The sequence below is a fragment of the Balaenoptera borealis genome (assembly GCF_965194805.1).
Source record: "Balaenoptera borealis genome assembly, chromosome: 3".
NCBI lineage: Eukaryota > Metazoa > Chordata > Mammalia > Artiodactyla > Balaenopteridae > Balaenoptera > Balaenoptera borealis.
The window spans coordinates 101,423,888-101,568,066 of record NC_138866.1 but is presented as its reverse complement, the minus strand read 5'-3'; the positions used below and the strand labels follow the sequence as shown (position 1 = coordinate 101,568,066).

Here is a 144,179-nt window from a genome sequence, read left to right as displayed (position 1 = left end):
ACTCAAAAGCTGTAACAAGAGACAAAGAAGGTCATTAACTCAAAAGCTGTAACAAGAGACAAAGATGGTCATTGTATGATAAAGGGTCAACTCATTAAGAGGATATAACACATAAATATATATGCACTCAACATCAGAGCACCTAAATATATTAATCCAATACTAACACATCTGAAGGGAGAATTAGAGATCAATATCATAATTGCTGGGAACTTCAGTACCTCACTGTCAACAATTTGATAAACTCTGTGAAACAGTCTGGCTGGTTATGTATAACCTGTTATTTTGCAGCCCAATCAATTGTCCTAATCAAGGTTTATCTTCTCCCCAAAACACATGGCTCTCCATTGTACTTAGGATAAAATTCATATTCTTAACATTCATGTTGTTTACCATAGCCTATAAGTAAGGTAACCATAAAATTTATCATCTAAACCATATGCCAGGCAAACCAGGACACACAGTCACTTAAGATCCTGTGTGAGCTGGCCCCTTACTGACCTACTAAACATCATGCCACCTTCCCCAGGCTTTCCCTCCCAGCCCCAGCCTGCTTAGACTTTGAAGGTAATTCCTTTTGTCTGCAATGCTGTCCCTCCCTTTATCATGCAGAATTGCTCACTGATCTTCACAGGCTGGATCCTCATCCTTTAAGTCTCTTGAACATCTTTTCCTCATGACCAACTAGCTGAAATAGTTGGTTCCCTCCCTCTCATTCTCTAGCACAGCCTCTTGCCCCTTATCTCCATGACTCTTTTCTTAATTTTTATTCATGTATCTATTTGCCTGCTTTTGTCTGCTCCCTCTTCCAGCACACACACACACACACACACACACACACACACACACACTCGCTCTCCAGGTGGGTGGACACCACATCTGGCTTGCTCACTTGGGCATATACCCTGTGAAATCATTCCTCACAAAATATCTGACCATCACCATGCTTTCCTGTTGCTTAGATTTTACATTTGCAATCATTTATTTCATGGCCCCCTCTACAGTGAACTGACCAAAAGACGATTTCAGGGTTGAAATGTCTCTTAACTGTCTCAGGAACCTCACATGACACATCACTGTGCCCAATCCAGGCCCTCAGGACCTTAGCATTTTACCCTGAGGAGAAACAGACTTGACATGACAAAAGTAACAACCATGGAGAAGTTACATGGGTTTCAAAAACACTATGAGTTCTGAAGATTGTTGTCACTGGCCTGCATTGGCTGGTTTCTTTGCTAAGAGGGCACCTGGACACACCTCTGTGCTTGTGTCCCTAGGACAGGGGGATGTTAGAGTGAGGATCTCCAAAAAGCCACTCCTTCATAAAAGCAATGACAACACTGGCAAAAACTGTCAAAATCAGCTTTCTCAGAACCCTAGAATTAACTCACAGATTGAAACAATCTGAAGAACGCTTATTTAAGAAAAACAGCTGAATCTCGGTAAGAACAGTGAAAACCAACAGCCTAGCAGCCACTGGAGAGGGCAGAAGGGGTTGGAGCTCTCCTCAAACATGCTTCTCGGAGAATTATCATTATTTGACCTGTTGGGAATTTTCTAAGAAACCTCCAACTTTAGTTCAATAGTATGTAAAACTTTGCTTCTCTATAGCTCTATTCTCTTCTATAATGGTCAGTTTTATGTTTCTGGTCTCCAGTTAGTCAATCAAACACTAATCTAGGTATTGCTATGAAGGAATTTTGTGGATGCGATTACAGTTCATAATTTGACTCTAAGTAAAAGAGATTATCCCACACCGATGTGCATAGATGTCCAGATTCCCAGGAATCCTTCAGAGCTTTTCAGAACCCTTTATGGGTATCTCATTCCCCAGCTTTTCCTTTTAAGTTTTTTTGGTCAGCTTCTTGTTTGCCCCACCTGCTGTCACTACCTCAAGCAGCTGCAATGTTAAACAATTGTACTTGACTGTTTTTGACAAGTGCCCCAGGGAAAAGGTTATTGAAATTGAGTGAGCTCTGAGTCAGGTGAAATTAAAAAAAAAAAAAAAAAAAAGCCCTGTAAATGGAGTTTTCATCAGCACACTAACTGGTACATGGGAGGCTTTTAATACACTTTTGTGGATTTAATTAAATCCACGATGGCTACTCACAAACAACACACACACACAAAACACACACATACATACACAATAGGCAGGAGTCAGGAGATACGGGTCCCACTTTTGGCTTTTTTGTCTCTACGATCTTCAACAAGTCTCTCAGCTTGGTGCTTCTCAGACTAACGTGCACACACATCACCTGGGGTTCTTGTTAAAATGCATATTCTGATTCAGCCTCTGAAGTGGGATCTGAGATTTAACATGTCCAGCTCCCGGGTGATACACACATTTGATTGCCTCCTCGGCCTATGCCTGACTCAAGGATTGCCCCATCTGTCCTCAGGTCCATAGCAGCAATGGCTGCCATATACAGCTGTGCCCACCAGAAGGAGGGGCTGGGAAGTCTTTTTCTTCATATAAAGTCTACTTCCATCAGGCCAAGGCCTTGGCTACATACCCTTAGATTTCCTCCTTGCATAGATGTTCACTATAAAAAGAATAGAAAGATAATTTAGTCCTTCCTCCAGCAGTGATTTTCAACCAGGCATGATTTTGCTCTCCACGGCAACAACAGCAAGCCAAATTCAGCAACCTATAAAAAGGATGATACACCATGATTGAGGGGGATTTATCCTGAAAATGCAAGATTAATTTAACATCTGAGTACCAATTAATGTAATATACCATATTAATACAGTGAGGAACGATATCCACATGATCATCTTAATGGAATGCAGAAAAGGCATTTGACAAAACTCAACACCTTCTCATGATGAAACCTCTCAACAAAGTAGAAGTAGAAGGGAACTTCCTCAGCCGGGTAAAACACATCTATGATAAACTCATGGCTAACATCGTACTTAATGGCAAAAGACTGAATGCTTTCCTCCTAAGATCAGGAACAAAACAAGAATGTATAGGATCATCACTTCTATTCAAAATTGTACTGGAGTTTCTAGCTAGGGCAATTAGTCAAGAAAAAGAAAAAGGCAGCTAGACTGGAAAGGAAGAGGTAAAACTACCTCTGTTAAAAAAAAAAAAAAAAAATACCTCTGTTCACAGATGACATGGTCTTGTATTTAGAAAATCCTAAGGGATCTACAAAAAATTAATAGAACTAATAAGTAAATTCAGCAAGCTTGCAGGATACAAGATCACTATACAAAAATCAATTGTATTTGTATACACTGGCAATGAACAATCTATAAATGAAGTTAAGAAAAGAGTTCTATTTACATTAACAACAAAAAGAATAAAATACTTAGCAATAGATTTGATGAAAGCACAAGACTTGTACACTGAAAACTGCAACACATCATTGAAAGAAAAATATGATCTAAGTAAATTAAAATATGATAAATGTCAGGGAAGATGAGCACAGGAAAAGATACTCAGCATCATTAGTCATAAGGAAAATGCAAATCCAACCCACAAGGAAATAGTACTTCATGCCTACTAGACTGGCTATATTAAAAAAGATAATAAGTGTTGGCAAAAGATGAGAGAAATTGGAACCCTCCTGCATTACCAGTGGGGATGTAAGGTACAGCCATTTCAGAAAACAAATTGTCAGTTCCTCGAACTGTGAGTCTTAAGAGTTACCATTTGATCTAGCAATTCTACTAGTAGGTATATAACCAGAACAACTGAAAACATATGTTCACACAAAAACCTGTACACAAATGCTCATAGCAGCATTAATCATAACAGCTAAAAAGTGGGAACAACCCAAATGTTCATTAACTGGATAGATGGGTAAATAATATGTGGTATGTCCATGTATTGAACTGTTATTCAGCTATAAAAAGAACTGATACATGCTACAACATGGATGGACTTCAAAAATGTTATGCTAAGTGAAAGAAGTCAGACACAAAAGGCCAAATACTGTATGATTCCATTTATATGAAATGTCCAGAGTAGGCAAGTCCATAGAAAAAGAAAGTGGATTAGTGGTTGCCAGGGCTTGAGAAAAAGGGGAAATGGGGAGTGACTGCTAATGGGTGTGGGGTTTCTTTGGGGGGTGATTAGAATGTTCTAGAATTAGACAGTGGTGATGGTTGCACAATCTTGTGAATATACGAAAAACCACTGAATTGTACACTATAAAAGGGTAAATTTTATGTGAATTATATCTTAATTATTCTGTTATTTCTAAAATAATGAGGCATGTCAAAGGGCACAGGAGCAGACTTCAAAAGAGCTCCCAAAGGCTTCAGTCTGAACAATTTGAACTACAAAATAAATAATGAGAGTATTGGATTATAACCCATACAATAAAGTAAATAAATATCCATGAGTTTATACTAATATAAATACATAACTGAATAAATAAATTAAAGGGAGGAAGGGACAGCCTTTCTCTACAGTAGAATTCCAATTAAAAAACTGTAGAAGGAGAGACTGAAATAGATAATCACCACTAGGCAAACACCACCCCACCGTAATAAGTGCTGCAGGCAACAACCATTGATGAATGCTAAAATCAGTAGGTAAAAGTATGATGAGAAATTGGATACGTGCAAAACCTCGAAGTATCTTCCCAGAAGATGCTTACTAATTACAAAGGGGAAAATAGTAACTTTACAGCAGAGAAACCTGACAGACAGCTCCTTAACCAAGACATCAAAGTTAGCATCACTATTTATAAATAAGACATATCAACATCAGTACCCCACCCAAAATATATTTCTTCAATCTAATCCTGAGAAAGTATCAGACAAACGGAGGAACATTATACAAAATTAACTGGCCAGTACTCTTCAAAAGTGTTAAGGTCGGGACTTACCTGGTGGCGCAGTGGTTAAGAATCTGCCTGCCAGTGCAGGGGGCACGGGTTCGAGCCCTGGTCCAGGAAGATCCCACACGCCGCAGAGCAGCTAAGCCCATGCGCCACAACTACTGAGCCTGCGCTCTAGAGCCCGGGAGCCACAACTACTGAGCCTGCGTGCCACAACTACTGAAGCCTGCGTACCTAGAGCCCATGCTCCACAACAAGAGAAGCCATGGCAATGAGAAGCCCGCGCCCCACAACAAAGAGTAGCCCCCGCTCTCTGCAACTAGAGAAAGCCAGCGCGCAGCAACGAAGACCCCAGGTTCGAGCCCTGGTCGGGGAAGATCCCACAGGCCGTGGAACAGCTAAGCCCGTGCACCACAACTGCTGAGCCTGTGCTCTAGAGCCTGTGAGCCACAACTACTGAAGCCCGTGTGCCTAGAGCCCATGCTCTGCACCAAGAGAAGCCACTGCAATGAGAAGCCCGCGCTCTGCTACGAAGAGTAGCCCCCACTCACCTCAACTAGAGGAAGCCCGCACACAGCAACGAAGACCCAACGCAGCCAAAAATAAATAAATAAATAAACTTTTTTTTTTTTTTTTTAAGTGTTAAGGTCAAGAAAGACTGAGGAATTGTCACTATTGGAGAAGACTCGGGAGACTTGACAATGTGAGCTCCTGGACTGGATTCTGGACAAGAAAAAGGGTATTAGTAGGAAAACAGTCAAAATTCAAATTAGGTCTTTAGAGTAGCTAAAAGTATTGTGTCGATGTTATAGTTTCCTGGTTTCAATAATTGCACTATGGTTATGTAAAATGTGACTATTAGGCGTAGCTGAATAAAGGGTAAACAGAACTCCCTGTACTATTTGTGCAACTTTTCTGTAAGTCTAAAATTATTTCAACATAAAAGGTTTAAAAACTTTGCTTTAAACAACTTTGCCCAAATTCATTTTTCTCTGAAAGTGCAGTTGTGGACCCCTTCCTTGCTTTATAGGTTGCTAACGGAATAACGTGAATAGCAGCAGTCCAGTCACTTACAACAAAGCACCTTGTATTGGAAACCCTAGGTTTTTAACGTTTTCCGGGTCACAGCTCCTTAGTTATATACATTTTGGCCAGTAGGTGGCAGCACTTGACCAGTTTCTCATCGGCCAAACCCAGGAAGAACGAGCGATGAGATTGAAGAGAGGGAGGTAAAACACAGGACACAGGACACAGGAGGTAAAGGTGACATTGTCGTTATTTGATGTACAGTCACTCTAGGGTGATCCATTTTTATGGGCACTGAAGTGATGAGGCATGGAGGAAAGAACTTGTAAACAGTGATGTAAGGCTTGGAGGCAAAATCATCCACCCCACCCTACCCCCACCCCAGCCTGGAGCATCAGGAAGAAGCCCTCCACGCTGCCTCCACCAGGTGCTAATGCCACACTATTGAAAGGATGACAACGGGTGACTCTGTGAGACTTTTAAAGAATGAATTACAAAGAAACTATAAGTCATTAATAGTATAAAAGTTTAATAATTTTAAAATAAGACTGTTTACCAAATTTCTTTTTGGTTTTTCTGAGAATGGTGGGCCTGGAAGGAACTCCACTCATTCTCTTTCTTCTCTCTGCTGTCTTCTCTCCCAAACCCCAGAACTGCTCCCATCAGAGTCTAACACCTGACCTCAGTGTCTCAGCCATCTTTTGGTAGTCGCCAAACCCCAGGCAGTCAGGAGAGACCACAGCCAGAAAGTGCCAGAACTAGGACTTCAAGCCAAGACTTTGATGAGTCCAGTCCTCCTTCCATGGGGTGGAAACCCATCCTAAGCCCCTGCCTTTCATGTGTGAAGGCGTGGGCTCCCAGGTGACAGGGATGGGATGATTTCCGGTACTGGGCACCAAGGAGTCCCCGATGAAGCTGAGCTGTGCTAAGATGAACTCTACCTGTAACTGTTAAAACATATAAATATATACATTTTTTGTTGTTGTTGTTTTGTCTTGGTTTTTTTGGCTGCACAGCATGCAGGATCTTAGTTCCCCGACCAGGGTTCGAACCCGTGCCCCCTGCAGTGGAAGCGTGGAGTCTTAACCACTGGACCGCCATGGAAGTCCCTAAAATATATATTTTAATAATACTTTATATTCTGATTTTTCTAGACTGAGAGCTTTTCTTCCTTATTCCACTATCCAGCCTGACTAACCTTTTCTTTCCCCCACTGAAGTGGGAGGATGGATAATGGTTGTGAAACATAAAACCCAAAAATTCTGACCAGGGCTTCCTGCTACTTCTGAAGCTTCACCCAGAGTGACCTCAATCACTAGGCCTGAAACCAAACAAACAAAAGAGAAACCTATTTAAAGATACCCTTTATACCACACCTAATCCATAGCCTACTGCTAATGGACAGATGGACATCGTGCTGCCTGCTCGGTGAGCACTCACCACCTGGCCTCCTGCAACTGCCCCCCCACCCCCAGCCTCTTCAGCAAAGCAGCAGGTTAGAAGGATGTGTGAAAGGACATGGCCTTCAGAATCAGCCAGAACCAGCTGGGACCTCAGCTTGAGAGATATTAGGACTGACAAGAATGAGCTTCAGGAATCAGTTCCCGTAGGAGCTGTTCTTGAGTTTCTGGTCCAGTCCAGGTGGAGGCCCCTGAGGGCAGCTGTCTCTGCGGAAGTCTCAAGGTCTAGTCCAAACCAGCCGTCACAGAGCTGGAGGGCCCAGATCACAGGCAGTCCTGTTCATTGGCTCCGCCTGAGAAAGGACTCCTTACTTAGAATGTCAAGGCGCAGACAATTCTGAGGCCTGTCTGCTTGGGGGACACTGAAGTCCCACACGACTCAGTCCCCGCAGTTCACTTTGACCTACAGCAGACTGAGGCCCAGCGCACAGGTTGCAGTCCCAAGGCTTTTGTGCTGCCTCGGAGGAGCCTCTTGCCACATCTGCAGCTGAATGTGACAGGATGTGGGTAAGAGGGCTTGACGACTGTGAGGCAACAGTCCCTGGCTTTACATAACACATGCCCGCTCTGCTGAATGTGCAAAACTTAATACAAGAACTCAACCCCGCAAAGAGGCAGCTCAAGAAAGACAGCCATGCTTGGCTGCAAACACAGCCCACGGTGACCTCGTTACCAGTGGTGACACTTGTTTTAACCAGAACAAAAGTGAAAATGTAGCCCAGCCCTATTACCCTACCCTGCTCTGGTAACCTTCATTTTAAGAGCTTCAAGGTCTGGGGGAAACAAAAAAAACAAACTAACAAACAAAAACAGTTTGTTAACTTCAGTACACATCTTTTTATTTTTTAAATTATTTTATTTATTTATTTATTTATTGGCTGCGTTGGGTCTTCGTTGCTGCGTGCGGGCTTTCTCTAGTTGCAGCAAGCGAGGGCTACTCATTGCGGTGGCTTCTCTTGTTGCGGAGCATGGGCTCTAGGCGCGCAGGCTTCAGTAGTTGTGGCATGCAAGCTCAGTAGTTGTGGCTTGTGAGCTCTAGAGTGCAGGCTCAGTAGTTGTGGTGCACAGGCTTAGTTGTTCCATGGCATGTGGTATCTTCCTGGACCAGGGCTCGAACCCGTGTCCCCTGCAATGGCAGGCAGATTCTTAACCACTGTGCCACCAGGGAAGTCCTGACATCTTTTTAAAATAATATTTTTTTATAGTGAAAAGAACATTTTCACATTTAGCCAAATTAAATTATATAATTATATTCCTTAATATATAATTCCCAGTTAAAATTCAAATTTCTCAAATTGTCCTTAAAAATGTCGTTTAAAGCTCGTTTGTCTAAACTAGGATCCAATATAACAGGATCCTACATTGCACCTGCTCTTATGTGCCTATTGTCTCTTAATCTACAACATTCCCTTTTCTCATGCTACTGACTGACCATTTGGAGACTGGGGTCAGCTGACCTGCAGAATGCCTGCCTCCTGGGTGTGTCTGATAACTTCTTCTAGATGTGGTTTGCTTGTTTCTCTATCCCTCGACTTTCCTGTAACCTGGAAGTTATATCTAAAAGTTAGAGATTCAGGTGAAACCTGAATCTAAATGTATTTTATAAAATGGAGAAAGTGTCCCACAGAAAAGCTGAATGGCATAAATGATAATCATATATTACATAAAGTATCACACGTGTATGAAGTGGTACCACTCAGTTAGTCCACCTTTATCTTAATCTCATGAAACACAAAACCTACTTACTTATCCATTGTATGGATGGGAACCTACTTATAATTCTACCTTTAAAATCTTGTAAGTCACAAACATGTGGGCAAATATGACTTAGAAGATATCAACATGAAAGAAATCAGGAAACACCCCTGTTTTGTCTTGGGAAATGGATCTGTTTCCAGTTTTTGACTCACAGCCCTACCCTGACCCCGCTTCTGGTTTGCCCGGTCCCTGCCTCAGCCCTAACCCCACAGGTGACAGATCAACAGCAGCGACAACAAATCCAGGTTGAAATTCTACCTTGTTCTCACAGTTTACAAGGGCTCCTCATTTCAAAACTTTATTTACCCCCAATTCTAAATAATTTCCCATGTTTTGTGGAATAAATAATTTGTTCTACGAGCTTGTGTCTTCCGGAAACAAGCCACCTTAAAGTGATCTCAGCCATTTCTTCTGTCTAGGAAATGCGAGCCTCTGGACCTTCCTTAAGACGGGTCAGCTGTGCCCTCTGTGATGGTGATCATGGAACACTGGGCGGCTGCTGGGAAGGATACGCTCCATCTTCAAGTGCTAAGTTACTCTCAGAGTAAATCAGTCTGTGAAACAAAGGTAGGGGTGGAGCAAAGAGCCACACCTGTGTGCTCACAAGCAGGTGAAAAACTGGTGGTGGGGTGCTGTAAGGGGACACCTATGTTACGTATGCCTGAATATACATGGGCTATTTCTGGAAGGATATATAAGAGTCTGATGAGTATAACTTCAGGGAGACTGAGGGTATGGAGCGGAAAACTAATCTTACTGAATAACCTTTTGCACTATTTGAATATTTTTTACCATGTGCACGTATGACTTTTTCACCAACCACAGTTTTGTTGGTTGTTTGTTTAACGGATTGATCCATAGGGTAACCGTTCTCAGGAGGATTTGCTTTTTCCCCATGTCTTCAGCTAAAGGCATCTGTCAGCGATAGCATTTCAGGTGGCTGGTTATCAGGGAAGGGAAGGTATTTTTACCCAGAAGAAAGTCTGTCCCAACTCTTCTGAAATTACGATGACAGCTCAGGACAGGCCTCACCACATTTCTGAGAGAAGCGTAGTGGGAGCTATGCTTGTATTTGGGCAGCTTTCCAGGAGGATGCCCTGGTCAGCCAGGGGTGGCTGGGCCTTTACTGCCCCTCTGCAGGGTAAAGCCCTGCTCTTCCCCAGCCAGAGCAGAGAGAGGTTTTTTGTTTTTTTAATAAATTTATTAATTTATGTATTTATTTTTGGCTGTGTTGGGTCTTCGTTTCTGTGCAAGGGCTTTCTCCAGTTGCGGCGAGCGGGGGCCACTCTTCATCGCGGTGCGCGGGCCTCTCACTGTCGCGGCCTCTGCCGTTGCAGGACACAGGCTCCAGACGCGCAGGCTCAGTAGTTGTGGCTCACGGGCTTAGTTGCTCCGCGGCATGTGGGATCTTCCCAGACCAGGGCTCGAACCCGTGTCCCCTGCATTGGCAGGCAGATTCTTAACCACTGCGCCACCAGTGAAGCCCGAGAGAGGTATTTTTAACCTTGGTGTTGGCTTACACAGAGGTTCAGGTATTCTTCAGGGTGTACTGTGAGACAAGAAAGCTGAGATACGACTCAGACTCGTTTGCCCTACCTCAGTACACTGGTTTTATGCTCCTTGGAGAACTGGACTGTAAAAGCTGTAATAAGTAAAAACTATTTATTATGCTTCCCCCCCAAACCCTTTGGATATCGTCTTTCTTTTGTTTCTGACGAAAGAAAGTGCAGGGATGGGCAACTCACCAGACCCCCACCCCCGTGGGAAAAGGGACAGAAAAATTACCTCCATATCATCTTAGCTACACCAGGAAGACAAACCAGATGTGGGTCTGTTACAGAAGGACTAGAATCACAGTAGGCTACTTAGATCCTCTTCTGAAGGTGGTGTGCATTAGTCATAAGATCTAATGGCACATGCATGAGAAATATCAAGTCAACAGGAAATTGATCGTGGTGTCTATGAGATGAAGACAAAAGTTGAAGTATGTGTGTTACACAGAAAGAGTCTTAGGAAATTGAAAGATCGTGAATTTTTTTCTCACCAAATGAGAGAGTGAAGGGATACTGAGTTACAGATTTATTAACAAAAGAGGGATACAGACATATCACTTAGGTAAATATATATCCCTGTAAGCCACTAGTGACACAGGTGCTGGGCTAGAAAGGATCTTGTCTGGGCCCATTTGGAGATAATCACTCCTTGCCTCAGGAGAAAGGAAGGTAAACTTAAGCAGGTAGTGAGTTTGTTTCGAAAAAGAAACAATAGGAAGTTATAAACCTATAGAGACCACCAAAATTCTGATTACAAGGCTATGTGATCCTTTAATTCCACAGCCTTTCAGAAAATGGCACCCCTTGAAGAATCTAAATCGAATTCAGTGCAGGATTTTGTGGTTCACACTGGTCTAAGGATAAGCTTGCTTCTAGCAGTCTTTCAGATCGTGGTAAACTAAGCACTGGCTGTGCTCGTGTCACTGACATGGAATGCTCCCAGTTACGAGCCAGGGCAGGGTAATATATACTGTCTAGCTCTCTGTCTTGTTCCAGATTCCAAATGCCTCTTTGGAACCCCTCAAGGAGTCCTCAGGGCTGGAAGGGAGGAAGGTCACTTCCAGTCTTCTGAGTCACCTCAGAGAGGTAGCCTTGGTACCCAACCGTTCTCAGCTGCGGCCCCTCTCCATCTCTCAGCTCCATTCCTGCTTCCCAACTGCTCATCCCTCTCCTTCATGTTGGGTCTTATCTCTTAGCTTTTTAAAAATCAAACTCTAGAATCATAAAATAATTTTGACCATGTGGCTATATAACTATTAAATCTTTATATTCCCCCTCACTCTTTTTTGTTCCTTCAGCAATATGAAATGACAGAATTGATGAAAGAAACCTGAAATCTCAGTAACTTTAAAACTCAGAATTCATTTATAGACTAAGTCCCCAGATTGCAAGGGACTTCATGTGGTGACAGTCTAATATCTATTGCCACACAGACTTTAAACAATCTTGGTTCTTCTGTCTTGCTTCTTAATTGGAAGAGGAATCTGGAAGTCATTGCCAAATAGGCTGCATGAGTTACAACAGGTGACTGTATTTTTCCTTTCTGGTGTGAGGCAGTGCAAGATAAATCTAGTTTCTATTATTTTTATTGTTTCTCAGGAAGAGCAGGACTTGCAAAACAGCTTAGGTTTACAGATCTGATTTACTTCAATTTTCATTTCCTTCAGGGTTGTTTCTAAGGAATAATGGAAGGTCTGTTCATCACCTCCTCAAAGACTCTGTGAATCAGGCCTCAAATGTGATCTTTTTGTTGTTAAAATATATTTGGACCACTTAATAGCCACAATCATTTCTATGGCTCATGTAGTCTGTTCAATGTAGTATTGACAGCTTTTTGGTCCTTTGTTTCTCATTTTATATTCACTCATTTCATAAACATGAAATCATTGCCTGTGGTATCTGGGATTGCCTTACGAGCTGTGGGAGAGAAGAAGCTATAGGATTTGACCTCTGATTTCAAGGAAGTAGTTGGCAACTAATTCTAAGGTAGCATAAATGGCAAAGAATAAAGTATGTATACACGCTAAGAGTTTAAGGAGGGGAGCGATTACTGTGGGAGATGACTCAAGAAGATGTAGAAGAAAGAACATGGAAGTTGGTACTTAAGAAAACAATAGAATTTGAGGCACTGCTGGCAGTATGGCAGACTAGATGCTCTGAATAGATCCTCCAACAAAACAACAAGACCTGCAATGAAATATACTCTCCTTTGCATCTGTGAGCTTTTAGGAAATAAGGGAAATTTCCCTGGAGCAGAGATTAAAATGCTGGCTGAAACCAGAGTGGTGAATAATAAGCACACGGGAGGAAAACTGCAGCTACCCCAAGGGCAAATCCTAATGAAGGTGCTGTGGGGCCACTATCAGTCAGCTCAGGTGGAAGGCGGATAAAGTTATGTCAGCTGAGGTTGCCTAATGGAAGAGAAGCTTGGAGGAAAGCTTGGAGGAGCGCAAGCTTCCAGATATGGCGGTCTTGACCGGAGTGGAGGGACTGTGGTATGATACGGCTGCAGAGGTGAGGCTGGCTGGAGGGAGGGTGGCTGGAGAAAAGCCTTGAAGACCTAGCATTTTATTCTTTAGGCCAGGGTATTTTTTTAATCACAATAAAATGTTTTAAGCTTGTACCCCTACGTATAACATTTATACTCTCTACTAATATGTACATTATAAAACATACACTAAAAAAAATTGTAATGAAGGAGATTAGTTAAATAAGCATTTTAAAAATAATATTTGTTTTTCCTAAAAACAAAATTAATAACTTAGGTTGAGCAATAAGATGGGCTATGATTCATTATTTTGGAAATCATGACTTACAGAAGGTGGGTATATTCTGACATTGGGTTTTAGTGGTTGTCATGGCTGATAAAAGACACCTCACCAAAGTAAAGCAGACCCAAAGGAAGAAGGGTGCCTATAAATCATGATAATTATTATTTTTTTTCAATCCCACATACCCATGATGCAAGCATTTTTGTTGAAATTCAGCTAGAAAATTTCCATGTTCTCTGATTTCAATCAGTGGTAATAGCATACTAATCAGAAGGGGTTGATTTACAGGTTTGTTTTTGCTTTTTATTTTTTCTTTTAACAAATGAAAATCTTTTTCCTTTTAACTCCATTGAAAATCTTTATCAGAACAAATTTTAAACAAATTAGAAAATTATATTTCTGAGTTTTTAAAGCCACCTCTGCCAGGAGGTCACTGCAGCTGTGTGGGTAGGAAGATTACAGATCTCTCATCAGCAGGAAGGTGTGGAGAGGAGGGGTCTGGGGACAAATGTGGCAGGAGTTGGTAATGGCATTTGGGAGGAGGGGGAACAAGGAGGAGAAGCTAGGACAGGAATCCCTGGGCTAGTCAGGTCCTTTCAGGTTGCAAGATGAAAAAATATAATCGAAAACACCCCTGCAAATGGGAGTGGATTATAAGGATACGTGGAAGCCTAAAGAGGACAAGAAACCATCTCCATAACTGCATCTCTGGCTTCATGAAAATGTCACTCATGTCATCGCAAGATACCACGTGGCCCTGGTGATCCAGTATCAATTCAGGGCTCAACTGCAATCCTTATCAGTGGCCAAGTTTGTGACTCAGTTCCTCCAAGCAAAGCCTGCTCCTCTCTTGTTTCTTCACTCCTCCCGCACAGCCGACCGACTCCCCTACTTTCCCTGCCCACCTCATGGTTCCTGCAGAGTCAGTTTCTGTGCCTCCTGCCTTCTGCTGGTTTCTCTGTGTCTCTCTCTGACCCAACACCAGTTCACTCCTTCAGCATCCCCTCTCTGCCTCACATTAAATGTCTTGAAGGGAGAGAGTCTGAGTGGTCCAGTCACCACAGTGTTGGCTGAAGGTCTCAGGGGAGGCCAATCTGTAGGTCACTGGCCAGTCTTTCTATGGTTGCCTTTGGAGCAGGTGTTCGCGCCTGGGGTGGTAGGTCATGTCTCCGAGGCACAAATGAGAGCAACCTATGCAATCAAGATTCCTGGGGAGCAACCAAAGGAACTCCTCGGGCTGTGGGCCTACAAACAACTTGAGGTTTTGTGTAAGTGAGCTGGGCAGTGAGCCAGCGACTCATACAGTCTGTCCATTACAGTCTGGGGGATGGGATATTCTGGATGTGGCTTCTTATAAAGCAAAGGCCAGTGACATGCAGGCATGTATTTCACTTAACACCCGAAGCTTTACTGAAGGTATTAACATAAGAAAAAACAATTTTAAATTACTATGATTATTACTACTAACAGCAGAAGAAGTGTGAGAAGCCATGTGCTTAAGATCACAGACTTTGGAACTAAGCTGCCTGAGGTCAGATCCTCAGCACTGTCACTGACTGGCTGTGTGACCTTGGGCAAATTACTTAACAGATCTGTGCCACAGTTTCCTCATCTGTAAAATGAGTATAATAAAGCCTATCTTGTTGGGTTGTTACGAGAATTGAATTCATTAATATATTTAAATCACTTAGAACAGTGCCTGGCATATAATTAATGCTACATGAGTATTTGCTATTTTAATTTCAATTATGAGTTAAACTCTAACTATGTACCAGCATCTGTGCATTATATCTGCCATTTTGGTCTCTCTAAGTTAAGTCTCTGACTAAACGTTATCTTCCACTATTTTCAAATTATTTCCTGTTGCTAGTCTTGGTTCTCTAATAAGATTTTATACTTTAATATGAATAAAATGAATATTTTCTTACTCAGAATTTAAAAAGTATTCTTTGTTTTTAATTTCACAGCCTATTCTAGGGCTTCTTAGTCTGATAAATCAGAGGGTCATAACTCTGGAAAAGGAAATAATTGTTATAATAAATATTCTTTTTATTTCCTTTGCTCTTATGTTTGTTTCAGGATGTTTGTTATATTATCATAGTTTGATTGATTTCCCTCTGGAGAAGGTCAAATCCCCTGGAAAGTTTGATATCATTACTTAGAGATGAAGTAGGTGTTACGTGTTTATTAAAAGTTATCCATAAGATTGACTCAGAAACCAAAAGTCGTACATTGATATTTTTTGCCTCAAAAATCTTACTGGCATGCTTCCATACTTGAATTTGAATGCCATTTTAAATTAACAGTTTATACAGTAATCAATAGTTGGTAGGATTTGCTCCAAGTATTGAAACTACAATGTCCCACTATATTTTTTTCAGATGTAAATTTAAGCAAATCTTCTGATATCATTATATTTTGAGATCGCACACCCTAAGTGTGGGACATAAATCTATGTGGCAACAAGCCAGTAGATACATCAACCAGTGGAGCCATCAGTCCTGGGACGTGGGGTTGGCCCATCCCTGAACTGAAACCCAAATTGCCCTGACCGTATCCCTGCAACCATCTTCAGTAGCTTCAACTTCTAGAAATCTGGTTTGGAGCTTGTGCAGATAGCCTCTCTTTCCTCTCCCTCAGGGGTCAAACACTGAGCCAGAGCAGTAACCCATAGACCATCTTTCCTCCTGGGAGAGAGAGAGAGCCAGCCTGTGCCTCCCCAGTTTACCTCTAAGAAAGCCAAAGCTGCCAGCACAGTCACTAACCTTCCCAGCTCATTCTCTTCACCAGCGTTATCACTGTCAGTCATGAAGTCAGAGATTTTCGTCTTCCCCACTGAACCTGGTACAGGTCAGATACCACTCTTTTTTTTACTGAAGTATAGTTGATTTACAATGTTGTGTTAGTTTCAGGTGTACAGCAAAGTGATATATATATATATATATATATATATATATATATATATATATATATATATTCTTTTTAAGATTCTTTTTCATTATAGGTTACTACAAGATATTGACTATACCTTGTATCCCTGTGGTGTACAGTAGGTCCTTGTTGTTTATCTATTTTATATATAGTAGTGTGTATCTGTTAATCCCAAACTCCTAAATTATCCCTCCCAACACCCCCACTATCCCCTTTGGTAACCATAAGTTTGTTTTCTATGTCTATGAGTCTATTTCTGTTTTGTAAATATTGAATAAGTTCATTTGTATCATTTTCTTAGATTCCACATATAAGTGATATCATATGATATTTGTCTTTCTTTGGCTTCACTTAGTATGATAATCTCTAGTCCATCCATGTTGCCGCAAATGGTATTATTTCATTCTTTTTTATGGCTGAATAGTATTCCATTGTATATATGTACCACATCTTCTTTATCCATTCATCTGTCGATGGACATTTAGGCTGCTTTCATGTCTTGGCTATTGTAAATAGTGGTGCAGTGAACATTGGGGTACATGTATCTTTTCGAATTAGTGTTTTCATCAGATACCACTATTGATGGGAGAGAGGGAGGCAAGGAATTTCAGATCAGATGAGGGCAGGATGCATGTTTTCAAATTAAACTTAATAATGTAGGAACTATGGAGGTGACACATTAAACAGAGATATTTCATTCCTTCCCAACTTTATACCAATACTGAAGGCCTTTTAGATTACTTATGGTAGCTACCATCTCAGAGAGCTCCTCCTATGTGTGGTCTAAGTGTGCCCCATGATCTCCAACACCCAAAGTAAGGTCAAATGGAATCACAGGGCCATGTCCACACTCACACAATGTGCAGGAATATAAACATGTGACCCTCCGCATCATCAATGCAGCATTTTCTAAGCCAAAATTGTGTACTCAAAATTGTGTTCTGGGTGTTGAGAAAATACGATAATGCATGAGATTTTTCCTGCCCTGAAGAAAAGTATAATCCTATTAGAGAGCCAAGACTAGCAACAGGAAACTATTTGAAAACAGTGAGAGATAACATTTAATCAGAAATCATAACTTAAATCAGAGAGACCAAAATGGCAGAAACTATAATGCATCCTGGGGTATATGGTCTAGGGAGAAGCATTTACTCTTTTTGGACCTCAGTTTCCTTGTTGATTTTTGTTTTGTTTTGTTTTTGGGTAAGCATAATATTAATCCCTTAGCATCTTTTGAATGATCCTGGGATGCACAAATATAACACAGTATGTGTCAGCACTTTGAAAAATTCTTAGTACTATTCTAATGTAGGGCTTTATTATTATTGCTGTGATCATTGCCATTATGATTATGATTACAATACTTGGAGCTCAGAGAAAGGAGGGGTCCTGGTACTCAGCGAAGCCTGCTCAGAGAAGGAAGTGTCTGGAAACCTGAGCCAGCCTGGAAGGATGTGCAGGATTCAGAAGGGGCACGAACACCTCGGGGTGGCTGAAAGAATAGCCAGAGCAGAGGCAAAGCGAGAATGTGAAGGGTGTGAGGCATCAATCAGGTGCCCACTTGGCTGCACAGAGGGATTGCCGTGGAGAGGAACAGAACACATATTTGGATGGATAAGGAGACTGACCCAGGGCAGGCCTTACCATCACGGTAGATCATGAGTCCTACAGCTAGAAGGGGAGAAGTCAGCATTTCCATTGTTCAAGACTAGGGGTTTGCTTAGAAAAAGCAAAGAGTATTTAGCAGTTCAGATGTCCAGAGAATTAAAATGCTCATTCTACTACCCTTCCCAAGCACTGTCCTGTTCTTCCAAGTGAGTGTATCCTTTTCCTGTGGCTTTAGTTGTATCCAGCCCAGGGCTTAGCAGATAATTAGTATCCTGAATCTAACTGGCTGAATTGAACCCATGCCACCTGTATTATCTTTCATCATCACTGCCACTGTTGCTGCCTGGCTCCTTTAAGTTACCAATGACCTCATTCGATGCCAACCAAGGGTCATTTCTTTGTCTTCATCCTTGACCTCTGCCGAATCTGCACCTGGTCCTTACTCATGCCACGTGTTCACAGAAGACTGTATTGTCTGCTCGGCACTGGGAACAATTCCATCCCCGATTCCCAGGCAAACAGCTTCAGAATTCTGCCTGAAATTTAAACCAGTGAGACATCTATACCTGTAAACCAGTGTTTTCCTTTAAAATTCAAATGCATCCAAGGTGGCTAAGGACGGCTAAGATTCACACTTCATTGTTAATTATTTTAATTAACTTATTTTTCTCCTACCATCTACCTATGAGCTGCACTGGAAGGAATGAAGGAATGCTTGTTTTGACAAGTTTAGAAGGAAGGAAAGGACGTCTGGAAGATGAAGGAATCAGGGCAGCAGACTGAAGAACAGATTGAGAATAACAAAGATGAACGTAATTTTCAAAATTTTTCAAACCTCAGCCTTGCCGGTGCACATATATCCAGGTTCCCCCTTCCAGCCCCTCACACCCACTCCAGGCTTTTCTCCCCCGACAACCTCAGAAGGGAGAGGCAGCTTCCAATAAAAAGAAATATAAATGACTTTCTTCCCTCAAACAAGTCCTGTGGGGTTCTCAGGAGGGACTCCTTGGCACCTTTTCAAGATTGATCTCAGAGTTTCAGCTGCAAATGCTCCAACTACCAAATTCCATCTGCCGCCCCCGACTCACTCACCCATGAGCAACAGCGAGTGAATGTCACCCGGCTCCTGATTCAAACTTGGGCTCATTTAAAAATATAACTTTCAGGACCCAACTGTTCTGGAATGTTCTTCGGAGAGGTTAAGACTGAGTCACATGACAACCGAGGGAACATTTCTCTCCTTCTTCTCATGCTCCATTGTTGACCCCTAAAATAGTGACTTCTGCCCACACTTTGTCCTCTCAGGGAAGCGAGAAAGCTGCTCCCAGCTCTGCCCTTTGGGGAGGAGTGACTGATATGACCTGGCAGATGGGGGTAAAGGTCACACCACTTGCTTGCTCTCTCTGGCTGAAACCTGCCTGCACATTCTCCTCTCTGCCTTTATTCCCATGAGGCAAGCAGAGCTGGGCAGGGGCCTGTCTTCTGGAGGCCAATGTCTCCCGGGCCTCCTCTCTGAGTCTGATAGGGAGTGAGGGCAGAAACTCCCTTTCCTGCAGAGCAGTTCCCTCTACCCACAGGTAGAGCTGAAGGCCCTACCTAGGCCACAGGCTCAAGCTGTGCTCTCTAATCCAGCTTCAGCATTAGTAAAGGTGTGGTGTTATTCCCACTAGATTTGTGTGCCTATCTCTCAACTGATTCAGAGCCTGAAGGGAGGAAGCATGGGTTTGACTGGCATCCCTAAGATGTCAATGACAACTTGAGGAGACGTGCTTGGCAAAGAATTCCACCCCCTTGCTTCTCAGTGCCCCCTGAAGAACAAGCATCTATTCTGATACATTTTCGTAGCGATCTTGCCCGTCCCCCTCACCTCCACCCCTAACCTTCACCTTCCCCCGTCCCCATTTGGACCTGGGGTTTGTCAAATGTATTCTGTGGGCCAGAGAACACCTACAGCTGGAGATGAGGACCTAGTCATTCACAAGTTATATCCTGTTCCACTCCCCTCCAGTGTTCTGAAGGCTTTGATTTGGGGTACACCGTGGATCACCAGGATATTTCTAAGAGCCCACACCCCAAGATACACTTAAGTCTATGTGGTTTCCTTGCGTAGTTATCAATATTAAGAGAAAGAGTGGACCATTTTAAAAATCCTTACTATCCTTTAGGAAAAACCACTGTGGGAATACCATTATTATTTATCAATGGGACCTTTCATAACCCTAAATATTTTTATCTTTCAAGCAAACATTTGATGGATTACTTTTAAGGAAAGACACTTTTTGTTTCTCATATTACAAAGTTGGTTTAGAACAATAATTCCAGAATTCAATTACATTGTCAGAGTTGTCTGACACAAACTATTATTGCAATGGCTCACAAAAAGCAATGAAACGAAAAAAAATAACCATTATTTTTATGACTGGAAGGTTGGCTAGTGAGCTGTCATGACCATTTTCCAATTAGAATAATTATATTCCATCTACATATTTTCCACCTATAATTCAGCTTGGATTGACCTGTAATAGGAAAAGTCATGTCTCAGACTTCTGAGGACTCAGGCTGAGTAAAATACCACCCCATTCTACTCTGGCAGTGGACTTTAAAAATTAATAATAAAGCAATTTTAATAGGCCTATTTTGTAGCTGATCAAATTCTAAGCCATAAAAACTATCAAATGAAGTTAATTTGTATACCTTGAGGTAACATAATATTTAAATAGAAAGCACACATTTTCCTAAAGTCTATTGCTCTAAGATATTGCTGTTAATAAACATTTCTAAGCAAAAGTATTCTTATATCTGATGCTTGGAGCAAATGCTTAAATTTCTGCACTATTATGAATACATATGAATAGGTGAAAATTCTGGTTGAAAATCTTTGAGGAAGGGTTTTGCTCAGTCACACAAAAAATCATACATGCTGGACTTCCCTGGTGGCACAGTGGTTAAGAATCCACCTGCCAATGCAGGGGACACAGGTTCAAGCCCTTGTCCAGGAAGATCCCACATGCCGCGGAGCAACTAAACCCATGTGCCACAACTACTGAGCCTGCGCTCTAGAGCCCGCGAGCCACAACTACTGAGCCCACAAGCCACAAATACTGAGTCTGCGTGCCACAACTACTGAAGCCCACACACCTAGAGCCTGTGCTCTGCAACAAGTGAAGCCACCACAATGAGAAGCCCGTGCACCGCAACAAAGAGTAGCCCCTGCTCGTCGCAACTAGAGAAAGCCTGCATGCAGTAACAAAGACCCAACGCAGCCAAAAATAAATACATTAATTAATTTTAACAAATATTTTTAAAAAAATCATACATGCTCACAAAAATCTGAGATTTCCTAGGTCAGAGGGTTCGCCCCAGCTCCACCAACAACCCAGGATTGAAAATCTGGCATCTTCTGTTATCTTCTTTCTTTTTTGTTCTCCCACATCTTGGTAGTTTCTAAGAAGCTGGAAATCTTCCCTGTGTGATCTTCTCAACTGCTGTCTCTTTTTCGTTCCTTTGGTCACAGCCTTGTCACCCTTCACTGCAACTTTTGCAAGAGCCTTCTAACTGCAGTGCCCTTCTTGGACCCAGGCAAAAGGGGCCCTTGCCCTGGCCCTCCTCTGGCTGTGCCCTCCTGCACAAAGAGGATACTGCAGAGCGGAGGGATACACCACTTCAAGTCCAAGCCCCCACTTCCAGGCCACTGTTGGAATGCTATTGTCCTAGAATTTCTTGTCCAAATAGTCCTAAGCCTACTTCCGGAGCCTGTGCAGGCTTTCTCCTGGCATCCATCCTCCCGGCCGTGAATGTTGTAACCAGTATGCACAGCCCTGGATCTAAAGGGTGGCCTGAGGGTAGCTGTTTGAGGGGGGTGTGGACGTGCAGTTTGGATGTGGGAGTGGCAGTCGCAGAGCTGGAGCATCTCAGATGAAGAAAAGGGGATGGGTGCTGGGGCAGGGCTGGGAACCAGGGCCAGCTCTCTCTGCGATGCCATATTTTGATATGAGTTTCCGAGAATTTAAAATTCAAACCTGGCTCTTCCGATGGTTATGAATGTGTATTTGTCAAGATCGGAAGATAAAACATAATTTATTTAACAATCGATCAGTTTTATCTGCAACTTTTAAATATTTTGACATATGGTGTATGGGCCTCTGGACTCTTGCCCCAGTTCTACCAGTATTAGCAACAGGCCTAACTGGTCTCCCTACACCCAGAATTTTTTTTCTTTTATTTTTAGTTTTTGTTTCTGTCTTGGTTTTTTTTAGAATTAAAAATTTTTATTTATACTGCAGTATAGTTGATTTATAATGTTGTGTAAGTTTCAGGTGTACAGCAAAGTGATTTTAGTTATATAAATATATATACATATATCTATTCTTTTTCAGATTCTTTTCCCACACAGGTTATTACAGAGTATTGAGTAGAGTTCCTTGTGCTATAGAGTGGGTCCTTGTTGATTATCTATTTTATATATACTTGTGTATCTGTTAATCCCAACCTCCTAATTTATCCCTCCCCCTCTCCCACCTTTCCCCTTTGGTAACCATAATTTTGTTTTCTATGTCTGTGAGTCTGTTTCTGTTTTGTAAGTAAGTTCATTTGCGTCACTTTTTTAGATTCCACATATATGTGATATCATATGATATTTGTCTTTCTCTGTCTGACATACTTCACTTAGTATGATAATCTCTAGGTCCATCCATGTTGCTGCAAATGGCATTATTTCATTCTTTTAGATGGCTGAGTAATATTCCATTATATACATGTTCCACGTCTTCTTTATCCATTCATGTTTCTATGCACATTTAGGTTGCTTCCACGTCTTAGCTGTTGTAAATAGTGCTGCAATGACACCCAGAATTTTTCAAGACAAACATTAGATCCTCCAACTCCTAAGCACAATGGTGAGGCATCAGTGGTGTGTTAGGTTTTACCTCTAAGAATCTTTGGAAACGTGCTTTGAGGTTTTGCTCTCAATTATTCATTTTGTGTCATTTACAAAGAGGTAAAAAGAAAGCAGCTACTTTAAATGACTAACTGCATTGTTGAGTCCATCAGCATCTCAAACCAATCCAATTACTAAGGAGTCCGGAAAGCTACACGTGAGCAGAGGGCAAGTAAACCAATCAACCAACCACATTTGCATAAGTCTCAGAAAAGGTACAGTACCTTACCTCATTTAACCCGCATAACGCAGCTAGGGTACTATATCAGTCCCATTTGTGGATGAGAAAACAGGCTTGGAGAAGGTGAGTGAGTTAGTAAGTTGCCTAAAATCATATAGCTAATAAATGGCAGAGTCTCCTAAGGCCTGATTCCAAACTCTTGCTTCTAAGGGGTACAGGATCCAGACTTGCTCTAAGACATACAGTTGCACTTTTTATATTTGGAGAAACTACTCTAGGAAAGTACATTTGGCTTCCAGTTCTGGTTTGGCACGGACAAATGTTTCTTGGGAAAGTCGTCCAACAGAGGTAGGCCTCAGTTTCCATCTTTGAGATAAAGGAGTTAAAGTAGATAATCGCTAAGGTTTCTTCCAGCTCTGTGGTTCTTTTACAATCTATACCCCAGATTGCTTTTCACATTTGTGAAAGTGGCCCTGAAACCCAGGCAACATGGTTGTGTTATATTAATGAATCTTTATCAAATGGCCCCAGTTGTCCTCCATCCCCCCAAATTAATCAGATCAGCTGGCACCAGTTTAATCACAACTTAAAAATGAACATTGAGGACAAAATGACAAACCAACAGTACTTTTTTTGTTGCTGTTCCCAAACACTTTTAAGGACAAGACAACAGCGTAGTATTACCACAGTATACTAGTTCCAAGGGATATTAATAGGATCTCCTTGAAAAGGGAGTTTTTTGGTCACTGTGTTAAAAAATGTCAAACAGGTTTCTTTTGTGGAAATCTTTTAATACTTACATAGGTTATTAGCTATTAATATCCAGGAAGATTTCTCATCTCCAGGAACTAGTGCTCAGAACACAGTTTTGGAAAACATCTTTCTAAAGCATTTGGGATCTACTGATTGTTTTCAGCACCTCAGAATTTACCCCCAAAGCAAAGTGTAGCTTTTGGTGATGGCTGTATGTACTAAACGTGATAGAAGATGACCAGGCCATTTGTTTTCTGATAAACCTAAATGCAAGAATTTACCTGTCTACACAGCAGTTCTTCAAGTACTCCCCTAGGAGATGATATCCTTATACAACATCCAATCAAATTCACCATGGTAAGTGGTAGAATGATGCTGGTTGTTTTAAAAGTTCTAGGAGTGGTCTTTTGAAAATGAAATCTGGACGGGATGTGAGCCACAGAAGGAAATTATTTATTTATTATTATTTGATGGTCATACTCCTCATTTTCTAAATCCAAAAACAACTTCACTCATGGACATTTTTCATCAAACTTAACCCCTTATGACTCTTAGCTATTTTTGAAGTCAAATCTACCACTGTGGCAGATTGTATTTTCCAAAGATGTCTGCAATAATCCCATCCCACATGCTTTTCTTGCCATGAGACCTTGAGCCAGATCATAAAAATGTCATACACTTCTGCCTTGCTCTCTGGGGACAAACAAGCCCTGCAGAGAGACCACACTGAGAGACCACGTGTAGGTGTGCCTAGCCAGTGGCCCACATCAGCTGCCAGACATATGAGTGATGATGTCTCCATCTGATTCCAACCTTCAGCCATTGAATCACCTGGGCCTTCTTCCCAGCTGAGGACCCAGAATCACAGAACAAAGACAAGTTGTCCCCTCTCTGCCCTGTCAGAAGCCCTAACCCACAGAATCCATGAGCATAATAAAATCTGCTTCTGCAGATGCAACCAACCACAGGTCAAAATATTTGGAAAAAAAATTTCCAGAAAGTTCCAAAAAGCAAAACTTGAATTTGCCCCATGCTGGTTAACTATTAGCATAGCATTTACATTGTATTAGGTATAGTAAGTAATATAGAGATAATTTAAAATATACAGAGGATGTGTGTAAGTAATGCCATTATGCCAAATACTATGCCATTTTATGTAAAGGACTTGAGCATCCACGAATTCTGGTACCCTGGGGGGTCCTGGGATCAATCCCCCCTTGGATAACAAGGAACAACTATATTTTAGGTCCCTGAGGTTCAGGGTGGTTTGTTTGACAGTAACAGTAACTAAACAACTCCCAAAGGATAAAATTTGTTCCTGCCAAGGAAATTCAAAAGAATGTGCTAAAAAAGCTTTACTTTATGAATCTTTAGGATTTGAGATTTATAATCCTAGTATCTTAGACCCCTTTTTATTGAAGATTTTTGGATTGGTGCTCAAATCACCAGCATTTTAGCATTTGAATTTCCCCAAATAATAGTTTATTTGTCTAACAGAAAATTTCCAGGGATTTCAGAATACTAAAACTCGTAGCGCGTCCAATTCAATGTCTAGAAGCAGGGCTCATAAAATCAAATGCCTTCAGGGGCCTGACAGCTAAAAGAAATGAGTCCAGTAGAGATTCAGGAGACTGGGGGAAACTAGAGAGTTCCAACAATATTATTGGTTGTAACTTCTCCTAGAGGAAAGTGACCTGTTCCCAACTTCCCTTCTAAAACTTTAAAGTTTACCTATTGCAATGCCTGCCTTATGCCAGATCTCTTTTACAATCTCCAAAGGACACTCAGAGCCCCGGGTCATCCCCAGAATCTGAATTCTTTGGATGCTGAAACATGGATTCAGAGGTTATTGTCAAATTAAACTCCCTGAGACTGATAAATATGCTGCTGCCACAGGTCAGTCTTGATCAGACACCTCAGCAGAATATTAGTCTGAGAACTAGAAATGGATTGTTTGCTCCATGGAATTTCATCAAGTTTCCAGGAATAAAATCCTTTTATCAATTCATAAATGTGGCTCAGGTTCCTGAGAATTCTGGGCTCTGTGACTGACAGCTTACCTCCTCTATCAACACGTCTGGTATGTACATTTATAGCAATCTGTGAACAAACAAGCAATTTCTTGTTTATTGTTTTAAGATACAGTTTCACTCTTTCTGACTTACTTCACTCTGTATGACAGTCTCTAGGTCCATCCACCTCACTACAAATAACTCAATTTTGTTTCTTTTTATGGCTGAGTAATATTCCATTGTATATATGTGCCACATCTTCTTTATCCATTCATCTGTTGATGGACACTTAGGTTGCTTCCATGTCCTGGCTATTGTAAATAGAGCTGCGATGAACATTGTGGTACATGACTCTTTTTGAATTATGGTTTTCTCAGGGTATATGCCCAGTAGTGGGATTGCTGGATCATATGGTAGTTCTATTTTTACTTTTTTAAGGAACCTCCATACTATTCTCCATAGTGGCTGTATCCATTTACATTCCCACCAACAGTGCAAGAGGGTTCCCTTTTCTCCACACCCTCTCCAGCATTTATTGTTTGTAGATTTTTTGATGATTGCCATTCTGACTGTCATACAGAGTGAAGTAAGTCAGAAAGAGAAAAACAAATACCGTATGCTAAAACATATATATGGAATCAAAAAAAAAAAGTTCTGAAGAGCCTAGGGGCAGGACAGGTATAAAGACGCAGACGTAGAGAATGGACTTGAGGACACAGGGAGGGGGAAGGGTAAGCTGGGACAAAGTGAGAGAGTGGTATGGACATATATACACTACCAAATGTAAAATAGATAGCTAGTGGGAAGCAGCTGCATAGCACAGGGAGATCAGCTCGGTGCTTTGTGACCACCTAGAGGGGTGGGTTAGGGAGGATGGGAGGGAGACACAAGAGGGAGGAGATATGGGGATATATGTATATGTGTAGCTGATTCACTTTGTCATAAAGCAGAAACTAACACACCACTGTAAAGCAATTATACTCCAATAAAGATGTTAAAAAAATAAAAGATACAGTTTCAGCACTACTTACAATGGTCAAGACATGGAAACACCCTAAATGTCCATGACAGATAAATGAATAAGGACAATATGGTATATATATATATATATATACATATACAATGGAATATTACTCAGCTATCAAAAAGAATGAAATAATACCTTTGCAGCAACATGGATGAACCTAGAAATTATCATACTAAATGAAGTAAGTCAGAAACAGAAAGACAAATACCATATGATATCACTTATATGTGGAATCTAAAATTTGATACAAATCAACATATCTATGAAACAAAAACAGACTCACACACATAGAGAACAGACTTGTGGTTGCCGAGGGGGAAAGGGGGAGGGGACGGAAGGAATGGGAGTTTGGGATTAGCAGAGGCAAACTATTATATATAGGATGGATAAGCAACAAGGTCCTACTGTATCACACAGGGAACTATATTCAATATCCTGTGACAAACCATAATGGAAAAGCATATGAGACTATGAAAAAGAATATATATATGTATAACTGAGTCTCTTTGCTGTACAGAAGAAATTAACATAATATTGTAAATCAACTATACTTCAATAAAATCTAAAAAAAGATACAGTTTCAATTAATTGATTATTATTTTAATAGTTGTCTTTCCTTCTAGACCTGAAGCCTCTTTGGGGGAACCTTTACTGGTCTTGTTTGCTGTTATATCTCCTGCGCTCAGCACAGCACCTGGCACACACCAAGTACACGCTAATACTCAGTCAATGAATGAACAGTGTCCCATTCATTTAGCCAGTGAACATACATTAAACACCTACTGTGTCAGGTATTAAGCTTGGAGGTGGGGATAATATTATGAGCAGTACAGGCCCAGCTCTGCCCTCATGGCACTTAACCATCTAGTGAGGGGAGGGGACTGGAGAAATACCCAAGTAAACAAAGAAATTTGATACTTTCAGGTAGCGCTAATAACTATGAAGAAAATCAAACAGTGTCCTGTGGCTGAGAGGAAAGTCAAGGGAAACCCTTAGAAAGACTGTTACTTAATGAGCTGACTAATGAATGAGGGGGAGCCAGGTGTTTATGCAAAGGGATGAACAGTAGCAGTGGGATGAATGTTCCAGGGACAGAAATAGCCAGTGCAAAGGTCCTGAGGCAGAACTCACTTGGTTTATTTATGGGATATGGTTCATTGGGAACACAGTGTAGCCAGAGCACAGTGGAAGAAGGTCACATGGTAGGGCATCAAGTTGAGATGTTGGCAGAGGCAGAGCAGGAAGGACCTTGGAGGCCCTGATAGAGTTTGGCTCCAGGGGCTGCAGAACAGCAAGCTGTTAACAAGAGTCAAAGGAGCTGGTCGGCCCAGGCTTGTCCCTCGTGGACCTAAAATAACACATAGATACACATACAACAGGAACAGAAACTTCACTAGTTACAGCTGCAATCTCCGAGGTTGCAACCTCTCACACCAGGCCTCTGAACTTGAAGACACCTGACCTCGCTGCTGCCTTTCTTTGGGATCAGCTGCCAGCAATACAACTCACTAGCTCTAGAAATTTAGAGGTCTGAGTTCTTGTGGGGGCATAATTGTAATTATCATTACAACAATAAAAAGCTTCCTAAGCTGATTTATTGTAGGTTGAACGAATCAGGCTGAAATATCAGGAACTAGGCATTAACAACAAAACTACTTGGGGTTAGCAGGCTGTGACAGTCCAAGAGCCCCCTCTCCCTCAAGCCAGAGCTCCCAGCCTCTCCAACGAACCGGGTCTCCCCCTCCCACACGCTCCGCCCTCTGCCTATTCACAGCTGAAGCAGCAACCTAGGCGGTTGCTCCTGTCTCCAGACTCCCAGATCCTCATCTTATCTTCTGTGGCAGGGAACACTCTGGCCTCTGTGAACAAGACCTAGTGGGTATGTGTCTGGAGAAAGCGGGGAGCAGGACGGGGGGAATGGGTGTAAAAAGATAAGAGACGGGAGGTTGTGGTTGCGGCAATGTGGTTGAAGAGACTAGGCAAGGTGAAGGGATTTGTAATCAGATGAGGTTAGAGTTATCTGGAATATTCAAGGGGGATAAAGTAGAAATTGGGTACAATCTTTGGAAGGGTGAAAGGGACCTGTATACATTTTATGTTAAAAGGTCAATGTGAAAAATAATCCGTAACTTGTCGTGTTATAACCAATAGCTTGGTCCCTTAAGAGAGACAGCCAAATTCGAGCTTTGGGGCAAAGTTTCACAAATTCGTGAAACATTTTATGTGAACTTTTTATTTGATAGTAACCACGCTACTGTGCAAAGGCCAGTGATTTTGCAATGATAGATGACCAGCAAGAGCCATGCAGGTTAATACATACTGGGAAAGGGGTTCCAGGCCAGTTACCATGCCAAATGTGAGATTTCAAAATAATCAATCGTGAGATTTAGGAGTTAAAAGGGAATTTAGACATCCTTTAATCTAGAGGGAACAAAACTGACCCACTTTGCCTGAACATGTTTTGCATGTGAAGGGGTTCAGGCAGGCACACTGTCTCCATTGGCCCAGTCCTCACCGCTCCCTAACGCTCACCTCACATGAGCCAGCTTCAGGAATTGTGGTACTTGGTTGGGCCCTGGAGGATTTGAGGTTGTGACACTGGTCAACTAAGAAAATTCATTTTACCAGGGAGGAAGGGAGAAGTCTCCCGTAATATGTCAGTGAAACAATTAGCTATCTGTGAACAATGGATAATATGGGAGTGAATGACCTAAGGGTTAATTTTAAGGTAAGAGGCTTGAGGAGAATTTGTTCAGACCAATTGGAATAGTAAAAAATTATACAGTTTTAAATTGGTGCTAGTCTTTCTTTCCTATAGCAGTTTAACAGAAACTCTCTCTTCAGTCCCAACTATTTTGTGAGGTAGATTTTACAAATATAACTATAGCCACTTTACAGATTAAAAAATGGAGGCTAAGTGCCTTAATTTAATACCCATATCTTGATTCAGAAAATCCTCCAAAACCTGAGATCTGTTATAAAGTCAGTCTGATAAGCAAGCTTCGTAAATCATGCAAGCAGGAAAGTTAGTGTCCTGCAGTTTAATAGCAATGACCCCGTCAAGTGTTTTGGTTCTGGGAATCCCAGGATTAACTTTCCAGCAAATTACAAAGGTAGTAAAGATCTCTCCTCTCCTGTTTCTTCCCTCTCTTTACATCTCAGGAATTTCTTTCTTTCTTTTTCTTTTTCTCAATGCCTCTCTTTTCCAAAACAAGAAAATCTATTCCTAGTTTTTTCTTAGTCCTTTACAGTTGTGGATTGTACTGATTCATTAGTTGATTATACAGTAACATGAATGCATTTCCACGTTTGTGTTACTCTGGCCAATTATTTGCATTTGAACACTTTATTTCAAAGAGAAGATTTGTTCTCTATTTAAAGGGTTAAGACTCAGGTGAGAAGTTTACTTTGGGTGAGGAGTAGGAATCAGGAAGCGGCCTTTACTCTCAAGTCCATCTGAAAATGTACTTGATTCACTTTTTGGAACCTGAAAGAAAGTCCCCTTCCTCCCTTCCCTCCCTTTTCTGTTGAGAAGAGGCCGGTTAGGGTATGTAAGTGAGAGGAGAAGTTTCCAGAAGGGGTACGCTGCTCTGGTTGAAGAGTCATAGTACCCCGAACTGCTGAACAGGACTGAGAGACATTATCCTTTCCTTCATTTTGTTCATTTTTCACTTTCTCCTATTTAACATTTCTCCTAAATTAACATTCACTAGAATTTCCCCAGGGTAATTACACTCCTTTTTTTAAAAAAAATTTTTTGAAGTATAGTTGATTTACAATGTTGAGTTAATTTCTGCTGTACAGCAAAGTGATTCAGATATATATATATATACTTTCTTTTTTAATATTCTTTTCCATTATGGTTTATCATAGGATATTGACTACAGTTCTCTGTGCTATTCAGTAGGCCCTTGTTGTTTATCCATTCTATATGTAATAGCTTACATCTGCTGACCCCAACCTCCCACTCTATCCCTCCCTCAACCTCTTTCCCCTTGGCAACCACAAGTCTGTTCTCTATGTCTGTGAGTCTGTTTCAGTTTCATAGTTATGATCATTTGTATCATATATTAGATTCCACATATCCGTGCTATCTACGGTATTTGTCGTTCTCTTTCTGACCCCTTTCTTGAAGTCCCAGGAAACATCCCTAGGCCTCCTGTGGTTCCACCCTCTGTTGACAAGGTGTCTATGACATAGAGCTAGTGTAGAGATGGGACTAGGATTTTCCTGGCTATCCAAAGCAAAACTGCTCTCAGGAGTATATGTCACTTCCAATCTCATATACACACTACTGTATTTAAAATAGATAACTAATAAGAACCTACTGTATAGCACAGGAAACTCTACTCAATACTCTGTAATGACCTATATGGGAATAGAATCTAAAAAAGAGTGGACATATGTATATGTATAACTGATTCACTTTGCTATACAGAAGAAACTAACACAGCATTGTAAATCAACTATACTCCAATAAAAATGAATCTAAAAAAAAACTGCTCTCAGGGGCTCACATATGAAAGGCAAATGAATTTAACAATATTAAACAGACTTTTATTAAACTTTTTTTTTTTTACTGAAACGTTGTAAGAATAGTACAGAGAACTTCTGTGTACTCTGTACCCAAAGTTACCAGTGTTTCAACATTTGTTTTATCATTCTCTCTCTCTCTCTCTCTTCTCTCCCTCCCTCACAAAGCCCCACCACTATCTTGCAATTTTTTTTTTACCCATTGGAGAGCAAGTGACAAATATCATGGGACTTCAGTGTATATTTCCTAAGAACAAGGATATTCTTTTACATAACTACAATATAATTAACAAATTCCAGAAAGTTAATATTGATAAAATAATTTAATCTAATCTATAGTCTATATTCCAGTTTTGTCAATTGTCCAAAGAATATTTCCCTCACCATATAAGATCATACCATGTCTGTAGTCTCCTTTAATCTGGAATAGTTCTTCAGTCTGTCTTTGTCTTTCATGACACTGACCTTTTTGAAGAATGTAGGCCCATTATGTTATATGTTCTTCAATTGGCTTATCTAGTGTTTCCTCACTAGAATTCAAATTATGTATCCCCAGCTAGATCATTACTTGGTGATTTTGTGGTCTCCCCAGACTATCACATCTGGAGACACATGATATCTGTCAGCATCTATTGGGTGATGTTAATTTCAACCACCCAGTCATTGTTTATTTCTTCACTATATATTCATTGCTTGTACCCTTGCAGCCAATCAACAATCTTTGGAGACAGTAAGACCATACAAATACCCTGCTCCTCATCAAATTTTCCCCCTAGATTTAACATCCACTCTTTTCCATGATGGTTGCAAAATAGTAATTTCCCAGTTATACCACCACTGACTCTACATTTATTAAATGACATTTGTGGTAAGAAAGAGCTTTCCCTTCTATGACACTCTTTGTTTGTTTACAGCTTTAGTGATACAATTCACCCTTTTGAAGTATATGATTCAGTGGGTTTTCTTCTTTTTTAAAATTATGGTAAAATATACATAATATAAAATGTACCATCTTAACCATTTTTAAGTTATAGTTCAGCAGTATTAAATACATTCACAGTGTTGTGCAACCATCACCACCATCTGTCTCCATAACTCTTTCATCTTATAAAACTGAAACCCTATACCCATTAAACAATAACACCCTTCTCCCCTCTCCTGAGCACTTGGCAACCACCACTAATATTCTGACTCTATGATTTCGTCTTTATGATTTCGTAAGTACTCTCAGTGGAATCATATGGTATTTATCTTTTTGTGACTGGCTTATTCAACTTAGCATAACGTCCTCAAGGATCATCCATGTTGTCTCATATTGCAGAATTTCTTTCCTTTTTAAGGCTGAATAATATTCCAGTGTGTGTGTGTGTGTGTGTGTGTGTGTGTGTGTGTGTTTACAGCTTATACATACCACATTTCCTTATCTATTCACCCATTGATGGACACTGGGTTGCTTTCAAGTTTTAGCTATTGTGAATAATGCTGCCATGAACATGAGTATACAAATATATTTTCCAAACCCTGCTTTCAGTTCTCTTGACTATACACCCAGAAGTGGAATTCCTGAATCATATGATAATTCTATTTTTAATTGTTTGAGGAACTGCCTTACTGTTTTTCACAGTGACTATGCCATTTTACATTCCCACCAACAGTGCACAAGGTTTCAATTTCTCCACATCCTCACAAACACCTGTTGTTTTCTCTTTCTTTGGTAGCAGCCATCCTAATGCGTGTGAGGTGGTATCTCATCATAGTTTTGATTTGCATTTCCCTAATTATTTGTGATGTTGAGCATCTTTTCATGTGCTTATTGGCCATTTGCATATCTTCTTTGGAGAAATGTCTACTCAGATCTTTGCCCATTATTGAACTGGGTTGTTTGGTTTTTTCTTGTTGAGTTTTAGGGGTTTTCTATATATTTGGGATATTAATCCCTTATCAGATGTGATTTACAAATATTTTCTCCTACTCTGTGGGTCACCTTTTTACTCTGTGGGTACTGTCTTTTGATACACAAAATTTTTTAAATTTTCATGAAGTCTAATTTGTCTATTTTTTTCTTTTGTAACCTGTGCCTCTGGTGTCAAAATCTTGCAAGTTCTGAATCTGGCTGGTGGGTAACTGAGTGTACATTGTACCATTTTCTCTATGTGTATGGGATTTTTCTCCTGTTTCACCCTCCTGGGCTCCTCAATCCTGCTCTGCCCACCCTGGGTCATCCTATTTGGGGACAAGGTCTGTCTCCCCACTGGATGATGAACCCCATGAGGGAAAGGCCTGGGCTGTCTCTGTTATCACCTTGTCCTCTGCATCACCCAGCACAGTGTGACAAATTAAATGAACCAGTGAATGAGTACGTTCATTGTGTAGAGAAGTCATCATGTCAGTTTAAAAGAAAATACTAAATATTGTGTATCAGATTTCTACTTTGGACCAGACTTATCTAACTGCATTGTATTATTAATAGTTGTGATTAGTAGTAACAACGCCAAATAATAGTTAATCATGACAAGCCATGAAATTACTTGCTTTTCTCTAAATGCTCCACCCCCTTCAGTCATACTCCCTCCACCCATGCTCCCCCTCCAGTCAAATTCCTTCCACCTCTCCTCCATTTCCAATTCTTCATCCATTCCTCTTTCCTCTCCTCCTTAAGAAGTAGAGGATTTAAACAACACAATAAACCAACTTGATCTAACAGACTTACACAGAACATTACCCCAAAACAGCAGAACACACATTCTTCTCAAGTGCACATGGACATCTTCCAGGGTAGACCACACATTAGGCCACAACTCAAGTCTCAATAGACTTAAAATTAAGATATCATACAAAGTATCTTCTTTGACTACAAATGTAATGAAGTTAGGAATAAATAACAAAAGGAAAGCTGTTTATCTATTCACATGATATTGAGCATTGGATTTTTCCAGTTTAGAATTACCACGATTAAAGTTGCTATGAACATTTGTGTACAAAGCTTTGCATGGACATATGTTTTTGTCTCCCTTGGGTGTTTACGCAAGGGGAAGAAAAATGGCTTGTTATGAGTGAAACTGAGTATATTTTAAATGCCATTTTTCTATCTTTTGTGATTGTCCATTCATTTTGCTAATTTTTCTATAATATTTTTGGTCTTATTTATTTTTAAATTTCTTTATCTATTGGGAATATTAGACCTTCCTTTTATATATGTTACAAATATTCTCTCCCAACTTGTCATTTTTATATTAATTTTTCTTAAGGTTTTCTATGCAAAGTTAAAAAAATTTTTTTATGTAGTCAAATGTATTTGTTTTTACTTTAATCGCATCTGGATTTTGAATCATAGTTAGAAGTCCTTTCCCTCTATCCACATTACAGAGAAATTCACCCATGTTCTTCTAGTATTACTATGGTTTCATTTTTACATTTAGATTCTGGATTCATTTAAAGTGTATTCTTATATGTGGTGTGAAGAAAGGATCTAATACATCTTATTCTAAATGGCTATCCAGTTGTACTGAGATATCAAAAGTCTATTTTTTTTTTTTTGGCCCCAGTGATTTGAAAAAATCACCTTTATCATACATTATATTTCCATGTGTACTTGGTGTTTTTCTGGATTTTTCCATTCTATTCCTTTGATCACCCTAATTCATGTGCCAGCAGCATGTTGTTTAAAGAATAGGGACTTTTTTTTTGGTATGTTTTAATTATCTGGTAGGACAAGTCCCTTCTCTTTCCCCCCGACAGTAGAACTGCCTTCTCAGATTTTCTGGCTATTGTCGTGTGTTTATTTTTCTACATGAACTTTGGTATCAACCAGTCTAGATCTAGGGGGACAAAAGTTTGTTAGTAATTTTGGGGGGATCATGTTAAATTTATGAGTTAACATAGGGAAAAACATATTTTTATGATGACTAGATGTTCTAACCATGAGCAAGGGATATCTTTCCTTTTGTTAAAGTTTTCTTTGGTTAAACAAGATATGTTTGAGGTAAGTATGTCAGAAAACTGAACCAGAAATTACTTCCACAAGACATAACAAAAAACAGAAAGTCTATCTTGCTTTCTTTCCAATAAAGGAAAGCAGCAATTTAAAAACAATAGTAATACACTACTCGATTAGCTTTAATTGTCTTCAGGAATCATTAAGCATCTTTGTCTGCAGCATTCAAGTTTCCTGGATGTCATTTCCTTGAGTCTTCTCTGGGTCAATATGAAGGGCAGTTGCTTCTCAATATAAATAATAAGCCTGATCAGTCTAAGGCTTTTTGGTTTTTTAAGGAGACCTTGGGGAATTCCCTGGCAGTCCAGTGGTTAGGACTCTGCACTTTCACTGCTATGGGCATGAGTTCAGTCCCTGGTCGGGGAACTGAGATCCCACAAACCAAGTGGCACAGCAGATAGGTAGGTAGGTAGATAGATAGATAGATAGATAGATAGATAGATAGATAGGTAGATAGGTAGATAGATAGATGGATCTTGAATCCCTTTAAGAATCTGAAAGCCATGGACTCCCTGCCTCCCAAAATACATAAGCTCAAACATTTTTCATATGGGAAAAGAGGGCAGAGACTCCATGAAGCTGATTCTTAGATGCTAATTTTGAACCCCTGCACTATGGATTATATATTACAGGCTTACAAACCTAGTGCTGTGTAGGCAATATCCAGGTTTGGGCACTCTACCCACTGACATTAATTTGTATTGCTCATACTTTCCTATTTCTCCTGAGGAATCTGTAGTTTAACATAATTTGTATCTGAGCAGATTTTAATTTGGCAAAGCTCCACCAAGAAGATCACAGTGTTGTCCCTGTGAAAGTAGTAAGAAAGAGACTTCTTCCTCTACTGGTGGTTAATCTAATTCCATACTAAGAATCTAAACTTTAGATTCTAAAGGATTTGTACATTGAGAATAAAGTACTTTATGCCACACCCATACATATTCTGAGGATTACGGTAGAGGGGGCTATGTCTAGGGAGCCCCATGTCTGGTTTTAATCTCCTTCAGGTTTGGAAACCTCATTCTAGAGCTGACAATTCTAGCATCCCAAGGCAAGAAGGCAAATAACAGAATTGCTGCTGTGGCCAGTATCCTTCAGGTTCTCACAGATACTAAATCCGAATGCTATAGTAGGGACAAGAGTAAGACACCCCTAGAATCCCAGGTCATGGTGATCCTCTGAAGGCTCACCTGGGGACATTTCCACTTGATATCACATTCTAAGGACTTGCACAGGATGCCTGCTGGGGAGATGAGGCTGGAGAGGGAGATATGCAGGGACAGATGGTAAAAGGCCTTGTTTACCACCAGACAGTTTCGATTTTATTCTGAGACAAAGGGAACCACTTAAGTGGAATGACATAATCAGACCTGCTTTTGGGGTTAATCACTCTGGATGTTGGAGAGTGGAACTGGGGCTGGAGAGAACATCTAAAGCAAGGAGACTAATCAGGATGCTGTATTAGAGCAACATCGAGGGCCCTAAAAGGCAGTGGCAGGCCTGAGGTAGGACTAAATGGATTTGAGGGTTGTATTAGGAGGACCCATCCAGGATGGCTGGGTACACTGACAAGGATGTGGGAGTGTGTTGGGCCTTGGAGATCACACCCTGTGAGTCCTATTTTCCCTAGCCAAATGATCTCCCTCAAGGACATTTTTCCATCTCACGCCTGACTGCAAAAGGAATAAAATATTCTTCAGTCCCAAGTGCTATCAGTGTGAGGACACAGACAAGAAAGAAGAGAGGAAATGGGAAATAGAAGTCACAGAGGTGTTAGCTATGGTAAGGTGGTCATCATATTGCTGTATATAAATGTATCAAATCAATACATTATGCTCCTTAAGCTTATACAATGTTATGTGTTAATTATATCTCAATAAAAACTTAAACTAAACAAAACAGAATATGTTCTGATGGTTTGGAGGCCAACATTGTCACTGTGTTTAGTGATTTCTGAGCCATTGGCTTAACCCACATTCTCACTGGTCCAAGGCTGGGGCATGTTTGTACTAATAGTGTGTTTGTGTAGTGTGCTTTTGCTTTCAAAATACTTCTATTTTCATTCTCCTTTTTACTCATCCAAGAATAACTTTCTTATTTTTTCCAGTGGGTCAACTGGCAGTTTGTTTTGGACTATATTAAAACCATTTTCCAAGTGGCTTTGCCATAGTTTGAGTTTCCCTAAACACTACCACTTCTGTAGATCTGACCAACTTTATTTTACTTAGTGAGTAATAACGTACATGCAGCAAAGTGCATAAAGTACACAATCTTAAGCATATAGTTTGAGTTTTTACATGCATATACATCTGCATAACCACCATTGAGGTAAAACTGTAGAATATTTCCTGCACCCTATGAGATTCTTTTGTGCACTTTTCCTTCTTTTCCTTGAAGGGTTAATCACTATTCTGACTTCTAAAAACATCTTTTAGTTTAGCTTGCTCTTAAACTGTATGTAAATTGAATGACATACTAGAATTTTTTGTGTGTCTGGCTTCTTTCATGCAACACAGTATCTATGAGATTTCTCCATCTTGTGTTGGAGGCTTTTGTTTTTAATTGATGGGTAGTATTCCATTACATAAATTATCATAATATATTTATCTGTGTGATGAATATTTGCATTGTTTCATATTTTGGATATTATGAATAAAGCTGCTTTGAATATAATGTACAAATTAGAGGTCATATGCATTCATTTCTTTGGGGGATAAAAAATGGAATTGCTATATCCTAAACCAAATGCATATTTAACTCTAGTAGAAAGTAACAAATGGTTTTCCAAAGAGATTGCATCATTTTGCAGCTCCCACCGACAATATATGAGATTTACATCCTTGAAAACACTTGATATTGTCAGTCTTCTAAATCTTAGCCTTTCTGGGGAGGGAATAGTGGACTCTCATTGTGGTTTTTTATTTTTATTTTTATTTTTTATATTGGAATATAGTTAATTAACTATGTTGTGTTAGTTTCAGGTGTACAACAAAGTGATTCAGTTATATATACATATATGTGCGTCTATTCTTTTTCAAATTCTTTTCCCATTTAGGTTATTACAGAATATTGAGCAGAGTTCCCTGTGCTATACAGTAGGTCCTTGTTGCCTATCTATTTTAAATATAACAGTGTGTACATGTCAATCTCAAACTCCCAATCTATCCCTCCCCACCACCCTTCCCTCCCACCTTAATCTCGTTGTGGTTTTAATCTGCATTTCCCTGATGAGGCATATAAATCCTTGTTGAGCTTTACTTATGTTTATTGCCCACGTAGATATCCTCGTTTTCCAAATTCCTGTTCAAGTCTTTTGCCCATTTTTTTTTTTTATTGAGTTGGTTGCCTTTTTTCTTATTGCTTTATGGGAGTCTTTTGTTTTTGGTTTTTTTTAAGGTGGTCTGAATCCTTTGTCAGATGTGTGTATTGCAAATATCTTCTACTCTGTGACTTGCAAGCAAATTTATTTATAAGCAAATGGATTTATGATACGATTAGAACAGTAGGTTTAACCTTTTTAATCTTTTCTGGCCTTGAACACCTTTGGAAGTCTACCTATGAAGCCTATGAATTCCTAAGAATAATAATTTAAAATATATAAAAGAAACTACATAAGAATTCAAAGGAATCCAATAATCTTGAAATACAAAATATTTCTAAATTATGACATTTGTTCCATTTTTTAAAATTTATTTATTTATTTATGGCTGCGTTGGGTCTTCGTTGCTGTGCGCGGGCTTCTCATTGCGGTGGCTTCTCTTGTTGTGGAGCACGGGCTCTAGGCACGCGGGCTTCAGTAGCTGTGGCACGAAGGCTCTAGAGCTCAGGCTCAGTAGTTGTGGTGCACGGGCCCAGCTGATCCGCGGCATGTGGTATCTTCCCACACCAGGGCTCGAACCTGTGTCCCCTGCATTGGCAGGCAGACTCTCAACCGCTGCACCACCAGGGAAGCCCCTCATGTAAACTTTTGTAATCAACTTGTCAAATTCCATTTAAAAATCTTGTAGAGATTTTGATTGAGGTTGTATTTAACTTAAAGAGTGAGAAATCTTTGTGCGTGTGTGTGTATGTATTTGTTTTCATGTTTATTTTACAGGTAATTTGTAACAACTATAGAAAAATCAGAAAATACATACTATAAACATAAAGAAGATGAAAATCACCTAGATTGATTGAGAAATCTTATCTTTAAACATTGAGTCTTCCTATCCAGGAACATGGTCTGTCTTTCCAGCTATTTAAATATTTTATGTCATTTTGGTTTTGTTGTTGTTTTCCCATGTAAATCTTCAACATTTTTCATTGGGTTTATTTCTAAGTGATGTAATGGTTTTATTGCTGAAATGAATGGCTCCCTTTCCCCTAACATTTTCTAATAGATTATTGTTGGAGTGTTAGAAGCTATTAATTTTTCAAATGTTGATCACATATTTGACCATGGTACTAAATTCCCTTATTTGTTCTACTAGTTTAACCATAACCTCTGAAATAGTTTTGTTTCAGCCTTTCCATTTACTTGTATCTTATGTCTTTCTTCCTGTTTTAGTGCGTTGACTAAAGCCTCAAATACAATAATGAATAGTAATGGTGGAAGTAGGTATTCTTATCTGGTTCTTTCAAGGGGATGCTTGCTTTGAATGTCTCACTATTAGGATGATGCTTGCCATAAGGTTGTGGGAAATTCTCTATAAGGAAGTTTTCCTGTCTTGTTCGCTCTCTAAGGCATTTTGATAGGAATGGTATTAAATTTTATCAAGTTCACTTTTCAGCATAAGATGATCATTTGGTTTCTATTTCTTTAATCAGATAGTATGGTGATTTGTATTAATAGACTTCATAATGTCGAAGCAGTTCTGTATTTCTAGAATAAACTCTCTTGTCTTGATGTGCTATTCCTTTAATATACTGCCATATTCTGTGCTAATACTGTATTTGGGATACTTGCTTCTGTGTTCATAAATGACATTTGTTTCTTGTGGGGTTTTTGTGAGGAAGCAGTACTTTCCATTTTGGTTTGTTATCAGGATTATGTTGGTCTCAGAATGAAATAGGAAGCTTTTTGTCCTTTTCTTTGCCCTGGACAGTTTGTATAACAAAAGAATTACCTGTTCTTCAGTGGTTTGGTAGAACTCTCTCAAACTCTTCTGGGTCTGTTATCTTTTTTGAAGAAGTAGATATTTGACTAACTTTTCTATTCCTTAGATGATGATTAGTCTAGTCAGGTTCTCTACCTGTTCTTGATTCCATATTATAAGTTTATATTTTCCGTAAGATTATCCACTTCATATTAATTTTATAATTAATTATATAAATTATATAAATAAAATTTTGTGCTAATTAAATTATCTTCGGTAGCTGTGGTTATGTCATCTCTTTAATTTCCAATGTTGTCTGTGTTCTCTGCTTAGAGAGCTGCAGACCTTTAAACTGCAACCTATTGAATTGAAGACAACAAGAGATAATTTCCATAGCATTACTATAGCAACCAGACTAACTCTCATACAACAATTAGAAGTTCAGGGGCGTAGGGATTTGAGTATCTTGGAAGGTAAACATAAAAACGTTTTAATGGTAAAATATAACTAAGAGTATTTCAGTCCCTTGATGCTCCAAGTAAAATAATAGAGTGCGAGAAACTCTGAAGAGCTTAACAGTGTTCCCCCAACTCTCTACTCTCACTGGACCATCTTATCTCCACTGAGAAAGACATTCACTCTTAATTTTAGTCAGCCTAAGAAACATAGCATTAAAATTTTTTGCTTGACTATTGAGTTACCAACAGGATACATCAATGTCAATTCCTTGAGATTTCAGTTTCACCAAGCACCAGATTCCATCTTCTCCATTTTTCTTCAATCTAGTTTAATGAATCACCTATACCTTTATTTTCAGCCTTGTTATCTTGGGCAATCCATGCCATTAATTTTCAGTTTATCTTTTATTTAGGGCAAAGAAAAATGTTCAGCCTTTCTACTTCAGGACTCACTCTCATTTATAGGTGGCACGTTACCACTGTTGCAAAATACTGGCATACAAATGTCATCACTTTATTCTCTTTGGTTGATTTCTATATACAAGCCTCATCTTGTTACTATACTTCTGGCTCTACTCAAGGGCCAGGTTCTAGTTAATAGTTTATAGTTTTGTTAACCCTGATTTCTGTTGTTTGCTCTGTTTCTAATATGGTAAATCTTAGAAAGCTCTGAACTGTTATTCAGATATAAATGTAGGTGTCCTTAGACCAAAGTATTAACACAAGTATTAATGCTATACCCTTATCAATGTAATATACTTGGAAAACCATAAATATTTAAAACAAGGAAAACAATTGTAGATCACAAGCTTGTGAGACATATTAAGTTTAGGTTTGTCCATATAGTACATATTAAGACCCAAGTAGTCTACGTATTCCAGGCTAGACCATAGCACCATACAGGCAGGAGTCATGTCAGTCTTGTTTACTACTAAATTCCTAATGCTAGTACACGTCTGGCACATAGTAGGTAATCAGTACATATTGTTGATTGAATAATTAATTGATGTGTGTAGGGACCCTAATTCAATAATATATCTGAACATTGTTACTCATGATAAAAAGCAATGTAAAATTATGTTAGATTCTTTCAAGTTTCAAGTATCAGAGATCTTCAGGTTGCCTTTTTATAGGGGTTTATTGGAAGGATTCATGGAGCCATAAAAGGAAGATTAAAAAAATCCCAACAGGTATACAGCTGACTGACCATCATTTCCATCATTTGGGACTAGCAACACCTCTAGCAGCCTAATTGCAGGTCTTGGGTTAAGAGCAGTTAATGCTCTTTCAGAATTGGGTGTCTGTTGCCCCCTTTCCCATTGTTCACCATTAGGGAGGCCTCTGTGTTTGCTCAGCTGCCACTAACTCTGCATGTCTGAAGTACATCACTACCCTCCCACCACCACCACCATAAGGAATATGATTAGCCAATCATTAACCAATATAATGGTACTCCTGCTGGGCTTAGTTCTCTAGCCCTGAGCCACTTCACAGGTCACTTGCCAACCTATATAGTGTTGCCTTCAGGTCAGGTAATGATCCTTGGTTCAATCACCTGTGGCAAAGGGAGTAAGGTCACATGGCAAAAGGGGGGCCACAAATGAGGCAGGTACCATGAGGCACTTTGCATGGCCTAGTACTACCTTACTGTTAAAAGCAATAACCAGGGCCTGTCCCATATCAATATCTAACAATCCAAACAGCCATACGAGTTGTATTTTACATTCACATTGCCACATCTTTGCTGTGTGGATTTCATTTACTAGACAAGCCATCAATACCCAATCACGTTTCCTAGAATCACCATGGTGTATTCTGATGAAGAGACAGAAATGAACCATGATTTACTGAGAGAAAAATGTCATGTATATAGCACACTGAAGAGAAATTCAATATGTGGGCACTTATGAATAAGAGCGCGGGAGGGTTTTTTCTGGTATTTCATATGTGACACTCATAAATCAGAAAATATTTCTGAAGTACATTACTCTCAGAAAAACAATTTCTGTGAAATCTCTGCATGTTGGATTTTGCTGGTACGCTTCATGAAATCAAGGATAATGGTGTTTCTGGGATATAGCACAAATGATTTTAAATTCCCAAAACATGTGTTCATAGTAAAATATCAACTGTTCTCAGAATTATGCCACACTGACCTGGTGTAGAGCAGTGATCTGATTCAAAGCACTGGTGCTGTGAATTTCCCAACTATGGGTTATTTTCTGAATAGACAATGAGTTTAATTGGACCCAGGCTACTGCTGTCCATCTGTTAAAACAGTTTCAAAATTGTTCCTTCTCTTAAGGATGACGTGATTGCTAAATCAAAAGAATATTTCTCAGTCCTTACCTTATTTGACTTCTCCACAACAGCCGACATTTCTGAGCACCTTCCCTTTTCTATCCCATGATAGCACCTTCTTCTATCCCATGGAGTACCCACCACTTGTATGGTGATGGTTTCTGAGCACTATGCATTTAGATGAGACCTCATCCCCAAACTTCAGAGCAGAATTTTCCTCTGCCTTCATACTGTCTGTCTAGATGATTACAGGTTTTTCAAACTTAATGTATCTAAATTAAATACATTATCCCCTGTTGCCCACCCCTACCCCAGCCCTCAGTGGCCATCTGATTTTTCCTTGTATTTCCTGTCTAAAAGTACATGGTGATTCATCAACTATTCCGGGCCAGAGAAGGATGGCGTGGTAAGTGTGGGAATGCTGTCCTCTCTCTCTGCCTACAACCAATCACCACCCAAATTCTATTACCTAAACCTCTCTCCAGTCTGTCTTCTCTACTTTATTCCCACTGCCAGTGCCTTAGTTCAGGTCTGCATACTCTTGGGGTCAGACAACTGTAGTAGCTTTTTTGCCACCATCTCTTTCCGTCTCCATCTTCCACTTTGTTGCTGAAGCCATCTTTCTGAAACAATCTAACTATTCGTTTTAAAATCCTTTATAGTTTTCTGTCATCCACAAGATAAAACGCAAATTCATTGCTACGGCTGTATTGGTTTGCTAATGCCTCAAAAATGCTGTGTAACAAACCACTCCAAACCTTAGTGGCTTAAAACAACAATTCATATTCTTGGATATATGGGTTGGCTATGGTGGTTCTGCTAATCAAAGCTGGAACGATCTGTGGGTCATGTGAGGTGGCTAAAGTTCCTTGCATTTGTCTCTCATCTTCCAGGGACCTGCAGGTTAGCCCTGGTATCTGTTTTTCACGGTAAGGGTAGAGGCACAAGAGAGCAAACAGCTAAGGCCTCTTAAGGTCTAGCTCAAAACTATCATGTTAGCCTCATTCTATTTGTCAGGGTAAGTCGTGTGGCTGAACCAGGATCTGGGCAATGTATTCTGACCTCTTACTGGGAGAGACTGCAAGTTACAAGGGAAAAGCATGGATACGGGGAGGGATGAAGAACTGCGGCCAATGGCAAAAAGGGGGGGGGGGCTGTCTAACATTGTACCTATCACTTTCATTTAACTTTCTTGAATCTAACCTAATATGGCATCTTGAACAAATTATGTTCTATCATGCCTCAGTGACATGCTGGAGTGACATGCTAGGAACAACTTCCCCCATCTGCATCCCACCCCATTTTGCTTGTCTGATGATGACTCCTTCATGCTCCAAAACATAGCTAATATGTTCCTTTTCCTTCCTAAGCAACTCCTTCTCCTAGAGGGAAGCAACTTTCCTCCTTTGTGCCAGCTGTTTTCTTTATGCATGAATTTTTTGCTGCTGTCAAATAAATTGCAGTTATTTATTTACATTGCCACCTCCTTTTTAGATTAATAAAGCTTTCGGAGGGTAAGTACTTGCTTTTCTGGCCTCTTTTTCTCTAGAGCCCAGCAAAGTATTTGGCATTCAAAATTCAATGAATGCCAAATTGAATTAAACTTATGTTAGACAGAAATGACATTTTGGAAATAAAGACCAATTACACTGAGTTGCAAGTACAGAATTTTGCCTGTGAAATTTGGAATAAGAAGGCAGCTAATGTTCTGTTCTCTCTGAAGCATGGCAGAATGAAATTATTGAGATATACACAGCAGGCAAATACAGGAATCACTTCTAGAATTCTTTTTATGCTGCATTGAGCTTTTTGGTTCTGGCAGAAGCAGCAGAAATTTGATTTGAAAAATTATATTACAGATTGTTCTATCATGCTCTATCTATTGCATGTGAAGAATTTAGTTTCAATTATGAGTTTTCCCATTTGTAAAAATGAGTTGGAGATTTTATTTTTGTACAGTCTTACACTCTTTTTTTTCTTTCTTAAAAACCTAATAGCATAATAACCTAAGATTGCTTCTTTAAAAACTTTTGGAAGAATACGACTCTGCTCAAAATATTTTTTCTGAAATATCTAATCATTTAGTTTATCACATACATTTTTTTTTATTGGAGTATAGTTGCTTTACACTGCTGTGTCTTATCATATACATTTTGAAACAGAGGTCACTGTTGTTGTTTATATCTACATTCAAGTCAAATGGTATGGATTTTTGTTTTTTTTTACAGTGAAAAACACTGTCATAGAATTTGCATTAGGATGCAATGAGCTGATATATTCTGATGAAAAGATTTAAAGGACCAGTGACTTGATTTATATTAGACTAAATGTCTCTACCAGCTCATGGAGAGTTTAACTGAAGTCCACCCATCACTGCTTCTGAAAATAGCTCACACTGTTTGGGGGCAAGATAGTTCTGTGTGTGATCCTTTAACAGGCATGAAAGGGAAAATAATTTCTATGAAAACACTACTGAATTTAATGTGTGTGTTTGGAAGGGTCATTCACTACTGTGTCTACTATATCTAAGGTATGCTCTCACCATTTTGTGGTGCATTCAAGTCTCATTAGGATGCATAGAACTTTTCTTTTTTTTGTGGCCTCACCGCTATGCTTGCAGGATCTTATTTCCCTGACCAAGGATTGAACCCGTGCCCTCTGCAGTGAAAGCGCCAAGTCCTAACCACTGGACCACCAGGGAATTCCCATAGGATGCATAGAACTCTTTTTTTAAAAATTTTAATTGGAGTATAGTTGCTTTAAAATGTGTTAGTTTCCATTGTACAGCAAAGTGAATCAGCTATATGTATACATATATCCCCTCCTTTTTCGATTTCCTTCCCATTTAGGTTACTGAAGGGCATTGAGTAGAGTTCCCTGTGCTTTACAGTATGTCCCCATCAGTTGCCTATTTTATACATAGTATCAATAGTGTATATATGTCAATCCCCATCTCCCAATTCAGCCCCCCTTCCCCCTTGGTATCCATACGTTTGTTCTCTACATCTGTGTCTCTATTTCTGCTTAGGATGCATAGAACTCTTGATAGGAATAGAGCAAGCAGTAAGTTCCCTTAGCCCTAAATTTGAACTGCTAGAAGGCATCACTTGGTTGGGGAGCATAGCTGATTTTCAAATGTCTTTTGTGTTGCTGCTACTAAGCCACCAAGTCCTAGAGCAGTGTTGTCTAATAGAAGTATTATGTGAATTACATATGTAACTTTACATTTCCCAGTAGCCACATTAAAAAAATTTTTAAAAGAAACCAAATCTATCTAAAACAGGATCACTTCAACACATAATCAACATTTTTAGAGTATTAATATTTTACATTCCTTTTTTTATACTAAGTCTTTGAAATCTGGTGTATATTTCAGACTTTCAGCACATTTCAATTTTGATGCTAAATTTTCATTAGAAATAATTGATATAGTGCCTTGGTCACACTCTCCCTGTCCTACTCCAGCTCCCTCTTTTCTACACCACCCTCCTGCCCAGCCCTCATTGGTCTAGCAAACTTCTGCCCCCATGCCCAAATTCATATCTTACTTCTTGCAGCATCCCTTATCTCCCTCATCTGTTTTCTCACAATGTTCATATTTTTATTACAATAATTGTCACATCACATTCTACTATGATTTTTTTTAATCTGTTTCATCCCAGTTGAAAGTGATCTCATTAAGAGCAGATGGTCATATTTATCTTCATACCCTTGGTGCCTAGCAGGTGCTGAGCCTGAAAAATGTTGGTTGATCCATTTATGTGAAATGTGCAGCAGAGGCAAATCCATACAGACAGGAAGCAGAGTTGTGGGTGCCAGGGACTTGGGGGAGGGAGGATGAAGAGTGACTGCTAAATGGTGGGTACAAGGGTTTTTTTAGGGCGTTGGAAATGTTCTGGAACTGATAGTGGTGATGGTTGCACAACATTGTGAATATTCTAATTGCCACTGAACTGTACACTTTAAAATGGTTAAAATGGTGAATTTTATGTTATGTGAATTTTGCTACAATAAAAAATTTGGTTGGAAAAAAAAGAAATAATTGATCTATATTTATATTTCCTACAATTTGCAGTTGGAAAAAGTAGATTCATATACCCAAGTTGTTCCAAACATACTTAATTTTCTCATCATGGAATCAAGAACCAGTCATTCAGTTTATATTTAAATTAAAATGAAAAACGCAGTTTCTCAGTTTCACTAGTCACATTACAAGTGCTCAATAGCCACATGTGACCAGTGGCTACTGTATTGGCTGGAGTAGTTCTAGAGAATAGTGATGGCCTCAGGTCTTCAGTAATTACTTCAGGCTTTGTGCCCAGTCTGGTGTCAGTCAACACAAAAAATAAAAAGGAACCCGAGGTCCCAGTTCATCTCTGCCCATAAAAAGATAAAAAAATATATAGTATGTGGTTTTAAGGCCATAAATAAAACATGAGTTCATAGAAAAGACAGATGGGTGTGTGAGAGTGTGGGCGTTAGAAGGCATTGTGAAGTAAGATTTTGGGCCCTGAAAGTCCACAAGGGTTTAGATAGGAACTGGAGAGGAACATTTTGTGGGGGAAACAGCAAAAGCCCAGTGGCAGGAAGATACAGGGTTTAGGAGGAAAACCAAACTATATGGGACCAGTACTAGGTGGTAGTTAAGGACATAAGCTCCACAGTCATGCTCCCTGGGTGTGAATCCTGGCTCTGACACTTCCTAATTACTTGACTTTCGGCATGTTATTTAACTTTCCTTTTCCTGTTTATTTGATTATAAAATAGGGATAATAATACTTCATGGGGATATTGTGAGGATTAAATGAACTAATACCTATAAAGCACTCAGTATAGTGCTTACTACTTAAATGCTCAAGAAATATTAGCTGCTGTTATTAACTAAGTGTGACTATTTGCTCTTTGGAGTTTACATATAAGAAACCAACCACAGCCATTCTATTTAGAACTTATATCTCAAAGCACTGAGCTTAAGTTTACATAAACCAATTTACATTCCAAACGTGCAACCATTCTCAATGTTTCTGAGTCTTAGTTTCCCCATTTGAAAAAGTTGGAATAATTTAACCTACTTTATCATGTTTTAATGGAAATTAAATGAGCCCACTTAGGAAGCAGGCTGCTTCTACTTATTAACTGCAGCCTTGGGAAACTTACTCATCTCAGAGCCCCAGTTTCCTAATCTACAAGATAATATCACCCTCTCAGGATCAAATGTATAATATATGTGAAGTGCTGGGCACAATTACTGTCACAAAAATGAACAATTATTTTTAACTTTTGAAAAGATCTTAAGTCTTGATGGCTCAGAGACCTCTAGCAGCTCAGCAAACCTTCAGATGAAAGGTTCCCATGGCTTGAAGTTTAGAAGCTTTTGTATTTCTGAGTACTACAATCACTTCTGCAAGCAGGAACCAGAAAGAATCATTTTTCACTTCCTTATACCCGTGGTTAAAGAAGGTGGACAAACAGGAGTCTCAAAAAGGACAAATCAGCCAACCGATTTAAAAGAAGGTGGAGGGTTGTTTACATGAGAACAATACCTTAGCAACGACTCCATGGTCTTTCTCCCTTAGGAAGAAATGAACTGTAATAAATACGACTGAACAATCAGAAACAATTTAGGTACAGAAAAGATAGCGTGCCTTTCCTCTTGTTGCTTCAAGAACTAAAAGTACACAGTTTGATATTTTTTTACTTACCTTAGAAGATTTATCTATACATTCCAGTTAATTCTACTAGTCTTTATTTCCACAATATGATGAAAACAGATCTACCAATCACCATATCTAAAACAGTGTATTTTCATGTGATGATTCTCAACCACTTATTATTCATGATCATAAAGTTGTTCTTTTGTGACACTAGAGAGATTTTCTTAACATTTCCAACTGATTTACTGTAATTTTTATAGAATTAAAGATCTCCATGATTTGGTGACAATTCAGAATCTGGAAGTTTTAGAAAACTTGCAATGTCAGCAATGCAACTTACAGGCCAAGAAAAAATTATGGCAATATTCTTTGCTGGAGTTCTATATTAGTTTCCTAGGGCTACAGTAACAAAACACAACAAACTTGAGTGGCTTAAGACAACAGAAATTTATTCCCTCACAGTTCTGAAGATGAAAAGGACAAAAGCAAGATACTGGCAGGGACATACTCCCTTTGAAATTTCTGGAGAAGAATCCTTCCTTGCCTCTTCCTGGACTCTGGTGGCTCGTGGCAATCTTCTGCATTCTTTGGCTTGCAGCTGCATCATTCCAATCTCTGTTGCCTGGTCACATGGCCATCTTCCTTGTCTCTCCTCTGTCAGTCAAATCTCTCTCACTTTATAAGGACACTTGTAATTGGATTTAGGGCCCACCCCACTCCAGCAATGACTACATCTTAACTTGATTACATCTGCAAAGACCCTAATTCCAAATAAGGTCACATTCACAGGTATCGGGGTTAGGACATCAATATGTCATTTTGGAAGGCACAATTCAACCCACAACGAGCTCCTACTATTATAAGACAATACCAAAACTATAATGAAAATGTATCCTTCATGTACGAAGTTTGTGCCACCCACTGATTTCCCAACTCTCTGTCTAGCTTTATCCCACTAGGGAGTAAATGCCAACTGGTATTAGAGGTACAGTTTGTGGGCATGTACAAGAATATTTTATTGGTGACTACAAAGGTTGACATGTATTGAGCTCCTACTCTGTGCCAGGTCCTATGCTTGGTGTTAGAGATACAAGAAGAAAAATGCACCAGTCCCTGCTTTGGTGGAGCTCATTCTGGTAGCCTGGACTGGTTCCATGACCTTGGTAACAGTAACAGCCTTGTACTAATAAAGTGAACAAACCAGTTATCCTCATCACCTTAGTCAGTAAAAGACCTCCATTAAACACACAGTTTTGTTATACACTGCCCATGTCAGCAAAACATATCAAAGCTGAGGGGATTACCTCCTTGTTGAAGATGAGCTAACTTTTTTGAAGTTAATTACTCAAGTCTTTGCAACACTAGGGGAAAGCAAAATGGAGAGCAAATCAGATGCAAAAGGGGAAAGGTTCCTCCCAGCTGTTTTTTAAAAAATATTTATTTATTTATTTAATTTTTTGTCTGCGTTGGGTCTTCGTTGTTGCGTGAGGGCTTCCTCTAGTTGCGGCGAGAGGGGGCTACTCTTTTGTTGCGGTGCGCGGGCTTCTCATTGCAGTGGCTTCTCTTGTTGCGGAGCATGGGCTTTAGGCATGCGCTCTTCAGTACTTGTGGCTCACGGGCTCTAGAGCGCAGGCTCAGTAGTTGTGGTGCACAGGCTTAGTTGCTCCCCGGCATGCGGGATCTTCCTGGACCAGGGATCGAGACCATGTCCCCTGCATTGGCAGGCGGATTCTTAACCACTGCGCCACCAGGGAAGCCCCCTGCCAGCTGTTTTGACTTGCTTTCTTCACCCACTTTCACATCTCACCAAGCAGGAACCAGAGATGTTTGTATTACTTGGGTGCTCCAAGGTGCAAACACACTTTATCACCAACAATTAGTGTTGCCATGGTAGGTAGGTCCTTATTTCCAACCATTCTACAAATGCTTTATACAATTACAGGATTCTTTCAGAATTAGAAAGGAAAGAGATTATTTACTGCCTGAGTCCAAACCCCTCATTTTTATAGGTTAAAAGAGGCTGTAGAATGTGACTTGACCTAGGCTATGCAACTGTAGTAATCAATAAAGCTCCATGAGAGTAACGACCCTGTTTTTGGTGACTTTTGTGCTCTCAGAAACTAGCATATGCCTAGCAGACAGTGAGTGCTCCATAAATGTAGGCTGGGTGAAAAAACAATTTGAAAAATGAATGAATGAGTCAAAAATACACCTCTTTTAAAATATTTTTCCAGTGCCATAATGATCTCCAATTTTTCAACAAATTTAAGATTCTCAATAAAAAGCTTCGAGGTAGTCTAACAAATGTTCAGACAGCATCATTTATCCATGTGCTGTTAAAACTTAATTGTTTAAAAGAGAATTCTTTTGTTTTCCAGATTATCCAATATTCTCAGCTTCTACTCTCAACATTTTTCTGGTCTTTATACCTCTTGCAAATTCGGCAGAGCAAGAGGAGCTAAATCACAGATCTTGCTGCCTATTCACCCAGTAAGCCTTTACAATAGCTGTTATCTGGTCCCAGCTGTTGTGCTAAATTTAGGATTTTGGATTATCTTTAACTGCTCTTTCTGTCTCCCATTACCAAGGTTAATTGAGAAGTGATGTTAGAACAAGTAAAGCTTCAGTTCATAAAAGAAACTACATACTATAGTATTCTGTAATATCAAAGTCAAATCCACTGGGAGTTAACATTTGTAGCTATTACATAGATTAAGGAACTGTTGCCATTTGTCAGAAGTTTCATCTTCATGATGCCAGAACATTTCCCATGAAGATGAATGTTACCTTCCTGAATGTTCTGTCCTGTTTTGATTAGTTGCAATCTTAGAGTAAAGGTTTTTAATTGCAGTTGCATATGTAATTTTACTGTGCATATGAAAACATCCAGAAAATATTGTTTTTTTCATAATAAAAATTTCATGTATTTAATAGATCTGAGGCAAAAAAAATGCAATCCCAATCTTGTAATTTACAAAAACTTTTCTGATGTAGAAGTAAACATACTCCCTGTAAAACTTTGGAAACCTCAGAAGAGTACAAAGACTAAAGTAAATCACCTTTAAACCTAACCTAGTACTTTCCTGTTGTGATTCTTGTATGCAAAATTATTTCTTAAAGAAAAAAAGGCTTTTTCTAAATGAAACCAAAGAGGATTGCAAATTTTGTACTTCTCTTTGTCTCTGTTTTGAGCTCACAACCACATGTGTACTTTGTCTATAAACTGAGTAGCTAATAGCTTCAGCCCTTGCTAGGATTGCTTGTTTTAATTACAGCAGATCCTTGTCATCTGTTTGTGTTGAAATGATGATACAACATCGCAACACGAAATGTCATCAGGTCACATTGTTATAGCACAACAAAATTACAGCTCCCTAACAATAACACGGTGTCAAAAGTGTCCTGCCATGAGTCAGTGTTTTAGAGGTTATAAAAGTTATTTTTAGCACAGTGAAGGCCTTTAGAGCTTGGGTTCCGAATCCTACTAAAATCCCTAGTGATTTGAAAAAAATGTGGTGGTGGGGGGGTGGTTCTTGCTCTTAAACTCCCCAATCCCTTCAGCGTATGGCTGCCCACTCTCCTGTCTCGGCCACATTAATTAGACCCGACTTCCACCGTGCACTGCAAGCCCCTCGGGGCTGGGCCACAACTCTGCGCCAGCATCCAGTGTGGAGGAGGAGGAGGAGACTATAATTATCCTCCACGTCTGGGGCAGGCCCTCGGATGACATCTCCCCAGTTACCCTGTGCTCTAATAGCATAGCTCCGGTTCCTGGTCCCAGAAGCGCCGCAGCCGGCTCGGAGCGCAGGCAGGAGGCAAGCGCGGCCAAAGCGCCGGGCACCTCTCGGGCCTCCCGGGCTCCGCCGGCCCTTCGCAGCCCGCAGCACCTGCAAGGGAACCCAGGCCCCCAGGCTAGCGCCCCGGGCCGCGGGGGCGTTGCCATAACAACCGGGCGCCCGCCGCGGAGGCCGCCGGGGAGGAAGTGACGAGCGGTGGGTTGGCTGTTGTTGGGACACGTGACCCGGGCAGTGTTTTGACAGGGCAAACTGCAGAGAAAGAACTGGGCGAGCGAGGGGGACCGGGAGCTGGGGCGCCAGAGCTAGAGACAGCGGGCGGGCGAAGAGCTGGCAGAGGCGCGGGGCGAGCGGGCCGGCCGGGGCGACGGGCAGGCGAAGCCCGGGGGCAGCGGGGCTCGGGTGCGAGTCGGGCAGGCAGGGCGAGGGGCTGAGCGCCGGGAGCGTAGCGAGGCGGCGGCCGAGGCGGGGGTGGATGGCCACAGGGGCGCCGGGGAGCCGCGTCGGGCTTGTTGTCTCGGGCTCCCATGGTCCTCTAACGCAGCCCCGGGGGCCGCTGCGCGCCACACTTCGCTCTCGCCGGCCCTGCGCCTCTCGGAGCCTCACGTCTGAGGTGGGAGTGTGATGTGAGCCGCTGGGCGAGCGGCTGAGAGAAGTGCCAAGAGGAGGAGGGATTGGGACGGGAGAGGAGAGCTAGTTAGTCAGCAGAGGTCGGCCGAGGGAGCCATGAAAACAACTCTCCGGCGGGGAAAAGGGCTGGCGCGGCGCTCCGGACGGCGTGGCTGAAGGAAATCGGGGCCGCGGCGGGACGGAAGGGGGCCGCACGGGCAGGCTGCGCCGAGCAGGGGCGAGCGCCCGGCCGTAACCACCTTCCCGGGACGACCTCAGGCCCGGCCTCGCAGGGCCGCGGGGGCGACCCGGGACAGCCCAGTAGAGTTCGTTTGGGACTGGGGGCTGGGCACGAGGAGATGACTCGCGTTTCTTTCTGACCCTCTCATTGTGTCAACTTGGCCGCGGTTGAGGCAGGAAGACTAGCCAGAGGGTAATTACACAGGTGAGGCCCGGCGGGGCGGGCGGAGCTGTAGGCGAGGCGCTTGGGGTCTTGAAGAGTTTCCTGCGCCCAAGTCACCAGGTCGGAGCATTTCTATACCAGCCACTGCGGAGGTGCCACTGTTCCCAGCGGTGTTTCTCTTACAAAGGGGTTAGTTACCTTGTGTTGCTTGAATCTTTCTTTTTTTTCCCCTGCCTGTACCTTCAGGTTATAAATAGATCTTCCTTTTGGTTCAGAGACGCTGTGTCAAAGAAGGACACGTTGGCCTGGAGAGCACAGGGGCGGGGAAGAGGGGTGCTTGGTCCGGAGGAGACGGGGGAGGCGGTGCAGAGTTTTGCTTTTTTCAGACCTGCGGATGGTGCTGTCACCGCACTTAGTGCCAGGAAGGGGCCTGTTAGCAGTAGTTTTCTTGCAAGATCGAGTGTTGAGGGCAAGACCAGATTAACTTTATTTTGATCTCTTTTAGCATTTTGAAAACGGAGCAGTAGCCACAGAATCGGCGGCGAGCCTGTTGAAAGAACCCACACGTGTATTTCACAGCACCTTGGGTGGAAATTGGCGTGAAAATGAAGCCAGACCGAGGTAAATTATTGATTTAAGTAGGATTTTTTTTTTTTTTTTCTGTGCCCCATTTTAGAAACGTTAACCTAATTCTGCGGCAGGATCAACTCTTTGTGAATTACGTTTGATTATTTGTTTCTGTTACAGATTCCAGATGGTAAGGTAGAGAAGGGCGCATGGAAGAGTTAGGAACTAGATGGGAGAATACATTCTTCAAAAGTGTCTTCAAAGTATTAGTTTCAAGAGATATTAAAAATGAAATTGCCAAGAACAGCACTTGTATCTGTTGCCACAATACTTGGTATCATTTTAGAGTTACATTACTCATTTTTAGGTTCAATCTAACTTCAATTTTAAAGAAGTTTAAAAGTTTTTTCAACTTGAGAATTTGAACTTGATAAACTGAGAAAATTTAAGATTGTTTGAGTTCACAAATATTATTTGTCATTGCTGATTTTTGTGCTTTAGGCAAACTCTAAAAGTTTGCAAAGTACTCCAGGGCTTTGTCCAGTGTATCAATATATACACAGGGCTACTGAAATCCCTATAATAAGTACTGTAAATGTGCCATTTCCTTTCTAAACCTGTATTTTCAGGACTTATGGGAATAATGCATATACTGTGTTTCTCAAGGACTTCAAAGGAATTGAAAACTCATTTATCAATCTACTTTTGATTGACCATTGCAAGGACAAACTTTAGAAGATTTTAATATAGTGGTAGTTAGGAGTTTGTCATATGGGAATTTGAGTCCAAGGAACATTGTAGGAAGAGGATTAATGTATTTGGTAGGGAGTTGGACTAGATGACAGAGTTCCTTCCAAATCTGAGACTTTCAGATTGGAAATGTTAATTTATCTTTATGAATTAGATGCTCATTTAAAAAAAGATATGGGAAATTCCCTGGCGGTCCAGTGGTTAGGACTCTGTGCTTCCACTGCAGGGGGCACAGGTTTGGTCCTTGGTGGGGGAACTAAGATCCCGCAGGCCTCAACATGGCAGTCAATCAATCAATCAATAAATGATAATTTTAAAAAATAAAATAAAAAAATTTTAAAAGATATGTATTAAACTGGTTATTTTTTCCATATATTTTTTCAAACTGGATTAGAAAGTCAAATTTTCTTTTCTATTAAAATACATCTTTGATAATATTGTCTTAAAATACACTAGAAAGAAGTGGAGAAAGCCATACTTAATTTAGTGGATTAGTTTTAAGTGTTTGGTTGTTTCTTAAAATCAGCTTTGTAAGAATTAAGTATTAGCAAGAATATTGTTACTAAGCAGGTTGCTTGTGTAGAATGCCAAGTTTAGACTTTTAGATTTCATCTGTGACTTTGGAAAGATGGCACCAAGGTCAGTAATTGCATCTCAAAATAAACAAGCAAAGAAAATCAGAGTCGCTATTTGTTTTTTGTTTTTGTTTTGCTGGTTGTTGTAAAAGTTGCTTTAAGGTCCTACGCAGGTTTGTTGGTTTGTTTGTTTGTTTATTTTTTAAATTTTGGCTGTACCAGGTCTTCGTTGCGGCATGCAGGATCTTTTAGTTGCCGCATGCACGCGGGATTTAGTTTCCTGACCAGGGATGGAACCCGGACCCCCTGCATTGGGAGGGCAGAGACTTACCCACTGGACCACCAGAGAAGTCCCCTAAGCAGTTAAAAAAATAGTATTTGCACACAGTCTCTATTTTAGACAAAACTAGTACTAAACACAATAAAATGTTATATATTAATGTAGATTACTAGGAAAAATAAATACATTTATGCATCAAGACTCCTAAAGAAGTGTCTTTTTTCTCGTTAAAATTGTAGCTATCTTTAGCATTATGATGTAAAAATGAGGCGATTGAAAGTTTAGTATTGTGACTGTATTTTATAATATGAATCTTTAGGCCCATGTCTTTCTTTTGACCAGGACCTAGGGTAAGTAGTATCTTTTACTTTGCAAAGTAGTATAGAAATACTGAAATAAACTTTGCACAAAACATACTTACTCTTACTATGTGCAGTGTGGTCTTGTACTTTCTGTTCTATTTCTATTGTTAAAAATTGCTTGCATAACCCATTGAATTGATTTCTTGACCTGTGGTTGGCAAGGCACAATTATGGGAGAGCTTGACAACAGTAATACTTCACTTTTTCTACATTGGTATCTAAGAAACTATTCTATATGAGTTAATTTTCTGGATAACTGAAACTTTACTCTTTAAATGCCAAAAATATTTTCAGTTGTAATCATGATATGTGGACAGAGATTTATTTTTTTTTTCCTCTAGCTTAAACCACTTCAGCCTATTTTTTTTAAGATCTGATTTTTGAATTCCCATGCTGTCAACAGTCTTTGTTGTCAATGTGCTTATTCTTGTCTCCTTTTAATTTTACTGCTTTTAGTCTCTGGGATAAAGAACTAGATAACCATGCTTAGCACTGAGTTCTCTAAAAAATGAGAATAAATAGGAAAACCTTCAGATATTCATTCAGAAGCTAAGAAAGTATACAAATTCTAGTGTAGAAACTCTGAGATATTTGCTTAGTGGTATACAGCTGTGCTTCATAAAGTTTCTAAGTACAAAAGGACCCTCTTATCCTACATGGTTGCATGTGGTAGTTGGTTGGCTAATCTAAAAAGTTAGTTTAAATGAGGAATCAGAAAAAATAACAGCCTTAATTATTTCACTTGTCTTTTGGTGTAGGCTCAAGGCCCTTTTCTGGGGGTGAAATGGGGTCTGTTTTTCAGAGTTAGATATGATCTTTCCTGTGTAAACCACATCAAAAATGTACACCTAAGATTTCTACTTTTGATTTCTTTAAAGTAGAATAAGACTGCAAAAAAATCCAAGGGTGGAATATTTTACATTTAAAAAGTGTTAAATTCTTTTTTAATGTTTCACACAATTTTATAGGTGTCTGTGTACACCAGGAATTACAAGAATATTTGTGTAGTCAACAGAAATTTGTTTTGGGAGGAGAGGGAATATATATTCATCAAAATTATGTTCATCAAAATATGTGCTTTCCAAAGCATTCAACATAGTTTTCACAGAAATAACCTTTTTTTGCATTCATTTCATTGATTTATATAGTTTTAAAATAAATTCGCATAAGCAGGTTTGGGAATAAACATCAGATACTACTTAAGCATACAACTCAACTAGTAGGAGTAGAAGTGTGCAGGCAACTGGAAAGTAACTTATTAGCTGCTCATGTCTGTCAGTTTGCTTCTATGGAAGATATGGAAAGCATTGGACAATCTTGCTAGTTGATTAAGTGAAAATTAAAAGACCTTCTACTGTACTTCCAGATAATTAAGATGTTACTGTACAGTGGCTACGTTTCACAGTAGTCAATAGAATTTTACTATAGTCTGAGGTAAATCTTTTTTTTCTCTTTTCTTTTTTTAAATTTTTAAGCAGTTATATAACATTACTTGTGCAATGCTGCCAAAGATGAGTCTTTGATGTTATCATTAGCACAGGTTTTGGAATCAGACCTGTATTTGTATCCTTGTTCCATTACTTGCTAGCTGTGTAATCTTCATTAATCTCCTTTATCTCTGAGAGTCTCAGGTTCTTTGTCTGTAAAATGGGGATAATTCCAACTTCTCATAGTTGTTAGAATGAAATACGACACTGGTTGGCACATTTTAGGTTTTAAATAAATGATAATTACCATGTTAAACAAGATATTACAGACGGTTATATGTTGGTCAGTTATAAAGTATGTTCAACAGAGGTAAAGAAATAGTCAAATGTGCAATAACCTAATAGTATCTTGTTTCGTTTTGCATTCATAGCCTGTAACCTGCTAAGGCTCAAGCAGATTTAGCAGGCTTTTAATGTGTAGTTATCTGAGAAGATACAAAAGCTATGAAAGGATGCTTGATGTATGTGTAATTTATTTCTGTGTCATTTGTTATTACAATTACATCTTAACCTCTATATGTAGGGGGTGGCATGGGTGGACCAAGCTTCCTGGAAATATATTTTTAAATGGTGTTAAATTCTGACTAGAGCTGGGCAGCTGGAGAGGTTAAACGATGTTACTGCACCTTGTACTCAAGGATGTAAAGTTTGGATCTGATCCTAGTTAGATATTGAATGCCCAGTGTTTCAAGAGATGTCTAAAGTATGGTCTTTGCATAGAAGCAATTAAAGCATTTTATGTTTTTAACATTTAATATTTATTTATGTTATAAATGTATGGTATTTCTAATTTTGTATGTTTTTGAATGCATATTTTTTCTATAAAAATATATTTCAAAATAATAGAATATAAGCTTATGTTTTGATTTCAAAAGTCCCAAGGTTTCAGAAGTCCTAAGTTCATGGTATTGTTCAACAATTTAAGTAGAATCAAAATCTTTTTAATATAAAAGATAAATGTCAATTTTGCTATGCTTTATGCTTTGGTTAGAAACAGTTTCTTCATCAGACATTTCTAAGAATGTTGTCTGAGCTTATCAACTGTTATGAAAGGTTAAGGCCTATAACATCTAGGAAATCATCAAGGCATTAATAATTTAAACATACTTTGTTTCAATTCATATTTGAACACATATTGTAAGTCATTTATAATTCTTAAGTAAAAACTATTAGTGCAAAACCTGTTCCACAAATAAAATACCAATCAATTTGATTTTTTGAGGTTAAAACTGAGAGGAATGCTTAGTTTTTTCCCTCTGCTATAGATTGAATACTTGTGTGCCCCCAAAATCCATGTGTTGAAATCCTAAGCCCTAAGATGATAGTAGTAGGAGGTAGGGGCCTTTGGTAGGTGATGAGGTCATGAGGGTGAAGACCTCATGAATGGCATTAGTGCCCTTATGAAAGAGACCCAAGAAAGTGCCCTTACCCCTTCCACCATCTGAGGTTATAATGAAAAGACAGCTGCCTAATGAGAAAGCTGGTCCTCACCAGATGTCCAAATCTGTTAGTGTCTTGATCTTGGACTTTCCAGCCTTCATAACTGTGAGAAATAAACAGCTTGTTGTTTATAAGCCACCTAGTTTATGGTATTTTGTTATAGCAGGCTGAACAGACTAAGAAACCCCCTTTTTGATTGTGTTACAAATTTAGGCTTTAGCTTTTGTATTGCGATGGCTTATGAACTTGCCTAGAGTGTAATGCGAACCATTTTAATCTCAAATAGTTCTTCCTGGGCAACTGAAATAGGAGGAAAGAAGTGGTAAGGACTAGAAAAAAATAGCATGGGAGTTAGATGTGTTGCTTACTTGCTAAGAATAGTTCATTGTTAGCCAATGTAAGTCAGACAATACAAATGACAGATGTTAGAGGAGAAGAAGTGTTGACTAGATTAAATAGATCAGGCTTTTGCTAAATTCCCTGGGTGGAGGTGGTGTGGTACTATTACTAATAACAGCTAACTCTTCTACATACTATGTGCCAGGCACTATTCCAAGTAGTTTATATATGTAACTCATTTAAACATCACAAATGTTCAAGGAATTAGATGCTATTGTCATCTCCATTTTATAGATAAATGAAATTGAGTCAGAGAGAGAGGTTTGGTAACTTACCCAAGGTTACGCAGCTAATAAGAGGGCTAGCCCAGATTTGAAATAAGCTTGGGTACATGCTCTTAACCCTCTGACTGGTAGGAGTATGTTATATTAAAATATTATAAGATATTGGGACCAAATTTGTTTTAAAATAGGCCTGAGGAAAATGAAAAACAGATTTGCTAATTATTGTGATCTTGGAAAACTGTATATCTTATTTGTGCCTCACCTTCTTCATCTTTACAATGGAGCAAGTAATAGTTCCTTGCCTTAGGGTTACTTTGAGTAAATAAGTTAGTGCATGTAATGTGCTTAGAACTATGGCTGGGATATAGTAGACATTCAAATGTGAACTGCTCTTGCTACAATTGGACATATTCTAATTAAGAAGTCAATCATTTAGGGAAAGCTGGGGAGGACAAAAGAAAGGGGCTAATTAAGCTGTATATGTTTTGTATACTCCCTGTGATCTCAAGTCCAAAAATGACTACTGTTGATCTTTCATCCATTTGCATTGATGGGTCTTGACACATCAGTAGCTGTCAAATAATTGCTGGCTTGATACAACTTCTGAGATTCAGTACTAAAGGGACTGACATTGAGGTTCCCTATGTTTTTGCCTGTCATTCTGTAAGAAGGAAGTGATTCAGTGGGTGGAACACTGTCATTTCTTTGAAAGATGAGAAAAAAGATAATTGGAAGGCAGAATTGAGAGGCTAATGTGTACATAGGGAGAGTGACTCAAAAGCTGATTTCCTTTTCAAAATGTGAAGAAACCCATGGGGCCTAAGCATTCTGTATTGTGAACAAGTATAGAAAAAAATTAGTTGTTAAATGAAGAATATTTATATTCATTTATTCTTTTGTCCTTCTCAACTTTGCACCTAATTATGGTAGTATTTTCCCCCCATTTAAGGCTGAAGTTTTTAAAAACTGAGGGAATGTTAAACTTAGAAATTCTAACTTAATACTGACTTTTTTTTTTTAATGAAAAAGCAAAATTGTAGTACCAGGAAACAGTATTTCTTTCTTAGTAGGTAAACCAAAGTCAATTTGTCAATAGTTAATTCTGTCTTTGCTCAAATGGGTGAAAAATCTGACGTTGATTATGTCAGACTTTCTTTTTAAACTGAAACAGGATGGACTGGCTAAAAATGCCAGTAGCTAGTCAAAATATTAGACATTAATCCATGTGTAATACCAAAGACAGACCTAGCAATAACCTGAGTTGAGATTTCTCGTATATTCCTTTTCATATAAAAGAAACTCATCCAGTAAAATTATAATAAGACTTTTTGCATCTCTTCCCCTTGTTCAGCATGCCCAATTCCATTGGCCACCTTTTAGGTTTTCGATGACCATTCACAGCCTTGTTTGTGTGCACTATTTCTTCTGCCTGAAAAGCCTTTCTCCCCAGTTATCACATGGGTAGCTCTTTGTCATTCTTCTGACCTTGGTTTAAATATCACTTTTCAGAGAGATGTTCTCTGACTACTCTATCTAAAGTGCTCAGTTAATGCTAGCTGTTATTATTTATTAAATTAGTGTCCTATATTGTTCTGTGTCTCCGCAGTCTGTTTCCTTCATAGCATTTACCACATTTTTTTTTTTTTTTAATCTTTGGCTGCATTGGGTCTTCGTTGCTGTGTGCAGGCTTTCTCTAGTTGTGGCGAGCAGGGGCTACTCTTCGTTGTGGTGTGCAGGCTTCTCATTGCGGTGGCTTCTCTTGTTGCGGAGCGCGGGCTCTAGGCACGCGGGCTTCAGTAGTTGTGGCTTGCGGGCTCTAGAGCGCAGGCTCAGTAGTTATGGCACACGGGCTTAGTTGCTCCGCGGCATGTGGGATCTTCCCAGACCAGGGCTCGAACCCGTGTCCCCTGCATTGGCAGGCGGATTCTTAACCACTGCGCCACCAGGGAAGTCCCACATTTATCACATTTTGTGATTTTTTTCTTTGCTTATTGTCTGTCTCCACAACTTGATTTTAAGTTCCATGAGGACAAGAACCTTATCTCTTGTTCACGACTATATTTCCATCACCTAGCAGATAGCCTTATACATGGTAGGTGCGTAGGAGGTGCTTAATATATATTTGCTGAAAGAATGAATCACTAGTATATCCCAATATTTGTGGAGCAAATAGAAGTAGAAGCAGATGATTAGCAATCATTGATTGTTTTAGTGTCACCACCTGAAATTCTCTCACTTTAGGAATTTGTTTGCATTATTGACTGTTAGGCTATTATCACAACTTTATACCTAATTTAAAAAAACAGATTTAAGATACATTTGCCCATAACTTACCTTAAAAGAAGGTTATATTTAACCAACAAGGACCTACTGTATAGCACAGGGAACTCTGCTCAGTATTATGTGACAACCTAAATGGGAAAAGAAGTTGAAAAAGAATAGATACATGTATATGTATAATTGAATCACTTTGCTGTACACCTGAAACTATCACAACATTGTTAGTAAATTATAATGTAAAATAAGAAGTTAAAAAAAGGTTATATTTTAAAATTGATTAAATTGAAATAAAATGCTGTAAAATAAGAAGTAGGGAAAAAAAAAAAAAAAAAGAAGTAGGCAAAAGCTGTTTGGTATAGGTGGTCCCCAGTTTATATACATCTACTTAACAAATGATCCACACACAGACATCTGCTGGTAGCTCTCCGCTCTCCAACCACCATGCTGAATTTGTTCCTGTTACTATTTCTTTGAAAGAAAGAGAGATTAAATTTGTTGGATAACTTCAGATTTCTGAGTATAAGTAGGATAAAGACTCAAAGGATTTAGAGTTTAGATTTGGGGCTCATTCTGTCACTTACAGGTTCTGTGACTTGGGTCAACTTCCAAGCCTGTTTTCTCATCTGTAAATTGTACTGGGCTCAAAGTGTTGCTTCTGAGTTTCAGGTAAGATAATGTGTCAAAGAACTTTATATAAGGTGTGAAATGCTATATATGTTGACTGGTTTGCCCTATGGACAGGATCATCTGTACAGATGAGCAAAGGGCCAGGTGCTCCCAAGTGTATTTTAGGTGGGTTCATTCTGTCTAAAATTATCCATTCACACAGTGCCTGGTTTTTACTGTTTTTAAAGTTTCCCCTTGTTATTCTGATTGAAATTACACCAACAAGGGATCCATTTAGATTAATAAATGTATATTTAATTATACTTGTTTCAGGATTATTGAAATAATAGGCATATTTTGTTATAAAGTTAGCTCAAATTTCAGCATGCTAAAAAGGAAGAGTTAAGACCCTAAGGCTTTAGGGTCAAACTTAGAAATTCTAACTTCAGCACTTATCAGCCAAATGACCTTGAACAAATTACATAACCTGTCAGAACTTCAGTTCTTTTTGTTCTAATAACATCAACCTTAAGGATTGTGGGAAAGACGAACTGAGAACCTATGGTTCAGCACCTAGCTTGTGCCTGGCACGGGATAGAGATTGGTGAGTGTTTTATTTCCAAGGATACACAACTTGGATCAGCTGCACTGAGGAAATGAATGTTTCAGTGCTCTGTTGTGAAAGTTAATCATAAAAGGCATAAGAGATCAATAGGCCCTTATTGTTTGTCACTCTGAACCTTGTATTCTGGAATATACAACTAGAGGAACTCGAAACAAGTACTGAACTACACATCTGTAACGTGCATGCAAGGGGAGAGGGAAAGTAGGTAATTGGAGCACACCAACTATTTCTGGGCGATCATACACCATTAAGAGCATTTAGAGCAGCGTTAAGGCAAAGAGATTCGGGTGGGGGTGGACACTAGAAGGAGGTTGATGGAAATTATTAGAATGGTCAGATGGTGCCCCAAATTGCTTTTTTCTTTATTTTAGAATATAAGCTAGGATTGATTTCAGTGCTTGGAGCATGGCCCTTCTGCTTCTGTGACCCAGAATTTACACTTGTTCCATGATGCTGTAAGAAATGGGCTAATATTATAGGTTAAGAAACCTTTGGTAGGCTAGTCTGGGAATCTAGTCATAACTTAACTATTTATAATTGTTATTTATTTATTTATTATTTATAAATAATATTTATTCAAAGTATGACTATTATTTGAACTTTAAAACTTATCCTTTTTGAGAGCACAACTAGTTTATAGTTAGGCATTAACATTTTAAATTAATATGAAGTTCCCATTTTTTATTTTCCCACTTATTAAACTTATATATTCTGAATGGAATTAAAATTTGATAACAATAGCTAAAATCGGGCCATTTATATTGATAAAACTTTACCCTGACATCTAGAGAATTCTTTTACATTTTTTAACCAAATCAGCCATTTTCTTTTGTGAAGACATATCATGGTTTGTTGCATTATCCAGTGGGTCACTTCTACTTAAATTCATAATAGTAGGAGAACGTATAAATTTAGCATTCAGTATTGGCAAATTGCTTTTTTTAAAAACGTTTTGATCTTTTTTTTTTTTTGGCTGCGCTGTGCGGCTTGCGGGATCTTAGCTCCCGGGATTGAACCTGAGCCCTCGGCAGTGAAAATGTGGACTCCTAACCACTGGACTGCTAGGGAATTCCAAGGTTTTGATCTTAAAAATAACTTTAAGTTAAAGCTCTATATCATATTTGGTATACTTCCCAAATTTTTTTTGACATACAAAATAATTTTTGATATACAAACAAATTTTTTGGCATACAAAAGAGTTGGCCATAGGATTTCTTTAAACTTCCGTACATTGCTTGCTCTATTTCAAACCCACAAGAAAAGTTGGAATCATACAGTTAACATCCAAATACTTTTCATGGATTGTGAACATCTTACCACTTTTGTTTTATCTCTCTTGAGTGGGAGGTCAGTAGATAGGTAAGTGGTTAGACAGACAGACATAGGGGCTTTTTTGTTTTGTTTTGTTTTTTGTTTCTATAAATTGAGAGTAAGTGGCAGACATCATGACACTTCAACCCTGTGTACTTCAGTATGGAACTGGCTGGTAACAGCGTGTGAAAGCTGATTGTGTACATTTCTTCCCAGCTCTGCATCAAGTTGGTTGCTTGAAATCAACAATGGTACCAGCATTTACACCATGGAAATTGGCAGTGCTACAAACCAGGGCTTTGTTTTTTTTTCTTGGCAGAACTAGTTGTTAAACATTTACCATCATACCACTGTGTGTCTCCTAAAAATAAAAACATTCTCCTACATACCTGCAATACAGTTATCCCACCCAAGAAATCTATTAGCACAATGCTAATATCTAATATACTGTTTATATTCATATTTCTCTAGTTGTCCTGGTATTGTCTATAGTCAACTGCCTTTTAAGGAAGTAAGTTGCTTTCTGTTACAGAAAAGGAGTTAGACCCTGATGTTTGAACAACATTTAGAAAGCTTTTGGAGTACACCATAAGAATATGTAAAGGTACAAGTAAATAAAATGATTGGCTTCTGGAAAAAAAAATTAGGTCATGTAAATAGGACAGTTAATTAGGATTTTAGCAGATTTTTCCTTATTTTATTTAGCTTTTTAAAAATTACCTGGACTAAGTAGATCTAAGAGGAAAATGAGTATTGGTGAAATTCTAAGACTTTTTCAATTGAAAAAGAATTATATTTAAAATTTTTTTTGCATTGGGAAGAATTCCATTTTTAATCCTGAAGCTTCATGCTACCCATCTGGCCTCATTTTTTGGTACTCTTCTAAGGTTCCCTGTACTCTAGGCACATCGATCTTGCTGTTCTTCAGTCACCACAAGCACATTGGCACCATGGCGACTTGGCATTCATTTGCTGTTCCCTTTTGGAATATAAGTCTCATGACTGTCTTTTACTTCATTTGACTTTCTGCTCAGTTGTCACCTCCTCAAAGAAGCCTTCCTAGATCATCCTATCAAAAGAGTACACTTCTTTTATTGTCTGTTGACTCTGCATTACTCTTCATAGTCCTTATCACTACTGACCTGCTGTTCTATGTTTATTTATTTGCTTTTTTTGTTTTTCTCCCAATAGGAGCGTAAACTTCATGAGGGCAGGGACTTAGTGGCGTTTGTCCACTGCTGTGTTCCCCCATGCATGAACTGGTGCCTGGCATTTAGTAGCTGCTCAATAAATATTTGTCATTGAATGAATGCTTGCATGCATTTTAATATCTTTGTGGTGCAGCATAAAACTTATTACTGGAAAACTTTTTGCATTATTTTTCTGTGATTTGTTAGTTTTATAACTGTAAGAATTAATTCTACAGTGTCCATTTTTGTTTCTAAATGGGAATATTTATTCCCACTTCTCAAGGTTATTGGAAGGATCAAATGAGATAACTACAAACAAACACACAAACAAACATAATACAAGATACTCATAACTGAATACAGTAAATGGTAAAAGTAATGTCTACTATCAGAGTTCGTAGGGAATGGTTAATTTCAGCTGGTATGATTAATTTCAGGGCAAAGCCTGTCTTTTGGCAGAGACAGCAGCTGTATTGAGCCTTAAAAGACAGTATGATTTGGATAGATGGAAATTTTACAGAGATTAAGAGGGGGAAGATTGGAAGAGAGGACATGAGCAATAAAGATGTTTGAGGGCTAGCAGGTAGACTAATGTGAATTGGAAGGGTTACTTAAGAATGAGGGGATTCGGGTTTTGAATGTCAAGCTAAGGACTTTGAGCTTCATTCATTCGATAGTGGGGCACCATTAATTACTGTTTCATATGATTAAGAGAACTTTTTGGAAGAATAATTCGGCAGTACATTTATATAATTTCATTGTAAACCAGAACAGAGATATTATTGAATGTCTGACAGTCTTAAATTCAGTTTTTTAGCCCTCAAAATTACATTATTACCTGGTATTATAAAAATTACCTGACACTCCTCTCTACTGTTGGCTGTTTTCTTCTCTACATGTTTTTCCCTTCACCACCATTCGTTGTAATATATGAGGGATTAGTATGTATTGCCTTTTATGAAAATTCTTGGGAATATTAAGATGGCACACAATACTGATAATACCATGGCTATTGTTTTATGATATTCTTTGGTCAGAGTAGTAAACTGCACAGTTTATTTTAAAGTAGCTGTGTGTTAGAACAAATAAAGGGGAGAAGAACAGGATGAAGTTGGAGATTCCTTCTCTCATTCCAGACAATTGCTGGCAGAAACTTAATGAACTCTGTAGGATTAGAAGCGCTTGTACCTCCCAACTGCATGTGAGCATTAAGAGTAAGGAGATTCCCCACAACACTGATAAGCTTTTCTAGCTGTGTTAAGGAGAGAACGAACATATATCTTCTCCACTACCCAACCAAATAAACACTTTTCACACCAAAGCTTCAAGAAAAAAATTTTGGTCATAAGAGGGGTTTATTCAGCAGTGTATTGTGGTAGAAAGAGCACAGCAGGAAATCTTATTTTCCATCATTCATAACTCCTTTCTTAAAAATTGTTTCTCTGGGCATGTGTGTTCTTAAGTTGGTATACTTGCTCTTCAGAAGTTGGAATAAGGAACATACCAATGCCTTTGAGGAAGTATCCTCAAATCTTGGTAATTATTCTGTTGGTTGAATGCTAGTCCTGGAGACATGTTTCTGTAGTCCAGCATATAACAACCCTGGCCTGTGCTGTTTCTTGTAGCTTATGTTGCAGAGTTCAGGTATCTGCCAGGGGACTCTGAATGACTAACAATGAAAAAAAAAATCATCAGGTTACATCGTGGTACAGATTAAATTCCATTATGAAGAGCTCAGGACATGAAAATGCTTTTGTTATTCTGGAATTACTCTCAAAGTTATGCTATTGCTAGACATCAGATTTGGAAAGGTCCTTAGAGAGTGTGAGTCTCTTTCATTTTTACAGTTGAGAAAACATAAGACCCCCCAAAAAAGAAGTAACCTGTCTAACTATAAAAGTAAAACTTAAATTACCTGCTAGCCAGTTGAGTATTTTTCTGTATTATATTACCTCTAGCAAGAGCACAGTTGCCTCTAGGTTCTGGCATCAGAAATGACATCATGATCATCCAGCCTTACTCAAGGAACTTGAAAGGAACAAAGGCTAGGTGATTATATTTTAACATTCTTCTCAAGTAATATATACATACTTTTAAAAGAAAGTCAAATGGTAATACATAGACTCAAAGTGAAATAAATATTTAATCCTTGAAACTGGGTTGCTAAAAAGAGAAAGGAATATAAAGAAATTAGACATAACGCCTAAAATTTAAAAGTCAAGAAATAGTGTAAGCTTATTATTAAGAATTATAGAGGAAATCCATCTTTAGTTTTGTCATGTGAAAAGCAGGGCTAGTAATAGTACCTAAATAAAGGACTGTCATAGTAGTTAAATGAAGTAATCCATGTAAAGTGCTTAGAATAGTATTTGATTCTGAAGAAATATTCAATAAATGTTACCTATTATTGTTAATACATTAACATTTCTTCAACAAGTAAGGTAAGTACATGTTCTAAGTGCTCTGAAGGAAATATACAAAGGTTAAGAGGGTGACAACTTAGGGCAGGGAGAAGACCCCTTTGGTTGGGATGATTAGCTAAGGCCTCTCTGAAAAAGTGAGGTAAGAACAAGGAGCTAGCTGTGTAACGAGTGAGGAGAAGAACATTGCAGGCCAAGGGAGTAGTATGTGCAAAGGTCCTGAATTTAGAAAGAGCCTGGCATGCTTTAGGAAATGAAAGAAGACTAGGACACATACCACAATTTGGGCTTCCTTCACTAGAGTATTTGTTCTCCAAGGGCAGCACAGCATCTGACTTCTTCCCTCACACCTGTTATGGTGCTTGGCTCAGAGCTGGCATTTATTAGATGTTTGAGAAAACATTTAAGTGCCTATTGTGTGCTTAATCACTGTCAGTGCTTTGTGGGTGAAGACCTGATCTTTCTTTCCCTTCCCTTCAGACAAGAAGGCTAGGACGTAGTGAGTTGCATATGGTAACTTTTTTTTTTTTAAGGACATTTGAAAAACCTGATGCACAGTTGTAAAGTATTTCAGATATCATAAAATATCATAAATTTTATATTTTGACTCAGATCAGTGAGTTTCATGGAATAAAAAATTTACATTAAAAAATTAAGTTAACCATTTTATATATCTTTTTTTTTTTAACCATTTTATGTATCTATTTTAACCATGAAATTCACATTTTCTTGGGGGATGGGATGGATTAAATGCTACCTGGGATGGTCCTCGTTTTATGCCTGTTGCGCTTGTGTTCAATCCTATTTCACAGTTGTCTCCTTTCACTCTAAATGTGTCATTGTTTTGGACAAAGAATTTTATGTTCACCCTAGTTATTAGCCATTCTGTTGTCCTGCTAGTGCACTCAAATCTTGTCTTCCATTAACTTGTATTTTATTCTGTATTTAGCTAGCTTAAATATAACTCAAGGCAGACAATTTGCCCCAGCTGTGTTCTGTAGGATATTGCATCTAATATTTTATAATTTATGTGGACTCTTATACTAAATCAAGGGATTGACAACACGGAATGTTTGCTTTGATTTGGTACAAAACACCTGGACTTTGTTTCAGAAATTCTTGATTTCTAAAATGTTTCTACCAAAATGCACATATTTTAGCAAAAAAAAATTTTTATTCAAAGTCATCTGAATTCTTATGAACAGTGCCTTCTGTAATAAACTTTAAATTAGTGAATTACATAGTATAGGGATAAAATGACTTATCATTTTTAGAATTTACTGTTAAATATGATAAAACTTTGGACAGTTAGATTCCTTTCCCTCTCTTCTCCTGAAACAAATATTCATTGAGCACCTGCTATGTGCCTGGCACATATGTGGTGGAAATACAATCATGAGCAAGAACTAACATGATCTTTGCCCTATGGAACCTGTAGTCAAATGTAGTCTTTCCTGACTTTTTTTCCCTGAGTCAACAGACAAATCAGGACTGGAGGTTACCCTGTGCTGTTTTGGAAGAGGCGCAGGTGGGGAGTAGGGGAACTGGCCCAGAGGAAGAGAGTATCAGATGGCCTGCACAGACTTGTAGAACTTTGACGTTCCACTACCCTTTTCTATTTGTGGTTGTCTCAAATATTTTTGGTTTGAATATAGGGTATGTATGTATGTATTGGTTGTTCTGTTTTATTTCGTTTTTGAGAATAAGGAATGGAAATTTATTCTCAGTAAGTGCAGGTTTCAATTGAGGTGCTTAGTTCATGAGGCCTTGTTGATTTTCCCCTCTAGGCGATGCAACTAAAACCTTCCTGGTCTAAAAGGTTAGAAACTATTAAGGTATGCAAAGTATAAGTACTTTGCACTGGCTTGCTGGGTAAAATAATTGTGTAAACTGAAATTGTATTGAAAATGGAAAGCTTTGACAGGTTGACTGTAGCATTTGTGTGAAGAAAAAGAAAACTCTCCCTCTACACAAAAAAGTGTATTTAGTAGTTACAGAATTCATACATTCTGGTGGTAAATCTCTAGCAGCTACTTCTTTCTCAAACTAGGTGAAACTTAGTATCAGCCTTTAATATAGGCTTCCAAAGTCCATGTTGGTTGAATGTGATAAGGAAGAACCAAACACCTATTTGGGAAAATTAAGGGGGTGGTGGTAACTGAGAGGCAGTATCAAACGGAGCAGTAGGTTAAACATTTTTTTGACTGCCCGCAAAGACAGCTGAAGTTGCTGCCCTATAACAACATTCCCTCCTCCTAAGCAAAACTCATTACTCAATCTTCCTCATGCAATGGTGGCTCATATTTTCTTTTTCCTGTTTCATTTAAAAAGAAAATGATAGTCCCAGCCCCTTAAATTGATTTCACATTTAGTCCTACAGATTGTTTTAGCATTTAAAAGAACTAGGAAGACCTGGGTTAAAATTCTGGTTTTGTCACCTGCTCTATGTAAGTTTGATCAAATTACCTAACTTCTCTGAGCTTCAGTTTCCTCATTGGTTAAAATTGAGATAATAATAGTATTCACTTTATAGGTTTGTTGTAATGACATAACCTGAGTAAAGTGGTTGTATCAGGCACTTAATAAACACATAATCAATGGCTATTTTTATTCTCTCCAGAGTTTGTTAGCTTAGGAAATTGGGAGTGATAATAATGGTGAATCCTAATCAGAGGAAAATTAATTCAGTTTTAGATACATTAGAGTTTGCAGTGATACAGGTAGCCAGAAGAGTTCAGTTACATCATTTGGAAACAAGACTATATGAAATAGTCTGAAATTAGCAAAATTTTTTAAAATGCAAGTAAATTATTAAAACTTTGAGGGCTTAGCAATTGAGTTAAAGCTACATGAGGTTGTCTTAATTCCACATAACTAATTTACTTTACTAGATTTTTGTTAACATTCTCCAAAATTTAAAATGCAGAATCTGTCATTTGTATGACTATTGGCATAATTAGTAGAGGTAATGACATTACCAGTGATGGCTAGTTGTGGGGGAAAAAACAAAAACAAAAAAAACCCAGGACTTGGAATTAAACCTGGGTTAGGTGATTCTGTCTCTTCATTCTTATTTCACAAAGTTGTGATCATCTAAGGGACAAGTAAATGTAAGATACATTATCTCCATGGAAATACTTTTACTAAAATATCATTTTATCAGAATAAAAAATCCTCGATTGGTTCTAGATTTTTAAGACTGAATCAAACGTACCATTCTTTTTTTTTTTTTTTTTTAATTTTTTTAATGCTATTCTTGTCTGCTTACATTCTTTTTATTTATGTATGTATGTATGTATGTATGGCTTTGTTGGGTCTTCGTTTCTGTGCGAGGGCTTTCTCTAGTTGTGGCAAGCGGGGGCCACTCTTCATCGCGGTGCGCGGGCCTCTCACTATCGCGGCCCCTCTCGTTGCCAAGCACAGGCTCCAGACGCGCAGGCTCAGTAGTTGTGGCTTACGGGCCCAGTTGCTCCGCGGCATGTGGGATCCTCCCAGACCAGGGCCCGAACCTGCGTCCCCTGCATTGGCAGGCAGACTCTCAACCACTGCGCCACCAGGGAAGCCCCACCATTCTTTATAATAGAAGAAGATTAACAACATCCCAGATCATATCTTTAAAGAAATATGGGTATAGGTAAAGGGAAACCCATGTGCATCCTGGCACATATTTTACTTAATAATGATAATAGGGGACTTCTCTGGTGGCGCAGTGGTTAAGAATCTGCCTGCCAATGCAGGGGATACAGGTTCAAGCCCTGGCCCGGGAAGATCCCACATGCCGTGGAGCAATGAAGCCCGTGCGCCACAACTACTGAGCCTGCGCTCTAGAGCCCAAGAGCCACAACTACTGAACCCGTGTGCCCCAACTACTGAAGCCCACACACCTAGAGCCCGTGCTCCGCAACAGGAGAGAAGCCACTGCAATGAGAAGCCTGCACACCACAACGAAGAGTAGCCCCTGCTCGCCACAACTAGAGAAAGCCCGTGTGCAGCAATGAAGACCCAATGCAGCCAAAAATTAATTAATTAATTAATTTTTAAAAAAAGAAAATAAATAATGATATTTTTATTAAGACCAAGTACTATAGGATATTAAAAATGGATTCTTATACCTGATCTTGATACTTATTATATCTGACTAGTGTGTGGATAAGATATTATTAGAGTGTTTGTCCAGTAGCTTAGATTATAAATAATCCCTGTTCTAGCTCATTTTAAACAATGTAGTATGAGTGATGCCAAAAAGCAGGCTAGAACATTTTCTTCTCTCCAAGATCTTAGATTTTGTAAACAAGGCTCCGCTCCTGGAACTAATGTAGGTCATCATAACCCCAAATCTTTTGAAAGATGAGAATCCCAATTAAGTCTCTCAGGTACATTTTAATATTTTAAATTTAAGAAGTGTTTTAGCTCTTAAAAACACAGTATGTTTGGATTGTTGTTTGGCCACTTGGCTTATTGGTACCACGTCATAATAAGTACACATCACTGGATAATCATTTCAGCAATAATGATCACTAGAAATCTCCATGTGAGTGGAAATTAATATAGCTTTTTATGGCTTAATTTATCCCAGTAGTGACCTGACAGCATAATTTTTGAATAAAAACTCTGATTTAATTAGAAAAACCATAAATTTCCCTAATTCCCAAAACTGTAAAATTTAGTTTTGTTTAGTCTTTCTTGCAAATAAGTTAGTGAGCTGTGAAATGTGTTGTCAAAGTGACATCATTTAACAAACTTAAGAAATATCAGTGTCATAAAAATCTGTTTTTGGTAGTCAAGATTTAAATATTATCCCCACTGTTATTAATATGGAATACTACTGATGTATTGCCCATTATTTGTTGGTATGTGTATGTGTGTATGCATGTACATTTGCTCTTTAGTAACATATTATAGAGCTGATGTTTGCAAAAGCAAAGAGGAAACTTAAATTGCTTGAGAGCAAGTATTGGACTAGATGGATCATAACTCTTAGAGAAATTATTACTCCCACTTTACAGATGAAGAAATAGACTGAGGGAGGTTAAATAATTTGATAGCACAGCTTGTTAAGTGGAAAGAACTTGAACCCTAGACTGTCTGGCTCTTCTCCATTATGTCTTGCTGCTTTAAGGGATCTTTTCAGTAATTACACTGGATTTTGTGCAAACATGTTTACTGTGCTGACCCCTAGAAGACTGACCACCAGGGATGACAATATCCTATTTGTGTAGCATTTTGCTGTTTTCAAAATAATTGTTTCTTGTCCTATTTGATCCTGACAACATACCAATATTGCAGGCAGAAAAAAAAGAAAAGAAAAGGAAAAAAAAAAAAAAAAAAGATTCCTGACTTAGACGTCAGCAATTTCAGAGAAGTGCTTAAGATCACAAAGCTCATTAGTGGTAGAGTTTAGACTAGAACCCAGATCTGTGGTTCCTGGTTCAACGTTCATTTCTATAATACTCCCTTTATACTTTCTCTGAATCAGGTATGTGTTCTGTGATCATAAAGTAGTGAAGTTTCACAGATTGAATCTTTTATTGTGCCTTCACTATAGCTACAGCCTGGCTCCCTGTTTAGCAGTCAAATCCTGTTTTTCTGTTTTATAAGTAGTGTATCAATGACAGTTCTGAGGTGTAATGGGGCTGTAGTGGTGGTTATTGAATGAGTAATAAGTGGAAAATGTTAACTTGAGATTTCTGTATTTAAACTTTATTCTTATGTGATACCATATTTATCTTATAGAAATGTAATTATGAAAGGAATTGTTAGGAGCACACATATTAGATTTAGGAAGACCTACTTCCTGGCTTTGCCCACTTAGTTCTGCTTACTTGGGCAGGTTACAAGCCGGTTTCCTCATCTGTGAGGATACTTAACTACCACAGAGTCAGAGGAGATGAGCATGTAAAGAAGTTAGCACCATGCCTGGCCCATGGGCCTACATATATAGCAGCTATGTAATCATTACCTTTGAAGGGTTCTTTTTTTTCTTCTAGCACTATATCTTTTTGTTTAAAAACTGTCCAAGCTAGCATGGTTATCTCTAAGGTATCTTAAAAGTAGATAGTTCCCAATTATTTCTGCTAACAGAGGACACAAATGATCTGAAACAGTTGATAATTCAAATTTTTCCATTTTATATTTGGAATATGTACCTTAAAAAACTCTTATGGAAGATCTGCTTTCCTATTTATTTCCTTACATTAGTATAATATAAATAATTTATATTTCTTGAGCTGGTCTATGGAGAGTACAATTATGACCACGCTGGGCAAAAAGGGAGTTTTTCATGGTTGAGTGTTGAGAATTGAGAACCTGAGACTAGCACTTAGTATAGCATTTTATATTATTCAGATTCTTTTTTTTTTTGGCTGTGCTGGGTCTTTGTTGCTGCGTGCAGGCTTTCTCTAGTTGTGGCAGGCGGGGGCTACTCTTCATCGCGGTGGCTTCTCTTGTTGTGGAGCACAGGATCTAGGCGCGCAGGCCTCAGCAGTTGTGCAACGTGGGCTCAGCAGTTGTGGCTCACAGGTTCTAGAGCGCAGGCTCCGTAGTTGTGGCACACAGGCTTCGTTGCTCCGCAGCATGTGGGATCCTCCCGGACCAGGGCTCGAATCCCTGTCCCCTGCCTTGGCAGGCAGATTCTTAACCACTGCGCCTCCAGGGAAGTCCTATTCAGATTCCTAACTTGTAGACTGTTGAGATTATTTATAGCTTTGTGTACCAGGATGAACCAGGAAAAACAAGCATTCTTCAGAGTTACATAAAGTGCCATTTTGAAATTTATTTACCATTTAGAAAACTGGTAGCAGAGGAAGCATTTCACTAAATAAATCTCTTGGTTGGATTTTACTTTTTAAGGTGGCATATCTCTTGGAGTTCATTTTATTCACTTATAATTACATATTTCTGATTAAAGTTAATATTTTTTCAATAAGTTCTCTTTGTATATGTTAATCAGTAGTTTTAGATTATAGAAACAGGCTAACATTAGCTTTTAATTAAAAAGTTTAAGAATTCTAACTGAAAGGAAGTATTCTAAAACAGTTTAGAGATTATATATTCTTTTTTTCAAAGATGTAGGAAGAAGTTAATTTTGAATTATAAAGTTATTCATCCAAAAATTTTAAAAAATTTATTTCCTTTAACTTCTAGTTGTATGACTTGAGTAAATAAACATTTAGAGCTGATTTTCTTATTTGAACAATGCAGATAATGATACTTGTATTTACCTCCCAAGGTTATGAAATCAAATAAAATAGTATGTGGAATATAAATCAGGCATGGTGTTAGGTAAGCAATAATGTAGACAGATGTAGTACCTCCCTTTAAAGCACTTACAATGTCGTGGAGGAGAATGTCCAACCAGTCTTTTTGCAAATAATTATTTAACATTCTGTGAGCTAAGTACTAAGAAAAAAGTACAGGGAGCCTGAAACTAGTCTTGGCTCACAGAAAGCTGCCCCGGGGAAGAGAAATTTAATGTAGACTTATCAATGGAAGGGGTTGTGGGAGACCAGTCCTAGCAAAAGAAGAATAGTATTTGCAAAGACCCTAAGTTTTGAAGAAACTTAGTAACCAAAAAAGCAGTCTGGCTGGCCAAGAGCACCTTTTAGCCTTCACAATCGTCCTGTGAGTAAACTCCATTTTATAGATTAAAAAACTGAAGCTCAGAGTAGTTTAGTAATTTGTATAGTGTCTTACTGTTTGTAAATGGCAGATTCATATTTTGAACCCAGGTTGGTCAGCCTGACTCCAGCGTCCTTGTTCTCTCTACTATGCCATTCTTTCTCCAAGTCACTTAGCTCCGAGGTTATTGTGCTCCTAAACACATCTCTCTTGTTATTTCTCAGAGGGCTTAGCAGCTCTCCCTCTGGCTAATTGTGGAGCCAAGGATCAGGTTCTTTCCTTACACTAAGGTAATAATAAGATTTAACTCTTACGGGTTATATCTCTTGTTTGTATACTGTAGAGCTCCAGAGATCCTAAAAGCTTTTTCAAGGGTAGGAATTCTGTAGATTCTGGGGCTGATATGAAACTGCAGTGTTGTTTGTAGCCTCTCATTTAAAAATAGCCTCATGGTGCTCATGGGGTGCTTTAATAGTGCCAACATTTCCATCAGCCTCTCTGCCCTACCCCCAAGACACTCCACATAAACAAAGATCTGACTAATAAACAGTATGCTTCTGCTGTTGCCTCTGCCTACTCCCACAAACCCCTCCTGTATAGAAATCCTAATGCCACCACTAATAATGCATTTTATTAGAAGAATGCAAATTAAAAGGGTTCCATTGCTTTAAAAGTTTGAAAAACACTATCCTAGCTTGTGTGAAGTTCAAGGGAAATATTTCCTAAATGAGGAATTTTTCTGATTCTTCATATCTGTTTATCTCCTACTACACTTGCATTGACTCCCCCAAACATCTTCTTAAATTGGGGATGGATTTTTGTTTTTGTTCTTAAAGCTTGTAGAGATAGTGTAGATTGGTACATTGAAGCCCAGTACTTGAAACCTAGGGGTAAAAAAAATTCCTATGCCTTCCTGTCTCCAGATACTTTTATGATAGAGAAAATAAATTAATCCAGGCTCAGTGTCGTTGTTTTATATTTTATGTCATTGTCGTTTATGTAAGAAGAGATATTATTAATGCAGATACCTAGTTAAATCTTTTCTTGTTGTCAAGAGTTTACTAAGCCATTATTTTTTCCTTTTAAAATCTTTTTCTAAGCAATCTGTTAACCTCAATTTTTCATGCCCTCTTAAAAGGCACTGCATAAATTTGAGGGAGGACTATTTTTAGGCCCTGTCTCATTTTAACTATCTAACTGGTCCTGCGTGCTTTTCTTGGAATTTGTGAACTTTGTTGTAAAGTAATTCATAGTTCTAGGTAGATGGAGGTTGATGCTTTATCCTAATTGTCGAAAATTTTTGTATTCTTTGTTTTCAGAGGGTTTCACTTGGTAGAGCCTGATTTACTTGAAATGCGAAGTAATAAATTGATTCCCTCCACCACCCCTCTTTGTCCTCAGTTTTATGTGAAACACTGACTGAAGTAAATGTTTGCCCTATGAATTTCTCTCCTTTTAAAAGCACCCAGAGACGCACATTTTAGGGGCTCATGCTAGAATACTTTGTCATTATCGTTCTACTGATCTTTCCTTTCACGTTGCCTAAACACGGCTGAGTTGGTAAGAGGAGCAAAGACAACAAGATAGCGCTGCCAAGCAGACAGGAAGCTGTAGTGGACCTAGCGAGCAGGGGCGGCAGAGCATATCCTCCATCCAATCAGCTGTGAGTGCTGTTGCTATGTGAGCTCTTACTCTGCTGCCTTTGTGAAAAACCTTACACAGAGGGAAGCGGAATCAGCACCCACTGCTGAACATTTGTTTTAACCACTGCAGACATCTGGATCCCTCAGTTACTGACTGTATAGCTATTGACAGCCAGAAGGCAACTTATTTTATACAAGGATTCCAGTATGGTTTTCAGTGGAAACAAAGGGCTTCACAGAGAAGGTGTGTAATGAAGTATTTTCAACGGCTTTATTTTTAAGCTTCCAATTTTCTGTAGCTGTTTACAGTTGTAGTGTTTGCTTTGCGTGGATTTTTAATAAATAGGTCTAGGAAAATGATCTCAGGTTGAAAAACATTGAACTTAGGGAATTTTCTTTAGCTTCATATAGCCTGTTTTCTTTGAACAGCATTGCTTAAAAGATTACTAAAATGCTGATCTGAACAATGAATAGGGAGAAAAGAAACCAAAATACAATATGCTTACTTTAATGGGGAAAAAATATGATAAAAATGAGAAAACTGGGAAGAGAATGAGGTTTAGACAGAAGTATTAATTGTACTTGGGGGCAGGAGGTGTTTTTAAAATAAAAGCTGTTAAGGAGAATGTATTTAATATAAGTTACGTATTTTTAACTGAAATTCATTGTTTCTGAATTTGACAGAGATTGTCAGAATTTAGCTTAGTGAGAATTTTGACATACTTTTGACATGGTGTCTTTCTATAAAGGATTTGTGAAGATGCTACCTCAAATTGTATATAACCTCTTAATTATTTGATCTGTTGACTAGTACTTCTCAGTTCAGATAAAGGATAGTAGTAAAATCCAACTGCAAAGGTAGTGGCATGTTCTATTAAATGTCCATATAGAAAACTGAAAAAATAAAGGATTTTGAAGACAAACCAGAAATGTTTAAGATAATATTTTAAAATTAAAGTAAACCTTAATTAAATATAATAATTCCATATCTGACTTAGTTAATACTGCAGATATAGTACAGTCTTATTAAATTGAACCTAATTCAATATTTGTAATAATTGAACAGAATGTGGGTTACAGTTTATGAGATCTGGAAAAGCCAGTTTATCCAACTAATTATAGGCAAGTTTTAAAATATCTTAGATATAAAGAAAAGTTTTACATAATTTCAAATACTGTGAAATTATATTTTACATAGTTGATTTAATGATTCTTTTAAATTAATTAAAGCAGAACAGAATACTAATTAGTATATTGCCCATTTATGAACAATTTTATTTTGCTTATCCAGTTTCACCCGGTTGTGTAAGTGGCTCCTTTTTAATTCACTAGGTAATTTATGTCTGAATAAAATTAATATAATATAAATTCCAAGTTAATAGTCAAGCTTTATTTTTTATCTCTACAAATGATATATTTTGGAATAGGATTGGTTTTGATATTGTTGTTCTCTTCAAGAAGTGCTTGTCATTAAGAAGGGGTAGCATTATTTGATAAGAGAGGAGAGATATATCTTTTCTTGAAAAGAACTCAAAATACATTTCATGCTTTTGTGCCCATTACTGATCATTTTTAAAGATACATATATATTTATAGTAAGTTAAGGATTTCAAATAGTAGATGAAAATTTACAAAATAAATTGACCTTAAACGTTAAAAAAGTGTTTTATGTGAACCTACATGTTGCTAAACTTTAAAAGACTGGCATTTCTTAGTTTTTTCAGTTCGTTACGTGTACCCCCAAACTTGAACTTGATAGGAGTTATAAAAATTATGGCAAAATAAGGAAAGCTATTATATTTTTTGGACTTGGTGGCCTTCGCAATATAAAGTACTCATTTGCAGAAGAGGAGCTATGAGAAGGGCAGGGATGGGAGGCAGAGGCATGCTGAGTAGACCCAAGTTCATCAAATGTAGCTCTAACCACATGGAAGTCAATCTAGTTATTTCCATTTTTTTTTAGCTATCACTCTCATCAATTACTATTTTATTTTTTAATTATACAACCACAAAAACCAAAATGTTGCTTGAATTGGTTTACTACTCCCTTCCCCTTGGTTTATTTCTTAAGAATTAACAGACTTTCCAAGAGCAGGATGATTTCATTCATATGCTGCAAAAATAAAGGTACATGATATTGGCAAGAAATTTGGATCTACTGTTGTGTCACACAAAAGCTTTGCCTTGTGTTGCAGGAGGAATAGTCTTGGCAGAATCCCAGATTTTATTCCTGGGCTCAGCACCTAAAGATGGTTCTTACATGTCTTACACATCTGAAAGTTCCTCTGGTCAAGGCTAGTGACATTGCTAGCATATTTCAACTCTTTGAATTTATCTATTATTTGACAATAGAATTTTAATTGTCTTATTCTGTGTCAAATCTTTAAATTAACTATACTTCTTTGTACTTGAAAATAGAAAAATACTTCAGTTCTCAAAAATAGTGATTACTTTTTTCTCTTAGCCACTTGATACAATAGCAAATAGAAGTTCTTATATTTATCAGATGCAGTGTGATTGCTGTAACATTTTATTTTAAATAAAATAATTTTTTTTGTTTATTCTTAAATCACCAGGCAATAATATGAAAATAGTATTTCATTATAGTTCTTCAAAAAAAAGTTCTGTAATTTAAAATTTCAGGCTGGGAAGGGGTAACAATCTGAGTAATTTCTTTTTCTTTTGGTCTTTTGTGAAAAATCATTCCTACAGCAAGTATTATCCCAAACGTTTGATTCCTACATGTATGCTCTAAGTGCTCTATCATACAATGTTTCTTTGACTCCTTCTTACAGAAATTCCATCACTTGTTCATGTTCTGAATCCAAAAAAGATTTGATTATTATAGTCAGCTAGGCAGGAAAGTTTTGTCTTAACAACACTTTCTTTTTTAATGATTTTTTTTTTTTTTTTTTTTTTTTTAACAAAAGTTTACTCTTAAATGTACAATAGGTTCCAAGACAACACTTCATTCTAGCTATAGGTGGCCACAGATGTTATGGCAGGGAATCCAGATGTTTAATCCAGATGTTTAAACAGGAACGGAATTAAGGATCATCATTGCCTCAGGCACAAGGAACAGCTTACTTTTTTTTTTTTTTTGATAAGTAGACATATTTGATAATATCTGGTAGCAAATCTGGATTCTCATTTTTTACCCCTGCCCCCCACCCCTCCCCCGACCCCATAGATTGTTGTTGCTGCTGCTGTGTGCACATGTGTATGTGTGTGTGTTGTTCATTAACTTGCCTGGACACAATACGTGGAGTCTAGAAACAGCTTACTTTTTACCAGATTTCTTCCACCTGTGGCCAGGGGGCCTTTCCCCGCGGCCTTCATTTCTTAGCTCCTCAAGTTTCTTTTGCTCCTTCTTCTGTTTCTGCTTGAATGCCTTATCTTCCTCATCCATCTCCTTGGCTTGCATCTTGGGCTGCTTGAGGGGCTTCTTCTTCCCATTTTTGTGGCCCGACATGGCGCCTGCCGCCCCTTCCCCAGACCCTGCCACCAGATGCCTCTTAACAACATTTTATCAAGCATTTTCATGTAGCAACAGTGCTGTTGCATAAACTATATTGCTTTTGCAAGAGCATAATAAATCTTTTTTTTTTAAATCTTCAGATGCCATTGTATCTAAAATCAAAGACCCAAGTTTTAAAAACATAGTTGTTTACCGTATTGCTTGAATCTGATTATATAATCCTTTGTGATGAGGCTGAGTTACAAGTGGTAGTATGATGACTGTTACTTGAGAAACTGGAAATGTTGCCTTGTTCTTCACTGGTCTCAATTTTACTCATTTAAAGACTTCTGAACATCAAAGGATTTGAATTATAAGGTTTATGATAAGCACAGGGACATTAAAATTATAAATTACAGGAAGTAGTCAAGATAGGGTAGAAAAAATAGCCCGGCCCTAAGAGTCATACATAGTTGGGCCTCAGATTTTGCTGTAGGCTTCTTGTCATCCAGAGTATGAAAGGGGAACTCCGCCAGTTATTTACAATCCCTGTTATTTACGTAATATTTTTTGCTAAATATTAACCATTCTCTTTTCTTTAAAATTATTCTACATTTTTAAATTCTGAGAATTTTAAGTATAGTTTTTTATATTTTTCCTTTAAATTTCGCATATGCAGATATACTTTTATGCAGATGTCTCAATTTACTTTATGACCCAGAAAGTCGTGGAAGTTTGGGGATTTGGGCAGAAGAAAGGGCAAGGCTGATAGGGAAGTATGTGACTAAACCTCTGAAGAAAGATAATAGTCAATAATGGCAAGGAAGTAATGAGTAAATGGGAAGATAAATGAAGAAGAGAAGGCAGAAAAAATTTGTTTGATGTGTTATTTTTGGTGTGCGTGTGTGTGTGTGCGTGTGCACACCTGTGTATGCATACAAGTGCCCACAAGTGCTGGGCTGACTGACTAGAGTTGGTAAATCCACCGGGGATTTGTTTACTGGGCAGTAGCTCATTTCTGACTTTTCTTTTGAATTCCTCAACTAGGATTGGGCTAAGGGTGACCTTGTATTTACCACTCATTAATGACAAGGGACAAGCCAGCTGTCTGGAAGCCAGAAATTAAATATTGTCACATACATGATGAATGTAACTGTTTTGAAATATAAGAACTTACAGAATAAAAATATGGTAGTGTAGGGCTAAAATTTTAAAACTCAAACTTCTTAGCCAAAATGTTCAGAAAATGCTCTTTTGTCATTTTAATAAGTATACAAAATTTCAGGTTCTTTTCAACTGAGCACAGTATTTTCATTGCTTTGGGTGGTGATAATTTTAAGTTATTTTGGGAGAGAGGGTTAATCTGGGTTCCCATCCTGGTTTTCATATTTTCATCAAGTGCTAAGATTTTGTGATTCTTACATAAACTTTTATTTTAATAAATTTATTTATTTTTGGCTCTGTTGGGTCTTCGTTGCTGTGCGCAGGCTTTCTCTAGTCGCAGCGAGCGGGGGCTACTCTTTGTTGCGGTGCGCGAGCTTCTCATTGCGGCGGCTTCTCTTGTTGCGGAGCACCGGCTCTAGGTGCGCAACACAGGCTCTTAGTTGCTCCGCGGCATGTGGGATCTTCCCGGACCAGGGCTTGAACCCGTGTCCTCTGCATTAGCAGGTGGATTCTTAACCACTGCGCCACCAGGGAAGCTCACATAAACATATTTAGTCTTCCAATTTGCTGAAGATAAAGTTTAGCTTACTGAGGATTAGAGAACAAGCAAATGTAAAGAAAAGACAGTCTCTTGCAAGTGTACTCCATTTTTTCACTGTCAATGCATTCAGTGGTACAGCCCAAGTGGCTTCTGCATTGGGTCCAGAGACTATTTCACATCTAACAAAAAGGGTAGGAGAACCTTTTTAGAAATAAGTATCCTGATTTTACCTGATTGCATTGCATTGGTGTATTTGTTTACCTTAAATCATTTTTTTCTGAAAAATATCCACACAGAAATAGAAAAAAAAGATTGCTCTATGTCATTGTTTCTCATTTAGGGTACTAACCCTTTTGAGAATCTGCTGAAAAATATCAACCCTCTTGCTAGGAAAAAAATGCATCTGTGTATATACATACATAATTTTGTGGAAAATATCCAGAGGTTCATAAATTCTCTTAAGTTAAGAAATCTTGTTAAACATAATTTGCCTTTAGTCAAAGAATAAAAGCATTAAGTTTAGAGAACTGAGGTTTAAAACAAACTGGATAAGAACTTCAGGATATGTATACAAGCAAAGTGTTAAGTGGTGAACATGGGATGCTGTTTTGTAACTTCTGAGGAGAGGGAAAATGTTCTAACATGTACTCCGTACATTAATACTCTTGCAAATGGATTTGTCCTAGGGAGTACCCCATATTCCTGCGCTGACTCCTATATTCTGGATGGGCTTCTGATAAAGAACCTAGGAAAAAAGGACCAGGCCTGGAATGTAATATCTAGGTCCCCAGCACCTACATATCATCTCTGAGTTGTAGACTGAGATAAGACGAGACCTAGAAGACACCTCCTATGGCCTTAGGCTTTCACCTGGTTGCTCTTCCAGAAATTGCTCTGCACTAGAGATGATAGGTCCACTGCAACGGATGTTACCTAATTCCATCTTTGTTCAAGAGAACTGAGCAGAACTGATCTTAGTGTGTATGCGCAAGTTTTCAACTCTTAATTAAAAACAACTCTCTATCCACTTTTTATTTCTGCTGGAGTTTTAAGGTTCACACATACCAGCACACAGTCAGTGGAAAATATGAATGTTAAGAGTACTTAGAAGTAGGAGTCATGCATGTGGTAGAGGGAAGGAGGTTGAAAGGACAGAATGTATTTTTGGGGACCAGCCTATGTTGTAACCATATTCCCACGAGATAAAAATGTAAGAAAGACTAAATTAGGTTAAGCTTGAGAGTAATTTTGGAAAGTTATGTGCCAGTTATCTGGGATTAGTAAAGCTGGAACAAAACAAAACAACTAGAATAGTGGATTGTTGCTTTTTTAGCACAGGGTCATCTTTTGAGTGTATAGCTAAATCTAGAACTTGTGGTTTTGAGAGACAGGACTTTGTTTCCTTTTTTTTTTTATAAATTTATTTATTTTATTTTTGGCTGCGTTGGGTCTTCGTTGCTGCGTGTGGGCTTTTCTCTGGTTGCAGCGAGCAGGGGCTACTCTTCGTTGCAGTGTGCAGGCTTCTCACTGCGGTGGCTTCTGTGGTTGTGCAGCACGGGCTCTAAGCACATGGGCTTCATGGTTGTGGCACACAGGCTCAGTAGTTGTGGCACACAGGTTTAGTTGCTCCATGGCATGTGGGGGTCTTCCCGGACCAGGGCTTGAACCCATGACCCCCTGCATTGGCAGGCAGAGTCCTAACCACTGCGCCACCAGGGAAGCCCAGGACTTTGTTTCCTTTTGTGGCAGCATTTTCTCAGCTTTTTGTCCCATGGTTCTTTCTGCATGTGGTGTGGAGTGATAACACCCATATAATCAGGAATATTCCTACAAAAGTGGAAAGGACAGTATTTTCTACTTGAGGATTTTCAGGCCCTGAAACAGTGGTGAATTAGGGTTAATGGTTTACACAGAGCACAGATAAATTAAAAAATAGGGTCAGTGCAAGTAAGAAGGAAATGAATAAAATCTGTGTAGCTCTAAGTTTGTGCCCGTGCATCTATGATACGTGGCTAAAAGCTCAGTTCTGGCAACCTGAACTTAAGGAGGCGAAACAAAAGAACACCTCAGTAACACTGACTAGGTCTAATTCTTTCTTTCTTTTTCTTTTTTTTTGGCCATGCCACACAGCATGGGGGATCTTAGTTCTCCCACCAGGGATCGAACCCGTGCCCCCTGCAATAGAAGCACCGAGCCCTAACCACTGGAACACCAAGGAATTCCCTAAGTCTTTCATTTTAAATATCAAGCCTTCTGGGAGCTTTTTCTGATATCTAAGACTGAGTTCCCACCTAAGCATTCTAGTAACACCTTTATTATCTATCAGGCATCACCCCGAATTAGACTTATCTGAATGTGCTCCATAAGACTGTCCTCTACTTGAAGGCATTCTCCCATTGCCTTCTGGAGAAGAGCTGGATTTCACTTGAATTTTTTGACATGTAGATACTTCTTTTTTCCACTCTTACCTTGTAGCCAGTCTTTAAATTACTTAAAATACAGTTTTCTTTCTAGAGCTTAAGTTGCCCCCAACTCATCACATGAGCAATCAATAGGTTGGTATGATGAATTCTCTGTTACCCCTTAAAAGACTGTTGAGATCTAGAAATTCCAATAACCAATATGGAAATTAGAATTCAGAAAGTACGCTCTCTTTTTTATTTTTTAAAAAGTAAATGTTTTTGCCCTGGGCTAGAGATGTGGTGATTACCTAATGCAATTTCTTTATTTTAAAAACAAATATTTCCTTGTCCCGTTTAAGAAAATTATATAATAAGGGCATTAAAAAAAAAACTCACAAAAACTATTTCAGTGCAAAATGTCAAATCCAAGAGAAGAATAAAATGATAGTTATCTGGAAAGGGTAACAGCAAGCCTTTATCACTTTAACCAGAAATAAGCTGAAATAGGCAGAAAACAAAATATGATGGAACATTAACCATTCAGTATTTCAACAAGTGCTTGAGAGCTTCTTCATGCTAAGTGCTGTGCTGGGTAACTGTAAGAGAGTTGGTCCTTGTTCTCATGGAGCTTAGTGGGTTAGAGAAGAAAGGCAAATAGTGATTTATTTTTATCTGTGCTAAGTTTTAGGAAAGAAAAGCATAAGGTACAATGAGCTCTTCTCCTAAAAACAATAAAACATCATGGGAGGGTATAATAGGACCAGATGAGCTGGGATAAGACCTAGTGAAGAATTGTGTATTTAAGCTGAACTAGAGCTCATTGCGTTATTTCATACCCTGTTCTTTTTTTTTTTTTTTTTTAACATCTTTATTGGAGTGTAATTGCTTTACAGTAGTGTGTTAGTTTCTGCTTTATAACAAAGTGAATCAGCCATACATATACATATATCCCCATATCTCCTCCCTCTTGCATCTCCCTCCCACCCTTCCTATCCCACCCCTCTAGGTGGTCAAAAAGCACTAAGCTGATCTCCCTGTGCTATGCAGCTGCTTCCCACTAGCTATCTATTTTACATTTGGTAGTATTTATAAGTCCATGCCACTCTCTCACTTCATCCCAGTTTACCCTTCCCCCTCCCCATGTCCTCAGGTCCATTCTCTACGTCTGCATCTTTATTCCTGTCCTGCCGCTAGGTTCTTCAGAACCATTTTTTTTTTTTTTAGATTCCATCTATATCAGTTAGCATACGGTATGTGTTTTCCTCTTTCTGACTTACTTCACTCTGTATGACAGACTCTAGGTCCATCCACCTCACTACAAATAACTCAGTTTCGTTTCTTTTTATGGCTGAGTAATATTCCATTGTATATATGTGCCACATCTTCTTTATCCATTCATCTGTCGATGGACACTTAGGTTGCTTCCATGTCCTGGCTATTGTAAATACAGCTGCAGTGAACATTGTGGTACATGACTCTTTTTGAATTATGGTTTTCTCAGGGTATATGCCCAGTAGTGGGATTGCCGGGTCATATCATACCCTGTTCTTTTAATCTGTAGAACTTTGACCAAGTGGTAAAGTTAAATTTTTAACTTCATAGGAGTAGAGATTGTTAGAAAATGTAATTTTAAAAACCCATGCACAAGTGTAACAAACAAATCTAATTTTGAATGAACTTAATAGCAAATTCTTTATGAAGAAAATTTTAAAACTCTTCCAAAGAATATTTTAGAAGGCTTGTATAAATGGTGAGATTTGAACCTTTAAAATGCAGTTTTTAAAAAGTTAGTTGAAGTGATTTTTGAGTCACTAGCTATAATTTTTGGGACTCATTGGTAAATTAGTGGGGTATCAAGAATGGAAAAGCAGTAAGAGTATTAGGAGAGTTGGAGCACAAAGGATGAATCACCTCCTTACCACAAAGTTTTTCCATGGTGTGGCTTTAAAAATACTGGAATAGTTGGAGAGAAGGATTAAAACAACTGAGGTGGGGCTATGAGGCTTGCCAGGAGGGGAGTGCTGGAAACAAGAAATTATAGTGATTCAGTGGAATATGGAGGGGTGGGATATCTTGATGTGGCTATGGGAGAGAATAAGATCAGGTGAGCCAGACCATTGGATGCCTAAAGGGCAGTAATGACAGAAGAGGTTTAAAAAAGTTAGATAGCGTCCTTTTTTACCTCATCTCTCATTGCTTCTCTTTATGAAACCAATGCTCTGGCCAAACTGGGAATGGTGAGGGATCAGATATGGGAGATTGTTAATAGAAGCAGTCAGACTTTACTTATTGGAGACGGGAGAAAGGGAGGAGGCATAGAAAATTCTAAGATTTTGAGTCACAGAAAGCAAAAACAGCTGTAGTTGGGACAAGTTTTGTACTCTGACCAGCACCCCCATGATTATTTTTAGTTTGTGGTAGGCTAGATGTACCAGGATCAGTCTGTGCTTGTGGACAAAGTGGTACTGACAGCAAATGGGATGATAGTATTTTATAACTCCCAAAAATTGGCACATGTAGAATCAGATATTATTTAAATTGGAAGGGGCCATCTAGTTTCACATTCCTTCATTTTACAAGTGAGTTTGCGTTTAATTGACCTTTCCCAAAGTCTTGGAACCAGTTCATGACAAAGTTGAAATTAGAATCCAGATCTTCTGGCTTCTAGTATAGCATTTTCATACTTTTTGCAAGTTACTATAAAATTTTTTTCATTTGTTTTCTGTTTTATTGAGAGATCTGTCAATTTCAAGATCTGTTACAAGTATAAATGTTGGTGTTAAGATTTATTTAGCTATCAAAATTTAGGTAAAAGATGTAAGTTAAATATGGAATTAAAGCATATTGGCAAGTTTATCTTCTAAACAGATGATTTTGGAATAATATAACAATAAATAATTGCTTGATGATAATAGCTATGCTCGACTGATGATAGTTCTAATTGTGTGTATACTGGCTGAACTAAAACCAGTTTAATCTGGTTCTAGGAACTATCCTGTACTTGGCTGATTGAAGTTGACAATAATGACCACAGAGTTATCCAATAAAACGTTAATTAAAAGCATTACATTAGCATTAAATCCCCCTGCTTGATCATTATCTTTATCAAAGGATACTGTCTTTGGCAGAGTTACCCATTTTAAAGGGGAAATAGAGCAATATGAAACTGCCTTTGAGGAAGGGAAGAAAAAATTAGAGAGAAAAAAGTATTGTTTCTTTTCTTACCAACCTTATATAGCAAGGTGATATCTTTACAATAGCCATTTACAACTAAACTGCAACCTCCATTCAAAATAATTGATCTCCCCACATTTGCACAGAGGTTAATGAATGAATCTACTTGAACAAACAAATGGTTAAAAGGGTGGCATTGTCTCCCTGCTTCAACTGGTTGGATCACTGTAGGAACCAGTGGGTATTCTTTCTTGGTGCTATTACATCATCTCATTTTCTTTTTGGCAAGCTATCTTTCTCATTGACTTCTGGTCCATTGCCCCCTTTTTTTAAGAACTGGCAGTTTTCCACTTTTGTGGAACATGGTCTCTACCCTCCCTATCATTGCTCCTTCAAATGATAGATAAGTTTCTCAGGCTGATTGAAGTGGGAGCAGTGGAGAGAGAAAGAGGAAGAACCCCCAGAGAACTGTAGTTGGGCTCTTGGTTACTATTCACACAGGGCCTGAAGTCAAGTAGTTTTCAGGGTAGTAGTAGTGGTTCCCAAAGATTGGTCCTCAGACCTGTGCTAGTCTAACATAAGCTTTTCATTTGTCCATGGCAAAGATGGCAGCCTTTCTCAAGAGAGACCCCTTTGTCTGGATCATGACTGTTAAATTTTTGTTATTTCTTTTATGAAATGATGGTGAAAGTAAAAAGATAGATAGATAGTACTTTTTTTCTTTCTAATTTTGCTTTTAAGAAGTAAAGTATTTAAAAATCTTCAGAAGCTTTAGAGAGCTTATTTTAGCAAACTTTAGCAAACTTATTTTGGTTTTTTATATTATCTTTGTTTCAGATCATCTTTATATCAGTTTATACATTATTGAAAAAAGTCTTAAATATAAAATTGTATGTATTGCTGTTTAACTTAATGGATTTTGAGTGCATTTTTCTAAATAATATAATTATTTTAATGTCTGTTGGATATTCCATCATGTTGACATAACATCACTCAAACCATTTTTCACAGATAATTAAAAAAATTTTTTTTAACTTTACTATTATAGTAGATAAAACATGGATTTTCAGTATGGTTTTAATTGGTATTTCTTTGATTAAACATCCTCTCTAGAGAGAGTAAACATTCCTCTCTATGTGGTTACTCTTTTTATTTCACCTTATGTGAATTCTTTCTCTTTTCAACTTTTGAAATAGTAAGTTTAATTAAAATAGCATATAGAATAATGTAATATAAATAGGAACACTTTGTCAACCATATAGTATAGAAATATTTTCCATTCTTTTTTAAAATAAATTTATTATTAATTTTTGGCTGCATTGGGTCTTTGTTGCTGTGCACGGGCTTTCTCTGGTTGCGGCGAGTGGGGGCTACTCTTCGTTGCGGTGCGCGGGCTTCTTGTTGCAGAGCACGGGCTCTAGGTGCACGGGCTTCAGTAGTTGTGGCATGCAGGCTCAGTAGTTGTGACTCGCAGGCTTAGTTGCTCCGTGGCATGTGGGATCTTCCCGGACCCGGGCTCGAACCCGTGTCCCTTGCGTTGGCAGGTGGATTCTTAACCACTGCACCACCAGGGAAGTCCCCTTCTACTTTTTACCTTTAAGAAATAGAAAAAGAAATATATAAAATTTAGATTTAAAACATTTTAATCTGCCAATATTTTCCTTTGTGTGTATTTTTCTCTTTTCAAGCTGAGAAAGGTCTCGTTATTCCACAGGTCAAATAAATACATATTGAATATTCTGCTAGTTTTCCCCGTTAAAATTTAGATATGATTCTTTTTACCTGTGAGGTATTTATTTTGATGTATGATCTAAAGTGCTATTTCTCAAAGTATGATTCAGAGATCACCTGCATCAGAGGCATAGAGCTTTCTTATTAAACGTGCAGACCTCCTGAGTCAGAATCTCTGGGAGTAGGACCTGGGAATATACATTTTCTTTTTTTTTTTTTTTTAATTTTATTTATTTATTTATTTACTTATGGCTGTGTTGGGTCTTCGTTTCTGTGCGAGGGCTTCCTCCAGTTGCGGCAAGCGGGGGCCATTCTTCATCGCGGTGCGCGGGCCTCTCACTATTGCGGCCTCTCTTGTTGCGGAGCACAGGCTCCAGACGCGCAGGCTCAGTAATTGTGGCTCACGGGCCCAGTTGCTCCGTGGCATGTGGGATCTTCCCGGACCAGGGCTCGAACCCGTGTCCCCTGCATTGGCAGGCAGATTCTCAACTGCTGCGCCACCAGGGAAGCCCAGGATTTGTGATTATGTTGGGCATACCAGGATAATCCAGGGACCTCTCCCCCACCATCTCAAGATTAACTTAATCACATTCTCAAAGTTCCTTTTCAATGTAAAGTTACATATACACAGGTTCCAGAGATTGGGACATGGACATTTTTGGGGGGGGTCATTACTCTGTCTACCATAATACTTAGAAAAATTAAAATTTGAGAAACACTGGTGTATGGGGTAGATACTCAATATTTTTCCCTTAATCACTGTATATATATTTGAACTGTTATTAAATAATATTGTTCTGTCTTGGAAAGTTTATATAAGATAGATGTCTTAAAGTTTTATATATAATTAGTCATTTTAGGAGTTCTCTATTTCAGTAGTCTTTTAAAAAATATCTAGCAAAGTAAAAAGTTGGTAATCCTCTAGTTTTTATGGTAGGTATTTCTTATCTGTGATTTTAAAAGCCTTTAAAGGCATGTATCTTTATTTGAGTCTCACTGCCCCCTCCCCCAGTTTTGAAAAATTTGATTAAAAAATTACAGTAATAGTACATGGTGTTTGAAACAAAATTCAGACAAACGAAAAGTGTATAAACAAATAGGGAAAACTCCTTACCTCTTCCTATGCCTACTTTCCCAGGGATAAACAGTATCTATAGTTCTGTGCATGTATCTTTACTCTTTCCCCTGTCCGCATGTAAGTATATATAATATTAGATGTCTTAAAACTCTTTTTAAACAAAAATAGGATCATACTGTCTCTATATAATTGACACACAGCACTGTATAAGTTTAAGGTGTACAGCATAATAATTTGACTTACCTGCATCATGAAATGATTATCACAATAAGTTTAGTGGACATCCATCATGTCAAAATTAAAGAACAGAGAAAAAAACCTTTTTTTGTGTGATGAGAACTCTTAGGATTTACTGCCTTAACAACTTTCATATGTAACATGAAGCAGTGTTCATTATATTTATCATATTGTACATTACATCCCTAGTACTTATTTATCTTATAACTGGAAGTTTGTACCTTTTGAACACCTTCTTCCAATTCCCCCTTCACCCACCCCTTGCCTCTGGTAACCACAATGATCTCTTTTTCTATGAGTGCGTTAGTTTTTTTGTTTTTGAAGTACAGTTGACATCCAACACTATATTAGCTCCTGTTGCACCAACATACTGATTTGGTATTTATACACTTCAAAATAATCACCATGATAAGTCTAGTTATGATATGTCACCATACCAAAGATATTACATAGTTACTGGCTATATTCCCCACACTGTACATTTCATACTCATGACCTATTTCTTTTCTCCCCCCACCACCTTCCACTCTGGCAACCAACCCCCTTCCACTCTGGCAATTTGTTCTCTATATCTATAACTTTGTTTTGTTATGTTCGCTCATTTGTTTTGTTTTTTTAGGTTCCATATGTAACTGAAATCATACAGTATTTGTCTTTCTCTGTCTGATTTATTTCATTTAGCATGATACCCTCTAGGTCCATCCATGTTGTTGCAATGGCAAAATTTCATTCTTTTTTATGGGTAATATTGCATTGTATATATAAACCATATCTTCTTTATCCATTCATCTTTTGCTGGGCACTTGGGTTGCTTCCATATCTTGCCTATTGTAAATAATGCTGCAGTGAACATAGGAGTGCATATATCTTTTCCAATTAGTGTTTTTGTTTTCTTTGGATAAATACCCAGGAGTGGAATTGTTGGATCATATGGTAGTTCTATTTTTAGTTTTTTGAGGAATCTCCATACTGTTTTCCATAGTGGCTGCACCAATTTACATTCCCACCAACAGTGCACGAGGGTCCCCTTTTCTGCATATCCTCACCAACACTTGTTATTTGTTGTCTTTTTGATAATAGCCATTCTGACAGATGTGCCAAGTATGACTTTTTGCCAACTTCAAAATAATACCTGAGAGAGAAAGAGATCTTAAAGATTTTATGAAAAGTTGAAAGCCTCCTCCTTATATAATGGAACTGAGATTTGAATCCATTCAGTCTTTCTTCCAGGACTCCCCACAACTATTTAAGGGAAAAAATTTTTTTGAACCAGCTGACATAAGTTATTTTTTAATTACATTGTAGACAAATGAACTCAGTATAATTTTCCTGTAGACCTCATACAACTATCAAACCAAAATGATTTTAAAAAACTAAATGCAGGCCATCATCAAAAAGTCTACAGACAATAAATGCTGGAGAGGATGTGGAGAAAGGGAACCTCCCTACACTGTTGGTGGGAATGTAGATTGGTACAACCACTATGGAGAACAGTATGGAGGTTCCTTAAAAAACTTAAAATAGCTACCATGTGATCCAGCAATCCCACTCCTGGGCATATATCCGGAGAAAACCATAATCCGAAAGGATACATGCACCCCAATGTTCATTGCAGCGCTTTTTACAATAGCCAAGACATGGAAGCAACCTAAATGTCCATCAACAGAGGAATGGATAAAAAAGGTGTGGTACATATATATATAATGGAATATTACTTAGCCATAAAAAAGAATGAAATAATGCCATTTGCAGCAACATAGAGATTATCATGTAGTAAGTCAGACAGAGAAAGACAAATATCATACAATATCGCTCATGTGTGGAATTTAATTTTAAAAAAGATACAAATGAACTTATTTACAAAACAGAAGCCGACTTACAGATATCAAAAACAACTTATGGTTACCAGAGGGGAAACATGGGGGAGACGGATAAATCAGGAGCTTGGGATGAACACACGCACACTACTATATATAAGATAGATAACCAACAAGGACCTACTGTATAGCACAGGGAACTCTATCCAATATTCTGTGATAACCTATATGAGAAAAGAATCTAAAAAACAATGAATATATGTATCTGTATAACTGAATCACTTTGCTGTACACCTGAAACTAACACAACATTGTAAATCAGTTATACTCCAATAAAATTAAAATATTAAAAAGATTTTTAAAAATTAAAAACTAAGTGCAAATAAAACTGTAGAACCAGTAAACTTTAAATCATTATGCTGTGTTACAAAGTTACTGGTCAAAATGTGACTATCATGATTGGTATTATGGGCCAAGTCCTTCTGAGATGAACGTGCCTACCGTACTATGGCTTGATATTTGCTTGTCCCATTTGACTCATTGTCAACTTTTGTTGGTACCCCGGGCCACCATTTTGCACACAATACAAAACATCATCTGTGTTAAGTCCACCTCTCTTACTAGCCTAGAGCTGTTAAAGTCATGTTATTTAAACACCAGCAAAACTGTAAATGTAAATCATAATAGTACATATGAATATAGCACTGAAATTATAAGGCAATCCTTGATTATCATTGTCCACGACGTTCCAGGCTAGGTTTCTGCTCATTTTTTGAGATTTTCATTGAAAATAAATCACGTGTTAGATTTGGAGAGAGAGCTGTCAGATCCCCAGAATGTCCACAGACCCCAGTCTGAGAACCACTTCTACCTCAGTTACATATTATAAATGGATATTCACAAATTCACAGCTATAACTGAAAATGTAACTCCAGTGTACATATGTTAAAGCGGGTCTCTTGCTTTTCGAATGTCACCACTATTTTCTCCATGTACCACCTTGCCTAATATCCTCATTTTCTCCCCTTGCTTAGCCTCAAGCTTCCAATTAGAGCAGTGGTTCTCAATCCTTGTTGCATTAGAATTACATTAGAATTACATAGGGAACTTTTATAAGAATATAATATCCAGTCTTGGATGTGTCCCTGAGTTTTGTTTCTGTTTTTTTGTTTTGTCTTATACTTTGTTTTTAAAACTCTCCAGTTTGTTCAATGTGCAGCTGGGATTCCAAACCACAAGATTCTAGAACTATTGAAAACTTCTATCCAAATACTTTGGCTTATTAAGGAACAGTAAGACTATGTATTATATAAAACTGCTTACTGTGTGCCATGTTGTCCAACACAACATACTGTTAGCTCATGAAATCATTGATGCTATGAAATAGGTATTACCTCCATTTTTCAGGAAAGTAAAGTTTAGAGAGACTAAATAAGTTCCTTTGGGCTACATCGTTATTAGCAGCAGAACCAGGATTCAGATTGTCTGTTAATCATGATCTTAACCACGAAACTATAAATATCCAGTCTTATTTCGCCCTTTTATTATAATATAGATTAACCAGTCACTGTTAAACACACACTTTGATGAAGGTGTTTTTACTTTGAATAATGTACATAGTTTGACTAAAAATATATAAGCATAAAGTGTGAATGCAGTTCATATGAACACCTGCAGCTGTAGCTCTCTCTCTTTTTTTCCTATTCAGTTAAGAAGTTTGTTGGCGAAATGATTTCATTCTCCAAGGTTGGATTTCTTCTCAAAAGAGGCTGAAAAGCATTCAGTTAGTTAGCTCACTTTGTTTTCAGGTCTATTAAGAAATACTGCATTTAAATCAGATTCTGATTAAACTTACAATTTTAGGGTTACCATATTTGGTTGATTTTAGCATGCACATTTTTTATATTTTAAATCTTTGAAATCAGAAAGAAATGTGTTTCTTACACTTTGATGCACACTGTAGTTAAATTGGCAGATTTTTCTTTCTTAATGAAAGATAAAATAGTTATGTATCTTAAAATTAATGACATCTTAGATTTGATGAATTAACAATAGTGGTTATATATGAATGACCATTCCATATATAATCAGGCTGTTTTTGGAGGTAAAACAGTGTGATGTATTCTCAGTATCGTTGTGAAGATTAAGTAAGGTAAAATAATCATCTCAGTATCTGGCACATAGTAAGAGCTTAGGAAGTGTCAGCTGTTATTATAGCATTGTAAATACTAGTGTTATAGTTGCGTGATGGATCCACAACCACAGACCAGAGAAAGATGTCCAAGCAGTCTTCAGTTTGTAAGTGAAACTTATTTCAGTTATTTCCTGTAGGTGGGTTCTTTTATAAACAAATCTGACTGGCGTTAAATTGACATTTCCAAGACTGCTGTATTTATAGAATGCTGAAAGCCATCATTATACAATATACTGCACTGTACTGCTCATTAAGGACTCTTACTCTGGCATATTCTCAAAATACAGAATTTAACATAGGTATTCAATAGTCTAGTCCAGGGGAATTTTGTCCAAGAAGCTCAGCACCAGAGGCTATATGAGAAACAAGATTATTGTCAGTAGACTTTGAGAATATCAGTTATAATAAGAACTGTGCTTCCCTCAGTCACTTAATTTTTTACCTGTAATACAAGTTAAATAGCAAATAATGTTGCAGAAGTAGTGTTTCTCCCTTCTTTCATAACTTACACATTTTTTTCAGGCCCTGAAGACTTTTAAGTATATTCATACTTATGAGGCATTAAAATGCTTTAATATAAAACATAAACCATGTTAATTTAAGTTTGTACAGAACATCTTTTTTTTTTTTTTGATCCTGGGACAGTGATAACTCATCTGAGCTTTGATAATTTTCTTTTGTGCTTCTTTTGTTGCTTTCTACTATAATTTTTGGTTTTTTCTTCATAATTCATGCTTCCTAAGGGAAACTTCTTAAGTACAATTTTGGGATAAGTGAATAGATTATTTTCAGTATTGATTTTTATTTTTTAAATCTGCAGAAAGTAAAAAAAAAACCACCAAGAATATTTTTCTGGCATTTTATAGAAGGGAAATATTTTTTAATTAATAAACTTTTTTTAGACAGAAGTTTTATTCTATTTTTTAAAATATTTATTTATTTATCTTGGCTGCACTGGGTCTTAGTTGCGGCATGCGGGATCATTTTTAGTTGCAGCATGTGGACTTCTTAGTGGTGGCATGCGGACTTCGTAGTTGCGGCGTGCAGACCTCTTAGTTGTGGCATGCATGTGGGATCTAGTTCCCAGACCAGGGATCAAACCCGGGCCCCCTGAATTGGGAGCTCAGAGTCTTACCCACTGGACCACCAGGGAAGTCCCTAGAGAGAAGTTTTAGATTCACAGCAAGAATGAGCACAAAGTACAGAGTGCCATATACACCCCGTTCCCCACACATGCACAACTTCCCCCACTATCAATACCCCATGACACAGTGGTACATTTGTTACAGTCGATGAATGTATATTGACACATCATCACCAGAAGTCTATAGTTTACATTAGGGTTCACTCTTGGTGAAATACATATATATATTTTTTATAGCATTTTACAGGAGGTGTTTTTTAACATATGGCTATTTTAAAAAAATTTTTTATTGAAGTATAGTTTACAATATCATATAAGTTTCAGGTGTACAGCACAGTGATTCAGTTATACATATATATATGTGTATATTCTTTTCCAGATTCTTTTCCCTTATAGGTTATTACATAATATTGGGTATAGTTCCCTGTGCTGTACAGTAGGTCCTTGTTGGTTATCTATTTTATACACACTAGTGTGTAACATATGGCCATTTTTTTAAGTATGTATTTTTTTAATGGTTTCTTTATTTTATTTTTTTATTTATTAATTTTTTTGGCCGCCATGCAACATGCAGGATCTTAGTTCCCTGACCAGGGTTCTAACCCATGCTCCTTGCAGTGGAAACGCAGAGCCTTAACCACTGGACCACCAGGGAAGTCCCCATATGGCCATTGGTAGTATAGGTAGGGGTCCTAGAGTGAGGAAGAAAAGTGGCTAGAGCTGTTTAAGAGGTGCCGTTTATAGGACTCCGTTGCCAAGTTTTTGGCTTGGGCAGTTGAGCATCGATAATGTTAGACAATATAGGGAACTCAAGAGAAAGAGCAGGTTTGGGTTTGGAGATGTTATAGGTAGTAGGGGGGAGTAGAATATGATGTTGGACTTCGTGAATTCTACATGGGTTTATCATTACTTTTGTTTTTCTTTTCCCCTTATTCCTCACTCTTTTCTCAGTTTTGTCCGCTTGCCCCCACCTTGACTTCATTAAGTAGCCACGCCCTCGAACAGAAGGGTTTTTTTTTCCTTGGAGTAAGATTAATTTAATGAATCAGTGTTTGGCATACCTCACTTCTGATCCTCACAACAATTATGTAAGATGGTTGGATAGTTATAATTGCTAGGGATTCATAGTACTAATCACCATTTCTCCTTTCCAACTGCAAGTATATACACACATGATTGATGGTATCAATAGAATGAGAAATAGAGTATCACTTTATTAAACCAGGCATGCACCCTATGGTTCTCCAAATGCAAGGATTCTGGAAACCCATTTATGCCTGGTATTTTTACTCCCTCTTTTATTAATTGAGAACATGTAGGCTCTAGACACAGGCGCCAGCATGCCTTATCTAGAAATCTGGAGCAAGGTGCAGGACTACACCCTCTGAGTTTCAGCAAAGAACAGGAAATATAGAGGCAGATTCCTGGCTTTTATCCTTGATGTATTAGTCAGGTTGGGCTGCCATAACAAAATACCATAGACTGAGTGGCTTAATCAACAGAAATTCATTTTCACACAGTTAAGGAGGCTGGGAAGTATTAAGATCAAGGTGCCAGCTGATTTGGTTTCTGGTAAGTGTTCTCTTCCTGGCTTGTAGATGGACGCCTTCTTGATGTGTGGTCATATGGTCTTCCCTTTTTTTAAAAATTAATTAATTAATTAATTAATTTTTGGCTGCATTGCGTCTTTGTTGTGGCACGCAGGCTTTCTGTAGTTGCAGAGAGTGGGGGCTACTCTTCGTTGTGGTGCATGGGCTTCTCATTGCCGTGGCTTCTCTTGTTGAAGAGCACAGGCTTTAGGTGCACAGGCTTCAGTAGTTGTGGCTCTTGGGCTCTAGAGAGCAGGCTCAGTAGTTGTGGAGCGCGGGCTTAGTTGCTCCACGGCATATGGGATCTTCCCGGACCAGGGCTCGAACCCGTGTCCCCTGCATTGGCAGGCGGATTCTTAACCACTGTGCCACCAGGGAAGCCCTTATGGTCTTTCCTTGGTGCATGTGCTTGGAAAGGGGGGAGGTGGGAGGGGAAGGAAGAGAGGTAGAGAGATTTCTCTTTTCCACTCCTGTAGGGCCACCAATCCTATTGGTTTACGGCCCCACCCTGATGACCTCATTTAACATTAATTGCCTTCTAAAAGCCGTGTCTCGGAATACAGTCACGTTGGAGGTTAGGGCTTCAACATATGAGTTTGGGGATGTGGGGGAAGGTGTGGCAGGACACAATTCAGTCCATAAACTTGGAAACCTCACTTCAGAGTAAAGAGGTGGCCCAGTGACTATTGAAATCACACCAGTTATTTACTTCCAAAATATTTAGAGATTTTCCAGCTATCTTTCTCTTACTGACTTCTAATTTAATTCCATTATGGTTGGAGAATACACTTTGGATGATTTAAAACTATTTAAATTTATTGAGATTTGTTTTATGGCCCAGAATATGGTCTGTCTTGGTAAATGTTGTATGTGTACCTAGTAAAGATGTGTATTCTGCTTTTGTTGAGTGGAGTGTTATGTAAATGCCAATTAGGTCAAGTTGATGGTACTGTTCAAGAGTTTTATGTTCTTACTGATTTTCTGTTACTTGTTCTATTGATTATTGAAAAAGCGGGTGTTGAAATCTCAAATATAATTGTGGATGTGTCTGTTTCTTCTTACAGTTCTATCATTTTTACTTTATACTTGTTGAAGCTATTTTCTTAGGTACGTAAACGTTTAGGGCTGTTATGCTCTCTTGATGGATTGGCCTCATTATCATTATGAAATGGCCACCATTATCACTTGCAAGATCATTTGCTCTGGAATCTGTTTCATCTGATTACTGTAGCCACTCCAGCTTTCTTTTGGCTAGTGTTAGCACTCACTTTTAGCTTATTTGTGTCTTTATATTAAAAATGGATTTCTTATAGGTAGTATGCAGTTGTGTCTTGCTTTTTTAACCAATCTGATAATCCTTGCTTTTTAATTAGACCATTCACATTTTAGGTTATTGTTGATATGGATGGGATTAAATCTGTCATCTTATTATTTGCTTTCCATTTGTCCCATCTGGTCTTTGTTCCTTTATCCTTCTTTTTCTGTCTTCTTTTGGATTGATAGTTTTGGGGTTTTTTTTTGAATAATTCCATTTTATCTCCTTTGTTAACTTATTAATTATAATTAGTTTTGTGGGGTTATGTTTAGTTTGTTTTTTCAGTAGTTACTTTAAAGTATGCAATAATTAACTTGTCACAGTTTACCTTCAAATACTTTGAAGTATTTACCTTCAAATACTTCAACATTTCCTTTAGTCAGTTCTGTTTAAAACTGATTTTAAAACAAAGAACAAATTTATTTTTTATTTACCTACATATTTATGATTTCCAGTTCTCTTTGTGTAGATCCAGATTTTCAAATGGTTTAATTTTCTTTCTGACAGAAGGATTTCCTTTACCATTTTTGGTAGTGAGGGTCTGTTGGTGATAAACTTGTTTCAGCTTTTCTGGGTCTAAGGTTTTTGTTTGTTTGTTTGTTTTTCAGGAATTCCAGGTTGACAGTTTTTTTCTTTCACTCCTCTATTTCTCCTGAGCTCACCTTCTTTGTGCTACTCTCCCTTGTCTGGTACTCTGCCCTGTGACTCTAGCCACCTACCCTCCCTTTCCCTTAGTTCTTTTGTGCTTGATTCAGTGAGACTGCTGGATTCTGTCTGCCTTCTCCTTCCCTGTCCTTCAGCCTGGAAACTTTCTCCAGGCCTTAAAGTTGGGCAGTTGTAGAGCTCACCTGTTTATTTTTCTCTCAGAGATCACTGTCTTACACTGTCTGTTGTCCAGTGTCTGGAAACAGTTGTTTGTATTTTGTTGTGGTTTAGGTGTGTGGGTAAATCAAGTCCCTGTTACTCCATTTTGACTGGAAATAACACAGTGACTACCAAAATCAAGCCAGTCATGTCAGCCATCCTACTGGCCTTGTGGAAGAATTCATAAAATGGATGAATATAGAAATTATGTGTTTCTCCCCAGTATGTTCCTTGGTGGAAGATAAGGGTTGTGGTAAAGTCCTGCTCTCCCTGTGTACAGAGACCCAACCCAGGTAAAGGGAAGAAGTTCCTTTCTCCCCTGACACTTACCATTACCATTGTATAAATGAAGAAATTAAGTGACATGCCTGAACTTGCCCAGGACTGTCCTCACTGGATCCTACTGTCTTTGTGAAAACAGTAAAATCAAATTCTGCAGTGAATGTTTTACGTATTGCAGTTACAAAATAGTTATTAAAGGTTAATTTCATTTTCAGATCTTTACATGAATTTTAATTTTCACTTTGGCCATCAGTTATGTTGTATATAACCTCATTTCATTTCTGGAGATGGGAAGGTTTTATGCTTCATGGCTTTCCTTGAATCAAATACATTATGAAGGAAATACAGCCTGAAATCAATAATTTCTTAATTTATATTCTGGCCCTTTGTATGAAAACTTTACTAGGAATGTCTTCTGACCATAAAGAGCAGTGAATTTAGAGTGGGTTTTTAAATGTTTGTCAATAAATAAATAAATAAATAAATATTTGTCAACCACATGAGGTTTGCTGTTTAAGGTTAAATAATAACTGAAATTTAATTTGATAATTCCTACCATAGTAGGGTATGCCAAAGATCAAAGGGCAGAGTTTTTTTTTCCTCAGAAATTTCTCAAAGAATTATTATTTTAATTTGCCTAGATTCACTCAGTATTTGAATTTACATCTACTTGATCATAAAGCCAGTTTTTTCCTCGAAGTTAGGCCACAATTTAGAACCATCACAGTTCTATAGAAGAACATAAAATTTTAATATTTCAGGTTTAAAATTCAGAGTTATAATTTTGGCATATTATGTGTCCTTTAGAAAAATTAATCTTTAAGATCATTTATCTAAAACCGACAGAAAAATTATTATAAGCAATATGGTTATCAAACAATAAATCATCTCTTAGATACCAGAGAAATAATTAAGAGAACAACTTGCCTAGGTTACAGTTAATATTTTATGCTCACTAAATTGAAGCTCTGTACCTTTTGAACACTATTGTGAACTAAAATCCAGATTGAATTGGCCTTTTCTACTTTAAAATGTTTTTAATCAATGGGTATACAACTAACTAACAAATTTGGGGCTCCTTTTAGGGGTGCTAATAGAACATGTGTGAGAAGACAGGGAGGCCTACTTTGCAATGTTGGAAAGATGGGAGTTTAGGAAAAGAGCCTAAGGAACAATTAGGACAGAAAGTGATGGCTCCCCTGAAAAGTTTTTCCCTCCCTCATCTGTTCAGTGTCCTCTAACTCTACTCTTCTTCTGTTTACTTTATTTTTCCTTTTATATTCCCCCCGCACCGCCCCCCCCCCCGCCCCGTCTTATTTTCCTGTTTGTTCTTTCCTCTTTGTCTATTTTGTTTCTCCCTGTCCCTTTCCTCCTGTTTTTCTCTTTATTTTGATCACAGTTCTGTTACTTATCCTTCTATTCTTTTCTGATTGTTTTCTTTAAAAATTCCCTTATCTCCACACAAATTACTGTGGTTGAATTGGTAAGGAGCCAGGAGGGGAATGTGGACGGCACTTACATATTAGAGGCTTTGTGTAGTTGGGAATTCGGACTGTAGAGGAAAAGGAGATGTCTGTTACGGCAGCCAATTACAGTCCTCTGGGAAGAGTCGCCTTGCAGAATTGTGTGAAGTACAAGGTTTACCTTCCTTGGCTTCTGGTGAACTCTATTTACTCTTCTGTGCCTAGAAAATATCTATCTGCTAACAACTGGGTGAAAAATTCAGTAATAAGTATTGCATAAATTAGATTGAATTTTTTTAAAATAAACTCACCAATTGTTTTACTACTATAAAGAGTTCTTTCTTTTGTGTTATGCCTATGTAGCACTTTTAGTTAAAAATTATTTTGATGGAAATGCCATCAAATATGGCATCATAAATGCCATATTTCTTTGTTATGCAAGCTTTTAATCTATAATATAATCATCTGAGCAGTTTAAATGACATAAAATATATGCCTTTTTAAAAGTTTTACTATAGTCTACGATAGTGTTTTAAAAAACTACATAGCATTGTATTTTTTGTTACTGTAATTTATTTAATAGTTGTGGTAAACAAATTCAAATTGGTAGGTGATTGCTGTTTTTTATAATGCAATATTTGCAAAGGTGGGAAAGGGTTAGTACTTATTACTTGACTGTAAGTAATTTAGGGAACATAGGAACTCAGTACGGCCTGAGTTCTGAGTACACAGGCTTGTCATAGCTCATATCAAAGGAGCACCTTCTATGCTTCCAGAATTCTCTTATGTTCCTTTTTAGTTTTAGAACTAGAACTATATGGCTTTTAACGTTATTTAGATCCTTGTTTCAAGAAGTTCAAAGTGCTTTAGAAAATACTATTAATCTTAAAATATCTAAGAATGATGGAATGAATATTTTGTATTGATTTTGTTCACAATAGTTAAATTTTTGTGTATATATATGAAAATTTCAAAACACCAGTTCTGAGCCTGATAGAATGTCTACATACATGAGCAGTTTTAGAAAAACTTAAGAAACATTTTGGAGCATTGAAAATAATTGAAAGTCCTAATTCTCACCTGTCAAATCACTAAGCCTGCCTTCCTTTAGTCCATTTCCATTGGTTATACTAGTTGTGCTAGTTGTTAATGATAGAGAATTAGTGATTAGAGAATTAGCCAAGGCTTTTCCTTTGGTTTCTGTGAGATTTAGTGTGAAGATATCTGTAAGATCTTACCCTCAAAAATTACCTGCTTTCAACATTTTAGAGAATACACTATCAGATGGCAGAACTGGCTGTCAAATTGTAGAATGTAGAAAACAAATTCTCTTGAGATACTGATGATTGAGGCCCAGGAACATACATGAATATAATCATTTTAGTGGTGTGTGTGTGTGTGTGTGTGTTTTAACAACTCTTTATTAAAATGTCAGTGTGAATAAGTTAAATTCTGTTTTTAAAAAAAGTAGTAAAATAAAAGCTAAAAGAACTTCTTGTGCATTGCCTGATGTCCTAGCACCTTCAACCTGCCATTTGTTATAGGGCTAATAATCTGAGGTCACTTGTCCTATAATACCTGAATTCTTCAGAGTTGGTCATACTTTAACATAGATCTCAAGTTGATCTGCAACTGAGATCTTATTAATTAGTTAAATAACTACACTTTAACCACTCTTTCATTTTGCTTATGTATTCATTGAGCGTCTCCTATACGCCAGGCACTGTCCTAGGCACTGGTAATAGAATGATGGATGTGTTAGACCTGGCTCCTGCATGCCTAGAGTTTATAATCTAATTAGAGACAGTCGGCCATTAGAATAGAGTAATAATTGCAGTAGGAACACATGAAGCTTATGAGAGGATTTCCCTCTGTGTCTGCTTCCCACCTGAGTTGAAATTTAACTGAAATCAGGGACTAGAAAAAAGTTGGCAGATTTTCAATTTCTCCATTGGAAAATACACAGTTTGTAACAGTGTACTCCTTAGTTAAGGTTTTTAACCCCTGTTTCCCTTACCCCTTTGGTTTTCCAACTCATTCACAACTCTTTTTTTTTTTTTTTTTTTTATAGTTTAATGTATTTTAATAGCAAACTTACAGGAACAGCACAGAAGACAGACAACATTAAAAACATGTACTTGCATATAGGACAACTCAGTTAGAAAAGTATAGTGAATGGATGGAATCTACTGTATGATAAAAATGCTACAAACACCATTTAGTTGCAGTCAATAAGAAATTTACTTGTTTTAAAAAAATCCAAATGCTGGCATTGTCCAGAAAAATTTAACAGGTTTATTTATAATTGTTATAAAGTTGAACTGCTGAAACTTGTTCACTGAAACATTTTGACTTGCATTAATGCTTTATGTCCCCGCATTTATATTAAAAATTCACACACAAATGAAAATGGAAAAACTGCCAATACCTGATTTCTGTCCCCCATTTTTCCACCTGCAATCATATACTTAGGTACCTTTTGACCCCACGGGGGGAAAAAAAAAATCTAACGTTCAGAACTACCAATAACAGGAAGAGAATTTTTTTTTTTTTTTTTTTTTAAAGAATGAAATGTTTCCCATCAAAGTGGATTCTTAAGCACGTTCTCCACGTATGCGGCGTGCTAGCTGGATGTCTTTTGGCATAATTGTTACACGTTTGGCATGGATAGCACACAGGTTGGTGTCTTCAAAAAGGCCAACCAGATAGGCCTCACTTGCCTCCTGCAAAGCACCAATAGCTGCACTCTGGAAGCGCAGATCTGTTTTGAAGTCCTGAGCAATTTCCCGCACCAGACGCTGGAAGGGAAGTTTGCGAATCAGAAGTTCAGTGGACTTCTGATAACGTCTAATTTCACGGAGTGCCACGGTACCAGGCCTGTAACGATGAGGTTTCTTCACCCCTCCAGTAGAGGGCGCACTCTTGCGAGCGGCTTTTGTAGCCAGTTCCTTCCTCGCTGCTTTACCACCGGTCGATTTGCGGGCAGTCTGCTTTGTACGAGCCATGGTATAGAGACCTCCTTACTTACCCCTCTTCTCCTTCGGCTGGAGCTCAGCGAGCGAGAGGCGGCGCTGGCGTCGGAGAGCAACAGCGGCGCGGCGGCGGCAGCGAACACAATTGAAAAAAGCCATTCACAACTCTTCTTTTTCAGCTTTCAGAGTGTCAGGTTTAGTTTGGGTAGCCATGGCATATAGGAATCCCTATCAGATATAATAGATGTTGAGGAAACAATCCTGAGATAGGTAAGCACCTCATGTCTCAGTGGTGAGAAGTAGGGTTCAGAGTGGTTGCATGAGCAGAGAAACAAAGAAAATTCTGTCAAGATTGCAGAATAGTAACCATGTAAACTGCAAAGTCCAGTTAGAATTCAAAGGAAAACAGAGATTGGGAATTAGACATCAAGATGTTTTACAGTAAGGACCAGAATCAACATTCACAGGCTAGATAACCAATACAGAATGAGCTGTAAGAATGACCTTGATACCAAGCCAACAAATACCTGAGGCTGAGTCTCCATCCATTATTCTTTCCTGAGCCAGAATTGGAATTGGACTAACTGGGGAGTAGAGTTTAGGTAGGCACACTGGATGACACTTGGAAATAAGTCTTCAGATTTTTAACATTTTATATACATAGGAGATCTTGATTTAAGGCCTCACTTTACCATTATGTTGCTCTGTGTGTCTGAGCTGTCACTTTACTCTCTGAAGTCCAATTTCTTCATCTATAGATTAATGAAAATACATACTCTTGAAGGTTCCTTTGAGTTCTTTAACTCCTGAATTCTATACAAAAGCCAAGACTCCCCCTACCTTGCCCCACTTTTTAACTTATCCCCTGTAGTTTTGCCCACAGAAGCTGCTTATTTTTCTTTGATGACAGAGGGACCAAGCTTGGTTTTAATAAACTCTAAGTGGTTTTGAATGCACAAAACAGAACATTGAAATATTTTATTTATGAGCAGATGTAATTGTACAGTTTTGCCAAGCATTATAAGGATAATGTTTCTAAGTGGGATATCCTCTTGCTCTTTCTGGAACTACATGATCCAGACCTTTTCCATGATATCTAAATTGAGAAACCTTTAAACTAGGGAGACATAAGGAGAGAAAGGAATAGCTGTCCAAATTCTTTTAATACCAGGAATCCTTGAAGATATGTCTATCTGAAGAGCTTTCTAGAATCTATGCCCTGAGTTGGTAGGGTAACCTCTACCCTAAAAATGAGTCTTTTTTGTGTGAAATGAAAAATAAGAATGAACTTTCATAATTGAGCATTATTAAGAACTATTGGTAGTGGAAAGTGGGCTCCTACAGGTGGTTCTCTACTTACTGATAATGTTTGTGACCTTGGGCAAATGATTTTACAAATTTAGTTTTCTCATCTGTAAAATGAGAGAAAAACCTATGCCATCGCATTTATTTTTGTTTTATTTTATTTTTTTAAATAAATTTATTTATTTATTTATGGCTATGTTGGGTCTTCCTTGCAGTGTGCCGGCTTCTCATTGTGGTGGCTTCTCTTGTTGTAGAGCACAGCCTCTAGGCGTGCGGGCTTCAGTAGTTGTGGCACGCAGGCTCAGTAGTTGTGGCTCGCGGGCTCAGTTGATCCATAGCAAGTGGGGTCTTCCTGGACCAGGGCTCGAACCCATGTCCCCTGCATTGGCAGGAGGATTCTTAACCACTGCACCACCAGGGAAGTCCCTATTTTTATTTTAAATTTAAGAAACGTTAGATGGAAAATAAAAGAAAAAAGAAACAGTATGGTGCTCACTATGTGCCAGGCAATATTCTAAATATTTTACAAATAACAACCTATTAACTACCCTCTGAAGGTCAATACTATTATTATTGCCATTTAGTAGATTTTTTAAAAACTAAGGCAAAGAGAGGTTGTATCACTATAACTTGTACAAAGCCAAACAACTAGCAAGTAGCAGAACTGTTTGCCTGACCTCACAGTTCATGTTCTTAACTGTTACTTTATGCTACATCATGAGAAATAAGATGAGGAAGCACTTGATAAAACACTCCACAACTCAAGATGATAATGATCATCTTTGTTTAACTGAATGTTTGTATTATGTGACAATTAAAATTTATAGCCAATTTTCAAAGAGCTAGATTATTATAAAAACATACACGACTTTGTTTTTCAGATAGAACCTCAGAATATTCATTGTTTTAATCATAATTTTGAATTTTGGTGGTTACTGTATAATGTAGATGTACAGCAGAAATACTTGGTTGAATTTAAACCACACACAAGTCTAGAAAGCTGCTGTTAAAAGTCAGTCCGTGATAAGTTTGTTTACAGATCACTGGCCTTTTTCATAATAGAGTGCTGAGGATTTTTTAAAAATTCAGTTTAAGCTTTGTTGTTGGCTAACAAAAACAAAGAATATTTTTGTGTTTGAAGGTACTCTTCTGACAGTGGAAATATTTATGTGTCACTAGTATTAATAAAATAATAGTGCAGATATAAAGTTGCTTTCATTTATAGCCACAGCCACTATTTTTTGCACTTGTCATTAAAGTCAACTTTGTCTTTTATTCTCTGCTTAAAGACTTCTCATGGTGTATAAATCAAGTTGCACTAGGAATGAAGAAACCGGGATTCCAGTGTGCAGCAGTATGCATACAGCTTTGAGCAAGAAAGTTAATGTCTTTTTACCTTACTCTCTTCATCTGGAAGTAAGGTAGATTAGGCCGCATGATTTCTAAGGTCCTTTACAATTGTCACTTAAAACAGAAACACTCAACACATACCTATGAGATTGGAACATATAAATGAGAAACCAAAAATATTTCAATGTATGTAGAACTTAACCCATTAGGAGATAAACATCTATGAAATATTAAGAATATTTTTATAAAGAAATGGATGGGTTAGTGTAACTGTGGAAGTTCCTGCAGTTGGGAGAGGGTTGGCTAAAGTTAGCAGTACAGAAAGAAAAAGCAGTGGTACAGGGTGGGAAATGAGTAGAGCGTGGTATAGACAGCAGTTTGGGTAGAACACAGAGAGCAGGAAAAGATGAGATTAAGAACCAGAGGTGGGTGGAGTCTTAAGCAGGGTCACCTCAGTGTATAACTTCAAGAGGCAGTGTTCACATCAGAATCTGGCAATGCACAGCCAGAGTAGCTGGCTCTGTACAGTGGCCCTGGCCCTAATGTCAGGCTTAAGAGTTTACACTGGGTTTAATAGGCAGTTAGGGAGCCAATAAAACAAACAAACAACAAACAGAAAAACTTTGAGGAATGTGATGGAATGGCTTTCAGGAAGATTAATCTGCATCAGGTTGCAAGATGAATAAGAAAGGGCCTAGAGTCCTAGACCATAACTAGGAGACTGGTGTAGTAATTGATGTGTAAAGTAATAGGAATCCACCTTGGTAACTGTTTTGAGGTTAAAAAGGAAGGTTTAATTTCAAGAGAAATTTGAAGAACAAGTTAGTGACTTGTTCAGTGACTGGATTTTAGGACCATAAAGCGGGAGAATCTCCTGTCCCTGTACCATAGACTTAGAAGGGAACTTCTCGTATTCCCTTTTGGGATTTGGAGACAATTTTGTATGAGTGATGATTTTGCATGTGTAATACTTATATTGTGATACATGAATGGCCATTGTGTTAAGAGAGGACTAGGAAAGTAGGCTTTTGTATTTATCATCTGTACCCTTCAGAATAATTGACAATGTATGTCACATCTAATCTTCCATCGTCACCACCTACTGAGATCGCTATTGTCAAAGTCACCAATGACTTCCTTATTGTCAAATACAGTGGTCATTTCTTTGTTTATATTTTATTAAACCTCACTAGTGTTTGAGACCATTGGCCATGCCCTCCATGAAACATTTTTTTTCTTGCAGCTTCCATGATACCATACTTGACATATACCAGCTCCTTTTGCTGGTTCATCATCTTCTAACAGATCTCTACTTCTTAGAGTGCCTCGGGCCTTTGTCATGAATGTCTTCTGCATGCTTCTAGGTAACTCTTCACTCTAAATACTATCCAAATGCCAATGATTCCCAAAACTATATCCCCAACCCTGGAAAACAGCAACCTTCTAACTAGTATACCTACTCTGATTCTTTTTCCCCTATTCTGTTATCAACATAGCGGTCAGAGCGATCATTTAAAAATGTAAATCAGATCGTGTCACTTCTCTAGTTAAAACCCTCCAGTGACTTCCCATTGCATTTAGGATAAAATCTAAACTCCTTGCCCTAGCTTCAAAATCCTGTGTGATGTACTCCCTGCCCACCATTCTAAACTATAGTTCTTACCACTTTCTCTCTCTGCTACTGCCATTCCAGCCTTACTCACCTTCTTTTAGTTCCTGGGACATTACTCCTTTATTGTCACCTTAGACCCTCTGCTCAGAATGGTCTTTCCTCCAATTTTTGAATTGCTTGTTCCTTGTTCAGACCTTGGCTTAAATGTTATCTGCTCAGAAAAGCCATCCCTCAACAGTTAGTATAAAGCATTTACATAATTATTCTCAATTTTTGCAATTACAGCGTGGCACTTAGCACCATCTTCATACCTACATACTGGTAATATCAACTGAGAGTCCAATTCTCTGAGCATAACCTCTTCTACTAATTCTTAACACCCTTTCTCAGATTCATCCATATGTTTCTCATATTATCAGTATGAGATGCTAGTTCTTACCTAATTATTTTTAAAAGATTATTTATAAAGAGAAAAAAAAAAAAAGCAAAGCAGAAAAGTGTTTCAAACTGCTAAGTTCTAATTTTTCAACACCAGAACCAGTGTACTGTTACCTATGTGTGTCTTCACAAATTCCTCTACTGAGTAACCAAACTGTGATCTCCTTAGCAGGGGTTTTACAAAACAATAACTCTAATTAAAATATATGACACTATGTAATTCTTTTATTTACATATTATTTTTCAGTTAATAGGCTTTATCATTTATCTAATGCCAGTCAGAGAATAGTAATTTATTTAAAATTTAGTTTATGTGTTTGTGTGTTTGCTTTATAGGACTGATAATATTTTGTTGCATGTATATCTTTCTATGCATGTGTAATTCCACAAACACATGATCATAACATTCTTTTGAGAGTTGTGTTTCACTTATGGTGTAGATAATCTTTCCTTGTCAAAAGTAGATCTATATCATTATTTTAGATAAAACTGTACCACAGTATATTTAACCAGTCCCTTTTTGTTGGACATTTAGATTGATTACAATTCTTTTTGACTGCTATAAACATTTTAATAAATATCCTTCAACATTCATCTCTGTGTACTTGTTCTATTATTTCATTGGAATAAATTCACAGAAGAATTTTTATTCGTATTACTAGATTGTCCATTATAAGTTTGAAAGGACATTATTTTTAGAGAAACTTTCTTTTTGGCAATCCCCCAGGTGTTCTCATGCTTCTCTTGCCATTTTATTCCATATATGAGGGGGGTGAAATCTACTACCTTGGCAGGCTTTAGAAGTAAATTGAACAGTATATACAGCAGCCCAATGGTAGGAAGGACCTTCTTCTGTTTCCTTGAGACAGAGCTTTGAAGTATCCTAGGTTTTTGTTTTAAATCAAGGATCCAGAGACACCACCATTAAGTGTTTATGATGAGTTCTGATTCAGAGGGGCTCCTGGTTAGGGCCTCCCGAGAAGGAAGTGGTGGTTCTGGCCTCTCCCCTGGGTTTTTTATGAAGTACTTCTGAAGAACAGAGATTCACAGACTCTCAAGGTTGAAAGAACCACTGCAAGTCTAATTCAGTTTCCACTTGACAGCTAAATCCCTTCAACCACACCCCTGGCAATTGTTTATCAGTCTGTTTGTGAACACCCTTGGTGATGAAGAATTTACTTCCCAAGTTAGTCTGTTTCACCTATGGGTCATTCTGATTGTTTAAGGTTTTCCCAGGGGCCAAATTATTAACCTCTTTTGTTGGAGAGAACAGATGAAGAACTTTAAGATGGCTGAACTCCAGAGCCAGAAGAGTGTGCCACAAAAAAGGAGCTAGTCTGGTCATGGCTTCTAGTCAGACTGTGGTGTAAGCACTATCCTCATTGAGGTTTTGGGGGCAGAGGGACTATGTTTTGATTGATTGATTCCCACTCTCTAATGATTTGTCATTGATAGCCTGTGAGAATTTATAACATCCTTTCTGTTGTTTTCAAAGTTATGTTTTACATCAAATAATTTCTCTCTTTTAAAATGTATAGCTAGTAGGTAAGCCTTAGCAGCCCATATTTGTCTAGATTTGCAACACTTTTTGTTTTTGTAAAGAGTAAATTGTTTTCAGAGACCCAACAATTATACCTTATTTCTTGAGTAAGCTATGTCCTCAAAGTATCGTCATATCTAATGAATTTTCTTTAGTATGACATAAAATTTCCCAGTTCCTTAGTCATATTCTTTACTACAGTAAACTCTGTGCTATGGCAGAGGTTTTAGAGATGGAAATTATCAAAATTTTAATAATGCAACTTTTCTAATGACTACTGTGATTTACTATTCTCATTTATTAAAATTCAGACACCCATAAATTTTTCCTGACAAGTTCCTAAAGGTTGTCATCACGTAACAGTTTTTTAAAATTAATTTTTATTGGAGTATAGTTGCTTTACAATGTGTAACAGTTTAACTTTTATCACTTTAAACTTGGTAATTTCTTGTATATGAGTAAGCCATTTCCTGATAGGGTTGTTGTTTTTTGTTTTTTTACAGTAGCTCCTTATTAATTATCTATTTTAAATATAACAGTGTGTACATGTCAATTCCAAACTCCCAATCTATCCCCCTCCCCACCCTTCCCCTCAGTAACCATAAATTCATTCTCTAAGTCTGTAAGTCTGTTTCTGTTTTGTTAAGTAAGTTCATTTGTATCATTTTTTTTTTAGATTCTGCATATAAGTGATACCATATGATATTTGTCTTTCTCTCTCTGACTTACTTCACTTAGTATGATATCTCCAGGTCCATCTATGTTGCTGCAGGTGGCATTATTTCATTCTTTTTAATGGCTCAGTAATATTCCATTGTATTATATATGTACCACGTCTTCTTTATCCATTCATCTGTCAGTGGATATCCTGCTAGGGTTTTGGAGATAAATTATAATTAAAAAAAAATAGTGCCAAATATATATGAGACATTACTTAGGCTGTGAACCATCCTTGGTACTCACATGGAGTAACTGACATCTTGACATCATTCAGCATTCCATAGCGTAAGAGCCACTGCTCTGCCACAATTCTTAACTCTCCAGGATTACCCCACAGTCTGAGAGAGGGAAAAGGATGAGCCCAGAGAAATCTCCCGGGAGCTAAAATCATCCCATGTAGCCAGCCCATGGCAAGCCTGAGCTAGCCTTGAAAACACACAGAACCATCAGAGAAAGGTCTGAATGGATTTCTTTTTATGTCTTTTGCTTCCGTCTGAAGGACACCATAATTTAACTCAGTGAGTCCCAGGAGACCACAGGAGACCCTTGGCTTATGACCTAATTGGTTCCTGGAGGAAAGTTGAAAGTTGAGTCCTCTTTTTTTTTTTCCCAGTTTGGCGCATTATTATAAATTACGGTCCTTTTCCTGGAAACAAATCCTGTACCACAATATTCCAAAATATATTGTTAAAATATATGTTGAATATACATTATTTATATTTTTACAAACATCTATTAAAGTATATAAAGGCAATATTTGTAGTCACAGTGAAAGAAAGCATGCATGGGGTAGTTAGGGACTCAGATTCTAGAACCAGACCTGTGTAGGTTCAAATTTCAACTTTGCAACTTCCTAGCTGGGTGGTCTTGGGCAAGTTATTTAACCTTTCTATGCTTCGGTTATCTATAAAAATGGTGGTAATAGTCCCTTCTAGAGCTGCTTTGAGGAGTAAATGATTTAATGTATAGAAAGTAGTGAGAACTGGCAATGCCTAACATTACTAAGTGCAGGCTGTTGTTTTATATGTTGCAAATGGTCATTTTAGGGACTGAATGGTATTAAAATACCAGCTCAATCAAGTTGGCTCTCAAGACTCCTTCTTTTCCTGATAAGCCTTCCTGAGGCTAGAAATAGGCACTCGTCGTCCTACTCTTCAAGGCTATTCACAATCAGGCTCCAGTCCTGCCTTTTCTACACTTTTTTGGTACAAATGCTCCACTCAAGTTGCACTTTCTCTCTCATGGTTCAGCTTAACATCTACCTCTTTGGCAAAATTTTACCACTGTTATCTGAACTTCTTTGGAATTTATTATATGCTTCAGTGTTCTGTTGTTTTAAAAAATCATCTCTGAATCAAATCCTTTGAAACTAGTAGCTATGTGCAGTACAACTTTGTGTCCCCTTGTCACCTACTACAGTGTGCTAGGCACTTAAAATATGTGTTGCTTAGCTGGCAGAGATAAGAGAGAGCAACCTTTTCAAGTTTGCACTATAAATTGAATTTCGTGTGTGAATGTACACATGCATGCATGTCCAACCTGCATAGCAGGTTAACAGTTTTAAAAACTAACTGTGCTTTTAAAATTGGAGGACTTGTGAAAAATTTTAAATTTAATATATCTAAGTGAAACATCTGCAGGTTAGATTGTTTGGAACTGCCTAGTAACCAAAAAATATCACACTTCATATATTGGAATACAGGCTTGCATCTCCTGTTGGATAATTATAAAATTTCTTCCTCTGAAACTACTACCACTGCATAGCAAGGAAAGAGAAGGACCCTGTGGCTGTGAGTGTCCACATCACAGAATTAGGGCTGTAAGAACAAGGAACTAGTTAAGGAAGGGAGAGGGAGAGAAAGGGAGAAACATACATTTGTATCTGCCTCTTTTTCTAATATTTAATAACAGTAATAAGACAGCTGAAAATATTTATATGACCTAATAAGACATTTTGACCTTTTGGCTATTGGCGAAGTTTTGTGTGTGAAAATTATTGTATTTGAGGTCCAAAAATATCACTATCTAAAAGATTATAAAATGTATTCCTAAATCTTAAACATTTTAATTGAAGTTTACATAAAAACAATTTTATGCCATAATTTTAATCAGCTTTGTCTTAAATGAAATTTTGAATTATCCATCATCATCTGACTTCTGTACCTTGTGAATTAAGAGTTTATTAGTTTTTTTTTTTAATAAGTTTATTTATTTATTTTGGCTGCATTGGGTCTTTGTTTCTGCGTACGGGCTTTCTCTAGTTGCGGTGAGGAGGGGCTACTCTTCATTGCGGTGCGCGGGCTTCTCATTGCAGTGGCTTCTCTTGTCGCAGAGCACGGGCTCTAGGAGCGTGGGCTTCAATAGTTGTGGCTCACGGGCTCTAGAGTTCAGGCTCAGTAGCTGTGGCGCACGGGCTTCGTTGCTCCGTGGCATGTGGGATCTTCCCGGACCAGGGCTTGAACCTGTGTCCTCTGCACTGGCAGGTGGATTCTTAACCACTGCGCCACCAGGGAAGTACCAAGAGTTTATTGTATTTTAATTGCCTCACTTTTATTCTCTTTTCACTCTTTGTTAGTAAATATACTTGAATTTGGGCTATTTTAGACATAAAAAAATGAGTTCTTGTAAAGCAATTATACTCCAATAAAGATGTTAAAAAAAAAAAAATGAGTTCTTGTCAAGAATACCTTAAAGCAAGGACCCATCTTTCTTTCTTTCTTTCTTTTTGATACCAGATAGTCTGGATGAATATTTTGAATATGATGCAGAGGAGTTCTTGGTCTCTCTGGCCTTGTTAATAACAGAAGGACGAACACCTGAATGTTCTGTTAAAGGTCGGACGGAAAGTTTCCATTGCCCTCCAGCACAGTCCTGTTACCCAGTAACTAGCAAACATGAATGTAGTGATAAGCTGGCCCAGGTGAGAATTGTGTTTTGAATGCTTTTTATCTTTTATATAAACCTGTTTAAATTCTGTCATTAACTTTGTTAAATCACAATTATAATGTTCACATTTAAGTATAAAATTGGTCACAACATAAAGAAGAAGTACTAATCCTGAACCGCAGCTAATAATTTTGGCTCGTAAACAAGGCTCTAAAAGGCCACAGTAGGTAGCTTTTCCATCAGCAGGCAGGTGGGCAGCCAGTTTCATACCTGCCTCCACACACACCAGATTTAAGATTATCTTTGTTACTATGAATTAGCTTTTCTTTAGTTTTAGTCTCAGCCCCGGTTCATCAACTTTGTGTTCTTGTTTATTTAGTAGATTGATGTTCATAATTATTTTCCCCACATTAATCACTTTCCCTCCTATATCCCTCCCCTTTTTAATGGGAGGATACTTTTTGCTATCATTAATGTTTTTGTATAATACTGTTAAAAATATTTATTTTGGTATGTAGCGTATAATTTGCTGTAAGGATTTTTCTCCCAGTTAGTCTCTTAACTGTAGTCCAAAATTTTAAACTTCTAAAATCTTGTCTACTTTGAGTGTTTAATGAAAATGAGTTTTTAATATTTTGCTCTTAGAATGAATCTTTCCTCTGTAATTAATGATGATGTAATTAACAAATGAGGCGAGGCTGGGCCATCTTGAAGCCTGTCAGACGTTGGGCATGGCAGTTCTTTTTCCACAAAGTAGAGCAAAGATATCCTCCCCCAAGAAAATTTGCATCATAATTGTTGTTTGCTACTAATCCCCACACTCTAGAGCTCCTAGTGCTGATGCATTGTTTAATGAGGAAACCTAAATAGGCAGACAAGCCTGAGCTGAGCCCTGCAATAGGCAACTCATTTTCATACAGATGTCTGCTTTACAATTATACTTTTCAAATTTAAATATAAAATTGGGTGGGCTCTTAAGCCATTTTGCTTATCTCCATCTTCTCCAAGTGTCGCCAAGCCCGACGAACTAGGTCTGAGGTCGCATTATTGTGGAAGAATAACCTTCCAATCATGGTGGAAGTGATGCTACTACCAGATTGCTGCTACAGTGACGATGGGCCCACCACAGAAGGGATTGATCTAAATGATCCTGCAATTAAGCAAGATGCGTTATTATTAGAAAGATGGATATTGGAGCCAGTTCCTCGACAGTAAGTTGAACTGAGTTTGAAGTTGTCCTTTGTAAATCAGGTTTTCCATTACTTTATATAAATTATTTTAATAATATATCATATCTTTGAGTCCCTCTATTTATGTAGTAAAATTTACATATTTAGTACTTATGTGACTTCAGGTGACACTGGTAAATGCACTCCTATACTCTTGAAAGCACATATCCTGAGTGATATGTTTATTTCAGCTTTTATCTTTCTAAAATTTAGTCATTTTGTACTTGCTGACATTTAGATGATGCTTTTTTACTTCCCTTAGGAGTGGCGATCGATTTATTGAAGAGAAGACTCTCCTATTGGCTGTCCGCTCATTTGTGTTTTTTTCTCAATTAAGTGCTTGGCTGAGTGTTTCTCATGGTGCTATTCCACGAAATATTCTTTACAGGTATGTCTAGGGCAGAAAAAGGACAATGTGTATTCAGCTACAGTGGTTAGCTACTGAATGAAATTTTACCTTTTCAGCAGTTTATTTCCTTCATTTCTAAATATAAGTGGACAAAATTTACTGAAGTATTTTTCAAAACAAGTTAGAGAAATTTAGATATGACTCAATATGAATTTTGCTTCTTGGGTTAAATCTGGTGTAGAATAGTTTTCAGAGAACTTTTTAGCTTACTTTACAGAACTAACAATGAGAACGTACCACCATTATAAATAAAGTGGAAAAACTTTCTGGGTTGCTGAATTTCCATAATGGTAGACTTAGTTTTTAGATCCTGAAAACTGTAAACACACAGGCTGCTGAACAACTGTCTTAACTGTCTCTTTAGGCAGGTGGCCATGAGATAGAGAGTATCTCTTAATCACCATGCTTAATAGAGTTAGCTGAATCCATTTATTTAGTAGTAAATGGAAAGTCCTTTTTTTCTGTTTTGACAACTAATTTTAAATTATAGTATTTTTGAGCTTTAATGCTTTAAGAGAATCGTGTTCTCAAAAAGAAGATGGTCTCTATTCCAGGTATAATCTATTTATGTTGGTTTTGTTAGAACGACATGCACGGTAAAGTAGGTTAAAATAAAATCTCAGTAGTAATTAATGCAACAAAGGTAAGTATATGACTGTTTAAAATTTTTTAAATAACATATAATAATGATATGTTTTATAATCCATTGATTCCATTTTTTTCTGTGTGATTCTAGAATCAGTGCTGCTGATGTAGACCTACAGTGGAATTTTTCACAGACTCCAATTGAACATGTGTTTCCTGTTCCCAATGTGTCTCACAATGTGGCCTTGAAAGTCAGTGTTCAGTCCTTGCCCAGACAATCTAATTATCCAGTTTTGACCTGTAGTATTCACACTAATATTGGCCTTTATGAGAAAAGAGTTCAAGACCATGAACTTAAAACCCATCAGCACCGAAATTCTACTGAAGCAGAGCAATGTGGTACAAACGGTTCACAGCGTCTGTGTAGCAAACAAACTTGGACCATGGCACCCGAGAGCATAATATTACATGCAAAAAATGGCACAACTCCAGAATATACTGCAGCTGTCAAAAATGTCAAACTATATCCGGGCACTAGCGGTAAATCTGACTATGGAACATCTCAAGGCAATATTCTGGGCTTCAGTGGTATAGGAGATAAAAAGTCACATGAAACATCAGTGAGAACTTTAAAATCATTTTCAGTGATTGATTCTAGTGAATCTAGCCACCAGAGTTCCTGGCAGTCAGTTGGTGAGACTAATCCTTTAATAGGCTCTTTAATTCAGGAGCGACAAGAAGTTATTGCAAGAATAGCTCAGCATTTGATTCATTGTGATCCAAGCACTTCACATGTTTCTGGACATCCACTTAATACACAAGAATCTAGTTCACTTAATTCAAAACTTTTCCGGGTTTCACGAGAAAATGAAAATGTGAGAAAATGTAAAGAAACATTCTCCATTTCTTTCGGTAATCCAGAGCTCACCTCCTCAGAAGACACCAATGAAGGGAAAATTCGAGTAAAACCAGAAACTCCTCGAAGTGAGACTTGCATCTCTAATGGTCTTCATTCTCATCAGTCTGTTGGTGAGATTAATCCTTTGATAAGCTCTTTACTCCAGGAGCGGCAAGATGTCATTGCAAGGATTGCTCAGCACTTGGAGCATATTGATCCAACAGCACCTCACATGCCCCGGCAATCATTCAACATGCAGGACTCCAGTTCAGTTCCTTCTAAACTGTTTAGGAGTTCCTATGAAGACAGAAATTTGTTGAAGAAAAACAAGGATGACACCTCTGTTTCCATTTCTGATACAAAATTTTCCTTGTTAGATAACATCAGTGAAGGGAAAAACTTAACACCTAATAAATATTTTAGTTCTTTTAAATGCAATAGTAATGTCAAGCCTTCTTTGAAACCTCAAACAAGAAGAAATCTGCATCAGAACAATCCTAGTGAAATCCAAAGTACATTTCAAGAGACACAGAACAAAGCCACTGGTTTAATGAATCCTTCAAATATGTCTCATTGCAAAGAGGATAACTTAGATTTCACAATCAGATTGGAAAACACACTTTCTGAGTGTCAATTTAAGGAACAAGAAATTGACAATGAAATCAATAAACAGTATTCAAAATGTAACAGTATTGACAAACAGATTTGCACAAATAAGTATAAGGACAAAATAATAATAAATGAAAATTATAATCCAGAATCTTTTAACAATCACCAGTTTGATCATTCAAAAAAGAATGACTCGAAAATAAATGTTACTGTGTTGGAAATGTCTGGATATTTGAACAAACATGCAAATGAGTGCTCAGATAAAGACTCAAAAAAGCCTAAGTCATGCGAACAAAATACTCAACTTAATAGTATAGAAAATTATCTCAATAAAGATAGTGAAGTTTTCAAATGCAAAAAGCCAAACCACTTAAAAAATGAACAGGATAAGAAAGAAGATCCAGTTGATGAAAAATCTCAAAACTGTTCTCAGAGGAAGAATATAAAAGACTGTTTGTTTACGTGTGAACGACTGAAAAATAAAGAGGTATTGGTAAGTAATATCTAACATTTCAAATATAATCCTCAAACATTTGTTATGGTTTGAATTTTGTGTACAGGAGATCTAGTTAGGCCCAAGATGCCCGTTATCTGTAGAACTCACTGTCTGATATAGTAAACATCCTTGTAAATAACCCATCCACTTCAGAGCAAATGCTAGGTAAATTCTTCCTGTTGCCTTTTTTTGGTTTACTTTAATACTGTGAACAGTTGCTGGAGAGTAAATAAGAGTCAGAAGTGAAACCTGTTATCATTAGCTTAAGGTATTGTTTGATAGCAGCTCTGGCCTAGTACAAGCAGTGTGCCCATTGTGTTATGCCACTGCTCAGCTAAGGATTTTAGGAATATCTATAGTGAAATCACTGGGCTGTTGGTCAGAATACCCAAGTTGCAGTCCTGTCGATTTGGTCCTTGAGTGAAGCTGAATAAATCACGTAACTTGTAAAACCCTCAGTCTCCTTGATTTTAAAATAAGAATGATGAATCTCTTTTGCTTATAGTTGTGGTGATAATCAAATTATAGATCTTTAAACATTTTGTAAGCTTTTAATGCACTACCTAAATCAAAGTTATTTAAGTTAGTTCCATTTTATTTGTCCACCAAACCACTTTTTAACTTTAGAAAATTATTATTAGGCTTAAATTTCCTTTATTTCTCCAAGAAGTATCACAAATTTATATCTCAGTTATATGGAAAACTACTTAACTGCCTCTGTCCAAATCTGAATAACCTTGATTCATCTTCTTTATCATACAAATTAGTTTTGCCAGACATTAGAGTCTTAAAAGTATGCCATGTTTCCAATTAATATTTTTCAACAGATGATCTCTTTCTAACACATGGGTTTAATCAAATGACAGTTTCCAATTTCCTAAAACTGTAATTGTCACAAAAACCTACCCTGGCCTTAAGAATACTAGCTTTTCATGATCCTTTCTGGTACCTAATAGGGAGACTTACTTTGACCATGGTATTTTTCAAGCCACTAAGATTTGTTTTTTCATACACTCATTTTAAATTTAATTATATAGCATTTACTGGGTGCCCAGGCACTCTTCTGAATATTTTATACATGCTGGCTTACTAAATCCTTTCACTACGCTATGAGGTTAGGTGCTATTACTAACTCCAGTTTACAAATGAGGACTCTGGGCCCAGAGAGGTTAAGTAAATTGCCCAAGGTCATAAAGCTAGTAAATGGTAGAGCCAGGACCCCAATTATTCTTCTCTGATTTTTATTCATGTGTTTTTATGCATTTTTTTATTTCTGGGTATAAACTTGCCATTTTAAATTCTTAAGAATTAGTCTATTTCTTATATCACTTCAAAAACGTGATACTGTGACTGTGTTAAGTATATTTTAAAATTCACATTTAAATTTTTGTATCATGCTGTACCAAATTATATTTTCTGAGAATGGCTCTTGCTACTGACATAGTTTTATATTTTAGAATATTTTACTAATTTTTTCTAACTGTGAGGTTTTTTTTTCACAGATTGAAAGAATTGAATATTAGCTTACTAGATGATAGACTGAGTTGTTTTATTTTTATAAACTTATTTATTTATTTGTTTTTATTTTTGGCTGTATTGGGTCTTCATTGCTGTGCACGAGCTTTCCCTAGCTGTGGTGAACGGAAGCTACTCTTGGTTGCGGTGCGAGGGCTTCTTATTGCGGTGGCTTCTCTTGTTGCAGAGCACGGGCTCTAGGCACACAGGCTTCAGTAGTTGTGGCTCGCGGGCTCTAGAGCACAGGCTCAGTAGTTGTGGCGAACGGGCTTAGTTGCTCCGCGGGATGTGGGATCTTCCCGGGCCAGGGATTGAACCCCTGTCTTCTGCATTGACAGGCGGATTCTTAACCACTGCACCACCAGGGAAGCCCAGACTGAGTTTTTATAAATATGTTGATAAGGCAACTGTGTTTGGACATACTTTTTGTAGAATATTTGAGTTTATTCAGCATCTTAGAAAAAACTCTTAAACACTGTTTTTTGATTAAAGTGTATATATATGTGTGTACAGATAGTTATATAGGTTGTTAGCTTTACCACCAAGGATGTAATACCTCAGTACATGTTAAGAATAAATCTAAAAACAAAAAAATTTTAAATATTGCCATTAAAATCTAAATCTTTTCCTAGCAGAGAACTATACCACTTAAACAGTCAAGTGTCTGGCAGAAACATAATTTTCATTCCTTGGATGGAACCTCAACCAGAGCTTTTCATCCTCGAACTGGATTGCCTCTTCTTTCCAGTCCTGTAAGTGTTTTTCTCTTATTTTATGTTTAGAATTGCAAAACATGTAAAATGTTTGCAAATCACTTTATCCAAATTTTAATTGAAAAAATTTAAATACCTTCAAAATAAATTTCTAGTGGGAAAACATTTTATTTTTTGATACATTTAATAGCTAAATATTAATATGGAAAAAGGCAGAAAAAATGAATAAAAATGAATTTATTGTATTAGGATTATAAAATTTCTCTGAAATTCTTTTGTCCAGCATATTAATTCTCACTAATGTAAAGAAAATACTTAGTGTCAAGTGGATTTTCTCTAAATAGATTTGTATCATGGTACTGAGGCTGGTTGACACCACCAGCTGAATCATCTGGGAATCAAATTCGTGGCTGTCTTTGACTTGCGACCTGTACAGTTAATCTTCTTATTTTGAGACATATACGTTTCCCCACTCTACATTTACTAATAAATTTATAGATCTGAGTGTGTGGTTAAGAACCTCGCTTTGGCGTCACGCTGACTTCACCCTAGCTGTGCGACATTAGGTGAGAAATATTGTCTCTCTGAGCCTCAGTTTCCTCATCTGAAAAAAGGGGGTGATAATGTCTACCTTAGTGTTGGGAAGATGATTAGTATCATTCCTTGTCAGCATTTGATAGTCGCTAAAGCTGCCATTTCAGTTAAACCAGAGGTAAGCAGTCAATATCCTAGTAAACTAAAAACATGTTTATTTTGCTATTGACATAGTTTTTGTTTCTATGTGAGTTTTTTAAGTAAACTCAAAGCATGCAATATCTGGCATATTTTCAAAAATTAATTCTTGAATAAGAGATTTAGTTTTAAATTTGTAACTTGGACCTTAGATGTTTATTTTAGGGAAGTTGAATTCTAATCAATTTAAAATAACCCCAAATGTTTGACCTACGTATGAGGTGGTTTCAAAATGCCCGAGTGATGAGGAAAAAACTTACAGCATCATGCTGGTATAAAAAGCACTACAGACTTCTGTTCAATATGGTGGACTGAGTTAATACAAGAAGATCCTTCCTCCTTCCCAAACACAAAAATCCTGGACAAAATATAACACAACTTTTAAATACATAATATAGTGTAAGAGCAAGAAAGATAAATCTCTGAAACTAACTTGGGGCAAATTATGACCTTCTAAGATATCTAAATCTAATACAGTGCTAGGGTTTAATGCTCCTGCTGGATCAGGAGTCAGGTCTACGCCAGTCATAGCTGGGACCTAAAACCAAACTCCATAAAGCCAGAAACAGGTGAGGACTGCCATTCTAGAAATGGGAGAAGAGAAAAAAAATCACCTATTTACTTAAGGGATGCAATAGGAGGGATAGAGTAGATGGGAAAAGAAGCCCCCAGAAGAATTTAGACCTAAGCCTAAGTCATCCATGGTTAGGGGGTTCTGAATTTGTGCTGTCTATGAGAAAACATGAAACTATCCCACATCTATTACCCATGGCACCAAGGATTTATTTTCATGGAAGGTAACTCTTACTGAGGATGATCTCAGGGGAATTAAAATTACAAAGCACCTTAAAAGAATCAGCAAGAAGAAGAAGTGGGAAAATTCATATTTAGGAATCCTGTTATCAGAGCAACTTGAAAGAGAATCAGAAATAATTCTTTTTAAAATGTTCCAAGACAGGGAGATCATCTTGGTGCTTTGTGTCCACCTAGAGGGGTAGGATAGGGAGGGTGGGAGGGAGACACAAGGGGGAGGAGATATGGGGTTATATGTTTATGTATAGCTGATTCACTTTGTTATACAGCAAAAACTAACACACCATTGTAAAGCAATTATACTCCAATAAAGATGTTAACATAAATGAATGAATGAGTGAATGAATGAATGTTCCAAGAGATAAATGAAGATAAAGACAGGGAACTGAGATAAGAGAACATGTGGGATTGGAAAAATAGAAATTAAAAATATGAAAAATATAATTGAAGTGTACACACACGTGCGCATACACATACACATGGATTAAATGATGGACTGGAATCACCTGAATAGAGGTTTCGTCAGTGGATAGACACATATTAAGAAAGCACCTAGAATAAAGTGCAGAAGGGAAGAGAGATGGTAAAATATGAAAGAGCCCTGGAGGATAAAATGAGATGTTCAGTATAAGCCTAGTAGAAATTCCAAAAGGAAGACTAGATGGAATAAGGAAAATGCAGTATTAGAGGCAATGAAAGTAGAAAACTTTCCCGAATTGAAGACCTGAGAATCTGGATTGAAGATTTCACATTAAGTTCTAACTCCAAAATATAGAATGGTGTACTTGTACAACTCTCAGAAATATTGAGGTTGTTTAGACTTTCAGTATCATCTGTTTCTTAGTCACAAATTAGACCAATCACTCAGATACTTTATACATATTTAACATTAATTCTAGAGACAAATCCGTCTAACTTGCATGTTGACCTTTAATTTACACTTGGGTCTTTCATTTTTAGATTATTTTTAGCTAGTTGGTGGTTTGTCTTAAATGTAATTTGGTATACAATAGTGGTTAAAATTCCACAGTAGTATTTTTCAAACCTATTCTCTGTGAAGCCCCAGCCAGGGTTCTTGGAAATGTGCAGTCGAGTAGGGATGGATAAAAGAACAGGAGGGTTGGCAGGACCCCAGACTCCCATCACCATTTAATTCTTTTTTTCCCCCTTTTATTGTAAAGCTATAAATCATTTATTCCTACCCCCTCAATACAGAAGTATATAAAGTAAAAAAGTAAAAGTCTTATTATATTATATATTGGGATTACATGTAAGAATTGGTTTTAGAAAAAACTGGTTCTGGTTCTTAAAAAATCAAAACCTAGGGAATTCCCTGGCGGTTCAGTGGTTTAGACTTGGCGCTTTCACTGCCGTGGCCAGCGTTCAATCCCTGGTTGGGGAACTAAGATACCGCAGTGTGGTCGGCCAAAAAAAGAAAAAAATCAAAACCGAGTAAAAGTGCTTTTATTAATCATCTTTTTTCCAAACTAGTTAATAAAATGAGGACATAGGGACAGTATGTAATAAAGAGCATGATTTTAATAAGCTGTTAGGAGAGAAGTTTTATTATTTTTTAAGATATGCTTAGCTTTCATTTGAAAATTGTTCTATCAATTCAAGAAAAAAATTATAGTCTTCTGAAATTCTTTTGAAACCTAACAAGTGATTATTTTAACCTTAGGTTCCTCAAAGAAAGGCACAATCAGGTTGCTTTAATCTGGATTCTTCATTACTGCATCTGAAAAGCTTATCATCTAGAAGGTATTTATCTTAAAATTCATTAGTGTATATGAAATAATCTTGCACAAAATTCTAGCCTTTCACAGTAAATAATGTTGACTCTGAAAATCAAAATTTTAACAGGAATCCCATTTTTCAGTTTATCATTTTCAAGATGATTTCACACATACAGTTATTAAGGATGAGTGAGGGAGAAATTAAGATGATGAGTAACTAACTATACAGTGGTCATTATGATAAACAAACACTTACATTGGTTTTAACATTTACGTGGGTTTGTCTGTTTCTGGTCATTCACCTCCTCCTTTGTCTTATACTCCTTTGCAAAAAAGCCTTGGCAATTTGTTCCATGTTGACAAATAATACTCTCATTATATTCCTTAGTCACATAAGTTTGCCTTCGTATTCTAATTTTTAACTTAAAATGAAGATTGATATCGAAGACTGCATTATAATATTATATATTTCCAGGAGATGCTGCTATGTGATATGTTATAAATTCCACCTTGAAACCTAGGATGTTATTTATATTCTTTATCAAATATTATAGCAAAGATTATAAAATCTAATCAGGAATTTAGAATGAGATATTTCTTATCTTAAAATTTGGTTACATTAATTTTTTATTATGGTAGTTTAAGTAAAATTGATTAGATCCTCCTAATTTAATTTGTACAAAAGTAAATTAGAAAATACTGTTGTTAATGTGTCCATTTGCTGATTTGTTCTTTTTTTAAATAGTCCTCGACCATGTTTAAACATTGAAGATGATCCAGATATTCATGAAAAACCATTTCTGAGTTCTAGTGCTCCACCTATAACAAGTCTTAGTCTCTTAGGAAATTTTGAGGTAATGTTTTTTTGTTTTTTTTTTTTAAGAAGCTGACTGTCCTTTGAGTTCTTTATTTTATTTTATTTTATTTTTTATAGTTTAGACTAACTCATATTGTTTATTTTATTTATTTATTTATTTATTTATGGCTGTGTTGGGTCTTCGTTTCTGTGCGAGGGCTTTCTCTAGTTGCGGCAAGTGGGGGCCGCTCTTCATCGCGGTGCGCGGGCCTCTCACTATCGCGGCCTCTCTTGTTGCGGAGCACAGGCTCCAGACGCGCAGGCTCAGTAATTGTGGCTCACGGGCCTAGTTGCTCCGCGGCATGTGGGATCTTCCCAGACCAGGGCTCGAACCCGTGTCCCCTGCATTAGCAGGCAGATTCTCAACCACTGCGCCACCAGGGAAGCCCAGGTAATGTTTTTTGAAACTATTTTAAGAGTTGAAGTTTCCTAACCTAGATCCATGGTGTCATTTATGTCATTTGTTCTTGAAAAGGAAATAAATGGATTACATTTTTCTAAAGCCTTGAAATCACCTCCTTTCCTTTCCTTTCCCTTTTTCTTTTTTCCTTATCCCTTTTTCCTTTTTCCATTTCCCTTTTTCCTTTCCTTTTCCTGAGAAGTAAAGTTGGGAGAATTGTTGGCAGTGACATCTTAGAATTGGGAGCTGGTGAAGGAGATGCAGGACTTAGGTGAAATCAGGTTGGATGGAGGTATCCATTGCTCGAGCTGGAAAATAGACTTGACCACCCCTTCTTACCTGGTAAAACTGGCTCTGGGACCCAGGAAGGATGATGGTGGGCTGATAGCAGCTGATTCAGGATCAAGGAGGCTGATTTTCAAAATCAAATTGTTCTTTGTACTATATTTGCAACTTCTCTGTAAATCTAAATTTATTATAAAATAAGATTATTTTTAAAAAATCAAATGGTTAAAGGTCTCTGATACATGTGCTGCTTTATTTAATGACTCTTCTACTTGGGATCAAGTATATCAAGGGTTTAGTTGTCTTCAATTAGAAAACAATCTTAAACATGAACCTGTAAATGACATTTTAAAAAAAATTTTTATTGGAGTATAGTTGATTTACAATGTTGTGTTAGTTTCAGGTGTACAGCAAAGTGAATCAGTTATACATATACATATATCCACTCTTTCTTACATATATCCACTTCTTTTTTCCCATATAGGCCATTACAGAGTATTGAGTAGAATTCCCTCTGTTACACAGTAGGTCCTTATTAGTTATCTATTTTATATATAGTAGTGTGTATATGTCAATCCCAATCTCCCAATTTATCCCTCCCCCCCTTTACCCCCCAGTAACCATAAGTTTGTTTTCTACATCTGTAACTCTACTTCTGTTTTGTAGATAAGTTCATTTGTACCCTTTTTTTAGAATCCACATATAAGTGATATCACATGATATTTATCTTTCTGAGTTATTTCATTCAGTGTGACAATCTCTAGGTCCATCCATGTCACTGCAAATGACATTATTTCGTTCTTTTTAATGGCTGAGTAATAGTCCATTGTATATATGTACCACATCTTTTTTATCCATTCCCCTATCAATGGACATTTAGGTTGCTTCCATGTCCTGGCTATTGTACATAGTGCTGCAGTGAACATTGGGGTGCACTTATCTTTTTGAATTATGGTTTTCTCTGGGTATATGCCTAGGAGTAGGATTGCTGGGGCATATGGTAGTTCTATTTTTTGTTTTTTAAGGAACCTCCATACTGTTCTCCATAGCGGTTGTACCAATTTACATTCCCAACAACAGTGATTTTAGGGAATTCCATGTCGGCCCAGTGGTTAGGACTCCATGCTTCCACTGTAGGGGGCATGGGTTAGATCCATGGTTGGGGAACTAAGATCCTGCATGCTGCGAGGTGGGGCTAAAAATATACATGTATATAAGTGATTTTATATGTATGGACGTGTGTATGTATATATATGTATGTGTGTATGTATATATATGCATGTATAAACATATAATCACCTATGACCTTGCTCAACTTATTAATTTTATTGATTTGGAGGGGGCAGATTCTTATACGTAGATTCCCACATCATCTACAAATAGGGACAGTTTTATTTCTTACTCTGTAATTTGTATACCTTTTACTTCCTTTTCTTGTAGTTTTGCACTGAATAGGGCCTAACATGCATGTTAGTACAATATATTTGTTTAAAGTCACAAAAATCTGAATAAAGTCAGAGACTACATTGGATCATTGGCCTTATCCATTAGCATTTTTGTTTGTGCTCTTTCTCTGAAAATTTCATACATCTTTAGAACATTTTTCTTATTTAAGAAACATTTATTGAGTACCTACTATGTGTCATGTTGTATGCTAGGAATATAAAGCTAAATAATAAACTTCCTGCCTTAGAGAAGTTTACAATCTGCTGGAGAAGTTGGACATATAAATAATCTATAAACCGAAGTAATTAGCACTGTAATAGAAATTTTCTCAGTCTTCATATATTTGTTCTCTCTGCTAAGGGACTGGGAAAGTTTTACTAAGGAGCTGTCACTTGAGCTTAGTTACAAAAGATGAGTAGGAATTTGCCAAGTAAATTTGTGTGAGAAGTGTCAAGGGATTCTAGACAAAGGGAGCTACATGTGCAAAGGCATATGTGTAAAAGTAGTAAAAGAGCATGGTGATATTGAAAAGCATCAGCCAGAACTGGAGTATAAGACTGTGTGCAAGTGAGGAGAGCTGTGGTAAGAGATGTAGGGTGGGCCTTACATACCATGCTGTGAATATTTGACTTCATCCTGTGGACATCAGGAAACACAAAGTTTTTAACCTGGTGGGTAACATAAGACTTTTTTTTTTTTTTTTTAAGAAAAACTCTGGCAGTAATACAGATGATACACTAAAGATGGAATAACTAATTAGAGGGTATTGCATTTGTTCAGGGGAGAGGTTATGAGGGTCTGAGCTAGGTTAGTGGTGTTGAGGGAGCTGAGGCTGTGAGACTGAGAGGTCCCATCAGCAGGATATGGATTGGATTGATTGCAGGGCAGGAGGGAGATAAAGGCTGGTTGTAACATAGGTCTCTTGGTCTGGTCTTTTTGACACGGGACTTGAGAATTGCTGATGTCACTTTCAAATTTAGACTCATGAAGGCTTGGAGTGTTTCTTTTCAAAGAATTACTGAATCAAAGAAATGCTACTCACACTTCATGATGTATGCATATATGTGTTGATGTATGTATAGAAAAGAGAGCTTGTGAAAGGTTTAACATGTTTCTCATACCTGGACAGATAAACACTAAATTGTTAAAAGTGGTTTCCTCAGCAAATGAGCTTGGGAGAGATGGATAAGGAGCTTCTCTACTGTTTGTATTTATGTACTTTTAAATTTTTTCCCAATGTGTATTTACTGTCTTTTAAATTAAGCTAAACAATAAAACATATGTCACATCCAACAACGATTTTTAAGAGGCAGTTGTTTCTCAGTTAAAGTTATGAGTACTTGGCTTTCTGTTTTGATGGAACTTCTGTATATAACCTGTTAACAAGTTTTCAAGTGCTTCTCTGTGGCTAACAGTAGGAATATACTCTGTGAGGAATAAGAAAATTTCTGATATTATACCTGCTCTGGTAGAGCATATTTTTCTTTACAGAGATAAGAATAACTCATTAAACGATTATATCAACATAATGGTGAAGTTCAAAGATGTGTGGGTTGGAATAGTAAGGAGGCCAAACTTTGTAGGATGGTAGAAGATTGATTTGGGAGGGGGTTGATTTCAGGTCAGATGAACATTTGAAATGAGGGCATGGCAATGGCAGCGACCACTTTTCTAGTGCCAGAAAGCATACTAACATATTTCTTTAAATAGAACGAAAGAATGAATGTGTTAACTTTTAAATTTTATTTCTTAAAAATTCTTTTATTTTGCCTTCCAGGAGTCTGTCTTGAACTATCGTTTAGATCCTCTCGGCATTGTTGATGGCTTTACTGCCGAGGTAGGGGCGAGTGGTGTTTTCTGCCCCACTCATTTGACTCTTCCAGTTGAAGTGTCATTCTACAGTGTTTCTGATGATAACGCTCCCTCTCCTTATATGGCAAGTATTTTTTAATTGTCTTCTTCTGCTAAAATCAACCATCTTAATGACAAATACCTTTAAGTTTAAAGAGATTTAGTACTACTTTGGTGCAATGCTTGAAAATATAAAGCATTTCCTAAGAGGGGATTGAAGGTTGCATAGAGATGAATATGCCAAAATAACACCCCACAACTTCTTTCTGAGCAAGCTCTAATAACAGATATCCTCTATTACATTTGAGGATTGTGCTGAAAATTTACTTGTTTCCATGTAATATGAAAAAATGATAAAATTTTGATTAGTGACACTGTAATTCCATATCTTGCTGAGTTCACACAAATTCTCAAGTGCTTGCTGGGCACTCTAGTCCTATCAGTGTTGCCTTCACTATGATCCTCATCTCAGTAGAGTTTGGGTAAAGATTTGGTGACCTACGGCTTCTGTGAGGCCCTTTCACCCCCTTTCTCCTGTTTGGTTTATCTTTGAACCATTCTTTTTCCATTCCTAGGGTTCTTTAGAATACTAGCTATTTCTGACTCCAGGCCAATGTTTTAGTGGAGATTAAAATAGCTAAGAGGAATAAGAGCACTGTCTTGAGCCTTAGGATCCTATAATTTTATCTTTCCCATTTTTTATTCCAGTGGATTTGAGGATGAAATAAGCCCTCAACTGCAAAAATGATACCAAGTCCTGGTGTGTGATTACTATCAGCCCTTTTCCAAAAGACAAGTTAGTGGCTAGCAGTGCAAGTCTGTAAGAAGTTTACACTGATGGTATAAAATATGGAGTCAGATCTGGGTTTTTATGTTAGGTCTTACTTTGAGAAATACAAATTGCAATAGGCATAGAAATATACAGCTCTGGTCTTGCTACTTGAATTTCCCAGCTTATCCCCTGACCCAATTGCCTCCTTTCTAATATCCCTCTCCCCCACCTTCTAGGTTCCTCAAGGACATTAGCAACAATGTCTTTTGTTATTAATAAAAACTATGAAAAGCAAATTCTACATAATTGAGAAACAATAGAGGAAGAGAAGTTATAGTGTTTTAGGGACCTAAATATAGTCTACTCATTATTGGCGTAGTTTGTTCAAGGAAGGTTGTTAAGCCTTATTCCATTCTAAGGGTGAAAATTTTAATCAAGAGTCTGATTGGTGTTTCATACTTTGATCTAAAAAGCACAGTGGTATCACTTTTTCAAAGTTTTCTTTTTTCAATAATAATAACACTTGTGGGTCATAATTGTAAAGATGCATAACAGTGGTTGTTATAAAAAACAGAGGCCCAATTCTTCACAAACCTACCCAGTTATCACATATACCACTTGTTATTCATTTACCATAGAAAGATGTATCTACTTTCCAGTATAATTTTGAAAAAATAACTTAATTTTAGATAATTAATAAAATGGAAAATATCATTGAGATAAGCTCAATACCAGAAAAAATGTGTATCTTACTGGAATGCTTATAATATTAGAATATAGCTATAAGGATGCCCATTCTGCTTTACTGGGACATCAAGAAGTCTCATTAGTTTCAGGTATTCTGTTGGCACATGGTAATAAAGAATGGAAAGATAAGGTCTAAGGTCATTAGTGTACAGAGTCCCTGATGACCATTAGGATGAGTTAGAAACAAGTTAAAGAGTGAATTGGCTGAAAGTCAGCTCAAAAACCTATCTTTGAGTGAAATTCATGAGCAAGAGGTAATTTGAACTATGCTTTAAAAAAGCAAAACAACATTAATTCTTGACTTGGTTGACATCTAAAAAAATAAGGTTTAAGAGATAAAGGATTTAGGGGGAAAGTGGGAGTCAGGGGGTGGGATGAACTAGGAGATTGGGATTGACATATATACACTAATACAGACAAAATAGGTAACTAATAAGAACCTGCTGTATAAAAAATAAATTAATTAAATTTTTAAAAAAGACAGATAAAGGATTTTATCACTCTGTCTCCAGAAAGTACACACAAATGATCACAGATTATGAATAAATATTGAAAAGAGTCTAAATTAGGTTAAGTTAGTCTATCCTTTAAGAATCTCTTTCTTACTTTTCTCTGATAATATTCTTTAATAAATTTTCCATTATGTAGTTTTTTTTACTCATTAGGAATGGGTTCCCTTTGCAAATGACCCAGTCCAAATCTTAGACCACGGATCTTTCCTACTGTAAATTAATCAAACTAATCTTATTTGGTAGGGAGTCTTATTTGTATTTTGGTAGTTTAGTCTGTTTTCAAAGGACTGATCATGTTTTGATAAGATAGTACATATCACAGACCAGTGGAGCTGAGACACCAAACCCCTATTTGTTACTGTAATAATAACCTTGGGACCTGTCATGACAGATTATACAAATGACTTACAAGGGTGAAATTTTAGCACAGAGAATTCTGTCTTTGTGGAGTAGAGATAGTACAGGGCTTTTCATTAACTAATTCCTTTTAGACTAGCTCAAAGCCATATAAATGTCTCTCCCCAATCCGACGTCAGTGGTAAAAATGTTCTCCAAGTGTTATGTAATATGGCAACGTTTCACTGTTGAGAAACTATTGCATGGTGGAACCAGGCAGAAAGGTCTAAAGCAGTTTTGCCCGTGGCAAATTCATGGTATGACTTGCTTTATGATCATATTAACAGCACTATATATTTTATATATTTTATTCTATTTATAATTAACCAAATTAAGATATACCTCCTTCAGTTTTACTTAGCTTTGCATATTCTCTATTCCCCAGTCACTTGAGAAGTTTTTGTGTAAGATTTTGACCAAATTTAGTTCATCTTAATCTACCTATTCCATCCTAAAATGCCAGAAGAAAATGTATTTTTCTTCTTTATGTTAAATACAGTAACTTTCTAGGTGGAAATATTAATATGCCAACCAATTAAAATAAGAAATTTTAAAAATAATAATACATTTAATCATAATACAAATAAAATTCCAAATACTTTCCCAATCTCTTCAAAATTCCTAACTTGCCATTGCCAATACTAGTCTTATATTGCTTAGAAATTATTGTTGTAAAGTGTTGCCTTAAACTTTGAGGGGTTTTAAAAATATCCATATTCTTTCTTTATAAATTGATTTAGTTACTGTTATTATGTTCTAAAATCTATTAGAATTGTATTGTATTAAAGGAAGTAAGTGTAGGCTTGGTAGTAGATTTTCCCTCACCAGTTTTCTTATATATATTTAGTGGAGGATGGCAAGGAAAAACAGTAATGTATTGCCTGGAGCAATGTGATTAGAAAGGTAGCTATTATTTAGATATATTCTGCTTTTTCTTTCTGGAACTAGGAAGAAGAGGAGCATTATATACCATAGCATTTTTTCATGTAGAGAAGATTATAAGAGAAAAATTATTAAAGCTTCATTACTGTTTTGGTTAGGGATGCAGTTTGTTGATATGCTGTTTTCATGCTTTAAATGACCATGTAATCATATTTGTTAAGAACCACATATGTCTTTCCAGTGCCCATTTCCATGAACATTTCCCATTATTAACATATTAATTTAATATTCTGATTGTCAATTGCTGTTCACTTGGAGATTAGGTATTCACATATTAGAGTCTGGCCTTCCCTTTTACCTTTGTCCACTGCTTTCTACCCCCCACCGCCTCCCCTGGTCTGTCTTTCAAACCCAACAGAGATGTTGCCTGATGGGACAGTCCTGTTTTATATTTACTTTTACATAAGGTTGACATGTTTTGGCAGGTACAGTGTAAAATGATGGGATATGAGTTGTAGAGCATGCAATTATTCTACTTAACTACTCAAAAGAAAACTATTCACCCAGTTAAATGAATCAGCATTTGTTTCTTAAAGCTACCTAAGAATTAAGTATCACAGTCACCACCTGTAGTAATTTGGTCATCCTGGTTATCTAGAAACTTTCACACATTCAATCTTAGCTTCCCGTGTTTTAATTTATACTGTTTATCATTGTTTGGACTTCAGTAATTACAGCATCTTTCTCAGAAAACTATTTTATATAATATGGCAGTGCCTCTCAAACTTTAATGTACATATGATATCATCTGGGGAATCTTGTTAAAATGCAGATTTGATTTGGTAGGTCTGGGGAGAAGCCAGAAATTATGCATTTCTAACCAGTTCACAGGTGATGCCGATGATGCTGGTCTGTCTCTAGTCAGAAGTCCATATACGTATATAACAACTCAACTTTCTGACTGAAGAATTGACTTCATTTTTGGGCAAGACTTAGGATCATTCCTCATTCCTGAGTTTCTGTATGTCCAAAGACCAATAAATTGTTTTGCTTCATTTCCCTCCTCCCACATGGTACAAGAGAATAATCCTATCATCTCCCTTTATTTCCTTTTTAGTTAAAGAACTTCTCACTTCTGTATCTTGTATCTTAATATTAATTTCAAGCAGTATGGTCATTGATGTTATGTATTGTTTATTGAAGCATCTCTAGGAAGAACAGTAAATTGTTTGCTAGTGAGGTGGGATCCTCACTATTTCATATTCATAGAATGTATCTCTTAATTCAATGTGAATGTTTTTCCATACAAATACAATTCTGAAATGTTAGTAATTACATGATTTATTATTCTTATTTTAGTCTTTTATGTATATATATGCATCAGTTTGTACTCAGTTTGTCTTCTTTTATTTCAAGGGTGTGATTACTTTAGAGTCCCTTGGTAAAAGGGGTTATCGAGTACCTCCTTCAGGAACAATACAAGTGGTATGTGTTTTATAGCCTACAATTGCAATAATCATTCTCTCACATACATATAGAACTTAGCCCTTTCTCCTGCTACTGCTGCTGCAACAACTTTGGTAAGTAACAGTGGGGCTGCAGCTTTGTTTGGAGTTTCCCTGCTCTGCCTCAGGAATGACCATTTGGGGACCTCCATAAAAGGAAAGCATTAATAAGCTAATCAAGGTGAATGCTTTAGAAAACTAGTATATGACAGTTAACATAATTTAAATAGAGCTATTTTCAGTATAATTAGAATTTAGATTACCAGTACCTTCTACTTAATATAATAAGCTGTATTGAGATTGACCTATGTAAAAGGAGACCCCAAATATTAGTATTGCTTTGGCAGGGAAACATGGGAAGCAAAATTATATTATCCCTACTGTAACAATTTCTAAAATTGATTTAATGAGACGGTTACACAAAGCAGAAATGCAGCCCAACAGATGTCAGGGCAAAGAATGCCTCTTTCCTTTTGGTCTAGGTGTTGATCTAGTTTTGGCTTAGGAGAACTCTTCTAGCCCAGAGCAATAATCCTTCATCATCCTTGATCTAGGGTTCTCAGAAGAGTAATTTTATATCAAGGCCAGTTTGTGATTGAGTTCATCTCCAGGTCAGACCCAGGATAATCCTGTAAGCGCAGAAGTCTATTACAGTGTTGGCTCTTGCACCTCTTGGAAGGAGTCTAGCTGATATTTGTCAACTATACCTCAATAAAGCTGAAATTAAAAAAAAAAAAAAAAAAATCTAGCTGAGTTCCTCACACTAAGGGTCTGGTCTAATTCAGCAAGCCTTTTGATGACCTTTGGGTTCAGTGTGATCAGTGCTTTGAAGGACAACTTTTACTCATCAGCATTGTTCCAGTATAGCGAAGAGTCTGTACATTTGTTTATTTCGTATCGCACAGGAATGAAACATAGTACTAGGCAATATATATGCATGTACATATTGCAGTATGTACATATGTATAAATTTTACCGAGGAAAAATCACTGCATTTTAAAGTAAGATTTTTATGTTGAATGGATTTCTTGAACTAAAAGAGTGATCATCTTCTGATCTCTTGCCTCTGGCTCTGTAGCGCTTGTGAAAGTGTGGGTCACTGGAAAGCTAGCTATCAGGTGTCATAATAATGAGGCATAAACCCAGAGGCAGCACATTTACCCCTTGTTTGAAGACTACCAACTCTACTGGCTATTTTAAATCTGAAATTTGGGTATGTCTTTCATTCCTTGTATAAATTTAATTATGTATAAACATGGCTTGAACTCCTGGCTTACTAGTTGTTGTGGTTGTTAAATGTATTATTAGCCTTAAGACTCACTAGATTTCAAAAGTTGGATCATAATATTGATATATTTCTCATTTTGATTCAGTGAGTGATGTCCAGTGCCACGGATGAGCTTCTGAAAGCATGGGCACCAAGTTACCTATTGATGTGTTGGTAATTTGGTTAAAGTCAAATCAGCAGCTTGGAATTTTGTTTAAAAATTAGTACTTTAAAAAATAATATTCCTTCAGTTATTAATGCAATTGAATTTAATTTCAGTCTAGTATGATATTGATGATGATTAAAAAAAAAGTCTAGTATCACTGCAGTGTTTGAAATGAATCCAACTGTGAGAACATGTAGTATTACTTAGCCTACTTTGTAACTAATAATAATGAACTTTATTTTCTAAACTTGGAAAAATTTCCAAACAAGAAAAGTTCTCTTTTTTGAGAATGTATTTTAAATTTTATAATAACCATATGTACCTGAAACATCACATCAAAGTCTAGTTTTACCAAGATTTTATTTTTTTATTTAAAAAAATTCTATTTATTCACTATTAAAATGTGAGGAAAACTAAAATTCTATTTTGAGCATTTTTCAGTTGACTCATTTTAATAAAGCTAGTGTTTGAAGTAATTGAACTGGAATGTTTTAATTCAGTGAAGGTGTATTTTGCTTAATCTAATGAAACCATTTCTTAAAATATGAACAAGAGTAAATGTTATGTATTATCTATTATTAATATGAGATTTGTGACTAAAGATTTTGATTTGTTACAGGAGCTTTTATTTCTTTTATTTCTGTAAATAAAAAATCTAATTGAACCATTAAAAATATATTGAATATCATTTCATAAGCTTCTGAAATTTTATTAACTTTATTCCCCCAAACTGAATTATATCCACTGGGATTAATTTATTATTAAAAAGCCTATTTTATTATTGGCACAATCATTTTGAATCAAATAAACAAATCATTGTTTTTAAAGAATAATTTCTATATTGTTTCTTCAGACCTTATTTAATCCTAATAAGACTGTGGTGAAGATGTTTGTTGTGATATATGACTTACGAGATATGCCAGCCAATCATCAGACATTCCTACGACAAAGAACTTTTTCTGTACCTGTTAAACAAGAAATGAAGAGAAGTGTTAATAAAGAGAACATCCGACATACAGAAGAACGGTTATTACGCTACCTCATACATCTGAGGTAATGTTTCAAATTAATATGAAAATACGTTACTTTAGAAGAAAACTCTAAAATTTTTAGTTTATTTTAAAAAACTGTCATTCTAACTAGACGAGTGCCCCTTGGAATTTGCTTAACTTCGACACTCTTTATGATATGCCAGGATGCAGAAAACACATGGCATATCTTCCTTCAGTCATTACTACTTGTTGAATTAGGGGAGTTTTCAATTATAGCTGTGTAATGGAAACTATTTTATAGCAAAACAATGCTAATATATCTGGGGGAAATGAAACACAGTTTTCTAAACCAATGCTGTCCAATAGAATTGTAATACGAGCCATATATATAGTTCTATATTTTCTAGTAGCCACATTAAAAAAAGTAATAAGAAGCAGAGAATTAATATATTTTATTTAACCTCACATATTCAAGTGTTATAATTTGAATATGTAATCTATATAAAAATTATTAATGAGATATTTACATTCTTTTGCTGTACTAAGTTTGAACTAGCCACATTTCAGGTGCTCAGTAGCCACATGTGGCTTGTGGCTGCTGAGTTGGACAGGGAAATTCTTAACTTTCATGTATTCATTCATTCATTCAACAAATACTGATGTGTCAGGCATGCTTCTAGACTCCTGGAAACAGCAGGGACAAAATCTCTGTTCTTACACAGCTCATATTCTGGTGATTCCATCAGAAATATATTTTCCTCAAACTTTTACTACCCAGCTAATAGCTCTAGGTTGCGAGAAACCATTTGTTTGCTCTTGAGGTCCATGCTTCCAGCATCGTAGGGTAAGGTTTTAAGCCCTGAAATCCTAGTGTAGTTCTTAAGATCAATGAGCAAGTCTATTGCTTAGAAGAGAACTCAGTAGCCCTTTGCCTGTAAGTCTATTCCTAATAATTTTCTGATAAGTCCTCAATCACATCAGTGACAGTAATTCATCTTAGCTTAACTACTTACTCCAAGGAGCCCTATTCATCAGGAGGAGGTAACTTTCATCTCTTTAATCTGTTACAACAGCCGTAGCCATATGTAACCAACATTCACCAAAAAGTCAACTATCCCAGCTTTTATCATCTCCACATAATGATTTAGATACCTTAAATGCTGTAAAGAAACTGCTTTAGAAGGTATGGCATAATTCCCAAAGCTCACCATGTTCTTCTTCAGATTGAGTAGGTGAAAAACTGCAGAAAGAATGAAAGAGTGAGCCAGTCTGAGGTCTGCTTTAATATATACAACTGACCACCAGATTTTTCAGTTAATTTGGGAATAAAATCCACAAACCCAGATATTTCTGCTATGCAAAGGGAAAACTAGAGAAATTAACACTAAAGGGTATGTTTGACTATCTGCCAGATAAGTTTATGTGATTAAAGCCTCCAACCCCCTGTATTATGCTATAAGCTGTTAGCAGAGGATAGAAACAGTTCCATATACAGCTTTGATAACCATTTTCATTTCACTGCTAACTTTCCTCTTGGTTTCTAATGATGATTAGGCTTTATTTAGCTAGCCACTACTGGTGGTAGCAGTCCTTTCTCATCCTGTGATTGTCTCAAAACTTGATAGTTTTCTGTGGTGACTTTCCAAGTGTGGAATCCATTTTAATGTACTCAAAATTGTAGGAGGGCAAGTTGTGTGAAATGGGTCATTCTTTGTAGCTAGAAGATGCCCAAATGTAGTATAATTGGCTGACGTGAACTGAAAGTGCTTACTACAGGTAAGGAAAGGTGCATGTGCTGTGGTGTCAGGGATGTAAAGTCAGATTGCATGTGAAACCCAGATTTACGAAAAGAAGCACCTCTGTCATTGTAAGAGGGGAAAGGGAGTATGGAATGTTTAGGGATAGTGAGGGAGAGGCACTGAAATAGCAGCGAGTGCATTGGCAATATAAGACTTTAAATATCTTGTTAAAGAGGCACTGTTAATATTATAGCAAGACTTCTTCCTGCTTTCAAAATTTAATTACTCAGGTTTGTTTTAAACACTGATTCCCTGAAATGAAGCATCTTTTTATTGTTTCTTTGTTTAGGTTCCAGAGTTCTAAATCTGGAAAGATCTACCTCCATAGAGATGTACGGCTCCTGTTCTCTAGAAAGTCGATGGAAGTTGATAGCGGTGCTGCATATGAACTCAAATCTTACACTGAATCGCCAACAAACCCTCAGTTTTCACCAAGATGTTGATAAAGAGTGACAATTTAAAGTATTTGCTCAGTACCCAAGTTTGAAAGTAAAAAATAGCATAGAAGGGAGTGTACCAAATTAACAAGCAGGAGAGTGGATCCTCTCCTGTAATCCTGGACCAGTTTTTATGAAAGGATTCCTGGGATGAGATCCACATATTCCAAGGAGACTGGAAACACTCATGTCCTAACCCTTTTTGTACTGTCGAAACCACTTCACTGGACTTGTTGCAAGAGCAAACCACCCCCCCCACACACACAGCCCCCGCCACAGTTAGATTAGTGTTTACACGTTTCATTTCTCAGTTATTTAATATTTAATGTTCTCCTTACTACTCAAGTGATGTTTGTCTTTAGTGTTCTAATGTAGCACAAATCCTATGTAAAATCATACTATGTATTTTTGACATTAATGTTGAAATCTGAAATATATGCACAAGTCTTTTAATTTTGTGTGATGTGTTTTAAGTACTATTCATTTAAGTTATTGAAAATGAGAATGAAATGTTGAGCTTCTTTCAAGATTAACGCACTATGCAAGCATGCGTACTTTTTATATCTCCCAGGTTTAGTTTTTACAAAACCCCATCCCGGTTGCTGTCTCACACAGTAGTCCCTTGACATGCTGTATCGGCAGTGCAACGCAGAGTAAGCTGCTTCACATTCCCTTAGCAAGTTCAGATCATCATGCCCATTCATATTCCTTCTAGAACCCCTTATCCCCAAAACAGTTCTATTTTTTCCTTAATCACTACTACAAAGGCTTTACGTTAAATTGCTGTCCCATTCTAGATAACTTTTGCAAATTGTTGAAAGAATATGTACTTTGAAAACAAATTAGTATTTATATTGTAAATATATGCAAGAAACAAAGAAATGTGTATTTGGCTTTTATTTTTAGATGAGACATTTATGTGATTGAGTGAATTTCTGGTACCGATCAGACAGTTTCTATTCTAGCTTTACAGCTGATAAGAAGAGAGAGAGATCTTGAGCCTTGTACCAATTTATCACTTTCTCATTCACGGTCACATGGAAGGCATTTGGCAACTGGGAAAACCACTGAGTAAAGGAACATGATTGAGTGCATCAGAAGTCTTCCATCCATCCCCCTCAGAAAGAGGAGTGGTTTTAGATCTTTGTACAGGGACAGTGGGCAACAGCAGATCAGATAACAAGGCACAGATACTGGGAATGCTCACACAAAGCCGTGAACGCAGGTTAGAAAATACATACCGTTCAAGTAGGCCAGACCCAGGAGACCTGGGAGTCTAGAACCAAGTGAGCAGTCTGGAATTTGGGAGATGGGAAGGTCTTTATTTTGGCACTCACCTAAATGGATAGACTATACAAGGCATGTAAGAGTGTGTGCCTGCAGGCTGTGGGGTGGTCAGCAAGAAGTCTCTTATAAAGTCCTTTTGAAATACCAGCTTAAAGAGAAAAGGCTATTTATACTCCACGAAAAATAAAAAAGTTTTCAGTGGCACAAATTTATAAAGGTTTGTTTCTAATCTGGTAGTAACAATATGGAATTAGGACCCATGAGGTTTGGATTATAGTCCTAGCTCTAATGGTACCTGATGGAACTGAACTTTCTGGCTCTGGGTGATTGACAAAATGGGGTGAGAGTATCATTAATGTGTCTTCTCTTCTTAAAGTGTCATCTAATTATTGGAATACGTATTTCAATACATGTATCTAGACTTAAAAAAATTTTTATTGGCATACGGTTGATTTACAATGTTAGTTTGAGGTGTACAGCAAAGTGATTCAGTTATACATACACATATATCCACTCTTTTTAGATTCTTTTCCCATATAGGCCATTACAGAGTATGGTAGAGTTCCCTGTGCTATACAGTAAGTCCTTATTAGTTATCTATTTTATATATAGTAGTGTGTATATGTCAATCCCAATAGACGTTTTATATACATTTGACAAAAGTCAATATTGATAATTTTATATAAAACTCGGAAAATACCAAGTATTTAAAACATCAAAATGCCTTTATTTAATTTAAAAAAGTGTTATTGCTGCTTTAACCTCTCTAGTAATCCAAAAATTAATGATGTATGTGTATGCAGGTGTCTTTTTATGTGGACACGACACTGCAATCTTTCTAGAATTACTTCTAGTACTTGTTTTTCCACCTTTCTGGGCATTTGAAAGAAAATTTCCAGAAAATGACTGAAGCAGCTGGATGCATCTTGTGCTCTTCCTAGGAAGTTTGTGCAAGGGAAACAAGTGCTGACATTTTGTCCATCTACTTCTTACGGCCTTTTTTGTCTGTGTTCTTTTTCCCAGTGAGGTATGGTGACCCAGCACCTGTCTGCTCTCGCTTGCCCTGGCACTATCTCTATCATAATGGTTCTTTTTCTACCCTTCTTTTGTCATAGGCCAAGACTTTACCACACTTCCTATGTGGCTCCTCTTTGTACTCACAGATTATGTCACTACACTGAGAGTTGGCTTGCAGGTAAAGACAACCGACACTGCTACCTGTGGTAGATCATAGAGATCTCCTCACTTACTGCAGGCTCACTTTGGCAGTTTTGCAGACTAACAAAATGAGTGATAACTTCTTTTTAAAAGGAACTCCAGGACACAAGTAACCTCCGGAAAGTCCTTGGAGATTTTCTTATCAGAAGAGTATGAAAAACATTAATAACAAGTGATGACAATGGGGACTGGCTGGAAGGCACCCAACAGAGGGTTCCCTCTCCTGTCGTTTTACCCCACCAGGTCTCTCTCATTCCCAGAGGGTTAGAGAAAGGAAGCAATTTCTCCTTCAGAAACTTCATCCTTGGGATCCCCACTCTCCCTAGTCAGTTTGTGAGTGAAGCAATGATTTGCTTTTAAATTTAATTTTTTAAATTTATGCAATGCATGTTTACTATAAAATTTTTTTACACTACATAGTTATGTAAAGTAAATGTGAAAGTCCCTCCTTCCATCCACCCTTCTAGCTATCACTTTACAGATGTGGTGGCTCTTAAAATTTTAGTATATAAGGGCTTCCCTGGTGGTGCAGTGGTCGAGAATCTGCCTGCCAATGCAGGGGACACGGGTTCGAGCCCTGGTCTGGGAAGATCCCACACGCCGCGGAGCAACTGGGCCCGTGAGCCACAACTACTGAGCCTGCGCATCTGGAGCCTGTGCTCTGCAACAAGAGAGGCCGTGACAGTGAAAGGCCCGCGCACCGCAATGAAGAGTGGCCCCCACTGGCCACAACTGGAGAAAGCCCTCACACAGAAACGAAGACCCAACACAGCCAAAAAAAAAAAAAAAAAAAAAAAATTTAGTATATGACACTCCACATGATCTACTAGACCTGGGAACACAGTATCAGTCTAGTTGGGAAGTAGACTTTTCATCATGGTAGGAATTCACTCTCAATCCCTAAGACTGTCTCTGTGTGACATTGGAATCAGCTCATTGTACTCCACCATGGATTATCTGTGAGAGATATGTCTTAAACTTGAACACTGGGAAGAGGCAGGGAACATATGAATGCCTACTGTGTGCCAGGCATTGTAAACAATTTATATGTTATTTAATACTTAAAGCCATGATTCAGAGAGGGTATGGATATAGTCTACAATGAAAGAAAAAGGACACTTGAAGTACTTGCCCAAGGTCCCATGGTCAGTAAGTTGAAGGGCCAGGATTCAAATCTAGGTTAAATCTGTCTTTTCCACTCTACTACACTGGCATTTTGCCCCTTTTTTCATTTTTTTTTTTTCTACTAGTAATTGTGGCCTGGCATCAAAATATACTTTTCATCAATATTCTTGGCAAAAAAGTTAATTTGCTGTGTAATGAGATTATATAATAGGGCAATGCCTATTAATCATTAGGGGGGAAAAGATTTTGATTAAAAAAAAAAAAACTTTAGGAAGGAATGTCGTAAAGCAACTCAGAGGCCCTTCAACTTAGTATACTGTCAGGAGGCATGCAAATACAGTTGTGAGAAGTTTCAGAAACATATTTGTGGCAAATATTTTATGAGATTTAAGTGTTTAAAGTTTTAAACGTCTCTTCCAGACCCCACTGTTCATCATTCTTTTTACTCATTCAAAAATTTCCTATTCCAGCCTTTCCAGTTCGTATAAAGTTCTCGTCTCACTAAGTCCCTAGAGAAGTGGCATCCTCCTCTCTCAAGTTCCACTTCCAACACTCAAGTTGTTAAAACTTTTTTTTGTTTTTTTACAGTTCTCTGACCTACTTATTCAGGTGATGTTCCCTGAGTTTTGCTCACAGACATCACCATTTATACTCAGGGTTTTCTGGCACTCTGTTATCTAACTTGGTTTCCCTGCGTTGATCTTCCAGTCTCTCCCTTTCATTAAAAATGTATTCTGTTTTTAGAAAGACAAATATCATCTGATATCACTTATATGTGGAACCTAAAAAAAAAAAACGATGCAAATGAACTTATTTACAAAACAGAAACAGATTCACGGAATTAGAAAACAAACTTGTTACCAAAGGGGAAAGGGAATAGGGATAAATTAGGAGTTTGGGATTAATAGATACATGCTACTATATATAAAGTAGATAAACAACAAGGACCTACTGTATACCACAGGGAACTATGTTCAATATCTTATAATCTATAATGGAAAAGAATCTGAAAAAGAACATATATATATATATGTATATATATATATATATATATATGAATGAATATATATATGCATCACTTTGCTGTACACCTGAAACTAACACAACATTGTAAATCAACTATACTTCAATTTAAAAAACGGTATTCGGTTCTTGATATTTGCTACAATATCAGCAATGATGCAGGTAGACTTCCTCGCTCAGCTGTTTGAGGAATGGATGGGGTGTGACTTCTCATCTCCTTTACTCACTCCTACAAACCCTTGAGCTAGGGTACCTAAACCTCAAAAAGACCCCTGATTTTTTTAAAACTTTTATATTCCTACCTAGTTCCAAGCCTGAAAAATCTTTTGTGCATGTATGCACCAGAATCACCAGGGGGAGCTTTGGTTAAACATCAGTTCTTTGCCCCAGACTTAATGAGAATCTCCGTCACTAGGGTTTCTCAGTGATTCTAATCCTTGTAGCTAATTTAATTTAATTAAATAAAATTGAAAATTCACTTAGTTGTGCCAGTCACATTTCCAATGCTCATTATTCATATATGGCTAGTGGCTACTGTATTGGCTAGCACAGATACAGAATATTTCCATCATCACAGAAAGTTCTCTTGGACAGCACTGATCTAGAATATATAAATGGCAGTTGAAGCTATGAGGATGGAAATGATTTCTCAGAAAGTACAAAACTAGAAGAGAAGGGGATCCAAGGACAGAATTGTTAAAATCCTCCCATTAAGAGGCAGGTAAAGACTCAGCGAAGGAATGACCAGAGAAGTAAGAGAGAATAAGAGAGTGGTATCCTAAAGGTCAAGG

The 144,179-nt window shown here is 37.6% G+C and overlaps 1 protein-coding gene, 1 long non-coding RNA gene and 1 pseudogene across 15 annotated transcripts; 2 read left to right on the top strand and 1 right to left on the bottom strand.

The window, feature by feature from the left end:
• The first annotated feature begins 9,222 nt into the window (after positions 1–9,222).
• LOC309626864 lies at positions 9,223–13,361 on the top strand. The gene is made up of 2 exons (XR_014243455.1): positions 9,223–10,221; positions 10,537–13,361. It is a non-coding gene; the product is annotated as an uncharacterized lncRNA (long non-coding RNA).
• Positions 13,362–52,622: 39,261 nt separating this feature from the next.
• Positions 52,623–139,188, top strand: ATOSA (atos homolog A). 13 transcript variants are annotated; one of them, XM_082388025.1, is made up of 13 exons: positions 52,623–52,822; positions 54,142–54,257; positions 114,537–114,721; positions 115,696–115,898; positions 116,179–116,304; positions 117,062–118,910; positions 121,061–121,180; positions 124,368–124,447; positions 125,168–125,276; positions 129,187–129,345; positions 133,986–134,054; positions 136,361–136,560; positions 138,588–139,188. In XM_082388025.1, exons 2-13 carry the CDS (start codon positions 54,242–54,244, stop codon positions 138,739–138,741), a joined length of 3,270 nt encoding a protein of 1,089 aa, XP_082244151.1. In that variant the 5' UTR covers positions 52,623–52,822; positions 54,142–54,241; the 3' UTR covers positions 138,742–139,188. The 13 variants fall into 13 exon arrangements, 12 of the variants coding, with proteins under 12 accessions (XP_082244151.1, XP_082244150.1, XP_082244149.1 ...); XM_082388024.1 differs by lacking the exon at positions 52,623–52,822 and adding an exon at positions 53,252–53,678; XM_082388023.1 differs by lacking the exon at positions 52,623–52,822 and adding an exon at positions 53,252–53,825.
• On the bottom strand, positions 104,137–104,987 carry LOC309626834 (histone H3.3A pseudogene; annotated as a pseudogene). Its single transcript has one exon. The product of its transcript is annotated as a histone H3.3A pseudogene (transcript).
• Positions 139,189–144,179: the final 4,991 nt, after the last annotated feature.

What these genes read in the sequence shown, in the direction of transcription:
- ATOSA (XM_082388017.1), top strand. Translation starts at nt 77,620, where the DNA reads ATGGTTTTCAGTGGAAACAAAGGGCTTCACAGAGAAG. An exon ending in CCACGAAATATTCTTTACAG is followed by an intron (nt 116,305 to 117,061) that starts GTATGTCTAGGG and finishes GTGTGATTCTAG; the next exon opens with AATCAGTGCTGCTGATGTAG. An exon ending in CGCTACCTCATACATCTGAG is followed by an intron (nt 136,561 to 138,587) that starts GTAATGTTTCAA and finishes TTCTTTGTTTAG; the next exon opens with GTTCCAGAGTTCTAAATCTG.